Here is a 121564-nt window from a genome sequence, read left to right on the forward strand (position 1 = left end):
CACTAAGTGAAATGACACTATAAATTCTACACTATAGGCCTACAAATGACTCTACCACACACGTGGAGAAAATTGTCCTCAGCACGCGCAATCCAACCACATCACTGGATTTGTAGGCTATATTAGGCCCTATTGTAAGTGACAAATGGCAACCATGAATAAACAAGAAATGAAAAAAACTTTATTTTACGGGACAAGCATATTATATGCCCTCAAAGTTTTTTGTGGAATGTATGCTGTTGCAGTTTTGTTTTTCATTTCGCACACATAAGCATAAAACAAATATAGCTTGTTCGAGGAGCGTGTTCTGTCAACATTGACTCTCTCCCTGGGTTAGACCAAACCTCAGCTAACCCTCCCCAAAATATTTTTTCATAGCACATTTGGGTTTGTTATATCCATGAGGTGGGCTACTCTCGCCACAAATTATCCCCAAAACAAGACGGCAACATCCACACATTTAACGTTGTGTACTTGATCGTGAAGTGTTTTATTCATTGTTTATTATTGTTTTAAGCTATATATTGTATAGGTTAGTTATAGTATCGTCTATAGTATGGCTAATTTCCACAATAAATAGGCTATCACATGATCTTTGTTAGCCTATTTAGGAGCTATTTATTTCTAATGAATAGTAGCTTAATGTAACCTTTAACCTTTCAAAATGCTATATCCTGAAAATGACTTACCAAAAAGTAAGTTATAGCCTCTGCTTAACTCACCTGCAGTCCTTGCATTTTAATCAGGCTATTAATAAATCCACTTTTCCGCTTTATTGATTTTCAGAACAAAACTTGCACAATGAAAGACTTATGGTTGTGTGCTTATTGCACAATGAACTCCTGATATCTTCACCTAAGGGCATATGTGTTAAAACCTGCTTCCCATTCTCAGTTGCTGCGGCTCGTTGCTTTGGCCAGGACCTCGGTGTAACCATGGCCTTTTTTTTGTTGATGCTTGAAACTGTTCACAGCTCATACAACCGAATTTAATAGGTTGTCTTACATCCAATTAAAATGATCTGGGCCATGAGGGGACAATAATATTATTTCACACGCTTGCCACATTGAGCGCTTGTTTCAGGTCGAATTTTTGTGGGTATTGAAATTGACTGAGCTAACTTGACCACTGTCTTGAGAGAAAATATAACCTGTCCTGGTCTCCGTTTGGTCTCTATTTTCATGATTTCTCTTTGGATTAAAGATAGGTCAGTAGTCTTGTTAGTAACATGCATTCCGCAGACAAACACATGTCGTAAAGTCTTCTCCCCAACAGTGTTGTTTTCAAGCAGAGAATGTCAAATATTTACAACACCGCTCTCATTCAAGTCTCAAGACGCGAGAGACCATTGGCGCTTTGGGGGATATTATGTTTGCTATGCACAATATTAAACCGTTGGAGATAGAGGCACCAAACTCAGTAGAACTGTATAGGACAAATATCTATTTTCAGATCGAACGAATACCTAGATTGTTTTATATGCAGGGTCCTATTGCAAGCAGACTTGCGCTAACCTAGCCATAGCTCTCCAAGTGCACGCAGACGCAATCGTTACATTCTGTCAGCCTTCATGAAAGCAATATAGCCACTCACATTCAGATGCTATAGGCTACATGTAAGCTAATGTAGAAATAATCTGTATTGTGCCCAAAATAAACAGCAAATGAACACCGAATAGTGCGCTTGGCATCCCTGCAGCATGGAAGAGAGCGTTTAATGGTCATACACGGCCGACGGTCCCAGGAAGAGGATACCATTTTTATTGCAGGCTATTTGTTTATTAGTTCTACTGCTCTCCGGGTGCAGTTTGTGTGCCGACATTCAATCTAACCTTTTGCTGAATTTGACAAGAGATATACATATATATTTACAAGCTAACACTATGGCTAACATTACACTCAATTAAATTATAGTGTGCACACCTCACCTTTATTTTCTTGAAGTTCAACAGCTTTGGAAGGCCATGCATGTAGCCTATGATATATTTAACACAGTAAACACAATTATGTAGTCTTCTTGTAAATGTCTGTTTCGGATATGCCACATGTTGTGTTAGTGGTCTAAATGTAAGGAATTAAAATGGCACAAATGTATGTAAACTTCGCTCCTTTCAACAAAGCCTAGTAGCCAAAGAGGTGAAGAAAAGTCTGTTTACTGCAGCTATTCGGCCTTTTATGGTGGTTGCTTACAGGGTTTTGGTGGTCAAATTCAAGTGCTGTGTCTGGACAGCTGTCTGGTTTCTTTGTACTTGATTGCAGGCGTCTTGTGCCTCGACCTTTTATCTGTTGAAAGATGGGCTTTTGAACAAACTGTCCACCCAAAATACAGCCACCACCTTTAGAATGTGATGCAGACCTCAACTATTTGGCCCAGTCAAGTCTAGGTGAGTATGTCCAAGGTCTTGGTCAATTCTCCGATTTCAATTAATATAATTTAAAAACACGAAATTATTGGAATTCCAAAAGAATGGACCGAGGTCGTGAACATGTTCCTGCATGAATCTCAAACTATGCACTATTTATTTGTCCACAGCATAACTCTGAAATATGTGTTTTGAACACTTGGCCCTTTTCCTTTCGGAAAATTAAATTAAACTTTTGGTCTTGGTAAGCACTGGCATGTCTTACGTCTTCGTATTATGGAATGGCCATCGCGGGTTCTGGTTGATGCAAAAATGGATGGAAGAAAAGATATGTGAAACCGGGTTAATGTCTAAACATACTCATGCAGGGGCAAGCATGGGGGCGCACACGCACACACGCACACGCACACACGCACACAGGTTATAAAATCGAAAACGGTGTTTTTGCTCTCTGACTTCCTAGTTTCCACGTCGCCAAACACTGCACTGTGTTGCAGCCACATTTGTAACACAAATATAAATTTATATTCATGTTTCTTTCTTTAAGTGATCTTGTTGCTGGGGATAGAGCAATAAACTGCTTTAAAATTGGGGACCTTAACGATATCTTTATACCAGTTATTACAACAGGTTTACTTGCAATTCATAACTTATAATACTTTCACGAGGAACTAAACCATCGGACTAGATGATAATGAACATTTTAACTATATTTTATTTCCTGAAATCTCAGGTTATATGGAAATTGGGCCTTCATGCATTTTCATTCACTTAAGAAGACTGGAAGAATTATATTATAATTTATTTGTAATAATTCAAAAGTTTATAGAATATGTTCAATATGCACTTCAAGGGTTTTGATATAGGATAGTGGATTAAAATAGGTATTTCATTGCTAGGAAAATAAATTAGGGAAAGGGGTGAAAATCTCAAACACTGCGAAGTGAAGGTTTGCAAAATAACTTTTGTAGGCTACTAGTAGTAGCCTAGTAACTATCAAGATATAGGCTATAGTAGCCTGCATTTGCATGGCCTCTTAATACTACTACTACTACTGCTACTACTACTACTACTACTACTACTACTACTACTACTACTACTACTACTACTACTACTAATAATAACAGTAATAATAATATTTATTATTATTGTCATTAAAAACCCTTAGCCTACCTGTCAGTGTTTTATGCTATATTGCATTGCGCATGTACTATAAGGTATTCATATTTTGATTACAATGTTATAGGCTACGTAGCTAAGATACCTGACATAGATTTTCAAAATGCTCATGCGGTGTTGGAAAACCAATCGTTTGAACCTCCTATATCTTACCAAAGTGAACCACTCCTACGCTTGTTAAGTGTTCCAAATTGATATATGACAATATCTACTTTCGATCACGTGTCTTGGGGTGACTTAGACGGATAGCGCGTCATCTCTCCTTCCCAATTTTTCTCCTTCTGCAGTTCGAATCCAAAAAATCTATCTATAGTGCACGAGAACGGGAAGAACGATGTTTAACTCGGTTAATCTGGGAAACTTCTGCTCACAGACGCGAAAAGACAGGACTTCCGAGTTCGGAGACAGAGCAAGCTGCGGGTCCAACCTTTACCTCCCCAGCTGCACCTATTATGTCCCCGAATTTTCTGCCGTCTCTTCCTTCCTGCCACAGGCCCCATCTCGGCAAATCACCTACCCTTACTCCACGAACCTCTCCCAAGTGCAACCGGTTCGGGACGTTTCTTACAGTTTGGAGCCCTCAAGTAAGTGGCACCATAGAGGAAACTATGCGTCCTGCTACTCAGGGGAGGAACTGGTACATAGGGACTGCCTTCCGCCATCGTCCACCATGACAGAAATGCTGATGAAAAACGAAAGTGTCTACAGCCATCACCATCACCACCACCACCACCCAAGCTCCAACCACCCATCCACGGGCTTTTACTCGGGAGTGGGGAAAAACAACGTTCTTCCGCAGGGCTTTGACCGCTTTTTCGAAAGCTCACACAGCGGGGCGGATAACAGCTCGCAAGAGAACTGTGCTCAGAAGGGCGACTCCAGTAAACTGGATTCAGCGTCCCAGCCGCTTGCCGCCCTCCACAGCGCCGCAGACCCGGAGAAAGAACCCGAGGATGAAGAGGAAAACACTAATTCGGGTTCTTGTGCCTCTTCATCTGGCACGAAAGACGACAGCGCCAGCAAAACCAGCCACTCGAGTAGGTACCGAAGCTGTAAATGAAAAAAAGGTTAAGGGACTAGCCCGGTGTTTTGTCGGTCAGATTTTATGTGGAGTTTTATAAGCATTCAAAGGATTTTATTATAACCTACAAAGCTCTTTCTTCCAGCAAGAATATTTTTTACGATGGGAAAGCGCTTTGAAAAAACGATACGTTACACACAGGCAGCAGCTATCCCAGAGTCTGTGAAATGTTAAGAGCGCACTATTGTGACAAATGCTAACTTTGATCATGAACTTGCGCTGGTCTTTTTAAGGGATGTTTCGCCAGGCTTTCGAGGGTAAAAAGCAATTGGGCAGAACACTGCTTTTGGGCGTCCTGTGATGTTTGCCTTCTCAGCAGCCTCCTGTAAAAGTAGAAATGCTATTGTGTTGTTACTGTGGACGTGTTGCTTTACGCGGTAACAGCAGCTGTTCAGAAAATATCGGTTGTGATAATCATAATGTTTGGTTTTCTTTGGGACCCATGCACTTCTCAAAAAGGCTATCCTAGTATTTCAGTTTGTAGACTAAACAATTATTTAAATATTTCAAGCGTTGAGATATTCTGTAAATCACCAACAAACTCGTTCTGCTTTGTTATAGTCCATGTGATAAACCAATGAGCATCGGTAAATTGGTCAAAATATATATAATTATCTCATATTTATTCGTAGACTAATGAAATGGTGGTTCCCACTTCGCAGGCCCAAGCGCCCCAATAGTGTCATGTGGAAGAATTTGTCTCTAGCCTATAATAATATCCCACCTATTTGTTATATTATCTAGGTATCAAGTGTTAATTTACCATAGATGATCGCAATATGAAATGAAGGTCAATATTGTCCTTGATAGACATATATTGCCATTATGGCAGTGTATTGACAGTGGAAAATAAAGGAGGTAGTGAGGGGATAAAAAGTGCAATGACGTTGTGTGAAGAGCGTTACAAAACTAGTCAGAGATTTTATAGAGGAGAAGGCTGATTATAGTTTTGCATCATACGTTTTCCATGTTACAAGGGGATGGCAATGAGGGGAATGTATTTAAGGATACAGAGAAAGAAAATGTATGCGCAAAATCAAGGGTACATGTTTAGCAAACTTACATTTTATCAAACTTAATAAACCTACGATTTGAATCCCCACAGGTTTCAACTAGTCTCTAAATGCTTATTTTATTTGAAAAGTGTACATGTTGGATACACTTGACCTTACATTCTTCTGCTTATTTGTTTTATATTGCTCTAAGGTACACCACGCACGAGGAAGAAGAGGTGTCCTTACACGAAGTTCCAGATTCGAGAACTGGAAAGAGAGTTCTTCTTTAATGTTTATATCAACAAGGAGAAACGGCTGCAGCTCTCCAGAATGCTAAACCTCACTGACCGTCAGGTCAAAATCTGGTTCCAGAACCGCCGAATGAAAGAAAAGAAATTAAGCCGAGATCGCCTGCAGTATTTTTCTGGCAACCCCTTATTGTGAACTCTAAACTGGTAGCTTTGGTGAGAAGTAATCATTAATATTATCACCTCTAAAACTGAATTGCCTTTGGAGGACAAGGCCAGAGTCGATTTCAGCTAAGTGTTAGGTCATGGAAACGCTGGGACTGAAAAGAAAGATAACCAGTTATGAATATGTTTTTTATGTTTCCTTGTTTTGTTGAACAAATAACAAGAACCAGCATAAAGCAAGACCTCAGAGAAAAGTATATCTGACAATAGCAGAGAAATGAAGGTAAAATATTCATTTTTCTGTACAACATTTTTTCCAATTAAAGATTTGTATTCACACGTTTGCCACATTAAACCAAATATGTGAAACATTCTAATCGCAAGTACGACAGTTCTCAGTATTTTTCTTTTGTTTAATTATATAGCCTATTTAGATTCACTTGTGAAATGCTGTCTTTCCAGTAACATTTCTCTCTTTTACCTCTGCATTTCATCATGATCCTCTCTTTGTGAAATGATTTCGCTACAAACTGAACCGACTTGAGGACAGCCGCACAGACTCTTCATAGGTACGCTGCAGATTTAGACACATTTTTGCTGCAACCAAGAACTTGGACATCGGTCCCAAATGAATAATGTCCTTTAAGAGACTATACAATATGACTGATTGTATATATGAATTTCATTTCTTTATCAAATTTTTATCACTTAACCTAATTACTATCTTTGAAAGATTTCAAAAAATAACTTAAAAGCTCTATGGCTTACAAGCTCTTTTTGACTCTATACTGAGCTTTTTGTTAATTGCTTGCCGTTTGCTTGCCGATTTTGAGTTTATGCAATATGAAGAGATGACGTCGCATATATGCATCAAGTGAAAGAATGTAACAAAAATAAACGAATAGTGATTCTTAAATCAAGCCATTCTTTGAGAGTTTTTATGTTATTATTTCTATTGGGTCTAGGTCTGTATTTCAAATATCAACCACCAAGAACATGCGTTATTATAGTCTATTTGTGTATTCATACAGAATGCTTGGGCTTTTAGTTATCTATAGTCCTCAATGCTTGTAGAAGAGCATTGTAATGTTACCTTCCACGTGATTTCTTAAGTAGGCCCTTACTAGCACAGTATACTGGGCTATTTAAACAGGTCACAACGGCCAATAAAAAGTTGTGAAACCCTATGCATGTCCCCGAGAAATCGTTGAGATTTAATGTGAAGATTAATGGGAAATAAGTATAGGCTCTATCGTAGAACTAGGTATCTAGGCTAATTTATACAAATCAAGACTCCATGTCAATAGGCTAAGGATAAGATGTCAGATTAAAATATTGGGAATGCTTGTGAAATAGTTAAAAACTAGGTGGACTTGATGCGCAATTTGTCAGGAGTATGAGGGCGCTATATTTGTCTTCATTGTCCAGTGCTCTTGTTTTCACGAAAAAGTCTGCAAGTAATTAGGGGTGCTATAATGTTGAATTGGTTTTCATCCATGTATGACCTATGTAGGCTAAATGAAAACACATTTGCGTGTGCGTGCATGTTTGCCCGTGTTACTGATGTTGGTGAGTGAATGTGTCAATGAGAGAGAGAGAGAGAGAGAGAGAGAGAGAGAGAGAGAGAGGTTGAGATGTGCACTAAAATAAATATCCAATGGTAATTTTGAAAACTAGACCAGTCCAGTCTAGACACTGTCATAAAGACCAGGGGCACTAAATAGTTACTTTTCTCTTAATTGCACCGTCTGCCCAGTGGAGTGAGATTCCTTCCGTCGTAAATGGGGAGCTCGAATAGATGGCCTTTTACTCAAAAACATACAAAAATCAAATTTTACATCATCCCTAGTGCACAATCTTCACATTTTTTACATTTTAGTCATTTAGCAGACGCTCTTATCCAGAGTGACTTACAGTTAGTGAGTGCATACATTTTCATACTGGCCCCCCGTGGGAAACGAACCCACAACCCTGGCGTTGCAAGTGCCATGCTCTACCAACTGAGCTACAGTGGATGACTACACGTCATCCACTATATCCTTATCCATTTCTGCTCGGGATAACAAAACAAACCCAACTAGGATATCTGTTGAGAGGCTTTCAGGAGAGAAAAAAAACCTCACGTTTATTGACCATGTGGTGGTGTATAGGCCTACCTCACCGATGTCCTGCGGCTGTGGCATGTTTTTTACTCTGTAGCTGTGCTGACGCATTATGCATATATCAAATGTAATTCATACCGATGCCCACCAATTTACAGAGATGGAGGCCTTGGGACGTTTAGGTGTATTTTGATATCTTGCAAGAAAGAAAGAGATATTGTCTTTGAACTTCCGGGAAGTCAAGGCCTTCACCTTTAACCCGACGCAATAAAGTTGAATCAGAGAGTGGCTTTGCTCCCTGAAATGCGGGTACCAACAGCCAGCCAATGAGGTTTGCGAAGGTCGGGGGGAAAGGGGGATGGGGTTTAGAGGGGGCTGTTTAAAGAACCCAGCATTGACCTCTTGAAAACGTATGCATATAACGTGTTTTTTACCAGTTGTGATTGTGGTAGAATTTTGGAGGAAAAAAATCCATTTTTTGTTGGCTATTGTTTAATATCTGTTTCGTGTTAGGCATGTGTGCACCCAAAATAAGCAAAACAGTTAGTGTGTATTGGATGCACTATGGCGAAGAGCATATGGGTAACCGTGTCATCATACTATTATAATTAATTTTCTGTAATTGAAATGGAAACGCACTTGGAAATGACAAACTTGTTTCCCACATAATCGTTGAGATGGCCAATTTGACATCCTCAGGCAATTGGACATTGTAACGTATATTTTGCTTAACCCAGATTAAACTTTGAAGTCTAAGTGTGTTAAACTGTACCACACCCAGAATAACCTTAACGTTATTGATGTTAACCTCCCGAGTGGCGCAGTGGTCTAAGGCACTGCATCGCAGTGCTAGCTGTGCCACTAGAGATCCTGGTTCGAATCCAGGCTCTGCTGTAGCCGGCCGCGACCGGGAGACCAATGGGGCGGCGCACAATTGGCCCAGCGTCGTCCAGGGTAAGGGAGGGAATGGCCGGCAGGGAGGTAGCTCAGTTGGTAGAGCATGGCGTTTGCAACGCGAAAATAAAAAATAAAATAGAATAATGTATGCACTAACTGTAAGTCGCTCTGGATAAGAGCGTCTGCTAAATGACGTAAATGTACATGTTTGGCATTTTTCCATGCTGTCACTGACGCTATAATGGCACAGATGCAAGATGAGTCCTCTATCTATCTCTATGGACAAGTGGCCTCTTGCGTATGACGCGATATGGCGTTCTGTCTGGTGGTGTCCAACGTCACTCGAAGGTGTCAGGTCTCTGTTAACAATATTAACTTAATCAAGACATCCCTCTCGATATTGTGATCTGGGAGGAGTCTTGGCTGTGGTACAATCAAATAAATGTTAATCCAAGGCTCCACAAAATCTTGTCCTGCGCTTTGATTTGGTGTTACGTCAATTTTGTTATGTTCACGAGGCTACGCTTCCGCACCAGATAGACAATTGTGGAACAAGGCCCAAATGGCTCTATAGCCGTCCTCTAAGGAGAAGAGAACTGCAGGGAGGAGAAAGATGAATAGCTTCTTCGAATATAGCCTACATTGCTTGGAACCTATGTGTAGAGGTTTGAACAGGCGCAACAGTGACATGAGCTTGCTCTCCTGAAGGCTTTCTTTGTTTTGTTATGGGTAATTTATTTTTCTGAAATCTTTAGCCTATACGCTAGCTAGGTATATGCTATGAAGGCATGCAAGAGGACGAGAGGATGAACATCTTTAAGAAATCAAGGTCAGGTTTTGAAAAATTGTCTTTGTGTGTAAAGGCCTTTATGTAGTCTATGGTGTGCGTAAAGTATTGTATGGAATAGTGTGTGTGTGTGTGCATATGTGTGTGCGTGCACATTATTTCAGAGAAAACGACATTGCTTAACCCCCACAAGGTGATGACAAGCCTATAAATAACCAGCCGGGTGCAGTGTGGTAATTTGTTTCAGCTTTTTGACGATATTCACATTTTAATATTATGCTGACTTCTCTTGTAGATCACACCTGGACGATTTATAATTGGATTTAACGCAGAGAACATGCGCCATGCGTAAATTTAACATTCGTGCGTTGGTATAGCGGCCCTCCAGCGCAAAATAGCTCAACGTTGCTTCAAATTGAATATGATTTTTCTGTCATTTTGATGGCATGGCATGGAGGCGGACTCCATTTTAGTGTGTTTTGTGGCGACAGGAGGATTGGCTGTGTGAGTAATAATGCTACACCATCAAGGCTTTAGGTTTTGGGAATAGTTTAGCCTCTTCTCACATGTTGTGCATCGAAAAAAGTAATTCTCATTCCCCTTAAGAAAAGTAACGTGAAGCATGAAATACCAATAAGTAAAACACATATATAATATGCCCATATAGTAATCATATTAAGCTAAAAGTAATTACGAATGTGAATGTGAATAATAAGAACAAATGATACAAATAATAATAGTCAGTTTAATGTTGGCAATGGGCATTGAACCACTTGAAAGATTGATGCAACTTTGAACCGTTAAGATTAGTATTTTCATTCTATATTTCAATTCAGACTGATATTTTAACGTGCTCGTGTTTATTCTATCTCGTAAACTCCATTACCCAGGGTCCGTTTAGCGCACGCACTCAAGTTGACTTTCTGTGTGCATGGGTGTGTGGATATTTTAAGGTCTTACACCCCGGTGGATTGGCGTTTATCAATTGTTTAGGAATGGCACAAGATTTGAACATGCGTGTTTGTCTAATAAAACTATATATGTTTAAGGTTGTGGGGTTTAGGGCAGTGAGATGACCTAAAATCAAATCAATAAACAAACGTTGATTACATGGGCTCATCTGGCTCACCTTCATTTAGCCATATTTTGTCAGAGATATGTTGAATTCCATCGCAATTCCAATAAAACATTTTTTTTTTAGGCTACCTTATTAATCGAAAAACCTTTAAAGTAAACAGTGATAAATAAAATAAAAAGTTGAGACTGCACCATCAATTGTAGGTAGGACTACAGAAAACATCCATCAGCCAAAATTAATTATCCGAGGTTTCTCTACGGATCTTATATATAAAATAGCCTTATATTATATTATCGGCCTATGATATGCAGATTATGAAACGTCATAATCCAAGGCGTTTAATTAAAAAATATAGATAGTGGCACGTTCTATCCTCCAAATAATGTAATGGGAATAAACACCAACGTTTCGGCACGACAACCAACCACAGTGTATTTGATCAGTTCTGTCAAAACACATCCTTATAAACAGACTGGTTTTCTTCCAAATGTTATAGGCCTATAAGTTAATAATCGAATTAATAGCAACAACACAGTTTGCATTGAGAGTGTCCACCACATTTATTGGTGGTGCTTAGAGTTCCAGAATTGTCAATCCCTGCATGCCAAGACACGCACTCAGTTACATATTATAATTCGTATTGCTCCTCAAGATCAGTCACAAAATGGTATTGATATTTGGTAGGCCTATGATCCAAAAATGGGCTACATATGATTGTTTTGTTGTGTTCTTAAGAATCAACATCTGAATGCAAGACAGTTAGGCTGTGGTATGTATTGCACTCGCATAGCCTGTAGGCCAACACACTGAATAAAGCGCGATCTCTTAATAATCCTGTTTTAAGATGTAAATAAAAGCTCTGTGCGCTATAGTTTTTTTGTTTGTTTCACAGAAACATAACGTGGCGATATTATCAATATCAAAATGGATAGCCATGTCACCTTTTTGATTTGCTTTGAAATCAACCTCGCCTCTCTAAAGGCTGAATTCTTATTTCAGAAACGGCCAATTTCTCGATGTTTCGCACAAATCATGTAAACTATTGATGTAAATGCGAGTTTTTCGCTAAAGTTCAGGATGCGCGCACAAATAGCCTAGCCTTACAGTTATAGAATTCGACCAACAGCCTACATTCACTTTCTCTCTCCCCTGAAAACGTAAAAACGAGATCAATGTTTTAAATCGTTAGGCTACACCATAACATGTTGAACATATGCCCTTGCAAAAAGATATGCCTTTAAAAAATAAAAGTAGTAATGGTGACAGAGAGAGCAGGTAAAGCTGATATCTTGCTGTGAACAGGCCGGGTCATTGTCAGTGACCTCTGCCGGCGCCATTGAAGGCAAAACTAGGTTCCACCGTCACATAACCGATAAGATCAGAACCAACTAACAAAACAGTCGCAGCACAACAAACCTATTTTTGTATTTTCTTATCTGTCTTAGATGGTATAGCTTAGGTATAGCAAGGCTCTCTGACAGATTATGACGGCGAAACGTTAACTGAGAAATTATATCAAAAATGTATATATAATAATAGTATGCCATTTAGCAGACGCTTTTATCCAAAGCGACTTACAGTCATGTGCGCATACATTTTTACGTATGGGTGGTCCCGGGGATCGAACCCACTACCCTGGCGTTAGAAGTGCTGTGCTCTACCAACTGAGCTACAGAGGACCAATGAAATAGCTTTTATCTGGTAAAGGAGGATGCATGTGAGTAGGAATGTACGTTATGTTGTATTTGTTAAATCACCATGGATTATGTAGGTCTATAGGAATTCATTAAATAAAATATAAAGATTTCGGATTCACTGGATAATTTTTCACCGTATATAATGCATGCCATTTGCAGAATTTATCCAAAGCGATTTAGAAAACTAAATAAAGCGTGTGTGCATATTCTACATTTTGTTTGTGTAAGTGATCCCTGCAGGAATTGAACCCACGACCATAGCGTTTCTAGCGGCACGCTCTTATATTATACTAACTGAGCAACACAACACAATTAACACTGATACGTGATGATGACTGACTCAAATTTGCAATGATAAAGAATCAGCTAAGAAAACTGAGCACTCAATTAGCACTAGCTTATATTAATTTATTTTGATTTATTCCGAATAATTTTCTTGCTCATGCTATGGGAAACAGAGGATTCGCTATGAAATTGCCTCTCACACAATTCAAAAATCTAAAATCTAATAACATTTGATTGGTCGCATACACATATTTAGCAGATGTTATTGCGGGTGCAGCGAAATGCTTGTGTTCCTAACTCTAACAGTGCAGTAATATTTATCAATATACAACAATACACACGAATCTAAAAAGTAAAAGAATGGAATTAAGAAATATAGAAATATTAGGATGAGCAATGTCGGAGTTTGGATGAAAATAATTTGGATGAAAGAAAGGCAAACAAAAGGGGTAGACTATTGCTTACTTTTTAATTGCTTGTCAGACGAACAACTGTTTAAATGTATTTTTTTTAAAGTAAAGGTTTGCACAACAATAGGCTTTTGATAAAAATAGTAATGCATAGTAATGCATAGTAATGCATAGTAATGCACAGTAATGCAAATTCACGAAATTGTGCCTCTAAAACACATTCAAAAAGCTTAAAAGTAAACTAATTCCTTTTTGGCTATCGATTTTGTATTCTTTTTTTTCTTTTTTACTTATCTATTTTTTACTTACTTATTTTTCTTAAAACTGCATTGTTGGTTAATGGCTTGTAAGTAAGCATTTCACTGTAAGGTTGTATTCGGCGCATGTGACAAATAACATGTGATTTGATTTGATAGTAGTGCCACGATGTTTATAAATCTTATGTCGTTATTACACTCTCTCTTTGTCCTCAATCCACTTCTTTTTTAAACTTAGGCCTGTGTCACTCTTTTTTTAAATTCTATGAAAATCTGCTACAGCCTATAACTAAAGCTACTGCGTTCATCCCAGTTTACGGAACTATAGGCTACAAGAAATGGAAACAAGCAAAAATTGCTCCTTATCACCTTTAGAAAAGATCAAATCATACAACTATTTGGCAGTTGATATTTCAAGAATCATTACCGAAATGTTTGTTTTTGCTTTTGTTGCCTCTAAATAAAATAAATAACATAAAATCAGTTTTTTGAGTGCAGAAGCTGTACAAAACAATCAGACAACACTTATCATGATGGAATGTCGCCTACATGTTATGCAATTTACATAACCTACATCTTGTTGCTACTTTTAGTTTATTCTCTTATTTTTTTGCCAGCTCCGTCGCTCACATTTGTTTTCTAGAACATAATTAAATAGAACACTATTTTAATTATAGTGACTATGTTCTAGATAGTGACTATGTTCTAGAACTTGTGTCTGTAACCTATCTGTCCTACTAGATGGCGCCCTTACTCTGTCCTAGAGCTGAAAATTCAACAACTTGACCACGGTGTCGTCATGGCAGTCTGGTGCGTCAAGGCCACTTTCAAACCCCAATTGGTCTGAAATTCACGTGGCATGCCTCTTACAGACATAATTATGTTGCTGATGTTTTTTTATGCTCCATGCCCCCAACTCAAATATGTCAGCTTCCTACCCCTCTATAATCCTTTAGGAGGACTCTGAAGAGTGGTATAAAAATAAGAAAGATAACAATACAATGGAATGCCCAAATAGAATCCCAGCTTCTAACTTCCACGTGGAACAGTTGGTAGGAGGATCCGCTGTGTGCAGAGATGAGGGCTATTTCGGCAGTTCCGGAATGTATGCTCAAAGAGTTGCGACCGAGTATGACTGTTCGACCGTGAGAAATTATGGAATTTTTCGCCTCTCTCCAAAGCGGGAGCACATCTCCGACAAACACGGCTCTCAGCGCCTACCATCAACATCATTACCTGTCGCAGCTAAAGGCTTTTGGGGCTGAATATAAAAATGCATCCCAGGTAGCACAGCCTGTTACCTGACCGCTGCTTCCATGTTCTTTCCCATCGGACAGTGTGAAGGGGGACTGAATATGCTGCCTATATAGCGGAGATCCAAACGGACGCACGGATACTGTTGTTGGAACTTGTTCCTACACGCGGATGGCTGAGAGACGCCATCCCAGTCAAACGCACGAACATTCTCGTCTGGAATCATCGACAGCTAGTCAACGGTACCTGAGGAAAGAGAAGGCGCATGGCTTCGGATCAGAAAGTATCTTCTCTGTGTCCGAAACTGGGACAGATAATCCAGAACTATTTAACGACACCTGCGAAACCAATCAGGAGGTGCATCTGGCAGTGGCTGACAGTAAACTCGAGGAGAATCACAGTCCCACGAAACAACTGCCTGAGAAAGAGAATGTCCTTAAAACGCACGGTAGCACATACAACTCAGACAGTGAGGTTAAAGGTAACACACACACACACAAACACACGGTCAATAACACATAAACAAGCATATTAAGAGAGCGAGCACACACGCATGGGCTTATAACATATAAACAAGCATATTATCAGTGCGCACGCACACACACACACACACACACACACACATACACAGTTTATAACACATAAGCAAGCTTATCACACTCGGAGGAAGCACACAGTTAGACAAGCCAATATCATATGAGAAGAGGACCTGTTCTTTGTGGTTTTTTTATGTTATTGAGATTTTTTAAACTTTTGATTTGAGCTGGAAATAAAGTATACTAATGTTTCAAACGATTATGCAACGCTGAGCCTTGGCATAGGTTTATATGCTATTTTTGAACAGTGGTACAGTTTGAAGTAGGCTACAATTTTCAGTAATTGCAAACTTGTTTCGATTGGTAGGCAATGTTTTTTGTTACACTCTTAGAAAAAAAGGTTCAGGATAGAACCAAAAAGGTTCTATGTGCACCCTTTTGTAGGGTTCTTTGATCAGAATCCCAGGGGTTCTTCTTCCAAAACTGGTTCCATATAGAACCCGTTGGTTCTATATAGGGTTCTGTATGGAACCTATTTCCAAATTTGAAACAAGCATAGAAACCTTTTCGGTTCTATCTAGAACCTTTTTTTCTAAGAGTGTAAGCACACTTGAGTAAGCATAGGCTACACTTCCCTTCATACACTATCTTTATAATTAGGATCTCCTAATTGCCAGTCCATTACCAACTTGCTACGAATGACATTATCTGTTTAGCATTGAACTAACTGCACGTTTGCGTTGGTAAATCTTTGCAATGTTACGTGATAGTCTACGTTTTTGAGAAATTAAAATGCACAGTTGCAAATATCTTTTGCAGTTGAGATGGCGCTCATTCATTCTTATTAGTCGCTATATCTCTCTTGGATTTTTTTATAATAAAGAAGCATTCTAGGCTAGGCTACTAGTAAATTAGGGAGGCCTATCCAAACGAATAAGCACACACTAATTACAGCAAAGAAGATTTCAAAACAAAACACGATTTCCCAGACACAGATTAAGATTAGTCCTAGACAAAAAAATCGTGTTCAATGCAGATTCACCATTGAAAGTGCTTAGTCCAAAACTATGTATAATCTGTGTCCGAGAAACCGGCCCGAGAAGACATAGGCCTACAGACAAACTGACAAAAAAAACACATCAGAAGGCTTTTGCGTAGGAAAGTTTATTGGAAGGTGAAGGGCAACGAAATGGCTGCTATATGATTGCTGCTGTTTTTCAGCTTGTCCGCTTTTGAAATGACATTTTCTCGATAAACTATTTTTGTACATGTAAAACAACAAGCATAAGGCTCCCTCAAGTTCATGACATTTTGTTTTGTAAGTTAAGTCAACTTTAGGGTAATGGTGATTCGATTATTATTATTATTAGGCCTATTATTATTATTATTATGATTATTTATTCTTCTTAGGCCTGTTATTGAGCATATGTGGCCACAGCGCGTGCGTCCGAAATTCACGCCAACGCTTACACAATGGTATTTATTAACTAATGTTAAAATCAGGCAGACATGGGGCCTATGTACATGTTGTTGAAAACAAGGTGTGATTTAGGTCGAAATAGAAGAAGTTGCTTCAGTCCCTAATTTCTCTCTTCCTTAAATCTGAAAATTAACGTCAGATTCGTTACAATACTCATTACTTGCTATTAAAATATGACACTTTTATCCCAGATTTTAAAATAATAATTGATCAGTGATTCACTGAAAAATGAATCGATGACTAGGCTACATAAAAACACTTGTCTGGAATAGTCTGAAGTGTGTAGGTTATAGGCCTATAGCTTTGCGCAGTTCAATTACTAGGCCTATATGATTTCCGGATTGTGTGAATAGTTGTATTTTTCGTGCCCGCTGTGCCATGTAATCAAGACGGAAGTCAATAACATTTAGATTTGAAACTCCTCCGGACTCCTTTATTGGTAGACTAGACTATACATCTCGGGAATAGTCAGTCATATCCATCCCACTTACCAAGAGCTGTATTGTGGCATTAACTAATATAGGCTACATTTTATTTCTCTCTTTTAGGCTATTTATGAAGGGATTGAAGAACATAATGTAATTCTTATCGCCAAAAGGACCCAAATTACCCAGATGAATTATCCATTGATTTTCGTTATTTGCCTGATGAGATCTAGTCAAATGTTTTTGTATAGGCCCTGTCTTTGTACTTATTGTTTCAATTGGCTTTGAGTGAGTTTAGACTTCTCCAGATACGCAAATAATGCAAGATTAGTTGTAGGCTTACCTCTAAGAAGCGGTCATTTATCATCTCACTAAAAGCTATAGTAGCCTAATTATATCGCCCGTGCATAAAGACATCGAAGACAACGACATGTTGTATATAACCCGTTTTTCTTCCAGGGGACTTGCATCTCAGATTAGTTGGCCTACTCCTTTCAGCTAAAAAGTGAAGTTGTAAATACAATGGTCGAATAGATTAAAAACATATAATGTTATAAAATGGCAGGCATAATACAAAAACTATAGTTTGTCGTCAAGACAAAAAATAATAATAATAATAATAATAATAATAATAAACAATTGTAAAGTCGTTATCCCACTGGCTATAGGGTGAATGCACCAATTTGTAAGTCGCTCTGGATAAGAGCGTCTGCTAAATGACGTAAATGTAAATGTAATGTAAGACATGGCCTTCTTGGTAACCTGATTAAGTCCGTGCATTATTGTTTTCTATCACAAATAAGCCTATGTTTAGGCTACACACTGAGAATTACGTTAATGTAACTAATTCCTTTTTACAGGGGACAGATTGGAGAATGCCTTTGGAAAGTGGCTCACAGCGAAAAGTAGACGAAAAAGCGTTGTCCTTCTACCAAACATCAAACACTGGAACTGGAGAAGGAGTTATTGTTCAACATGTATCTGACGCGAGAGCGCCGCTTGGAGAACAGCAAGAGTATTGACTTATCTGACAGACAGGTCAAAATATGGTTCCAAAACCGACGTATGAAGTTTAAGAAATTCAACAGGGAGAGTTGAGTGAGAGAGCTAACCTCTGCTTATAACTATACTTAAAACCTTACACCTTATTTGGAGATAAATACTTTTACGCTTAAGCTACACATATAGGCTTGCACACATACAGGTGAAAACATCTAGAGCAGGATAGAAATTGTAAGCCCTTCAAACATGCTTCACTTTTTTTTAGAGTCCTTGCATGGTTTTATGAACATTTTCAGTTTCATGATTTGACAGTGAAATGCTTTGAAGCTCGACAGATGCACATTGTTTTAAAAGGCTGGGTATTAAAGTGGCACTCCAGTCTCCTTTTCACCTCATTTAACACCTGATGTAGTTAACAAAAGGCACATCTCAATAGGTGATGCAGGTATGTCATGACATGCATAGCAAAAGTGGTGGGGGGTGGGCCTTTCCTATTTTGTTCTCTGTTGCTTCTCTATTGTTCCTCAAGCAAGGGAGGGGCCGATGACATCACGAATTTCCATCAGACCAACTCCTTGAATGCCCTACTCCTTGAAGTTTGCGGTTGTGTCTAAAAACACTATTTTGCTCAAATATTTTTTTTACCATGGGGTGTACTTTACTGTATTTATACTTGGGATATCGCTTTTCAACAGCAAATGTTTCAAATTTCGCAAGAGGAAGTCTTTAATTGTTTGTGAAACGTGTCTTAAAGTCACAGTCCTGTGTCTGCAATGGTTTCCATTCACTTTTAATGAAAACGTATCATTACTTGGTCTCTTCCTTTTTATCATTTCTGTTCTTATTGTTTTGTGTTTGGTGGTTTTGTCATTTCTGTGAACTTGATGTCCTGTGCATTACAGCATCAACGTGCATTAACTTCCAAAGCATTATCCCAAGCATAATGTGGCTGGATATCAAATAAGCCAACACAAAAATAAAAAATAAATGGGTTTAGAGCATCATTTTCCTTGGTTGTCCTTCCCCTTCGTGTCCTTTATGACTTGCTTTGAGAAAGAGAGGGGAGAGAAAAGGGTGGAAAGACCGACCATATAGCGGTGATTTAAATATTAGCCAGGTGACCAATAAGTCAATGTCATAAAATAGTAATGTCAGGATGGTCGGAGTACAGCGCCAGAGGTGGGTTTAATGATCTGCAAATATAATGTGCGCCGCGGCAGTAAAGATGCGTTTAAAGGCGAGGAGGAGGAACTCTATACCCACGGAGCCGCACTAGGATGGGGCTGGTTTGCCCGGGCGCACGCCACTGCTTTCACCGGATGAGGGAAATGCGACATTCTCCAACGGATGATGGAACATAAAGAGACCGGGTGATTAAGGGAATGTATATATTGGAACAAAGTCCGCAACGAGACATGGCTGCAGGAGCATGGAAACGGATCCCCACATGCAGCTAGGGTTGAAGGTAGGACTATAGCCGCTGGCATTTCTCTTCTTTGCTTTGGACTAGATCAGGTCTGGCTCTGCTCATTTGGCACATTTGCAACTGGCAGCACATTAAATTCCTTTACACCGAGGGTATTTCGTGTTTTTCTGTTGCTGTATTTTTTACCTCCTGCAGACATTCGAAATCCGACCAGCGATGTTTGTGGGAGTTTTGTATATTTGCAAGTGGATTTTGGATTATCATGTGTGCTGTGATAATTTTGTTGAATTTACCTCTACCTTGGATGGACAACGATGTTTTTTGAATAGAATGAACAGACGATTGTGCACCTGCATGTGTTCATGGAGTATACTATCCCATTGACTATGAAAAATGTATTGTTACAAAATATCTTCCAAAATATGATCGCTCCTTGCTGGATGTGCATTCAGATCGTGGACATTATAGACTGTATTATCTTGCTCTTTTCAAATTTGACCTATATGAAAAACAAGACACCTGCATGATTCATATCAAAGGAGTCTTGGGTCCAGTATCCTATTGTTGAAGTTTAACAGGTAGCTTTAATTGATGAACATGAAACGTAGCCTAATAGCCTAGGACCGTTCGTCCTGGTCTAGAAATGCATCATATTGTTATTCGTATCGGCCATAGAAAAGCATTTGACAGTATGCGAGACGTTTGATATTGTGTCTAATTCTCAGTGGATTGCCCTTTCACGCTTAGCTGATCCGTGGTTTAGGTAGTTTCATGTTGTTGGGATTGACTTCCTGGCTCGGCAACAAAAAACTGCCTTGATTACGTCAGTTCGCCTTCATCAAGGGCGTCCATTTCCGACAGATTATACACTCGGCTCTGGAGTCCCAGCAAATGGCATTGTAAATGAACCGAGCCACCAATATCCACGACGAGACCTTTTTTCTTCGCTCTGTGGCTTTATGTGGTGGACACTAAATGTCTATTGGCTGCAGTGGGAGAATTGGGGTTGTAAACATCACGGGGTAAAATCCTTTCAGCTTTGTGTTGTGGCGCAGACTTTTGAGGTCTAGCCTTGCAGACGGGATTATTGACCAGAGGTGTTTTAGGGATGGTAATCAGCATTCCAAGAGCGTCTCCAGGTGCCTATATGGGACATCTGCCAAGTAGTGAAAATCCAAGTCTCATCTCTGGACTAATTTAGCTATGCTTTTGTTAGAATAGTTAGACTTGGTCATGATAGTGTCTTTATCTATCATATTGTATCATATTATATTAGTGTCCTTATCACATCACTTGTATGATCATTGAATAATAATAAAATAACATGTCTATTAAAATTACCCTCAAGATTATTAGGGTTTGTTTTAGGACTACATTAACTGAATTCGTCATTAGGGTGGACTTGCTTTCTCTTTTGCACTTCATCTCGGCTCAAATAGCCTAAGCAAAATTGTAATTAGGCCTAAACATGGTTTTGCTACATAAACCATTTTGAAACTTTAAATGAACATCACAAAACGGTCTTATCTTTATCGAATGGTCACGGAAAAGAAATGTGCAGCACGCTCAAATGTGCAATACGCTCTGGTGTCTACTTGAACCGATTTAGTAGACTAGATCTGTGCCTTTTTGCTTTCTGAAATTTGCCGTTATGAATTTCTCGTTTTTGCTACATAAAGTGACTGATCTCCGTTTGATATGACAGTAAATTGAGTGACGGAAGCAAAAAAATTAAATGATTATTTCTTAAAATGAGACATGCGTTATTTATCCAATAGGCCTAGTCTTGCCTATAATTCAGCCTATAGATAGGCTATGCTACTAACAATTACATTTACATTTACATTTTAGTCATTTAGCAGACGCTCATCTGGCCTATGTTACATTTTAACAAATATAGGCCTATGTGTGTTTGTATATTATCGCTTATTATAGGCCTGTTGTACTATACTCCGACCTGGATTCAACTACATGTGTATTTAAGTATCTGGTATTTAAAATACTTTTTCTGTGTATTTGAATATTTTCAAATGGGCCTACACAGGCCAAAACAAGTAATTTTATTTGAGTATTTGAATGTTTAGTTGTTAAAACATTATTTTCAAATACTATTTTCAAATACTATTTTCAAATACTATTTTCAAATACTATTTTCAAATACTATTTTCAAATACTATTTTCAAATACTTGCGTTAAATGCATGAGAGTGTATTTGAGTCAGTGTATTTGAGTATTTTCAAATACTTTCCAAGTGTATTTCCAAATAGGACTACATTAAAATATTCTACTTGTCTTTTCAAATAAAATAAAATCGGAATACTTACTTCGAATGTATGTGAAAGTAATTGAGATATTTGAAATAGTATTTGAACCCAGGTCTGATTTATAATGACTGTATTTTGGATATTACTAGTGTATTGGTTGAAAAAAACTACACCCTGTCTGAGGCCGGTAACAGTAGCCTATCTTAAATATTCACCATTTGCATGATATCAGGTTTCATAATGCTGAATGAAGGCGTAGACCTATTAGGCTACTAGCTCTTTTGTCTTAATCACCACTAAGATTTGACCAAATGTAATTGAAATCATCCATGATTTGATGAACGACATACATTGAAATGTACCACAAAAATGGGCACGAGCAAATGTTGGCCCCATGAGTGCACATATATTGATTGGCTCTTCCCTGATCTGTGTATTTTGTATTTTGTATATTAAGTATTTTGTGTATGTCAAGGCTCACTTGTAAAAGAGACATGGGTCTCAATGTGACTCCCTGTATAAAATAAGTATATATATATATATTGGTTGATATTGCATGCGTTCACTTTAACGCATGGACAACAATCACACATAGGCCTACACAGACGGAATGTGTTTCATTGACAGCGTGATCTGTCTTGGTGTCTGTCTGCAGGTATGCAATACCAACGGGAGGACTCAATAGGATTTATTGGAATATTATTAGGCCCTTAATTAATCTGCCGTGCGGTGGCCGTCTCCGGTGACCAAATCAATTTGTTCAATTTATATATAGTCTTTAAAAGTAACCCTCGTGAGAGAAAGTAGGCCTAGGCAATGCTTTAACGCCGAATTGCTGTCATAATATGAATGTCTTTACCATATGATAGCTTTTATTCAAACGTTTCCTGCCAGTAAGGCCTTTAAGTGGTGGCTTTACATGCATTTACGAGTTCGCATTGTTACTCCAACTCCACCAAATTAACGTCTGTAATAAACAGCATTCTTCCAATCCCGACGGCTCTAATCTTTTATCCCACGGTAGCGGTATAGGCCTAAATGTATGTTATGCATTTATACAAAATACCAATACATACATACACTCTATCGCCAGCAACATTAAATTGGCATATAATTCCAGAATGTATTCAGTTGACTTAAAAAACAACAACTGAAAAACATTTCTGGGTTCATACTGAATATTAGTTTATATGATTATTCCCCGGAGCATTGCTATTCAAGAAATAATGTGTGGCTATTCATCAACATTTCAGGCCTTATAGGAATTTATGAAGCTTGAGCCAATGGGACTGTGTTGAAATAGGATGTGTTAGTCTCACCTAGCTATCTTAAGATGAATGCATTAACTGTAAATCGCTCTTGATAAGAGCGTCTGCTAAATTACTAAAATGTAGGCTAAATGTAATTAATGGGGAAATACCTTTTTCTTATTTTCACCTCCTCTCTTACACACACACACACACACACACACACACACACACACACACACACACAGAGAGAGAGAGACAGAGAGAGAGAGAGAGAGAGAGAGAGAGAGAGAGAGAGAGAGAGAGAGAGAGAGAGAGAGAGAGAGAGAGAGAGAGAGAGAGAGAGAGAGAGAGACAGACACACAGACTCACATGCACATCACCTTCAAGATTAATTCTAATACCACCTGGCACTGAGCTGTCACAGTTTTGTATTCTTGTTCTTAATGTTATCATTAATCAAGGATCATTCTTTTTTATTGCTAATAACAAAAGTACTGATGATGTTATAAACATAAACAGCATTCTTTCAATCCTCTTATACAATGATGAACGTTTTGTGGGCTGAAAGTCAAATAAAAAAACCATCAGGTTTTAATGAAGGATAGTCCCGCCATCTTCGCTAATAAGCTACCTTTCTAATAGCTACTAATGACTGATTGGGTATGTTGTTTAATGTTTTCAATAGCGTTAATGTATCCAAATGACTGATAAAAATGTTTTAAAAATAGGCTACATTATGGCCATTAGTCAGTGATCAGTCAGGGTATCCTATAATTTCAGATTAGTTTAAATAAAATTACCTCACATTCTGGCCTACTGCATGTACTGGGGCAAACCTGAGGGGGAAGACAATATATAAATTGTTAAGATGTTTAATGTTTAATCGTACCATGATAGTGCTTGAAATGTGTTTCTTGAAATCAACTCTTACCTGGGGGTGGGCATATGGATTCATTTGCCGCTTGCAAGGTATAGGCTAGCCTATATCTTTCAAGCAGCTGGTCTCCTCAAGCAGGCTGATACGAAACGTACAATTTTACCCCTAGGACCTGACTTACCCTTGTGTGGTTCTTTTACTACTTAATTCCATTAGAGAGTAAAGTAGAGTAGAGTGGAGTAGTACTTTATTTATCCTAACATTGGCCATTTATGTTCTCTTATTAATACGATAACCTCTGACCATTGATAATAACAATTTACGAAGACCATTTGGTTGCAAATTAGAGCATTTTGTTTTAAGAGGTATAACGGTATTTTTCAAGGCTTTATGTCTGGGGAAAAAAGTAATCAGGGCAATGTTAACGGCTACACAGATTTAACTTAAAATACACAGTTCATTTTTTTGTTTGTTGCTATATTCATTTTTTTCCTCTGCAAAGACGTATTTTAGACACAAAGGGGAGAGTTCAGACACGTTATAACATACACTATATATACAAAAGTATGTGGACACCCCTTCAAATTAGTGGATTCGGTCATTTCAGCCACTTCCGTTGCTGACAGGTGTATAACATCCAGCACAGCCATGTAATCTCCATAGACAAACATTGGCAGTAGAATGGCCTTACGGCTAATTTCTGCCCTTCTAGAGCTGCCCTGGTCAAATGTAAGTGCTGTTATTGTGAAGTGGAAACGTCTAGGAGCAACAACGGCTCAGCCATGAAGTGGTAGGCCACACAAGCTCACAGAACAGGACCGCCGAGTGATGAAGCGCGTAGCGCGTAAAAATCGTCTGTCCTCGGTTGCAACACTCGCTGCCGCGTTCCACATTGCCTCTGGAAGCAACTTCAGCACAATAACTGTTCGTCAGGAGCTTAATGAAATGGGTTTCCATGCCTGAGCAGACTCACACAAGCCTAAGATCACCATGCGCAATGCCAAGCATCGGCTGGAGTGGTGTAAAGCTCGCCGCCATTGCACTCTTGAACACTGGAAATGTGTTCTTTGGAGTGATGAATCACGCTTCACCATCTGCCAGTCCGACGGACTAATCTGGGTTTGGCGGATGCCAGGAGAACACCACCTGCCCCAATGCATAGTGCCAGCTGTAAGGTTTGGTGGAGGAGGAATAATGGCCTGGGGCTGTTTTTCATGGTTCTGGCTAGGCCCCTTAGTTCCAGTGAAGGGAAATATTAACGCTACAGCATACAATGACGTTCTAGACGATTATGTGCTTCCAACTTTGTGGCAACAGTTTGGGGAAGGCCCTTTCCTGTTTCAGCATGCCAATGCCCCGTGCACAAAGCGAGGTAGATACAGAAATGGTTTGTCGAGATCAGTGTGGAAGAACTTGATTGGCCTTACCTCAACCCCATCGAACACCTTTGGCATGAATTGGAACGCCGACTGTGAGCCAGGCCTAATCGCCCAATATCAGTGCCCAACCTCACTAATGGTCTTGTGGCTGAATGGAAGCAAGTGCCCGCAGCAATGTTCCAACATCTAGTGGAAAGCCTTCCCAGAAGAATGGAAGCATATTAATGCCCATGATTTTGGAATGAGATGTTCGACGAGCAGATGTCCTCATACTTTTGATCATGTAGTGTATGTAATGAAAACTTAAACACTTGCATGTATTAAATAGGCAGTGATTTCACCTTGAACTAGGCCTACTAGGCAAATGGTGAGCGCCGATTGCCTGATTCACATTGATTATCTATCACTCAATATTCGTATCTACGTGCACATTCATATGATTCTAGTTGTAATTCCTCTTAGCACGTTGTTGAGTGTTTGTTGTTGACTGAATAATATAGCCAGTATAGCTGTAGCGGTGATATAAGTCAATGCCCAATGTTTACATACCTTGCACTAGACTGTGGAGTAGTGATGTCACCGGAGTTGACCAATGTTGCATGTGGTGTGGCCATGTCGTTTTCTTAGCAACCGCATGGTGCTCAAATGCACTGAAATGGGTGAAGAACCAAAGTACAGCATCCTATGTATTTTAAGTAGATTCGGCTGTAGGTAATAATGCAAGAAACATTCTGAGCAAATAATGTAAGAAATAACACACACACAAAAATACTGTGTGTGTGTGTTGCTGTGTGTGTTGGTTCGATTGCATCTTCCCAATATTATATAAAGGTTGTTTATGTCAATTTGATTTCAGATCCAGATATTTTATTTTATTTAATGAACTGAAATTGAAAATATCCATCCCTGAGTCTTTTTAAGAGGATCTAAGGCCAACTTTAGACAGGCAGACCAATTCAGATATTTTATTCTCACCAGATCAGCTCTGAAAAAAATGTGATATGAACAGATCTGATGTGATTGGTCAAAGTGGAAATAATATCAGAATTGGGCTGCCTGTCTAAACATGGCCTTAGGCTTATAATTGAAATGGAGTCAACACCTATCCTGGCTTATTTCAAGAAATTACACTGGACACAAATGCTCAATGTTCACTGTTTATTTGTTCAGTTTAAGGTCACAAAAAAGAAAGAAAGGCTGACATGGATAATGTTACAAAAAACATGTGAAGGCTTACATGGATGTAGATCTGTAAATAAATAGAATATGAATGATATTAATAAGAGTGCAATACTACACCGTCACAACTCAATAAAACCCTAACTAGAACCCAGTACCTAAATCTCTCCAAAGGCACTAGCGTGGCAAGCGTAAATGTGGGATAGGCCTACACACAAACATCTGGAATTATATACACATTTGCATTCTAAAATATTCCACATGGCTGAATATTCCACATGGCCAACTTATAGAACATACAATTATAAATGTTGCAGTATCATTTATGTAAGCTACTGTATACTTACCACTGAGATGGTAATCACGCTGATTCCTCATAAGAAAGATTATTCGATTTCTACAGAAGTTATTTGCTAAAGTTGGTACTAAAATGCAAAAAATGCACCAGTATATAGTTTATTTTCATCAACATTCCAGGCAAGAAAGCACACTATATGAGTGATATCCTATTGTACTTATAAATTAAACTATGGAATATACACTGAGTGCATAAAACATTAAGAACACCTGCTCTTTCCATGACATAGACTGACCAGGTGAATCTAGGTGAAAGCTATGATCCCTTACTGATGTCACTTGTTAAATCCACTACAATCAATGTAGATGAAGGGGAGGAGACAGGTTAAAGAAGGATTTTTAAGCCTTGAGACAATTGAGACATGGATTGTGTATGAGTGCCATTCAGAGGGTGAATGGACAAGACAAATAATTTAAGTGCCTTTGAACGGGGTATGGTAGTAGGTACCAGGCACACCGGTTTGTGTCAAGAACTGCAACGCTGCTGGGTTTTTCACGCTCAACAGTTTCCTGTGGGTATCAAGAATGGCCCACCACCCAGAGGACATCCAGCCTACTTGACACAACTATGGGAAGCATTGGCGTCAACATGGGCCAGCATCCCTGTGAAACACTTTTGCCACCTTGTAGAGTCCATGCCCCGACTAATTGAGGCTGTTCTGAGGGCAAACTGTGGTGCAACACAATATTAGGAAGGTGTTTCAAATGTGTTGTATACTCAGTGTATATAACTTCTAAAACTCCTCTTTAAAGAGTATCTTAAAAAATCCCCACACCAATGGCACCTACTACCATACCTCGTTCAAAGGCACTTAATCTTTTGTTTTGCCCAATGGCACACATACACAATCCATGTCTCAATTATCTTAAGGCTTAAAATGTCTTCTTTAACCTGTCTCCTCCCCTTCATCTACACTGAAGAAAAATGCAAATGTATTTTCCTACTAAATCAAATCAAATCTAATTGTATTTGTCACATGTGCCGAATACAACAGTGAAATGCTTACTTACAAGCCCTTAACCAACAATGCAGTTTTAAGAAAGAATACCAACAAAAAATTACTTGCACTAACTTTGCTGATAAGTACTTTGTTGAGGGAAAATGTACTTGCTACGATTGTGATATGTTGTCTCACCTAGCTATCTTAAGATGAATGCATAAGCGCATGTGCTAAATTACAAAAATGTAAATGAACAATGAATACCCATTCACAGGAATACAAGGTATTGCTTTTTTTAATCATGATTTTGTTTATTACTAGTAGGCTAGTATTAGCCTATTATTACTATTACCCGTATGGTACTATTATAGTAGCAGTACTAGTAGTAATAGTCGTATAGGTCTATAGTGGTTGGCTCCTTGCAATATATTATTTGAGATGGGGCTCATTTGTCCATGAAGCTGTAATGTGTAGTGTCTATGTGTAACTATATGAGTAGACACAAGAACATAGGCCTACAGGTCACAGTCAAAGAGCAGTCTTGGAGATATTTTTCACTATTTTGCTGCATTTTTGCTGATACAGAGGAACATATGGATAATGTGCATTATATGCAGGCTGTTTGCCTACCACCCTATTTATATTTTGACACATTTGTTTACAGAATCTCTGCAATATCCCTACCACCAAGATCATAAGACAATGAAGATCATAATAATTGAAATTGAGATATAAACAAAGTTTAGGCTTATAGGAAATGCAAATAGCCTATTTCCATCTACTTTTACGCATAGCATACAGCATTTATGCTCACGAATAGTAGCCCAAACCAAAAGCAATGCTCATGGTAAACGTTTGGCTTTGAGATACATTATTTTTTATATATAGGTTAACAGTTAATCTAGATATTAGGCCTAGGCCTAAAATAATCAAAGGGGAACAATTATCGATAATAACATCATATTTTATTAAGTTGCATTTTGATTGGCTATTGACAGTTGCATTGAGAATAATATTGATATTATCTTATTCATAAATATATATACGCAGTAATTTCTCATCTGTGTTAGTGGTTGTGTGTGTACTTGACGTCCGCTGACCATCATTGTTAACGTTGGTTCGCAGATGCCAGTAACATATAGCAAGACAACCGATTATCTAGGCTATACAACAGACACAATCTATCGCCTGTCCTTATAAACATTTCCATCTACTCATCAATTTTTGCAGATGAAGTCATGGCGACCTCAGTCCGTGACATACAGTATATACCTATATTCGAGCCCCTGTAGGCTACAAGTATAATTTGGATAGGAACCTACCAAATTCTAATGTTTACATTGTATTGTGATTGATAGGTCCACCAACTGAACATAAGCCTCGACCTACCTTTTTCCAAGATTTGGTGTTTGATATACCAGTTAATATAGCTTTTGATGATCAGCATGGCACAAGGCTACATCGTGTCCAGCAAATTATATTTTAACATCTTAGGCTGATCATTTAACAAAGGCGAATGATTCAGTTTCAGATTGGATAAAACGCCAATGTTTGTTTTTTGTTTCGTCAACAACAGTCACAGAGTCGTAGCTAATCTGTAGGCCTAGTTGTTAGGCTTATTGAATCGATTAATTGAAATGGCTTAATCCAGTTGGCCATCTTTTCCATGAGATTTCAAAAGACAGCATTGTAAAAATACAGGTGTTATTGCAGTTGTAGTTTATTGCATTTCTGAAAAGAAGGTGACTTGAGCCTTGGTACCCTATTTTCCGTGAAAAGAGAGAAATGCAGATTGACGTGTTGCGCCAAAAGGAATTTTGTGCCTAGCCCAGACTGAATGACAATGACTGGTCATCCGACGCCCAAACACCGCACTGTGGAGTGTCCTAGTATATCATGCATGCCACCTTGGCTTAGGATAAGTTATATGGCCAGTTTCCTATAATATAGCCTATAATTTCCCCAATGGATCATTATGAATAGTAGCCAATGTTACTAACAAACGTATATAACTTTCCAGATTTAGGCTACCCATACCAAAAGTATCTTAAAGAGATAAGGTGGCAATTGCAGGTTTGTTATTTTGGTAAGGTTATTCAATTGATTTATTATGCTTTATTTTCCCTGATGACCACAACTTAAAGTTTGAGGTTGGGAGGTGCATGTGTAGTAGAGTATGCACACAAACTTGTGGGCGCGAAACAGCAATGTCAACACCCAAGAGACGAGAACAGTGTCACCCTTAACTGTACACCAGATATACCGCAATATTACCACTTAAACCCAACCTAAACTGGACTTACTCCACAAGGCACTCTGTCATATTATTAATAGGGACTGACTAGCCTACATTATCAAAAATACACTATGTTGTGGTAGGTCTAGGCTACTTGCTGTTATCGACACACTATCCACCAACATTTTATTTTATGGATAGGCCTATGTCTAGGCCTACTCTGACTTGTCCCTCAGACCAGCATGTGAGTTTTTTCCTGCATTAAATTGTTGTGGAATGTTGTTGTTTTTATCTTGTAATTCATGCAATAGTTGTAATTTGCTTCTTGTTCTTTGTCTATGTTGGATTTATGTTTATGCGATAATGTTAATTAATCGGTTGTGTTTTTTTTTATTAACGACACGTTTATGAACAATCAAATTGTCCTCATAAACATTTATTGAAGGACATAAAAACATGAGCGGCCTCTATCCGAATTAGGCAGCAGTGGTGGGCAAGAGTTCCGAATCTCTACACAGACACAAAGTTTTGGACTCCATTAACTGGTATTATGTGTTTTTACAACATAAAAGCCTCAAATATGTGGGGTATATTATTATATTATTGGATCTTTAATCTCTTTTTGCTATTGCGCACGTTACAGCAATGTTATTACCATCGAAGTCCACGGTGCATTAAGTTTGGAATTATTGACAATTCTAAAGGAAAAAGGCAGTATTATTTTCCAAAATTGTTTTACTTTAAGAATATCCCTCAAATTTCAAAGTGTTATTCAAATTATGGTCGAAAACGACAAATTACGTCGAGAAATAGGGCCTAGTGGTGCTCTGTGATCAACGTACCTCATGCTCCAATACGAGGGGATATAGCCTACAGTTCTCCATGTTTTTATGACAAGGAAAAACGAAAAAATGATAGGTGGTGAATCCGTCTTAATGATTGCTCATACAATATAAATCCTGTACATAAATAGCATTCAAAAATCTGGGGTACATCACTGTCGTAGGAGTGCATGCGCATTAATCGAATGTAGAATTTTGGGGTAAATATAATCACGTGTTCAGCGGTGGCCAATGAGAGTCGAAGAACCCCAGGATAAATAATTACCTGGCTTGATTGTTCTAGGGGTAAGATTTTTTTTAAGTATACATACAGTCCATATAATAATCTGATGCATGTAAAAGAGACGAGAGGCATCGTCATGTCGACCACGGGTCCCATAAACAATTATTATGTGGATTCTTTGATAAACCATGAGAGCGAGGATGTGCTGGCGTCGCGGTTCTCAGCCCCAGAGCTTCTCCCCACCCGTTGCCGACCGACGACACTAGTAGCGGAGTGCTCCGAATATCCCTCCTGCAGTTTTGCGCCGAAACCTCCTGTCTTTACCTCCTCCTGGGGCCCAGTTCACTCCAAGTCTTCAGTGGTCTACCACCCATACACCCACCAACCTCACATTGGAACGGACTCGAGGTATGTTCGCTCATGGCTAGAGCCCATATTTCCAGGCTACCCTGCGAACGGTAGACACTACGGACTCAAAACGGATGGTTTTCCTCAGCCCGGTGCCGGAGACTGCATCGCTTCCAACGGCCACGGATACCCGGATTACTTCTACAACACCTCAGTGGACATCCGAGACAAGACACAGCAGATCATCCCTTCTCCAGAGTCGGAGGTTTTGGCTTCCGGAAAGCACAAAGACGACAAGCCAGAATTTGATCCAAGTAAGTGAAAGCCATGGCAGTTTACGCTGGTTTACAACCGGCTATTGGAGTCATTTGTGTGTGGGTGAGGTGGGGGTGTTCGTCTTCCATTGGGTTTTCGCTCGTTGTCTGTTGTCCTACTATAAAACGAAATTATCGTATCTTTTCCCTTCCCTTTGAACGGGAGGGAACTGGGGGCTGTTAGACAGTGTTAGACAGGACAAACGCCAATCCCCTTAAGGTTGTAAAATAGGAAGAAGCTATAAACGGCTATAAAATGGGGAAACTCTGGAAACAAGCTTTTCAATGACGAGATTAGAATCTCTAGTAAACTCCACTGTCTTACATGGCCTAAACTTGTGCGTAAAAGCATTTATTTTGTGCGTGAAATAATATATTATTTTACTTAGATACATTTTAGGTGGTATGCAGGATTTATACACGAGGTGTGGCCCTATAAATCATAGAACTTGTGTTATAGTGGATTATGTATTAATGTATTATTATTACCATTATTATTATTATTTGCATTCTGGGTTAATAGGCTACGATTGAAATGCACATCCATAGGCCTAAAGGCTAATACAGCTTGTAGAAACGACCAAAGCCACCATGGCTTTTATCTGCAGTATGATTATAATAGCTAGTCATTTCATGTAAATCTATACTGGTTTATTGCCCCGTGTTATTTAGTCAATAATGGCTTATTTCTCACGTGAATATTCAAAGTTCTGCTACAACCGAAGCCGAGTAGCCTAAGTCACAAAACATAACGTTGAGATACAACCTATTCAGCGAGGACCCGAACCATTGATATTGACGTCTTTATATCAGTACTTAGAAAAACATGACAACACCGAGCAAACTCCCTACAATAAACACACAACATAATATTTTAGGCCACAACAGGAATGTCAGGGTGAAATGCATCTAGCTGTCTCGGTTGCAGACCTGCCGAGACTTGAAACTAAAGGCTTTTAATATCATTTATGGGCCAATAAAGCAAACGGGCGTACTCACAATTTTACGACTCGGTCCTTTTCTAGCACTGTTGACGCTCTTAAAATATGGATGTCTATAAGAGAGATACTTATTTATAATTATTAAGGAAAACATTGATGACACACTTGACAATGTACATGGATTATATTGAACCAGTCTTATTGTAGTTTTAGAAAAACAAGAGAGTAGGTCTGATGCTCTCTGTTTGGTTTAGTGTGTGTTGAAGTGTTTATGATAATGCTTTTAAAGTAGCTTATAGTTTATACACTTCAAAAGGTCATCAGAAGTGTTCCATTCATTTACTTTTTTCTCTGTCCTATCCTTTTACAGGCAACCCGGTGGCAAATTGGATACACGCTCGTTCAACAAGGAAGAAACGGTGTCCATATACAAAATATCAGACTCTCGAACTCGAAAAGGAGTTTTTGTTCAATATGTACCTTACTAGGGACCGTCGATATGAGATCGCTCTGGTTCTTAATTTGACCGAGAGACAGGTCAAAATTTGGTTCCAGAATCGGCGGATGAAGATGAAGAAAATGAATAAAGAGAAGACAGAAACTCATGAGCAGTAATGTGCCCTATGGACACATTGACTCGTACACATTCAGAAAAATCCCACTCATGGACTGTGGGCGGTCTCGCCTCTTGATAGCTACTATTTTCCTTTTTGATCTGATATAATTAAGCTATAGGCCTATTCTTGGCAAAGTAGCACAGTGCAACTTAGGCCCACGCCTCAATATGAAAGTATGCAGCTTGTTTGGACTATTTATTCTTTATTACGCCTACTGTTTCATGTCAAGACCCACGAATGGGACATTGGTAAAGAAAGGTAGCCTTTAAGGTGAAGTTGGATAACTGTGCTTGAATGGTGTTTCATCTGTTCATGTGTTTAACAAAACCTGTTGCATCTTATTCAAGTGTAAATTAGTGTTTTGTACACGAAAATACATCAACGTACATGGAACGTGTGTCTGTGTTTTCGTATGTGAATATACATTTAGTTGTAGCCAATTTGTTTTTTATATTATTTTCTCTCGACACTAGAACTTTATGTTATACTGTAGATTGTGTCCATCTTTAAATGTATTCCAAATAATCTCCTTTCCTGTATTTGTTGTGTCATTCTTATTAAAAACGTTAAAAAATCTTACCTTGATCAGAAATATTAACACATGCAAAAATGACACTGGGAGAAGGCTTGACAAGATGGTAGTGTTCAAGACGCAGTCAATTGTTGTTAGGAGATTAGTAATTCAACAATTCAAATAGGCTACATACTAGAGTTAGATATACAGACCACTCCTTATTGAAAGCAGCTGTGACTTTTAACTCATTATTCTTCCTTTTCTATTTCCTTTTATAATGCACGTTTCCTGACCACTTCCCAATATGAATGGTTCTGGATGAAAAATGAGGTGACATTTGAGGCCTTGTGTAAACTCATTGCTCAGAAAGCATCACGTTGCTTCCTTTATACGTGTTGTCCATTCATAATCATTTCAGATTGTTGCAACCACTTCAAAGAATAGCTTTTAGGTTGATATTCTGGCACTGAAACATTTTCTGTAGCACAAACGTCCGTAATCTGTCTAGGCCTGGCTATATTTTTAATTGGTGGTCAGTTAACAAAACATGCCACACAGTATAACTTCATTATTGAGACTCAGGTATAATAAAGCCCTCTTTTTTAGGCCAGAGTGCATTGAGAGTGCATTTCATGCAACCACGTTGTATGGGCCTATCTCCATGTATGGCTTTAGTCCGTGCGTAATTTCAAACAAGGTGTAGGCTAGTTCACAACAAAGGTTGTTAGATCTTGGACCACGTGAGAATATAGTTTTTTCTTAGCCTTCTTGTGCCTAGTGACTCCCCTATATTATAATCAAAATGTTGGCTATATGAGTGTTGTTGTCACAGCACAAATCGTGAATATAGGGACTACACATTGATGACATTAGGAATTAATTTGCAACAGGGCAATGCGTAATGCAAACTATCGGTCACTGATTCGAGACTATTGTGCGCCGAGCAGTGCGCCTATTATTTTGGTCTGCCTGAGTTTGCGCTCTATGTTGCAGTTTAGATGGGTAATAATGGTCATGTGTCGTGGGTATGTGAGACATATTAACCCACAACAAACTGCGACAGATTTGTTCACCCCCTTTATCATGGTGCTATTTTTGGACACCTTGGACACCACACTAATTTGCCTAGTCATATTTTGCGTTCAATCAGTTAATTTGAGAGGGTGTGTGAAGTATATTGTCTGGCGTTTATTTGTCCTTCTTGGTCGCGTTACTAAATTGGCTTTCCCCTTAAAAGGTGCCACAAACAATACTGACAGGATGCAGAGATTTTAGAGCGCGATATAGTTGGACATTTCCCTCGCGGAGCACAGGGAAATGTGGGGTTTTACGACCCTGCTTCGTGCAGCGCTGTTTGTCTCGAATGTAATCTAACAAAGCAAACCTGGCAGAACTGGCTAGACGTCTGGAGTAAATTACTTTATTGTTCTTATTTGAGGATTTGGTGTGCTCGTTTTAAAGGAGGCTTATTGCAGTTGTTAATGTCTGCTGCAAACGTGACTAACGCCCGCTTTATTTTTCCACTCTGCATGTGGCAGAGGGGGAAAGAGCAACACATGAAAGGCCCCAAATTCCACTTTATTCCAAATCTAGCACATCGCACCAATATTATGTTTGAGCACTGGCACTGTCCCCGGTTTAATGGACATTTCCGTTAATCTGAAATAGACTCGATTGAATTCAACCCATACCCATCTGTTCATGATTTTGGCCTATATATGACTTCTGTATAGCCTATATATGTCCACCATACCATCATTTCTAGTTTTGCTATGACCATATGTCAACCATTATGATGACCGCTTTGACATATAAATGTTATGCTCATTGCTCATTATTAATTCGTTATCATTTATACTTTCACTATTACGCTATAGGATTTTTTTTTATCTTTAGAAGAAGTTAGCAAATAGCAAGCTACCAGCAGTAGCAATAGGCCCGGTTGTGGCAGAAGCATTCTATAGATATGATTCATACTGGCATATATTTTAATTATAGGCTACCAATTACTGTTTAAAATCTATAGCCCATCCAATCTTCCACTATCATTATATAGCCTACCATACAACAACACCAATAGTAGTATAGCCTAATAAATTATAATAATGATGATGATGGTGAAGTCTATAATAATAATAATAATAATAATGATGATAAAAAATAAAACATAAATATTTAAAAACAAGTTTCAACAATGATTTCGTTTTTCTGGCTTTGTTTTTTTGTCTAAATGTCAATTGAATTGTATTTCCTATATACAATATTATTGTGTTGTCCATTCCCATTTTGTTTTCGTTCGGATGAAGGCCATTGACTGCCGAAATGTCATTATTTTAACTTGAATTAGATAAATAAAGCATCAATATTTTAATTGTGAGCGAGAGTTGCACCTATTCCTTCCAAATTGTCTAAATGTCAAGAAATGATTGTGGATCATAGTGTAATCATGCCTGATTGAAATATAATTGCCATGTACTACTACTTCACAGTCTCAACATTAATCCTGACCCAAACCTTGAAGAAAGAGTAGGCCTATAATTATAAAAGTTGAGGACACGAAATAAAATGTGTACTTTTCAAGAAACCGAAGAGACTGAATCTTCTGCCAAATGTGTAGGCCTAGCCTATATTTCACGAAATCATAGACTCTCATGGTTACGTGAAGTACTGTAGGTCTACCACTAGTCCAGTTAGTGCAGTACAACACACAAAAAGGCCACACGATGTCGCTGTTGACTAAGTATTGAAAATGTTCGAGCCCGTGTCGCCTGTTCACCTTTTGTGTCGGAAGCTTTGGGGGACTGGAGGTAGATGGTGTCCTTACAGGCTAGGCCTATGGTTAGGCCAACTAGTCACAAATGTAGAGATGAACAGCCAATGAATATAATTGAACAACCAACCGTTTTCTGTCAATAGCCTAGCTCTTAATAATAGTCTACATATAACTTTTACGGAGAATAAGTATCTTTCTTCACTACACTATGGGCAGTAGTTATCTAAGATATGCCAACACAGTATATTTTTAAAGATCGATAGACCAATTTATCTAGCCTATGTCTATCTACGCTCATGTATCTGTCTGTCTCTCTCTATCTCTTTTTTTCTTGGTGTATTATTAGGAAGAACAATTATTTTAGTTATAACTGATTAATTCTCTTTTATCGTTATGTTTTATGGATACACCTGCTATGGGCTCAAAAGAACATCAGAACATCTAGGCCTAACTTAATGTCTAATGTCTCGTCTTTCTTATTGTAAACATATTGTAATATTTGTATTATGTTTGCTTTAATGAAAGACAAAATAATTAAACCAACAACATTTATTTAACTTTTATTTTCATGAATAATCATGTAAGTCACGTACAATAATACATCAATGTCATCAACAACTATTAAAGCATTATAAAATCATTCTGGCAATAGAAAAACCATATAATACCAAATGTTTACGCTGTGTTATTAGCAAATACAATTTTGCTACATGTTAACCATCTCAACTCAAATATTTTATTTGCAATAGGCTATAGTCTACAATACGGTTTCTGAATTTCACTGCCACTGGGTGTACGGGTGTAGGCTGTGTGCGCGCACGTGTGTGCGTGAATGTAAATTATTGACGTAATGCATAAACCCTGCGTTTGCAGTCAGGATAGTTTTATAAAATCACTTTCGTAAGAGCAATAAAGGTAGGCCTATAAACTAGAGAGGGATGTCTAGATTGCCATTTTTCGTGCTTAGAAGTGTACCACTACTCTTTCAAATAGATAATGCATAGCCTATAAGACCAAACAAAAGGATAGTTGACACATAGGCCTAGTTTAGGCTACATAAAATATTTTTTTATTGTTCTTTAAAGCAAAATGCACAGTTCCTTTCTGCTTGTCTGTTTCAAAGTATAGACATCCGAGCACGCCGTGAGAATGGGAGGGGGTTGACGGTTGGTGGGGAGAGAGGAGGGGGTCGGTGTCGCGGGGGGAGGGGAGGCGGGGGGCAAAAACGCTTGTGACTGTGTGTCGGAGGGGCTAGCCAACTTTAGCTATAGCACACATCAACCATTCACGACATAAGAAGCTGATTTGAAGCTGCAAAACGAAAAAGCAAGAAAAAGCAAAGGACTTCCATTGGTAGCAGGGCAGTGCTGGAACAGAGGGGTGGTGAATAAGGAAACAGGCTTTATTATCTTATTCGTTAAACCTGTCTCTATGATTTTGTGGTTCCGTTCGTTTTATGTATGGGGTTTGGAACAGGACTAAGGCAATAGTTGGAATGGTCGTAAACCAAGTTCTTTAGCTGTAACATTGTGAACAGAAAAACATGAGCTCCTATTTTGTGAACCCTCTCTTTTCCAAGTACAAAGGCGGTGAAACGTTGGAACCAACTTACTACGACTGCAGGTTCCCTCAAGGCGTCACCCGGAGCCACGCGCTGGTGTACGGTGCGGCGGCGCCGGGCTTTCAGCACCCGCCCCATCACGTCCAAGACTTCTTCCACAATGGGACGCCGGGGATCTCCACACCAAGCTACCAGCAGAATCCATGCGCCTTGGCTTGTCATGGAGATGCCACTAAATTGTATGGATACGAAGCCCTTCCGAGACACACGCTATATGGCACCCAACAAGAGGCGAGCGTGGCGCAATACCCAGACTGTAAATCGTCAAATGGCACTAACCTCCGAGAAGGACAAGGCCACCTAAATCAAAACCCGTCTCCTAGTCTCATGTTTCCATGGATGAGACCGCACGGTTAGTAGGCTACGTTTTAATATGTGTATTACCCCTTTAGTGCAATTATAGACTAGTGACATTATAGTGCTATGCTTAGCTAGGCTACTTGTGTCTTTATGTTGTTGTACTTTTCATGGCATGTAGCCTACATCTGCTAATGTATGATTACGTTTTCGGATCATCACTTATCACTCAGTAGAACTCATCGGTTAACCGTGGCACAATGATTCACTCTAATCAGACCTTAGCTACTTTGCTTACAGGCGCAAAAATACCAGTTGATCTGAGTCAGTGTTGTGCAATTCACGGCGGCTCAGTGGATTGCTAGTAGTAGATGAGAAAATGAGCAGAGATTAATAACAACAATAAAAACGAATTCAGTGAAAGTTCAGCAGAAACACTTGGCATGGCATAAATACAGCTAGGCTATAGCTAGGTAGAGGCTAGGCTATAGTCTTGGAATGTCCTGTAAACATAAGGTCACCAATATACAGTGGTATGGTTGAATGTGGATGTCACCAACCTCTGGTATACACAGGCAGGTTTCAAACAAGAATAGGTCTGCGAACTATCTCCCGCACACACAACAACCTCCGGCACAGACACACATACACCGGCACACACACACATACACCAATCAATCTCCTATAAAAAATATAATAGCAGTGTAAACTAATAGCATACAGGTCTTGCGACGATCCCTGCTTAATTGTAAGTGCTATTTCCATTCTATAGCCCCCGGAAGACGCAGTGGCCGACAGACCTACAGTCGATACCAAACACTGGAGTTGGAGAAGGAATTTCTCTACAACCCTTACCTCACCCGTAAGCGTCGGATAGAGGTGTCTCACGCTTTAGGGCTGACGGAGAGGCAGGTTAAGATTTGGTTCCAAAACCGACGGATGAAGTGGAAAAAGGAGAACAACAAGGACAAATTTCCGGGCCAAAGAGGAGAGGCGGAGGCCGAGGGAGAGGCAGAGGGCGAGGGTGAGTGCGAAGATGAAGGCAACGATGACGGTGAAGGAGAAGGAGACAAAAAGGAAACAGGAGAGGAAGAAGACACGAAAGAGTGATTTGAATTGCTATTTTTTTATGATTATATGGCTTAAAAGTTGAAAGATGGTAGAGAGAGAGAGATCACATTTTATGACCACCGTTTTATTGAGTCAACAAGTAATAAAAATCCTTTAAAGACACATTTAAAAATATATTCCATGATACTGACGACGGATCAGCTTCTATAGAGATATTACCATTTATGGCTGCACATAGGCTATTGAGGCAGCTTATTATGCTTACCCATTTTACATTTTAGTCATTTAGCAGACGCTCTTATCCAGAGCGACTTACAGTTAGTGAGTGCATACATTTTCATAATAGACCCCAGTGGGAATCGAACCCACAACCCTGGTGTTGCGGGTTCGCCATGCTCTACCAACTGAGCCCCGTATAACCAATAATAATGCACTATATCACAAATTGGGCACATCATTGCGCAAGTTGTCACACATCATGAAACACATAGAGGCAAAAATTACAGACAGTAGCCTAGTCAATAGAACTCAATTGATTCAACATGAAATTGATTTCAGTATGATTAAAATAGCCTATATAGGCTAATCTAGCCTATGTATATTTTAATTCAGTCATCTCAGTTTTCATTTGAAGCATAGTTTTATCCTTCACTTGTTTGTAACAATTGCAAATACTTTGGCAACTTTGTATTTGTAGTCAACTTCTTTCTGATGTTAACAGCAGTCACAGTCAGACAGATAGCCTAAACATCTTGATTCTATGTTTAGCGAAGATCTGCTGTGAATAACGTTACGCGGAAGGGCAAAAAAAGCATCTAACGATGCACTTTGGCTGCTCTACGAGTGGTCTGGATCACTCCTATACGTACGAAAGTTGTTAAGAGCCACGTTACTAACGAAGGCTCTGGGAAACACCTCGGCTACTAAAGATACATCATAAGAAGGTTCTAATGATGATCTTAACGCTACGAAGGCTTTGGGAAACGAGGCCCAGCTCTGTATTCCAGCAAATAGCTCTCTCTAGGAGGATAATCACTACTTATAATATCTAGCTTAAAACGTTGCAAAGGCCCACATAACATAAAGACAAAGCACTTGCAAAACACTCATATGGTCCACAGAATGCACAAGCGGAGGATGGCTAGAAATGTTTCGATGTTCAATCAATGTTGTCATTCGAGGAAAATGGTTCATTATTAATACACATTCTTTGTACTTTTTGTGTTTTGTTTTTCGTCCAAAGTATTATTTATGTGGATTTGTATGTTTATTGGGGTGATGGGAGTTTTTTTATTGGCCACTGTCAATTCCAAATTGGAGTCATGAGTAGTCTCTATAATGTGGGAAATTGCAATATGGATTCTTGGTTAGAAGGTACATTTCATAAGGGATATTTCATATTATTGTCTCAAATATACTAGTGTGTGTATTGTAATGTATTTTTTGTAAACATTGTGAGCTCTGAGCTTTTGATTGCAACTGCCTGGACCTATTCAATCCGATAGGCCTATCAAAAACAAAACACATAGGAAATTCCCCATATATTGAATATTTCTTGATTCTTTACCTAATTTAGAGAAATCAAAGATTCTTATCATATAAGAAGGCAGCAATAACTTACGCTTATGATTATTAACCTATTGTTTATTTGAATATCGGGAATAGGCCTTTACTACCTAAATAGGACGCGCTTGGATGTTAATGTTAAAATATGCCAAGAAAGCTGTATTGTCATTAACAATGTTGATCTATACATTTTTCCGAAAGTGACAAGGCAGTCCAAGGATAGGCCTATAGCTATAACACGTTTATTGCATTTGATTGCATGATACTTATGGTGCTACTCGTGGCGGTACAGTTCTAGGCCTATATTGATTTATCTTTGAAACAAGTGTCTCTGCGTTATACTACCTAGTCAGCTATTGGACTTCGTCACAAACATTAGTGTCCCAACAACTTAAACTGCCTAAAGTAGCCTAATGCACATTTATTTAACCAATACCCTTTGTTATAATTGAACGAAGAATTGTACTTCTTCAAATAATTCATCAACTTTTTAAACATTATTACATTATTGTGATGATCCAATTGACTCGTTTTTTTATTGCACTGATTATGACCTCTATGTATGTCTTCGTATATCTTGTTGAATTAATAAGCTTGATTTCTTATGTTTAAAGCTAAAGGAGGGGTGTTGGTTCCGAGTGCACACACCCTTGACATTGACTTGTTGAAATAAATGGCAAAACCTGAATTTCTCTTCCTCATTCTTGATACAATAGCCCAAAATCCACCCAACACACACACACACACACACACACACACACACACACACACACACACACACACACACACACACACACACACACACACACGCACACAGACACACACACACACACACACACTAAATGTTGTTTGACCCCTCAATGAAACCAAAGTTAGGCAATCCTAAACCTTTAATTATGGCAGTTTTTGTGATTATATGATGTTTTCCTAATAAAATCAATGAATTCTAAGAAAGAGAACATTTAATCACAATCGGGAAGAGTGGGGAAAGTTTAGCCATTTTTTACATTCAGCATCACTCCGTCAAGGTAAATATAGTATTCTTTCTAACAAAGATATCTACATATATTTCAAGATGTTGTGTATCCCTGGAAATAGTCCGAATGAATGTATACATGACAGTTTTGAAAACTGTATGGGGTAAGTTGTGCTGTGGGACAGGGTAAGTTAAGCCACCTACACATTTCTGTACCGAATGAAATATTACCACTACCTTTTTAAAACCATGTCTATCTTTATTTCCCAAAGACAATTCAACATAATCACAATAACTTTTTTGTCTTTTAATAATTTGAAGCATCTTTTAACACAGGCTCAACACCTAACAAACACTTAGTACTTTAAAAAAAATACTTTTAACATAGGTCCAGGCCCTGTTGTTACCTTATATTCCAGCGATAATGCCTTGCATTACGCGTGGGAAGAAAGCACTTCAATTTGCTGAACTTGCCATTAGCTCAACCATTGGCTCAACTTACCCCAAGGCAACCATTTTGAATATATTATCCCACACAACTACAAGGATGAACTGTCATGCTAGGTTAAGGACCTCACATTGAAGCTTATATAGACCCCAACAGATGTATAGAACAATCTTAAAATGATCTACTTTGGTTTAGATACAAGCATCATGAAACCTCTATAAATTCATTTGACTTCGTGAAAATCAGTTTTTGGCCCTAACTTTTTCCATGCAGTTTCTTCCTTCACAGACTCCATAAAATGATGACCTCTTCCTAAATATTTGGCCAAATGATTAATTTTGTGTATGATTTCCTAGAAACAAGGGTGGCCCAATTTGCACGCAGAGCTATTCTTGTTTGAGACCTGCCTGTATAGAGGTTGGTGACATCATATACAGACTGGCCTCTGCCTGGGGGCCTCCAAATCACTGTCTGCCCCTGTGTGGGGAAACAACCTGAGGTTATCTTCGTTACCCAATTTGCGTTGTCAGATTGTTCGTTCGTAAATTCAGAGCTTTTCGCTCTCGGAGCGTTCAGAGCGCACACTGGACGCTCTGGCTGAGGAGTACTTCCAGACATAAATGAGAGAACACCTCACTCCAACCATTTGTCTCGCCCTAGCAGAGCTGGTTAGGCTGTTTTCATGTTATCCAGAGCATTGGTGACTCTAACTGTGCTGCTGGCAACAATTTAATAACGCTTTTTTGCCGACATTTACTGACACCGGCCATATTCATCAGGTGTTGAGCGTTTGTAAATTCATCAGTTATTCTGCACTCTGGCACAGTCAGACGTGAGTGCTCTGAAATTGGAGTAGATAGGGTGAATTTACGAAAGCACCCCCAGTCTGAGTGTGCCAGAGCACAGAATAACTGATGAATTTATGAACGCGCAACATCCGTTGAATATGACCGGTGTAGGTAAATGTTGGCAAACATTTTTTATTAAGTTGTTGCCAGTAGTTAGTCACCAACACGAACACAGCCTAACCACCTCTGCTAGGGCGGGTAGCTTAGTGGTTAAGAGCGTAGTGCCAGTAACCGAAAGGTCGCTGGTTCTAAGCCCCGAGCCGACTAGGTGAAAATCTATCGATGTGCCCTTGAGCAAGGAATTTAACCCTAATTGCTCCTGTAAGTCGCTCTGGATAAGAGCGTCTGCTAAATGACTAAAATGTAAGTAAAATGGTTAGAGTGCGGCGTTCTCTCATTTGTGTCTGGAAGTAGCCAACATTATTAGCCAGTTAGCTTGGGTACTTGACTGCCGTTGTGAGATCAACCCTACTCCTTGTCCAGTGTGTGCTCTGAGAGCGAAACACTATGAATTTATGAATGGACAATCTGACAATGCTCTGGTTACATGTCCAACACAGCTGCTTTTCGGCATTTTACAATGTGGGTCAATGGGAAATAATATTTGTTTTCCCAATTTGTGGGCGTGGTCAACGGAAATGTCTCATTATGACTTGAATACCGACTCGGTGTATAGCTGTCTGGATGCACGCGAAGATAAACACCATGCATGTGTTTTGCGGGGACATTTTTTATGTATATTGTAGTCAAAAGTCTACATCGCGCCTACCTCTTCAACACATCATCACCACTATACAGTTTAGAGGTATAAAATCACTAGATATCTTAGTTTTATTTTATCTAAATCTAAATTATCTCAATTTTAAGAGGACAGTCGGCTAGAATATTTAGAGTATTGGGCGAACAATACTTTAGGTTTCGGGGAAACTGCATTATTGCCATGTAAATTGTTATACTTAGACTGTATTACTGTAGTATATTGTTGGACATAGGTTGGCCTGTTGTTTTTTGACCAGTAAAGAAAATGCAATTGCAAATGTTAATTTTTTTATGGAAAGATAAATATCTGTGTAGGCTTCTATGTGTATCTTTAATCATTGTATTCAAGACGTTATTATGAAACCATTAGAGAAGGCAACACTGCAAAATGTTTGTGATGTGTTACCTATTGACATTTTCCTGATATCTTTTTAGGTTTTTGTTGTTTTATCAAGCTTACACCTTAACATAAGGTGACAAAATATATGTGTAACCAGCGCAGTGTGACAATTGGAATAGCCTATGCATATTTTTACATCATATAGGCTCTTGGATGAAGCTAAAAAGGACACATAGCCATAGCCTGCATTAGCAGTACATAGAACGACTACAACCAACAACTCAAGAACAGCTTGTGAGAAGTCCATAAGTTCTTGTTTTATCTTTAATTTGATTTACTTTTAAGAATAAGAATACTTACCATGTCAATCAAAGATGGCTTCTTAACTACACTAGGCTCCTAACTTATAGTAAAACTCTCTTGACTTGAGGGTCTCAGGCTAGATTTAGCCAATTCTATATGTTTACTGCTGTTTACTGCCGGAATTCCGGAAGTTTTTTGTAGAGTGACAATTGTCAGTGAGCATTGTCTACCCGTCTCCCTTTGTAGTTTATATTGCCGTGAGGGAAGACCACTTCCATAATAAGGTCGTAACCACCTGTAAACTTTATAGACGACATAAACTCGCCAGTGTCTCTGCGTTAACTTCTGACCCACTACTGGTGTTTTCAGTGTAGGCCTCCACAAACAATATGATTGTCTGGTTTTCTCTATTTTGACCAGCTGTTTAGAGAGGAAAACTTAATACACAGTTATATAGACAATTAAGTCTCATATTTGTTATTTACAAACGTTCATTATTAAAAAGGCCGCCCTACCCCAACTTTGGTGTATTTTACTGACTTATTTAAAGTGGACTGTGTATAGGCTACATATTCAATTGATAGAAATGTTACAATGTAAATAAATACATCGAGACTCACCAACACCCATAGCCTATTGATTGTTTTCAGTGTAAACAATGATGGCCAATCTTGAGTTATCCTCCATTGCTAATTCATTGTGCACACAAAGAATGTTCTCCAAATGGTGGAAAGAGGAATATGCTTCACGTGAAGGCCGCATGCATCTTTAATCCCTTGTAGTCAAGTGGACACCTTCATTATAATACGCTTAATAATAACGGTTAACAATATAGGCCTATATCATTAACTATAGGATAACTATACAGACGTACGAGCTACCAGACCCGGTCTCAAATATGCATTGGTCAACTGTGTTCATCTGTACAGATGACAAGTTGTTTTTAAATGGGTGGGGTGCAACATGGTTCTCCCTCATTTAAGACACATATCATATCCCAATGTGCTCACAGAGCCAACAAAATGTATTGGATGGAGGCAGGAATAAATATCAGGGCTGGTCTCACTATGGTTGTTATAATCAAATGCTATACAGACCAGCTAGCAATGTAGGCTACCCAATGGAATTATAATCAAATCAATTAGGCTATTTCGATTCGAAGAGTTAGACAATCTTGTCGTCAAATCAAATGATCACATTAATGTGTGTCTGTCTTGGAGATAAATGTTTTCATGTAAATAAATACAATATTTTTATAGATAAATATTTTAACGGATCACCATCATTTACAGAATGAACTGCTCCTGTTGACCTGGGATGAGGGTACTGCATGCGCGCGCAGTTTGTTGCAGCTATGTTTATGCGCATGTGTGCGCGTGTGGAGGGGTGTTTGGTGCGTCTGCTGGATACATCAGCCGTGTAAATGCTTTATTATGCCCTGACTTCAATAATTGTCAACACATAAAGTATCGCCATAGGTATTGGCTACCGTAATGTACTGGTTGTTTGAGTACTAGGCTATCAGCATCTCGGACCGATATTCGACTGGAGTTTGATGTTCTGCACATGTAGGCTATGTGACTGTTTCAGAGGTAGGAGCAAAGAAAAACAGAACCAAATGAAAGTATATAGGACTAGGCTTGCTATACAATTGCGTAAAGGGTGGCACAACAGTAAGGAACGAATAAGGAAATGGAGAAGGCTAGCTTTCATCGACACATACTGCATGAGATGGGAGTTTCTGGAGTTGCTGAGTTTATTCCATAGATAGTGAAGTGTCTTTAAGCAGAAGGAAAGATATAGAGAATGGGTCGGGGAGGAAGGGGCCGCAGCGCATTCCTGGTTGTTTGGTGGGAAATTTGCAGCTAATAAAAGTTTACGACTGAATCGGAACTTGGATTGGCTGTAGATTGTCATGTGACTCCACTTCCATGAACATTAACTTTGAATATTAGCTTTCTCAATCCGTACACGACCTGCCGGTCTAAGCAACAGCATTTCCGCGTTCTATACATTAATATTTTTTATTTTGCAGCAGACCTACATGTTTAGCCACTCTATTTGACTGCTACCCCTTCTCCCTCTGGCTTTACGGCTTTCCGTCCCTATTCAGTTCTCTCTCTCTCTCTCTCTCTCTCTCTCTCTCTCTCTCTCTCTCTCTCTCGCTCATCGCTGTTAAGTCAGAAGTGGAGCATGTGTAGTCTACTCGGTTCCTGATTGTGTATTGTGATACTTCAGAGCCTGAATACCCTTCCTTTCGTTCTACAGAGTTAAACAGAATACCAGCCACATAATGGATATTTACAAGTTGGGTTCGTCGGCTCCTTGGTTTCCCTCCCGCCCTGGTAACTGCTGGACCAGTGAATGTGCGTCATGTATTGGCGAGGAGAACGTGGGTAAGTTTGGGTTTCTACGGTCCTTATTGGTTTAAAATTAATATAATGGTCTGTGGCCCATCGGATCCATCTAATGATGTAACATCTATTTTACTTAACGGGGAGAAAATGCGGAAGTTGACCAAATAATGCATATTATGTGTGCTATACTTATATTGACACTATGAGGTCTATGGTCTATGGACATAATATTTTGGCATGATACAGGTATACATATTGTAATGTCAGTCTACCTGTTTGTGTAAATATCAAATGCAAAAATTGTGTAGTAGCCTATATATTAGTGTTTAGTAATAAGCTAGATACTCTGTCGTTGTAATGAAAAGAGATCGTCTATAAGGCTTTGTTTTGTTATAGAATTAATATTGGTTAGTGAAGGTTAATTAACTTTTTTGGACCTGAGCCTGCATCTCTCAAAGTTTTAGTGATAGGCCAAGGAATCTGCAAGTGGAACTATTCCTAGTAGCTTGCTGTAACCCATGTGAGCAATCATTTTGGTTCTGACAGAAATAGGCAAGAGGGCCAATGTGCATCACCAGGACTAACTTGTTGTAACGCTTCTTGTATGAGACCATAGAACGCTTCTTGTATCATACCATTGAAAGTAACTGGTACCTTGATGTGGGGGATATAACTAAAGAGCCTGCTGGTTGGTGCATTGATGCCTGTGAAAGTTTACTGTAATTGTTCCAATTACATTTGAGCTACTTGTTTTATTTAAAGGACATTTCCACCCCCAAACTATTTTTTGGTATTTGTTTCATTAGTCCATTGTTGATATAGTCCCAACATGTTTTGCATGTCAGCAATCAAGTTTTCAAGATATGTAACTTTCAAAATACAGAAATCATCCCTGTATGATGCATTTAGCATCATACGGGATCATTTCTGTTTGTTGAAAGTTACATATCTTGAAAACTTGATTGCTGACAAGCAAAACATGTTGGGACTATATCAACAATGGACTAATGAAACAAATACCAAAAGATAGTTTTGGGGTGGAGTTTTCCTTTAACTCTTTAAGTGTACACACATTAAACCTCCAGTGTGATTCAGGAATTATGTTTTCTCAGTCTGCAGTCAAGTGTCTATTTAATTAGTAACCATTCCTTATTACCAGGCCTAGGCTATTGTTTTGGCTTTAATGTTTAGGACTCATGTCTTTCATGTGTGGCAATACATTGAGATGCGCCAAGATGTAGCCTTTTTAATAAACCTTCACACTGATGTTATATAGGTAGGTAAAGCTGCGCCACATGCGTAAATAAAATACCCATTGTTCAGTTGGTTATTTATCTGAACCATACTGCAACATGAGCAGACAAAAGAAAAGGTGGTGTTGATGGTTGTGGTGACATTGTGGTGGTGTCATCATAACATTGTGCAAGTATTAGTTTTGTTTATTGAACTGGTACACTTGTGTATAAAGTGTAGGCTATAATCTACATATACAGTACCAGTCAAAAGTTTGGACACGCCTACTCATTCCAGGGTTTTTCTTTATTTTTACTATTTTCTACATTGTAGAATAATAGTGAAGACATCAAAACTATGAAATAACACATACGGAATCATGTAGTAACCAAAAAAGTGTTAAACAGATCCTTCAACTAGCCACCCTTTGCCTTGATGACAGCTTTGCACACTCTTGGCATTTTCTCAACCAGCTTCATGAGGTAGTCACACAGAATTTATTTCAATTAACAGGTGTGCCTTCTTAAAAGTTAATTTGTGGAATTTCTTTCCTTCTTAATGTGTTTGAGCCAATCAGTTGTGTTGTGACAAGGTAGGGGGGGGGTATACAGAAGATAGCCCTATTTGGTAAAAGACCAAGTCCAATTATTATTGGCAAGAACAGCTCAAATAAGCAAAGAGAAATGACAGTCCATCATTACTTTAAGACATGAAGGTCAGTCAATGTGGAAAAGTTCAAAAACTTTGAAAGTACCTGGCGGCAGGTAGCTTAGTGGTTAAGAGCGTTGTGCCAGTAACCGAAAGGTCGCTGGTTCTAATCCCCGAGCCGACTAGGTAAAAAAATCTGTCAATGTGCCCTTGAGCAAGGCACTTAACCCTAATTGCTCCTGTAAGTCGCTCTGGATAAGAGCGTCTGCTAAATGACTAAAATGTAAGTGCAGTCGCAAAAACCATCAAGCACTATGATGAAACTAGCTCTCATGAGGACCGCCACAGGAATGGAAGACCCAGAATTACCTCTGCTGCAGAGCATAAGTTCATTAAAGTTACCAACCTCAGAAATTGCAGCCCAAATAAATGCTTCACAGAATTCAAGTAACAGACACATCTCAATATCAACTGTTCAGAGGGGACTGTGTGAATCAGGCCTTCATGGTCGAATTGCTGCAAAGAAACCACTACTAAAGAACACCAATAATAAGAAGAGACCTGCTTGGGCCAAGAAACACGAGTGATGGACATTAGATTGGTAGAAATGTGTCATTTGGTCTGGAGTCCAAATTAGAGATTTTTGGTTCCAACCGCCGTGTCTTTGTGAGACGCGGTATGGATGATCTCCGCATGTGTATTTCCCACCGTAAAACATGGAGGAGGAGGTGTTATGATGTGGGGGTGCTTTGCTGGTGACACTGTCTGTGATTTATTTAGAATTCAAGGCACACTTAACCAGCATGGCTTCCACAGCATTCTGCAGTAATACGCCATCCCGTCTGGTTTGGGCTTAGTGGGACTATGATTTGTTTTCCAACAGGACAATGACCCAACACACCTCCAGGTTGTGTAAGGGCTATTTTACCAAGAAGGAGAGTGATGGAGTGCTGCATCAGATGACCTGGCCTCCATAATCCCCCGACCTACACCCAATTTAGATGGTTTGGGATGAGTCGGACCGCAGAGTGAAGGAAAAGCAGCCAACAAGTGCTCAGCATATGTGGGAACTCCTTCAAGACTGTTGGAAATGCATTCCAGGTGAAGCTGGTTGAGAGAATGCCAAGAGTGTGCAAAGCTGTCATCAAGGCAAAGGGTGGCAATTTGAAGAATCTCAAATATAACATATATTTTGATTTGATTAACACTTTTTTGTTTACTACATATGTGTTATTTTATAGTTTTGATGTCTTTAGTACTATTCTACAATGTAGAAAATAGTAAAAATATAGAAAAACCCATGAATGAGCAGGTGTCCAAACTTTTGACTGGTAGTGTACACTAATGAGTATTGTGTATAATGTACGTTGTATACACTAATGTGTATTGTGTTTAATGTGTATAATGTACATACACTACTGAGTATTCTATCAGTACAAGGAAGTTTATTTACACACACTTAATCATCATGGATCACCAAAGCCAAACATTTTATTTAGTTACACATTGGATAGCCTCAGTCAATAACTCATCACAGCAATACAAAATCAAACGTGTTATAGTTTTTGTCATGCACAGCAAATAAGCAGTGGAATGTGGCAATACCCTACCAATTCAGGGCCAAACCTCTTTTCCCACACCTAATAGGCATTACATTCAACACTGCCATCTAGTGTTCAATCACAGCAGCTCACAATCCTGTCACTGCCAATATACTGTGTGATCCATACTGTGAGTACATGTGGCGTAGGCCTAAGGCCTATTGTCAATAGTGTGTGTCCAGTCACGTTGGTTATATCTAATTAGATGTTGACTATGACACAATATTGGACAAAAGAATAACATCATGTTGTTTGCATAGCCCACAGTAAGCTGCATGAAGTGTTGTTTGCACTGCTCCCTATATACCCTGTGTGGAATAGTTTGGGCCGGCTCTAGACGTTTGGGGGCCCTAAGCAAGATTTGGTTGTGGGGTCGGGGCCCCCTAGCGACCGGGGCCTTAAGCGACCACTTATGTCGCTTATACCTGGAACCGGCCCTGGGAATAGTAGGGCCTATTGTAAAGATTCACCTTAGGGACCTACGCATTTGCAACAGCTAATGGGGATCCTAATAAAATAACAAAATATGACACATGGCAAAAACCTTGTGACTACAATGCAGCAAAGATCAACCCAATGGCTTTACCATACTAAATTGCCATTCCTCGCCAGCATTAAGGGCTGCAGACTTATTCCTATTAAATAATAATAATAAGTATTATTATTATTATTATTATTATTATTATTATAGCTTCTGTTGTTGCTGCTTTCCCAGTTCATTTTTACTACAATGAGAGCCAGGTGCCGCTTGGCTTTGTTTGGGATTTACCTTGCCTGTAATTATTACCAAGAAGGAAAGACCACAATTTATTACCCCTTTAAATACCTCCCATGTAAAACGAGTGGGCTGCAGTCCATTACCTACAAGATATGGAGTTTTGTCGTTTGCCAAGAAATGGGTCAAATAGCTGCAGCATATGACCCTAACCCTGACCTGAGATAGGCGCTCAACTCACATTTTCCCGTAAATCGTGGATTGTCAGAGAAAGATATTTGCGTAAATTCGGGTTGAGCGCGCAGATGTCCTGTTAACTAGTCATCCAAAAACATTTGTCTTGTGCTAACCACACACAAAGTTTGCCATGACAAACTTGTCCCTTAACGACTATCTATTTGGCCTCAATAAATTCGGAACAGTATAATTTAAGAAAATGTACTTCTATTTCCTCTGCCATTTCCTTCACAATATTGTGCGGGACGAATGTCCACAGATTTGTTGTTATTTTGACAGAGGATTGCAGCAGATCCTTTTTATTGTTCCAGTTCTTGGGCCTCCTGGAGTTTATCCAAGGACACATGCGTTCAGATTATTCTTCCGCAGAGCTGCAGAGAGGGAGAAAAAACGTAAGTGAGGGGGTGTAAGGTTATTAAATGTTATGGCCTCATAGTCAACAAATGAGGAAACTTTGTAGGCCTGCCTATAAGGGAGAATCTATCATCACAAAACGCTTGGCATGCATGCCTGGCCTTTACCAGATTTCATCATACACAACAAATGTGTAGGCCTATAGCCTACTTGTAAATATATTACAGCAGGCTATCCTAAACATTATACTCAAGAAGAAAAAAAGACAACATTAAGACTAAATATTTATTCGAGTCAACAAATTTCATGTCAGAATAAAATGATGGGCATCTAGATAGGTAGGCTAATATTTGGCTGACACCCAAAACGCTGCACCAAAAATGCAAGGCCTAGAAAGGTTGTTTTCATAGCAGTTTATTGTTCATTTATTGTGCTGTAAAAGCAGGGTGCTATTGACAATGCGCTCGACTTCTCACCTTCACATGGCACCTAATCAGGAAATTGGTAAAAAACAGTTTTAGAGAAGGGCAACTCCACCCCTCATAGGGTAAAGACACTTTTTAAACCTTTATATTTACAAGAGTAGGCCTTCAATACGTTGCTTTATTTGGGGATACAATTCGTTGAAAATACAAAAATGTATGGTTCAAAGTATTTAGATATTATTGGGAGATATCAATTGTAAATCGCATGTGTAGGCCTGCATCTCTTTGGTAGGCTATTGGTCCTAAAATGCAGATGGCTTATGATATCCCGTCTGCTATTGTGCTTTATTAAACTGTTTTAAATAATCAGAATAAGTATGTTATTTAATAATCATAATAATAATAGCATAATAATAATAATAATAATAATTTATTTCAAAGACTTATGGTTAGGGTTGTTTTGCTTATGCAAGAAAGATAATGTTGTAATTTAGCGACTATTTCAGCATTACACCAGTAATAGCCTATTGAATATAACGTAGCCTATAACCCTGAAATCATAATTGTTATTATCAGTGTAGTCTAGTTATTTACTTACCTATCCTATTTGTGCTACTGGCACACAAGACAGAGTTAGAGTTGCAATACTTTGTTTTTAGAATGGGAAGATTGTGCTACTCTTGTATACCTCTAAGGCTGAGTTAGACTTGCTGTATCTGCGAATAATAACGTAGCACAGAACACAATTCTATTATTTTCAGGACAACAATTGGAGGCTTATTTTTGTCTGATTCGTTTTTTGTCTGGTTCAAATGGTAGGCTATACCTCCAGACCTCCAAAGGATATAAGTGACCAGCTGTTTTTTCCGTGCAAATGCCAGACTGTCTTCCACAAAGGGTGCAATAAAACACTTCCCCATACACTTCCACTTCCATAGTACAATAAAACCGCTCTCTACCTCTCCCCCAAACCAATTCACGTTTCCTTCACAGAAAACGGATCAACAACATAGGCCTATGTTTAACGCGAGGTATAGAGCGGAGGGGGGGGTCAAAGTTAATACATGTATTCATTATCTTAAGAGTTGCATGATAAACCTGGCTTACAGAGGTCAAATGTCCATATGAACTACTTCTCTATTCAATTCAGAGAAAGGATGTAGCTCAGTTGGTAGAGCATGGCGTTTGCAACGCCAGGGTTGTGGGTTCGATTCCCACGGGGGGGCAGTATTAAAAACATGTATGCATTCACTAACTGTAAGTCGCTCTGGATAAGAGCGTCTGCTAAATGACGTAAAATGTAAAGGCTCACCGATAGCATTCCAACTGCTGCGTTCGTCATATGGCCCACATTAAAGTAATAGCCTTTTAAAGGCATTCGGATGTAGAGATCAAAGGATGTTTGGGGAACACCACGTTTGTATCCGACAACTTCTGTCAGACCCGTGAGCTCATTAGTTCGATTAAACTGAGTGCGGAACTTTAATTTGGAAGGCCGAGTAGGATTGATTAGGCTATGTGGATATCAATCGAATTCATCAAACCTGTCATAAAAGTCCGTATTATCTTTCCCATGTTATTCCAAAAAGAAAAGATAGCCTACTACTAATGGCTTGTCATTCAAATCTAACTTTAGATAGGCTATATTGTTTATATGGAAGTCTAATAATCTGAGTTTAACGCCACAGACACATTTGAAATATTTTTGGGGTGGATATTTTAAAAGCAGGATGTTCGCTATATTTTCTTCTTTCATCGTTTATTTTATATTGCATTGTCCTGCAATAGGCCTGTACCGACAATTATTAATATTTTCCATCTCACTGGCTTAGCTATTTCATCAACGAATTATCAACTATTACAGTTACAACCCTCACTGCAGTATAGGTTACTGTAGTTTAATAAACTTTGCTCTCTTGCTGTTTAAGCCTTTTGGCCTTGTTTGTAATAGGTCTAACATAATTTTGTGGTTTTGTCCATTATGTTTTTTTTTTAAGGCACCGCTTGACTATCCAGTGTCTTCAATTTAAGTTTATTCTCTTTCCATGCGGTAACGCTAAAGCCTTCCATTCACTAGTGCAGTTAATTTCTTTGTTGGGCGAGGATTTCCCACACCCGGATACACACAGTGCATGCAGTAGAGGAGTGTTATAGGCGGTAGACTGGAAGCTGTCATTTGTCTGGTTTTATGACTTCTGCGGCTTACACGGGCGTTAAAGACATTTTTTCGATGTAAAACTGCAATAAACCCCCACTCTTTTTGCCCAAAGAATTCCCACTGAACAAAGGGGCAACGCGCCAAAAAGCCTCTTGTCCCAATATAAGACTTTCCTTACCTCTTCGAATAAATTTGTCGAATTTCGTGCACCAGCTCTAATCTAATTATTGTCAAAAGTTGCTGTAGGCTATAGCCTATAGCAGGCAACGTCATATGCTATCAAATGTAGCCTAGACCTGTCTTTTTGATGGAGAAGCCTCAAAAGATGTTGGCATATCCTTACATGCCCGACTATCCACCACAACGCAATTTCAGGAAAAATAAAACTCCATTCATAACTCCTATCGTGACATAAGTAACAGTGAGCCCATTGCATGGCAAACTATTTCGTGTCATTCCAGCTCTAATGAGAAATTAGGTGTGTGTGTGTGTGTGTGTGTGTGTATATATGTGTGTGTGTGCGAGTGCGTGTGCGTGTGTGTGTGTGTGTGTGTGTGTGTGTGTGTGTGTGTGTGTGTGTGTCAAAGCGCACGCTCTTGTGTTCAGTTTTCCTGTCAGCCTCTAGCCTTCAAAACAAGCCTGTGTTAGGACTTGTTTTATGTCAAACTGAATGAACTCAATACGTACTATTTGGATTTTATATCAAAAGATTAGATAACTGTGTTATGGCCCTTCCTATTATCGAATACATAAATATTCAGTCCATTCATGTAAGTCTAAAGCCTATAGCAACGTTGCTATTATGAACTATATAATTCAATGTCACCCAAACACGTTTTCTAGACTCTATTTGAACAATTGGATTAATCCCCTTTGTTTAACATAAATAATGCTTTTTAATCAGTTTATAAACTATGTATCTCACACCGAGGAAAAATATATTCATCGATTTAAGAGGGCAGTATTGTGAAGATTTTTCTAACTGAATAATTCGATCACTGTATTGCAGTTGCGGAGTCTAATCTTATTTTCTCGACCCGAGAGGCTTGAAAACATAACTCTCCGTCGTCTCTAAGGTCCATTTTTTTTTTAATGACAAGAGACTGAACTCAAGTCAAATCATTGAAATAGAGCATGCTTGTCTAGCGTTGGCATCTATTTCTCTCAATAATTAAATTCTACATTTAGGCTAATTGATTAATGTAAATGTTTATGGCCTATCTGATTAAGTTCATCCAATGCATCTTCTTTATACCTTTATGAGCATTAGCGTTATTATTTTTTGCTTTAATATAGTATAGGCTACTGTGCAACAAATAATATGTGTTGCGGAAGCAGATTGGCAAGTAGGTGGCTAGTTTGTGCGTGCACGTGCGCGCTCGCGTGCGTGTGTTTATTTACTTTTTAAAATTGTATTTCACCTTTATTTAACCAGGTAAGCCAGTGTGTGTAAATGCTCCCTATGTATGTAGTTTGTGTTTGTGTATGTGCGCACGCATATGACAATGTATTAGCTTGCGATGGCGTGTGTGTGTACATGCGCATATGTGAGAGTAGTTTCAACCAAGGATTTTAAAAAATGAAGTAACGTTTTTTTCTCCCTCAGACCCTCTACTCCTTGCTTTTTATTGGAGGAAATTTGGTCAGCTGACATTGTCATCTTGTCCATCCTAGAGTGAGGCTTTAGCAACAACATTCGGCTTTGTGCCTTGTGTCTTTATTGGCGTACAGAAATACATAATAAAGAAATCATACAGCGTGCCGGTATTAAAAGATAGACAGAGAGAGAAAAAAAGAGACTCACTTAGTGTGAGAGAGGGAGAATAGAGAGAGAGAGAGGTGAGATTGAAAGGGAGGGAGGGAAAGAGAAAGAGGGAGCAAGGGAGAGAGGGAAGGTATGAATTCGTATTTCGCAAACCCGTCGCTCTCATGCCATTTAGCTGGTGGTCAAGAGGTTTTACCTAACGTGGCCCTAAACTCAACTACCTACGACGCTGTTCGACACTTCTCATCCTACGGAGCCGCTGTGGCCCAAAACCGGATATATTCCTCGCCTTTCTATTCGCCCCAAGACAACGTCGTGTTCGGCTCGAGCAGGGGACCGTACGAGTATGGATCCAACGTGTTTTACCAAGACAAGGACGTGCTGCCCAGCTGTAGGCAGAGCAGTTTGGGACAAGGTGCACAAACCTCGCTCGCGCAGGATTACCCGTCTGATCAGGGCATGAACGGCTCGCAGGAACAGAAGGGGAACATTCAGATCTTCCCGTGGATGCAGCGGATGAACTCTCATAGCGGTGAGTATTATAAACTCCTAGAGATAAATTAAACGAGTTGGCCCGTTTTACGACTAGGGAAGCTACTTTTTATCACCCCATAAACCATTATACTACAGCAGCACCCTGTCGCCGGCAATAAATACCTTTTATCTTCGTAGGAAATCCCTTTTGGCCAAACTATGCGCTCTTCTCCGTCACAGTCCATCCCTATTTCCCTTAAAACAAAAGAGTTTATAGCATTTAAGTTCATATTTTTGTGACCCATAGCAGAGTTCACGGAATTTTAAGACGAGTATCATCTCTTCAAATATTACTCAGTGGACTGGGTTCCTCTGATAGCGAAAGTGTGTGTGTGTGTGTGTTGCGTCAGTATGTAGGCTACCACCACTGTTGTTTATTTAGATAATTGCAAAACATAAGCTAGCATGTAAAACCGGACACGATAAGGCTATATCATAGACTGCGAATGATTGTGAATGTTGGCCTATATCGATTATTTCCGTGGGTTTTTGTGATTGTGTGTGTTTGGATAGTGCAGGGTTTGCCCAACTCGGTCCTCGGGACCCCAAGGTGTGCACGTTTTGGGTTTTGCCTAGCACTATACAAATAATCAACTAATCATGAAGCTTTGGTAATTTGAATCAGCTGTGTAGTGTCAGGGGAAAAAACCAAAACGTGCACCCCTTGGGGTCCCGAGGACCGAGTTTGAGAAACGCTGGGGTAGTGACATTGCATATAGCTTACTTAAAAATATATTTTCTGATTATGCTAATTTAAATTGTGTTTTCCACTCAGGAGTTGGATACGGTTCTGACAGACGAAGAGGCCGCCAAATTTACTCCCGGTACCAAACTCTAGAACTCGAAAAGGAATTCCATTTCAACCGCTACCTGACGAGACGCAGACGTATCGAAATCGCCAATGCACTCTGTCTCACGGAACGTCAGATAAAAATCTGGTTCCAGAATCGCCGGATGAAATGGAAAAAGGAAAGCAATCTAACTTCGACTTTCACCGAAAGTGGTTCGGCAGGGGCGAGTCAAGACACAGGTAAAGAGGACACAGAAGAGGCGACAGAAGAGAAGAAAGAATGAACAACTTCCTAACTTACTATATGCATCAATCCGCCGTGATGTGAGGAAAACTTAACTACCTATCAAGTAGCCTACCTATCAACTATTGTTTGGCACAATAAAGAAACTAGTGTATTCAAAGATGTGGCTGCGTTAAATGCAATGTGGACGCTACATATCTTCAGACATCAATGTTTGCCTTTTTCATTTCATTCTGTATTGGATATGAACATTTCACCTTGACCACAGAATTTATTTCCTTACCTGACATTCCCTTATATGCCCAAACTGTGTGTAACGCGAAGACATTCATCATTATATTTTCTTAAATGCTGTTTGACAGCAATGAACAACAGTGGTTCTCAGATGTCTATACACCTATGACGAATTTGTTGGCAATATGTTTTACAAAAGTAATTGTCATAACAATATGTGAAGGAAGGTATAAGCGTTACATCCGCTTGAGTAACCCATTGATGTTTTTTTTAGTTTTGTTGTACGAAAAAACTATATGCTGAATAATAAGGACTCACACTACCTAAATTGTTGATATGTTTGTAAATATATGTATATCTATATTACACGTCTTAGTCCTGTGAGAGCATTCGTCCGCATCCCGCAGCTTTTTTGTAGTATCTAGCTTACTTTATTTATGTTTAGATATGTACCAGTAGGCTAGCCTACAGAGAGCATGTGGTCAAATCATAACTGACCGATGTGGCTTTAATTGTAGTGTTAGATGAAAATCCAAAATAAAACAATAACAGTGATGTAGGCTATGAAATTCACGTCAAGTCATATTTAATAAAACTGTTAATAAAAAAGTTGTCGTCCATGTTTTTGCGCCCATCATACCAAGTTAGTCTCGTTGTCAATTATAGCCCTCCATGCAGTTAAAATGTGTACACTATCATTGTTCACGTTTTTTATTTGTCATATAACAGACCCAAAGCCAGCCACCCTATCTATATAATGGTTCTTCCACGTTATTTTGTGAATTCAAAGCTTCGCCACTTAAAGAAAGGAGGAGAAAGCCTGGTGGTTTGAGTTATAGTTTTTTTTATATTTGTCAGTGGCTCTGTGTGGTATAGGCTTTCACCGAGATGTTAAAGCAATATAAATTGGCACACTATTTTTGTGAAAGCAATGCAGTGAAGTCTTTGAATAGTCACTTCAAATAGCTACAGAAATATTGGAAAATGTGGATGGGGAGAGTAGAGGAAAAGCAAATCACACAATTCGATATAAAGTCACTGTCTGAGAGGCCTGTCTAATTGCTAAGTCTAAATAAACTTCCATTTCAGCTTACACAGTATGATTTAAAGTTTTCATACGTGTTATTAAGTAGGCCTTCTTTTTAGAAAACGTGTCCAGTCGGGTCACGTGTCACACACAAGCCAATTCAAACCATTGCCAGGAGATGTTGCAGTTGTTTAGATGACATTCTGTTTGCCCTTTACCTTTTCAGATAAATCAATTATGCAACTTGAATAGAGATAACTTAGGGTTACTGTTATTATTATCACCATTATCATCAACGTTGGCATTATCATTCTAAGTAGGCTATCAGTAGTTGTAGGCTATACAATTACGCACAATTACTCACGTCGATTTCGAATTCTGGCATACCTGCCTTATCGAGAAAATTGTTCCTAGTGATCATTCAAGCCATTTAGAAAACAATTCCAGATAGGCCTAAAATACTATATAAAACATATAGTGAAAAAATTAGAATTTACAGAATAGCGACCCAAACAAGTAGACTGTTCTCATGCATTGCTATTACGGTGACTGAATATCAGCTGGCCAAAGTGATATGCCATAGCAATTTATTGTTTAGCCCATTATTATTATTATTATTATTATTATTATTATTATTATTATTATTATTATTATTATTACTGTCATTGTCATTGTCATTATTGTTATTACATATTATTATTATCAGTTTATTGTGAAAAACAATGAAAGAAATCCTACTGACAACCCACTTGGCACACACTGGTTGAATCAACGTTGTTTCCAAGTTGAACTAACGTGGAATAGACGTTGAATTTATGTCTGTGCCCAGTGGGAATTGCGCGTAAAGCTGTGGTCAGACATTATGTAGCCACTATTGTTGCTGCCTATTATATTGTCTTTAATAGTTTGGAGACCAACTGCCTGCTCTATGCTACACTTTTAAGGATGCTTTTATACCTATAGAGCAATTTTACCATCGGTAGTTATGGTGGTAATCAATTAGTTTGTCTGCAACTGGTTATAACAAACTTTAACATTAGGCCTTCAATGCAGTTCTATCCTATGAGAGAACCATATTCTATGTGCGCGCATGCAGATGCACACAACTTTTGTGTTGTTGTTGCCAGGTAGATTACTACATAGTTTGGGGGGTATGCTTGTGTGTTTTATGCTCTTATCCGTCCCTGGCACCAGGTGACGCTCTCGGCCTTTCGTCCAGCACCGCCAGTGCCCCAACAGGGTCCCCGCTGCCCTGATATCAGGCGTTTCTCCTATTTCCATCAATAACCTCCAAGTGTGATCTAGCCAGATTTATGACTGGCCGATACAAGCACGTGATTCTTTTGAAACATCCCATATTTGGGCAATGGAGAAAAAAATAAAAAATCCCCCACCTATAAATCGTGGTCATTTGTAGGATAAAACCCCATGAACTTCAAAAGAGCTACAAATCAAACGCAATAACAATAACAAACCGTTATAACTGCTATCTGTAGGCCTACATCTTTTATAATTATCGTGTTACATAGAAACTTGAACGCAATAATTGAGTCCATATAAATGCTTCCATTTCGTTTCCTTAGCGTCTTCTCTTGAAATGAGCTCTTACATAGCCAACTCATTGTTTAAGCAAACTCACGAATCGTCAGCCTTCGCTTTGCACAACCATGGCTACGGCTCTAGCCCCGAACTCAACGTGTCCGGCTACTGTGGTTATGGAGGGCATGATCACCGGGGTTCATTCGCATCCCCACCGTCCTCGAGCTCCCTTGGCATGGTAGAGATGAACGCTGGGCTGCATGGCAATCCTGGCGACCTTACGCCACGGCCAGAGTCTTCCACAGGAGACGCTTCCCAGAGACGCCGCATGAACGAGCAGACAAGCGGCCAGGGTTCTCTAAATCTCGGACTGTATTGTCGCAAACCCAAGACTGACTCTGATTTCAGCGAAATCTGCAAGACTCAAACAGGCGAGATCAAAGTCGGAACTTTGCAACCCGTCCAGCCAGTAAGACAAGGCAACCATTCGACTCAGCCACAAACCAGCGAACCGCAACCACAAATATATCCCTGGATGACTAAACTACACATGGGTCACGGTAAAGTTTCATGTATCTCTTTTCTTTATTTTGAACAAAAGGGAGAGTTTCTTTCGCTCACCCGCTCTCCTCCATGTGTGTCTCTTTTTTTACCCTCCTGAGTCCATTCACAGTTTTTCTTTCTTGAGTTTTATAGGCTGTATTCGGAAATAATAAAACTCGCAGTCGTAAATTTTATGACAAAGTCATCAATTGCTCGTAAAACTGTCCTGTTACACGGAAGAAGCGATCTGCGCCCAAATTTATGACAGGGTAATTGGATAAGGGAGACACAAGTCCCTGCAAAATCTCAACAAACAATGTTTGCATTCTACTTTATTTAGAACCAAAACAAGATAGTATGATAAGTATGCCTATGATGCTTATTTTGAGGAGAGATGAAGGGTGAGATTGTGGATTTCACTGTGCATTTTAACTGAACGTAGAATTATTTTTTTTATAGGCTACTTACTTGCCATGGCAACTTATTTTGTGTTATATAACAGCATGTAGCCTACTTTAGAGGGACAAAGGATATTTCTGTAACTGTAACGACCCTTCTTGTTTAAGTTGTAGTTATAATAATAATGATTATTATAATAACAAGAATATTATTAGTAATAGGCATACTAGTAATACAATCATTGAGTGAACCCGAATGGACAATATATATATATATATATATATATATATTATTATTATTATTTTTTTTTTATTATTATTATTTTTTTTGGGGGGGTGGTAACTCAAGCAGCTTCACATTGATTACCATATATCCAGCCATCCAGCTATCCTCATATAGGCTACATTAATTCAGCCATACAGTAACTTTGACATTTTAAAGTCATCTTTTAACATGAGGATATAGTCACAGAAGAGGCTGTGTTTTGCTATTCATTCTTATTAATTGATGTGCTACAAGTCATTGCATGTCCATTGACAAGTTAAGGCATATTTTAAGTGATAATGTTGAGACTGTTTCTATGAATTGCGGTCCCAGATTATTTTTCTCTCAATTACACTCCAGAGGCTGATGGTAAAAGGTCAAGGACGAGTTACACACGCTACCAAACTCTGGAGTTGGAGAAAGAGTTCCATTTCAACCGGTATCTGACGCGTCGTAGGCGCATCGAGATCGCCCATACTCTCTGTCTGAACGAGAGGCAGATCAAAATCTGGTTCCAGAACCGCCGAATGAAGTGGAAGAAGGATGCAAAGCTTAAAATGAAAGAGTCTATCTAAAACATGGAGCCATTTTCAAACGTTATCAACGTTCCTTTGAGATGACATTAAAAGACTTTCAGCTCCACCCGTGTTTCCAAACAGTGACTTTTGGGATACGATGTTTCAGTGTGATGATAAATCCTGAACATTCTTTGATTATGGATCTGATTATGTAATATACCTGTTATTTTGTTTGAATATTGTATTGTTTTATTTTCTATCTTTGAATATGTACTTGTTCAGCAGAGTCTTATATAACTTGTGAGAATGGAAACGCTTGAAATATATTAATTAGCGAAAAGGCTACTATTAACAATTGTAACATTTCATCACTTCCCCTTTTTTAACTTAAATTATTTTGAAGTTGAACGTTTTATTGTTATTATCGTATTACTACTGTACTATCACCATTGTTTTCTTCGTGAGAGTTGCCTATTATTTCTATATTTTAAAAAAAGGTACATTCCTTGTAGTTTATCTTCAAACTTCAAACTATTTTCTGTTTGTGTTTCTTATCAGCCCCGTTTAAACAACCTGGGATCTTAAGATGTAACATAGACACATTTTAGTAAATTGCGAGGGCTATATCATTCTGTGATTTTATTTAAAATAGTCCACATAAAATGGTTGATTTTGGACGCAGTGTCGTGAGAACAGTGATATACTTAAATCGTACTATACATTTCGTATTTAACGTCTATACTGTGAATGGTTTCCTCATGTGAAAAGGTATATTGTATTAGGCTACATAACTTGCCAGTATAGGCAGGGGGTTCATATTTGGGGGAAACATAATATTTGACCTGATTGTTGACTAAGATCTGACTCAATGTGCCAAGTATGATCATGGGATTAGTTTTTTAACCTCAGCATTACATTTGTTACAAATCATTCTTAATTATTTAGAATATTGTGTAAAACACAAAAAATGCATGTAGTGTCAGTGTTCTGGTCATCTTACATTTCCTGCCAATTTCACATTACTTGGGAACATGTAGACAACCTGTAACCTAGAATTTATGTAGGCCTAATGTGTAAATTATGTTCACTTCAATAATGATTAATTATTAATTTGCCCAATGTTTGAAAGTGAAGAACACAGACATGGTATTATTTTTCTTCTGAAAACGTATCTATCCAACAAATGTGAGATTTTGGGTTCACATAAAGGTTGTGATGAGGCAGGAGACTCGTGTCCACAATGAGTAGCTAACAATTAAACAATTTCCTCGTTTCCGGCGGCTGCCACAAAGCACAAAAGTGTCACAACTTTTTTTCATATGCTACACGGTTATAATTCCTCACAGAGAAAACGTTGAAGGCCTTGTAGGTAAAACAAATTAACATATTACATTTAACATATTCTTGACCAATTTTCTTTTCACTTTGTGGAAATAATAATAATCTATTGATTGGTAGAATGGAGGATGATCCTCTGGAACGAAATGCACTTGAATTATTGGATTGCCTATATTAACTAGAACAGTTAGCACCATAGTGTAGGGGGTGGGGGGGGGGGGGTGGGGGGGCTACAGCGTCTTATGCGCTTTATATTACCACCATGTCTTTTGAATGTGTCACGGGGAAAACGGGTTGTGGGAAAGTATAATGGTATACTGGAACCTTGTGCGGCTAATTCAGTAGCCGTTTGATAAGCCAACTCCAAGAAGAAGTGGCTGTTTTTTTACTCTTTGGCCCTTAGCAGTTCTCAACGTGCTCGCCGGTTCTCTGTCAGGCTCCACTTCCTTTGTAATTATTTACAGTACAGACGGATGCCTGTAAAACTTTATGGCCCTGACGCGTCATAAAACTTTACAGCTTTTCCTAACACCGCTCAAACAACGACAATTGTTTCCTGTCTAGCGAAACAGATGCACTTTCAAGAAGACTCTGAATACAGGAGAAAACGCTCATTCCATTTGATGTGTCCAATCTGTTCATTTTGCTAAAATAGTAACTTAATCACCCAAGGTTGATGAAATGAATATCATTTCCCCAAGATTTACCAAATGAATACCATTTTCCCAGGGAAAAGTACACTTTTAATCAAAATCACAAGCAGCAGTTGAACTAGAAATACTATATTATTCTCTTACGCTATTTCCAGGAACATTCAACACAATATATAACGTATGTGACAACGTAAAAGCTTTCTATAGTCGTTTTGAATGATGCGCCAACCTTGGACCAGAAACGAGCATTTATAATTTATTTATCAGTTGGCATGAACTCAAAACAGGTCCAAACATGATTTCTTCCTTAATGTCACATGTTGTCCATATCAATGTTTCTGACAGAACTTTTGGATAAAAAACACACATTTATGGAGCCACTTTTGAGGGACTAAAACGTCCCTTTTAAATATCTATCGTTGAAACTGGTGCATCGATCATTTTCAAAACCTCTATTCATAGAGAATTCTGGTTTAGTTTCATTGTTAGGGTCAACTATCTTGTCTGTCTGTAATAGTAGCCTACATTCCTTGCCTCCATGATGTCCTTGGATGTATCCTACACCGGGAGCAGTATGACACCATGTAAAAACCCCTTAGGAGGAACCCCTGGAGCCGTCATCACGCAGCATCAACCTTGCTATCTCAACCATATCAACCCCTCCCCTCCTCATGCCCTTTCACATCTGAAAGAGCCCTTTCCACTAGAGGATAAACTGTTGTCTACCCTGCAGTCTTCTGCGACTTCTTGGTACAGTATTTCCCCAACACTATTTACATGTCAAACCCTGTTCCATGTCAGAGAGAATGAAACAAACATTACTCACCTCTTCAGTATTGTGGTTATAGTTCCCCCAAGAGGTCCTGCGTCTGACATCTCTATCCGGTATGTCAGTTTCAGGGTTAACGCGTAGAGTAGTTTTTTGTTGTTGTATGGAGATAGCCTACTTTTTTGTTTCCGTCTGTCTGTCTTTTTTACTTGTAAACTTTTGGAGGTTGTGTATGCAGAACGGCCTAGGGCGCTGACCCTGAGTGGCTCGCGGGAAACACGTGATGCCATTAAAGTAAATTTTATGGTTTGGAAGAGCTGACAACCCAGCCCCTCGATATATTTACATCATATGTAATCTTAACTGTCGTGAATCGCAGCTGTTGGACGCTCTTATCTGAGTGGACGGAGGGGTATGAAGCGTTTAGTGAGGATTATCTAGCCCACAATGCTCTGCACTCTCATCGTTTGACTCGGGCAAATGGTTCTCAGACGGTGCAGTAAGTTAATAATCTTGTTTATCTTGTTGGTAATGAAATAGACACCTGCCCCTTGTAACATCAGGGAGGTTAATTAATACTGTAATTGTAATGTTAGCCTGAGAAATGCCTTGGTGATCTGGCGCTAATGGTTTTCAATTAGGCTCTTAACATGTTGTCATTTTCTCTCAACTCAGATTACTTTTAAAGGTAGGCTAGTTGCATGTGGTATGGCTGTGATTATGTGGGGGTTAACAGTTCAGTATAGGCTACATGCGTTTCCTTTAGGTCTTTGTAGCGTGTAGCATATCGGAAGCCCCCTGTGTTCTCTTGACGTGTGTGTGGTTGTCCTGAACATGAAACAAAATGGGTTGATTATTAATGAACGAATAATAACTCCTTTAAAAATTATACATGAAAGCAAGGCAATTGTAGGCTATCAACTTCATTTCAAAAGTTAAACAAACGGCAGTCAAGCATCGATCATCATGTCACCAGAATAAGACCATCGATATTTATTGGCAAGGAGCATCAAGATCACAGTGCATTTTCACCACCCTGTAAAGTTCATCATAACTTCATTTCAGATATATTCTAATAAACTGCATGGTTTCCCGAGTCGTAGTGGGAGGACCACACACCATATCATCGCGTGACTCCAAGTTTACTTCGATATGATGGTTATTATTTAAATATTTGAGCATAAAGGTGTTTCCAACGCCATTTCTCGCACAATTAATTTTACCGACAAAAACAGCCAACCATGTCGAATGAACAAATTATTTGTCGATTTTTAAAAATTGTACCGAAACTTCCTGTTTCCATAACAGCTGTCCTGATTTTTGTATTTATAAGGTATGACTTTACTCGCATAAAAACTGTGAATGGAAACGTGGTTTGTGATAGCAATTATTCCATCTCAAAGTTTTTAGCAAGCATAACAGCAGATTGGACCATTAAACCCCGTGATGCCTGCCAGTATCGCAGGCACCCATTCATTCAGTCAACTGGCTTACCTGGTTAAATAAAGGTTAAATACATTTAAAAAATCATTAGATACTCCCGGTCCTGACTGAACACAGGAACAGATTGTGAAAGTCTAGTTTTCCGGCCTTCTGAATTTCCCTTAAAAAGTCCCAGCTAGTTAGGCCTAGTGGTTTCCTTGTGTTTAACCTTAGATGGTGGCTTGCTGTTAGTTCAATAGACAGGTTTTACAAGTGGTGATTTGTTTCATTCTTTGTTTGATGTTTGTTGTGAATAGCTTCCCCCAGAGGCTGTATGGGAGTTTCCATGAGTAGCCTAGCTTAGGCTTCACCAGTAGCCTAGGAAATGTAGACAGGAGCTCATTTCTGAATTAATTGAATATCAACAAAAATGTCAATATTGCTGGAATGAAAATGTTACATGACAGATACAGTCAGGGCCAGAGCCCTATTATGGTTCAGGATATAACGATTGGGTCACGTGATGTCATGTCCGATTGACTGCTCTCGACAGACTGCTGCAATTCTGGCCTCATTAACATAGCATTGGACTGGTACCTCTAATATTCAATGTTATAATGAGTCCTTAAAAAAATACTACAGGCCACACTATACATTTTGATTGATCTTGACTCTAAAAGGAAAAGTTGAGTTTGTTATGAGGTTCCGCAGGGGTGTAATATGGTCATGTTGGGCATGCTTATAGTGTTGTGTAATTGAAGCCTGTTTGATGGTTCGTCAGAGGGTGTATCAGATTTTTTTATAAGCGTCCGGGTTAGTGTTCCGTTCCTTGAAAGCGGCAGCTCTAGCCTTTAGCTCAGTGCGTATGTTGCCTATAATCCATGGCTTCTGGTTGGGATATGTACGGATGGTCACTGTGGGGACGACGTCATCGATGCACTTATTAACGAAGCCAGTGACTGATATGGTAAACTCCTCAATGCCATCGGATGAGTCACGGAACCTATTCCTGTCTGTGCTTGCGAAACAGTCCTGTAGCTTAGCATCCGCTTCATCGGACCACTTCCGTATTGAGGGCGTTACTGGTACTTCCTGTTTGAGTTTTTGCTTGTAAGCAGGAATCAGAAGGATAGAGTTATGGTCAGATATGCCAAATGGAGGGTGAGGGAGAGCTTTGTATGCGTCTCTGGGTGTGGAGGAAAGGTGATCTAGAGTTTTTTCGCCTCTAGTTGCACAGGTGACATGCTGGTAGAAATTAGGTAAGGCGGATTTCAGTTTTCCTGCATTAAAATGACAGGCGACTAGGAGCACCGCCTATGGATGAGCATTTTCTTGTTTACTTATGGCCCTATACAGCTTGTTGAGTGTGGTTTTAGTGCCAGCATCAGTTTGTGGTGGTAAATAGACGGCTACGAAAAATAATAGATGAAAACTCTCTTGGTAAATAGTATGGTCTACAGCTTATCATGAGGTATTCTAATGAGGTGTTCCGTACGACTGTGTGATCACCCTCTCTGTAGCTGATGTGAGTAAACAGGTTAAAGGCACATTACATAAAATGTCATATTCATCATCTCCAGCACCACCCCAACATCAGTGGGGGAAAAAAGTATTTAGTCAGCCACCAATTGTGCAAGTTCTCCCACTTAAAAAGATGAGAGAGGCATGTAATTTTCATCATAGGTACACGTCAACTATGACAGACAAATTGAGGAAATCCAGAAAATCACATTGTAGGATTTTTTATGAATTTATTTGCAAATTATGGTGGAAAATAAGTATTTGGTCACCTACAAACAAGCAAGATTTCTGGCTCTCACAGACCTGTAACTTCTTCTTTAAGAGGCTCCTCTGTCCTCCACTCGTTACCTGTATTAATGGCACCTGTTTTAACTTGTTATCAGTATAAAAGACACCTGTCCACAACCTCAAACAGTCACACTCCAAACTCAACTATGGCCAAGACCAAAGAGTTGTCAAAGGACACCAGAAACAAAATTGTAGACCTGCACCAGGCTGGGAAGACTGAATCTGCAATAGGTAAGCAGCTTGGTTTGAAGAAATCAACTGTGGGAGCAATTATTAGGAAATGGAAGACATACAAGACCACTGATCATCTCCCTCGATCTGGGGCTCCATGCAAGATCTCACCCCGTGGGGTCAAAATGATCACAAGAACGGTGAGCAAAAATCCCAGAACCACACGGGGGGACCTAGTGAATGACCTGCAGAGAGCTGGGACCAAAGTAACAAAGCCTACCATCAGTAACACACTACGCCGCCAGGGACTCAAATCCTGCAGTGCAAGACGTGTCCCCCTGCTCTAGAGGAGATCTGCATGGAGGAATGGGCCAAAATACCAGCAACAGTGTGTGAAAACCTTGTGAAGATTTACAGAAAACGTTTGACCTGTGTCATTGCCAACAAAGGGTATATAACAAAGTATTGAGAAACTTTTGTTATTGACCAAATACTTATTTTCCACCATAATTTGCAAATAAATTCATAAAAAATCCTACAATGTGATTTTCTGGATATTTTTTTCTAATTTTGTCTGTCATAGTTGACGTGTACCTATGATGAAAATTACAGGCCTTTCTCATCTTTTTAAGTGGGAGAACTTGCACAATTGGTGGCTGACTAAATACTTTTTCCCCCACTGTATGTGAAAAGGGCACGTTTCTATGTTTTGTAGTAAAAAAAGATAGAGGAAGATAAGTGTTTCCAATGACATCATCAATCAATTAGTAGACAATTAGTAGGCAATGCCTACTCGTAATTGGTTAAAATCATTTGATGCACACCAATTATCTTTTTTACTACAAAACATAAAAATGTGCCATTTTCACATATGTTGATGTTGTAGTGGTGCTGGAGATGATGAATATTCCCTTTAACATTCACAAGGCCGTAGGGTCAGATGGATCACAAGGACGCGTACTCAGAGCATGTGCTGACCAGCTGGCAAGTGTCTTCACTGACATTTTCAACCTATTCCTGACCCAGACTGTAATACCTACATGTTTCAAGCAGACCACAATAGTCCCTGTGCCCAAGAACGCCAAGGTAACCTGTCTAAATGACTATCGCCCCGTAGCACTCACATCTGTATTCATGAAATGCTTTGAAAGGCTGGTCATCATCCCAGACACCCTGGACCCACTTAATTTGCATACCGCCCCAACAGATCCACAGATGATGCAATCTCTATTGCACTTCACACTGCCCTTTCCCACTTGGACAAAAGGAACACCTACGTGAGAATGCTGATCATTGACTATAGCACAGTGTTCAACACCATAGTGCCCTCCAAGCTTATCACTAAGCTAAGGACCCTGGGACTGAACACCTCCCTCTGCAACTGGATCCTGGAATTCCTGATGGTTGCCCCCAGGTGGTGAGGGTAGGCAACATTTACATTTTACATTTACATCATTTAGCAGACGCTCTTATCCAGAGCGACTTACAAATTGGTGCATTCAACTTATGATAACAGAGGAAGAGAATGTAGAGAGGAGGGAGTGAAAACATGACAGGTCCGCAGGGAGTCTAGTTTTCCTCCATTTCCGCTCAGCTGCCCGGAGCCCTCTTCTGTGAGCTCGCAATGAGTCGTCAAGCCACGGAGCAGGAGGGGAGGACCGAGCCGGCCGGGAGGATAGGGGACATAGAGAGTCAAAAGATGCAGAAAGGGAGGAGAGGAGGGAGAAGGATTTAGCAGAGGGAAGAGATGATAGGATGGAAGAGGAGAGAGTAGCGGGAGAGAGAGAGTGAAGGTTGCGACGGCGCATTACCATCTGAGTAGGGGCAGAGTGAGTAGTGTTGGAGGAGAGCGAGAGAGAAAAGGATACAAAGTAGTGGTCGGAGACTTGGAGGGGAATTGCAGTGAGATTAGTAGAAGAACAGCATCTAGTAAAGATGAGGTCAAGCATATTGCCTGCCTTGTGAGTAGGGGGGGACGGTGAGAGGGTGAGGTCAAAAGAGGAAAGGAGTGGAAAGAAGGAGGCAGAGAGAAATTAGTCAAAGGCAGACGTAGGGAGGTTAAAGTCACCCAGAACTGTGAGGGGTGAGCCATCCTCAGGAAAGGAACTTATCAAGGCGTCAAGCTCATTGATGAACTCTCCAAGGGAACCTGGAGGGCGATAAATGACAAGGATGTAAAGCTTGAATGGGCTAGTGACTGTGACAGCATGGAATTCAAATGAGGAGATAGACAGATGGGTCAGGGGAAAAAGAGAGAATGTCCACTTGGGAGAGATGAGGATTCCTGTGCCACCGCCGCGCTGACCAGATGCTCTCGGGGTATGCGAGAACACATGATCAGACGAGGAAAGAGCAGTAGGAGTAGCAGTGTTTTCTGTGGTAATCCATGTTTCCGTCAGCGCCAAGAAGTTGAGGGACTGGAGGGTAGCATAGGCTGAGATGAACTCTGCCTTGTTGGCCGCAGAACGGCAGTTCCAGAGGCTGCCGGAGACCTGGAACTCCACGTGGGTCGTGCGTACAGGGACCACCAGATTAGAGTGGCAGCAGTCACGCGGTGTGAAGCTTTTGTATTGCCTGTGCAGAGAGGAGAGAACAGGGATAGACAGACCCATAGTTGACAGGCTACAGAAAAGGGTACAATAATGCAAAGGAGATCGGAATGAAATTAACTAAACCTCTGGTCAGAGACTCCAGCCACCCAAGTCCTAGACTGTTCTCTCTGCTACCACACGGCAAGCGGTACCGATGCACCAAGTCTGGAACCAACAGGACCCTGAACAGCTAGTAGTAGTTAGCTAGTAATAGTTAGTCTGGATAGCTATTTGGTTAACTATTTAACTATCTGCATTGACCCTTTTTGCACTAACTTTTTTACAACAACACATCCGCCACGCTGACCCTCAACACAAGGCCCCTCAGGGGTGCCTGCTTAGTCCCCTCCTGTACTCCCTGTTCACCCACAACTGCGTGACTCCAACACCATCATTAAGTTTGCCGACGACACGACGGTGGTAGGCCTGATCACGATGATGATTACGATGAGACAGCCTATAGGAAGGAAGTCAGAGACCTGGCAGTGTGGTGCCAGGACAACAACCTCTCCCTCAACATCAGCAAGACAAAGGAGCTGATCGTGGACTGCAGGAAACGGAGGGCCGAGCACACCCCCATTCACATGAATGGGGCTGAAGTGAAGGATTTATCATGGTCCAAACACACCAACACAGTCGTGAAGAGGGCACAACAATGCCTCTTCCGCATCAGATGAAAAAGATTTGGCATGGGCCCTCGGATCCTCAAAAAGTTATACAGCTGCACCATTGAGAGCATCTTGACTGGCTACATCACCGTATGGTATGGCAACTGCTTGGCATCCGACCACAAGGCGCTACAGAGTGTAGTTTGTACGGCCCAAAACATCACTGGGGCAAGCTCCCTGCCATCCAGGACCTCTATTGTCAGAGACTCCAGCCACCCAAGTCCTAGACGGTTCTCTCTGCTACCACACGGCAAGTGGTACCGATGCACCAAGTCTGGAACCAACAGGACCCTGAACAGCTTCTACCCCCAAGCCATAAGACTGCTAAATAGTTAGTTCGGATAGCTATTTGGTTAACTATTTAACTATCTGCATTGACCCTTTTTGCACTAACTTTTTTGACTAATCACATACACTGCTGCTACTTTTTACTATTTGTCACTTTATTGATAGTTATATGTACAGATCTACCTCAATTACCCTGCATATAGACTCGGTACTGGTACCCAATGTACATAGCCAAGTTATTGTTACTCATTGTGTAACTATTATTACTTTTATTATTACAGTGAGGGAAAAAAGTATTTGATCCCCTGCTGATTTTGTACATTTGCCCACTGACAAAGACATGATCAGTCTATCATTTTAATGGTAGGTTTATTTGACCAGTGAGAGACAGAATAACAACAACAAAAATCCAGAAAAACGCATGTCAAAAATGTTATAAATTGATTTGCATTTTAATGAGGGAAATAAGTATTTGACCCCTCTGCAAAACATGACTTAGTACTTGGTGGCAAAACCCTTGTTGGCAATCACAGAGGTCAGACGTTTCTTGTAGTTGGCCACCAGGTTTGCACATATCTCAGGAGGGATTCTGTCCCACTCCTCTTTGCAGATCTTCTCCAAGTCATTAAGGTTTCGAGCCTGACGTTTGGCAACTCGAACCTTCAGCTCCCTCCACAGATTTTCTATGGGATTAAGGTCTGGAGACTGGCTAGGCCACTCCAGGACCTTAATGTGCTTCTTCTTGAGCCACTCCTTTGTTGCCTTGGCCGTGTGTTTTGGGTCATTGTCATGCTGGAATACCCATCCACGACCCATTTTCAATGCCCTGGCTGAGGGAAGGAGGTTCTCACCTATGATTTGACGGTACATGGCCCCGTCCATCGTCCCTTTGATGCAGTGAAGTTGTCCTGTCCCCTTAGCAGAAAAACACCCCCAAAGCATAATGTTTCCACCTCCATGTTTGACGGTGGGGATGGTGTTCTTGGGGTCATAGGCAGCACTCCTCCTCCTCCAAACACGGCGAGTTGAGTTGATGCCAAAGAGCTCGATTTTGGTCTCATCTGACCACAACACTTTCACCCAGTTCTCCTCTGAATCATTCAGATGTTCATTGACAAACTTCAGACTGGCTTGTATATGTGCTTTCTTGAACAGGGGGACCTTGCGGGCGCTGCAGGATTTCAGTCCTTCATGGCGTAGTGTGTTACCAATTGTTTTCTTGGTGACTATGGTCCCAACTGCCTTGAGATCATTGACAAGATCCTCCCGTGTAGTTCTGGGCTGATTCCTCACCGTTCTCATGATCATTGCAACTCCACGAGGTGAGAACTTGCATGGAGCCCCAGGCCGAGGGAGATTGACAGTTATTTTGTATTTCTTCCATTTGCGAATAATCGCACCAACTGTTGTCACCTTCTCACCAAGCTGCTTGGCGATGGTCTTGTAGCCCATTCCAGCCTTGTGTAGGTCTACAATCTTGTCCCTGACATCCTTGGAGAGCTATTTGGTCTTGGCCATGGTGGAGAATTTGGAATCTGATTGATTTATTGCTTCTGTGGACAGGTGTCTTTTATACAGGTAACAAGCTGAGATTAGGAGCACTCCCTTTAAGAGTGTGCTCCTAATCTCAGCTCGTTACCTGTATAAAAGACACCTGGGAGCCAGAAATATTTCTGATTGAGAGGGGGTCAAATACTTATTTCCCTCATTAAAATGCAAATCAATTGATAACATTTTTGACATGCGTTTTTCTGGATTTTGTTGTTGTTATTCTGTCTCTCACTGTTCAAATAAACCTACCATTAAAATTATAGACTGATCATTTCTTTGTCAGCGGGCAAACATACAAAATCAGCAGAGGATCAAATACTTATTTCCCTCACTGTACGTGTTTTACTATTTTCTCTATTTTCTTTCTCTCTGCATTGTTGTAAGCAACAACATCTGTTGCATGTGACAAATACAATTTTCTTTATTTTATTTGATCAATTAACTGGAGGGTGATAACCTGGTTACCTAGGTCTAAAACATATGCTGATTTAATAATAGGCTACATGTAATGATAATAATAATACAACATCAGGCCCGAGACAATGTATCTGTGCTGCATGAGGTCAATAGTAGTTGGATCACGTTTGAGGAGATCTGGTGGGCCTAACTATTCCATTGGTATTTGTGGGAACTACCGTAAATGAATATCTGATGTTGATAATGACCATTTAACTTGAAGGAAATAGGCCTATGAGTAGAAAGTGTCAAAAAAGTATATTTAGTCTACTCTGGGGGAGGACCTTTTTTGAGTAATATTTAGCATGCTTCTTGGAGAGAAAATTACGGATTTACAGGCAAATGTAACTCTGATGATTCAAATAAGGCAATGTGTTTTAAGTTGTGATGATTCAACATTTTCAAGAAATAGGCTACTCTTTTTATGTAAAGTGGGGTCCGAAAACTTTGACATCCTTGATGAAGATGAGCAATAATGACTGTACTTTGTAAAGGGGTTACCGTGATTTTGACAGTAGCATACAGGCAGCTCGGTGGCAAGTAAAATTCTGTATTTCAAATTACAGTACACCTACTGTAATATAAACACAGTATCGAAGCTACCATAATCGCAATGAATTAATGGATGAATTAATGAAATTAGTTGAGGGGAGGGGTTTGTATTTTCACAGTATTTTACTGTAATTACAAGGGATTGGTGCAAGCAGGTTGGCTACTAGGTAAAGTGTTTCCAAACATTACAGCATATTAATGAATATTTTGTGTTTTAAATCACTTCCACTTCTAGACGCCTTAACAAAGGCTTCCAAACTGGAAGCGACTACAGGGCAAAACAGACCAAAAAGACATGGGGAAATGATAAACCATTTAAGGTTTAAGGTCAATTTATTTGGTTATTCCAAAATTCTATAATGTTAACATTTCAAATCAAATATAGTTACACTTCAAAAATCATATTTTAAGGTTTAAGACTTGCTGCCACTCCAATCTGTCCCCTATACATTTGAAATTGATGGGTCACTATAACCACATAGTAGTTAAATTGGTACAGCATTCTCACTCACGGGTGCAACAACTATAGCCTCTTACAAGGCACACCTCAAAATATGTTAATGAGCCAGAAACAATAATACCATGCAGGTTTTTTGGCATTCCAAAGATATGGTACGATACTGTATTCTGTGGGGTGGAATTACAGTACCATTCTACAGCAAATCTTTCCCCGCCCACAACATTTTCCCACAATGCACCAGCATTTACAGTATGCTGCAGTAAAACGTTAGAGTATCACAAGAATACAAAGAATTACCGTATAATTTAACATTTTCCATTACAGTGTATAAAATAAATAATTTTAATACTGAGCTATATTGTATTCCAAAAAAAATGGAAATTATATTATTTTGTTCAATAAGTAAAAAGAACATTCTCAAAAAGGTAGGGGTCAAAATTATTGACACCCCTAAAGATTATTATAAAGTAGTCAAACATTTTGTATTTTGGTCCCATATTCCTAGCACGCAATGACTACATCAAGCTTGTTGTGACTCTACAAACTTGTCGGATGCATTTGCAGTTTGATTTGGTTGTGTTTCAGATTATTTTGTGCTCAATAGAAATGAATGGTAAATAATGTATTGTGTCATTTTGGAGTCACTTTAATTGTAAATAAGAATAGAATATGTTTTTAAACACATCTACATTAATGTGGATGCTACCATGATTACGGATAATCCGTAATGAATTGTGAATAATGATAAGTGAGAAAGTTATAGAGGGTCAAAGATCATACCCCCAAGTCATGCTAACCTCCCTTGTTACTGGTAATGGTGAGAGGATAGCATGACCTGGGGGTATGATCTTTGACCCTCTATAACTTTCTCACTTATCATTATTCACGATTCATTCAGGATTATCCCACTAACATTTACCTTTAACGATGCTACAATGCATGTCCATGTCAATTCCACCAATTACTCAAATCAGTGTTGTACCACCTCTAATACTTCTACGCTCAAACGTGTGTATTAATAACATGATGTCTTTACTGCATTTTTACAATAACAATAGGCCTAACCCTTAAAATGAATGATGTGCATCAAATTACAGTTTCCATCAGGGCCACATTTCTCGGGATCTGTCCTCCTAATTTTAAACACATACCCTGCATGCTATAAACTTATTTCGTCCATGCACCTCTGAATTATTATCACCTCTACTCACTTATCAAACCCTTAACAACATTTAAAACAGCCTATGCCTCAGTTATTAAATCAGTACCATCAATAATCAAGTATGCTATCATACTCAGCTATTGCACCTGAATACTCCCTTCAACTTTCACTTTTACATAAAAACACTTGTTAACTGAACTGCTTATTAGTTTCTAGTAGCCTAACTTGTTTTTTTAAGGCCTAATATTGTATTGAATTGTGTTAGCTTTAAATTCTGTAGGGTTTCAATACTGCATGTTCTATTAATGATTAAAACCATTTCCCCACTATTATAATGAGTTCATTACTTTAACAAACGATTGCAATATAAGCTAATCGTCTCTGAAGATTCATCATCAATATCGATCTCGAGTACACGTCAGTCCTTGATAGGCCAGAAACACACTAATGACCTTGGGGTCAACTCTCATGCAAGCACAGGGTATTAATGATTTGAGTGCATCTCAAGTGGTGTAGGTGAAGGAACCTTTAAATAATACAAATTCAATGAATAGACACATGTAGGCTATGTTTCTCCCCCCGCTAACATCTAACATAATTTGATTGCCAAACGGGGTTCATGGATTTGTGGAGAACTGTTTGTGAAAACAACTAGAGAGCTGGAACATCCTGACTAGAAGAATATGAATGACATAGACTGACCAGGTGAATCCAGGTGAAAGGTGAAAGCTATGGTCCCTTATTGATGTCGCTTGTTAAATCCACTTCAATCAGTGTAGATGAATGGGAGGAGACAGGTTAATATTAGGAAAGTGTTCTTAATGTTTTATACACTCAGTGTATCACTGAAAATATATTCAAATAATTTTCAATACAACATTCAAACCCTCCCCGACATGGGATTTAGAGAGGACACTCCATAATACACCAATTAGGCCTTCACTCTTAGAAAAAAAGGTAATGGATAGAATAAAAAAGGGTTCTATGCTTGCTTCATATATGGCACCCCTAACGGTTCTATATAGAATGGAAATTGGTTCCATATAGAACCCTATATGGAACCCAAGGGTTCTATATGGAACCAATTTTTGTTCAGTGAAGAAGAACCCCTGGGGTTCTGATCAAAGAACCCTACAAAAGGGTCCATACAGAACCTTTAGGGGTGCCATATATGAAGCAAGCAATAGAACCCTTTTTGGTTCTATCCAGATTAGTTTTTTCTAAGAGTGTACCTGTGAATGTCATTGTTGGTTACCTTACTGTTTTCAGTGAATGCTATAGCAACAGGTGAAGGGCTGCTCAGTAAGCTTGTCTGTTTGATTGGATCAAATAGCATGTCATTGATCTATTACTGCAATCAATTGAAAGTGCTTTTCAAGTGGGTATCACCACCAAGTCACAACATTTCAGGATATGGCTAAATGTATAGTCTCTGCCCCGCATAAGACCCATAAACCCGAGGGTGGAGGATGCAGACAGAGTAGTTCTAAGACTTTTACCAAAAGCATGCGTTGAGTTGAAGTATCCTACATATTGCAACAGAGCCCATATGATTTCTATAGATTCAAGAAACGTCCATTTGCCATAATAAAAATAACATAAGATTAGTTACTCAAGGGGTTCATTTTTCCATCTCTACCTATACTCAGTTGTTGAATGAGGTAATAGATCTAAATGGCATTTGAGAGTAATTTTATTGTTGATTCTTCATCAATAACTCCTTGGCAGCGAACTATTGGAATGAGTCAAACGCAAGAGGTGAAACGCCGGTCAAGCTGTCTAACAGTTAATATTAAAATGGGGCTTCAGCAAGAAAGGGTGCGAGAGAGAAAGAGGACTGTGGGGGATGGGAAATAAAGCGATAGTCTTGTTCCCCCACACATAAGCCTATAGGAAATTACTTTATAGATAGTCAAGGGCTCTCTTAGACTAGCCTATTTGTATCAAGCAGGCTAAGGTTCTCAAATATGAGACAAAACATACCCATAAGACGAGGGTGGCTATAGCCAATTACTTCCTTTTGAAAATGCTACTTACTCTTATTCTTCATATTAATATCATTATTGCTCTTGAGGTTTATATTATTCAGTATAGCTTACATTCAAGGTATTTTTCTGGGAGTTCACTTTTTTGATGTCTTGCATTGGCATAGTCTATTTAGTTTGTTCAGTGCGCCACACATGGGTTACCCAACAGGCAGTATGGTAATGAAGAACACAATAAACCCTTGGGGATTATAGAAAGTTATTTTCATCTCTACTGTCACGTGGCCGCTTTGTGTCCTCTGTTTTTCCAAACAGAATATTTATGATTAGGATAAACCCACAAGGTTATATTCAGTGCAATTTTGAAATACATTTTACAATAAATGTGAGTTTTGCACATGCATATTCACTTGTTTGTTGTGTGTTTAGGCTACTTCTCGCGTTTCCTTTGTGTAGCCTAAGCCTATACATTCCAGGAGTAGGCCTAACATATTAGGACATTCAGCTAAAGGCCTACATTTTGTGCAACAAAAGATTTGAGGGTGGAGAGAAGCAGCACAGAGGTCACAGGGTCTTGCCTCTACTTGGTCATCTATCCCACTGTGCACACCACGTCATTTCAGCGTGGAAATGTGGGTAATATTTGGTTGAGACATTGATCAATGAGATTTCAACCTTTATTCACCCACTCAAAAAGACTGCCAGAAGTTTGATGAATTCCCAATGTGTTATCACTATGCTTTCAACCATCTAAAAGCACAACCAAATTCCAATAGAAAAACAATGTCTGATCTTTGGTTTAGTTGTCATCTAAATGTGTTATCACTGCGCTTTCAACCATTTAAATGCACAACAAAGTTCAAATGGGAATATAATGTCAGATATTTGGTATTTATAAAATAACGTAATGTGTTATCACTGTGCTTCATCTAAAAGCACAACCAAATGACTTGGATTGCAGTTGAGATTACATTAAAAGTACATAGTAAAAGTGATCAATGCTGTTCGAGATTCTGCACAGATTATTATAGCAATTGTGAAGATCTCCACTGACGTGCAACCTTTGCATGCTATCTTGAACATGCAAGCTTTCTATGATTACATAAGGCATTTATAGTTACAGTAGGCTAACCTCAAAATGTGGCCATGGATGTTACTCATTTTAAGGATGAATAAATACTGTACATTAGTTTGTAAGAAAGCCTTAACTTTAGGCAATTTACTGTATTACAATAGTAATATTGAATTGTGTTTGGTTGACAACACAACCAAATATCAACATTTAAAGGATATCAAATGCTTGGATAGTTTCATCTGAGTCACTGACTTAATCCTACTGTTTAACTTGTATTTTTTGGTTTAGTTGGAGAGGTGAATCCAACATATAATTTGTTAACAAGTTAGTAGGCTATTTACTGTATTGTAAAAGTTATATTGAATTGTGTTTGGTTGTCAACACAACCAAATATCAACATATGAAGGAGATGTATATTTTGTGCCACTGATCTAGTCTAGCTTTAATCCCAGTTTGTCTACAAATTAATAATTGACATGTTGGATTCATGTCTCCTTCTCAATCAGATATCTAAGTTAAAGAATAGGACAAAATCTAATCAAACTTTAAATGCATGTTAAATAAAGTTTTATCTTATTTAGTCCTATTCTTTAACTTGGATTTTTGGTTGTGATGGAGACGTAAATCCAACATTTTTATGATTAACTTGAAGATTACATTTGAAATCAACCAAAGCTTGTAACCCTAGGCCTAAAATAAAGTACCAGTCAAAGGTTTGGACACACCTACTCATTCCAGGGTTTTTCTTTATTTTTACTATTTTCTACCTTGTAGAATAATAGTGAAGACATCAAAACTATGAAAAAGCACATATGGAATCATGTAGTAACCAAAAAAGGGTTAAACAAATCAAAATATATTTTATATTTGAGATTCTTCAAAGTAGCCACCCTTTGCCTTGATGACAGCTTTGCACACGCTTGGCATTTTCTCAACAAGCTTCATGAGGTAGTCACCTGGAATGCATTTCAATTAACAGGTGTGCCTTGTTAAAAGTTAATTTGTGGAATTTCTTTCCTTCTTAATGCGTTTGAGCCAATCAGTTGTGTTGTGACAAGGTAGGGTTGGTATACAGAAGATAGACCTATTTGGTAAAAGACCAAGTCCATATTATGACAAGAACAGCTCAAATAAGCAAAGAGAAATGACAGTCCATCATTACTTTAAGACATGAAGGTCAGTCAATGCAGAACATTTCAAAAACTTTGAAAGTTTCTTCAAGTGCAGTCGCAAAAACCATCAAGCAGTATGATGAAACTGACTCTCATGAGGACCACCACAGGAAAGGAAGACCCAGAGTTACCTCTGCTGCAGAGGATAAGTCCATTAGAGTTACCAGCCTCAGAAATTGCAGCCCAAATAAATCCTTCACAGAGTTCAAGAAACATACAGTGGAGGAAAAAAGTATTTAGTCAGCCACCAATTGTGCAAGTTCTCCCACTTAAAAAGATGAGAGAGGCCTGTAATTTTCATCATAGGTACACGTCAACTATGACAGACAAATTGAGAAAAAAAAATCCTGAAAATCACATTGTAGGATTTTTAATGAATTTATTTGCAAATTATGGTGGAAAATAAATATTTGGTCAATAACAAAAGTTTCTCAATACTTTGTTATATACCCTTTGTTGGCAATGACACAGGTCAAACGTTTTCTGTAAGTCTTCACAAGGTTTTCACACACACTGTTGCTGGTATTTTGGCCCATTCCTCCATGCAGATATCCTCTAGAGCAGTGATGTTTTGGGGCTGTTGCTAGGCAACACAGACTTTCAACTCCCTCCAAAGATTTTCTATGGGGTTGAGATCTGGAGACTGGCTAGGCCACTCCAGGACCTTGAAATGCTTCTTACGAAGCCACTCCTTCGTTGCCCGGGCGGTGTGTTTGGGATCATTGTCATGCTGAAAGACCAGCCACATTTAATCTTCAATGCCCTTGCTGATGTAAGGAGGTTTTCACTCAAAATCTCACGATACATGGCCCCATTCATTCTTTCCTTTACACGGATCAGTCGTCCTGGTCCCTTTGCAGAAAAAACAGCCCCAAAGCATGATGTTTCCACCCCCATGCTTCACAGTAGTATGGTGTTCTTTGGATGCAACTCAGCATTCTTTGTCCTCCAAACACGATGAGTTGAGTTTTTACCAAAAAGTTCTATTTTGGTTTCATCTGACCATATGACATTCTCCCAATCCTCTTCTGGATCATCCAAATGCACTCTAGCAAACTTCAGACGGGCCTGGACATGTACTGGCTTAAGCAGGGGGACAGGTCTTGCACTGCAGGATTTGAGTCCCTGGCGGCGTAGTGTGTTACTGATGGTAGGCTTTGTTACTTTGGTCCCAGCTCTCTGCAGGTCATTCACCAGGTCCCCCCCCGTGTGGTTATGGGATTTTGCTCACCGTTCTTCTGATCATTTTGACCCCACGGGTGAGATCTTGCATGGAGCCCCAGATCGAGGAGATTATCAGTGGTCTTGTATGTCTTCCATTTCCTAATAATTGCTCCCACAGTTGATTTCTTCAAACCAAGCTGCTTACCTATTGCAGATTCAGTCTTCCCAGCCTGGTACAGGTCTACAATTTTGTTTCTGGTGTCCTTTGACAGCTCTTTGGTCTTGGCCATAGTGGAGTTTGGAGTGTGACTGTTTGAGGTTGTGGACAGGTGTCTTTTATACTGATAACAAGTTCAAACAGGTGCCATTAATACAGGTAACGAGTGGAGGACAGAGGAGCCTCTTAAAGAAGAAGTTACAGGTCTGTGAGAGCCAGAAATCTTGCTTGTTTGTAGGTGACCAAATACTTATTTTCCACCATAATTTGCAAATAAATTCATTAAAAATCCTACAATGTGATTTTATGGATTTTTTTCCCTCAATTTGTCTGTCACAGTTGACGTGTACCTATGATGAAAATTACAGGCCTCTCTCATCTTTTTAAGTGGGAGAACTTGCACAATTGGTAGCTGACTAAATACTTTTTTTCCCCACTGTACACATCTCAACATCAACATCAACTGTTCAGAGGAGACTGCGTGAATCAGGCCTTCATGGTCAAATTGCTGCAATGAAACCACTACTAAAGGACACCAATAAGAAGAAGAGACTTGCTTGGGCCAAGAAACACGAGCAATGGACATTAGACCAGTGGAAACCTGTCCTTTGGTCTGATGAGTCCAAATTTGAGATTTTGGGTTCCAACCGCCGTATCTTTGTGAGACGCAGAGTAGGTGAACGGATGATCTCCACATGTGCAAAGGTAACTGAACTAAATGTCTATCGCCCCGTAGCACTCACCTCTGTCATCATGAAGTGCTTTGAGAGACTAGTCAAGGATCATATCACCTCTACCTTACCTGTCATCCTAGACCCACTTCAATTTGCTTACTGCCCCAATAGATCCACAGACGATGCATTCGCCATCACACTGCACACTGCCCTATCCCATCTGGACAAGAGGAATACCTATGTAAGAATGGTGTTCATTGACTATAGCTCAACATTCAACACCATAGTACCCTCCAAGCTCATCATTAAGCTCGAGGCCCTCGGTCTGAACCCCGCCCTGTGCAACTGGGTCCTGGACTTCCTGGTGGGCCTCGATGGTGGTGAAGGTAGGAAACAACATCTCCACTTCGCTAATCCTCAACACTGGGGCCCCACAAGGGTGCGTACTCAGCCCCCTCCTGTACTCCCTGTTCACCCATGACTGCGTGGCCAAGCACACCTCCAACTCAATCATCAAGTTTGCAGACGACACAACAGTAGTAGGCTTGATTACCAACAATGACGAGACCGCCTACAGGGAGGAGGTGAGGTCTCTGGGAGTGTGGTGCCAGGAAAATAACCTCTCACTCAACGTCAACAAAACAAAGGAGATGATCGTGGACTTCAGGAAACAGCAGAGGGGACATCGATGGGACCACAGTGGAGAAGGTGGAAAGCTTCATGTTCCTTTGTGTACACATCACTGACAAACTGAAATGGTCCACCCACGCAGACAGTGTGGTGAAGAAGGCGCAACAGAGCCTCTTCAACCTCAGGAGGCTGAAGAAATTTGTCTTGGCACCTAAAACCCTCACACACTTTTACAGATGCACAATTGAGAGCATCCTGTTGGGCTGTATCACCGCCTGGTACGGCAACTGCACTGCCCGCAACCGCAGGGCTCTCCAGAGGGTGGTGCGGTCTGCCGAACGCATTACCGGGGGCAAACTACCCACCCTCCATGACACCTACAGCACCCGATGTCACAGGAAGGCCAAAAAGATAATGAAGGACATCAACCACCCAAGCCACCACCCAAGCCATTTCCTTCAGCTTTTATTTCTTTCATCACATTCCCACTGGTTCAGAAGTTTACATACACTCAATTAGTATTTGGTAGCGTTGCCTTTAAATTGTTTAACTTGGGTCAAATGTTTTGGGTAGCCTTCCACAAGCTTCCCACAATAAGTTGGGTGAATTTTGGCCCATTCCTCCTGACAGAGCTGGTGAAACTGAGTCAGGTTTGTAGGCCTCCTTGCTCGCACACGCTTTTTCAGTTCTGCCCACAAATGTTCTATAGGATTGAGGTCAGGGCTTTTTGATGGCCACTCCAATACCATGACTTTGTTGTCCTTAAGTCATTTTGCCACAACTTTGGAAGTATGCTTGGGGTCATTGTCCATTTTGAAGACCCTTTTGCGACCAAGCTTTAACTTCCTGACTGATGTCTTGAGATGTTGCTTCAATATATCCACATAATTTTACTTCCTCATGATGCCATCTATTTTGTGAAGTGCACCAGTCCCTCCTGCAGCAAAGCACCCCAACAGCATGATGCTGCTACCCCCGTGCTTCACAGTTGGGATGGTGTTCTTCGGCTTGCAACCCTACCCCTTTTTCCTCCAAACATAACGATGGTCATTATGGCCAAACAGTTCTATTTTTGTTTCATCAGACCAGAGGACATTTCTCCAAAAAGTACGATCTTTGTCCCCATGTGCAGTTGCAAACCGTAGTCTGGCTTTTTTATGGTTTGTCTGGCTTCTTCCTTGCTGAGCGGCCTTTCAGGTTATCAAATCAAATCAAATCAAATGTTTTTGGCCACATGGGCCGAATACAACAGGTGCAGACATTACAGTGAAATGCTTACTTACAGCCCTTAACCAACAGTGCATTTATTTTTAATAAAAAAGTAAAATAAAACAACAACAAAAAAGTGTTGAGAAAAAAAGAGCAGAAGTAAAATAAAATAACAGTAGGAGGCTATATATCAGGGGGGTACCGGTGCAGAGTCAATGTCGGGGGCACCCCGGCTAGTTGAGTAGTTGAGTAATATTTACATGTGGGTAGAGTTAAAGTGACTATGCATAAATAATTAACAGAGTAGCAGCAGCGTAAAAAGATGGGGTGGGGGGTGGGGGTGGGGGGGCAGTGCAAACAGTCCGGATAGCCATGATTAGCTGTTCAGGAGTCTTATGGCTTGGGGGTAGAAGCTGTTGAGAAGTATTTTGGACCTAGACTTGGCACTCTGTTACCGCTTGCCGTGCGGTAGCAGAGAGAACAGTCTAGACTAGGGTGGCTGGAGTCTTTGACAATTTTGAATGCCTTCCTCTGACATCGCCTGGTATAGAGGTCCTGGATGGCAGGAAGCTTGACCCCAGTGATGTACTGGGCCGTACGCACTACCCTCTGTAGTGCCTTGCGGTCGGAGGCCAAGCAGTTGCCATACCAGGCGGTGATGCAACCAGTCAGGATGCTCTCGATGGTGCAGCTGTATAATTTTTTTAGGATCTGAGGACCCATGCCAAATCTTTTCAGTCTCCTGAGGGGGAATAGGCTTTGTCATGCCCTCTTCACGACTGTCTTGGTGTGTTTGGACCATGATAGTTCGTTGGTGATGTGGACACCAAGGGGAACTTGAAGCTCTCAACCTGTTCCACTACAGCCCCATCGATGAGAATGGAGCGTGCTCAGTCCTCTTTTTTTTCCTGTAGTCCACAATCATCTCCGTTGTCTTGGTCACATTGAGGGAGAGGTTGTTATCCTGGCACCATACGGCCAGGTCTCTGACCGCCTCCCTATAGGCTGTCTCATCATTGTCGGGGATCAGGCCTACCACTGTTGTGTCGTCGGCAAACTTAATGATGGTGTTGGAGTCGTGCCTGGCCATGCAGTCATGGGTGAACAGGGAGTACAGGAGGGGACTGAGCACGCATCCCTGAGGGGCCCCCGTGTTGAGGATCAGTGTGGCAGATGTGTTGTTAACTACGCTTACCACCTGGGGGCGGCCCGTCAGGAAGTCCAGGATCCAGTTGCAGAGGGAGGTGTTTAGTCCCAGGATCCTTAGCTTAGTGATGAGCTTTGAGGACACTATGGTGTTGAATGCTGAGCTGTAGTCAATGAATAGCATTCTCACGTAGGTGTTCCTCTTGTCCAGGTGGGAAAGGGCAGTGTGGAGTGCAATAGAGTTGCATCATCTGTGGATCTGTTGGGCGGTATGCAAATTGGAGTGGGTCTAGGGATTCTGGGATAATGGTGTTGATGTGAGCCATGACCAGCCTTTCAAAGCACTTCATAGCTACAGAAGTCAGTGCTACGGGTCGGTAGTCATTTAGGCAGGTTATCTTAGTGTCCTTGGGCACGCGGGACTATGGTGGTATGCTTGAAACATGTTGGTATTACAGACTCAGTCAGGGACATGTTGAAAATGTCAGTGAAGACACTTGCCAGTTGGTCAGCACATCTCGGAGTACACGTCCTGGTAATCCGTCTCGGCCCTGCTTGGCCTTGTGAATGTTGACCTGCTTAAAAGTCTTACTCACATCGGCTACGGAGAGCGTGATCACATAGTCATCCGGAACAGCTGGTGCTCTCATGCATGCTTCAGTGTTGCTTGCCTCGAAGCGAGCATAGAAGTGGTTTAACTCGTCTGGAAGTCTTGTGTCACTGGGCAGCTTGCGGCTGTGCTTCCCTTTGTAGTCTGTAATAGTTTTCAAGCCCTGCCACATCCGACGAGCGTTAGAGCCGGTGTAGTACGATTCAATCTTAGTCCTGTATTGACTCTTTGCCTGTTTGATCGTTGGTCGGAGGGCATAGCAGGATTTCTTATAAGCGTCCGGGTTAGAGTCCCGCTCCTTGAAAGCGGCAGCTCTACCCTTTAGCTCAGTGCGGATGTTTCCTGTAATCCATGGCTTCTGGTTGGGGTATGTACGTACGGTCACTGTGGGGACGACATCATCGATGCACTTATTGATGAAGCCAGTGACTGATGTGGTGTACTCCTCAATGCTATCTGAAGAATCCCGGAACATGTTCCAGTCTGTGCTAGCAAAACAGTCCTGTAGCTTAGCATCTGCATTATCTGACCACTTTTTATTAACCGAGTCACTGGTGCTTCCTGCTTTAGTTTTTGCTTATAAGCAGGAATCAGGAGGATAGAGTTATGGTCAGATTTGCCAAATGGAGGCGAGGAGAGCTTTGTATGCGTCTCTGTGTGTGGAGTAATGGTGGTCTAGAGTTTTTTCTCCCTCTGGTTGGACATTTAACATGCTGGTAGAAATTAGGTAGAACGCAGTTTAAGTTTCCCTGCATTAAAGTCCCCGGCCACTAGAGCACTGCCTCTGGATGAGCGTTTTCCTGTTGACTTATGGCCTTATACAGCTCATTCAGTGCAAATCTTAATGCCAGCATTGGTTTGTGGTGGTAAATAGACAGCTATGAAAAATATAGATGAAAACTATCTTGGTAAATAGTGTGGTCTACAGCTTATCATAAGATACTCTACCTCAGGTGAGCAAAACCTCGAGACTTCCTTAGTATTTGATTTTGTGCACCAGCTGTTGTTTACAAATATACACAGACCGCCACCCCTTGTCTTACCGGAGTCAGCCGTTCTATCCTGCCGATGTAGCGTATAGCCCACTAGCTGTATGTTGTCCATGTCATCGTTCAGCCACGACTCGGTGAAACATAAGATATTACAGTTTTTAATGTCCGTTGGTAGGATAACCGTAATCTTAGGTCATCCAATTTATTCTCAAATGATTGAAGATTGGCTAATAGGATTGATGGGAGGCAGTTTACTCAAGCTCGCCGTCGGATCCTTACAAGGCACCCCGACCTACGTCCCACGATATCTCCGTCTCTTCCTCATGTGAATGACAGGATTTGGGCCTTGTCGGGTGTCTGTCGGATATCCTTTGACCCGCCTCGTTGAAGAAAAAATCTTTGTCAATACGAGGTGAGTAATCGCTGTCCTGATATCCAGAAGCTCTTTTTGGTTATAAGAGACGATGGCAGAAACATTATGTACAAAATAAATTATAAATAACGCGGAAAAACACACATAATAGTACAATTGGTTAGAGGGCTGTAAAACGGCAGCCATCTTCTCCGGCGCCAGATATAGGACTTGTTTTACTGTGGATATAGATACTTTTGTACCTGTTTCCTCCAGCATCTTCACAAGGTCCTTTGCTGTTGTTCTGGGATTGATTTGCACTTTCGCACCAAAGTATGTTCATCTCTAGGAGACAGAATGCGTCTCCTTCCTGAGCAGTATGACGGCTGCGTGGTCCTATGGTGTTTATACTTGCGTACTATTGTTTGTACCGATGAACGTGGTACCTTCAGGCATTTGGAAATTGCTCCCAAGGATGAACCAGACTTGTGGAGGTCTACAATTATTTTTCTGAGGTCTTGGCTGATTTCTTAAGATTTTCCCATGATGTCAAGCAAAGAGGCACTGACTTTGAAGGTAGGCCATGAAATACATCCACAGGTACACCTCCAATTGACTCAAATGATGTCAATTAGCCTATCAGAAGCTTCTAAAGCCATGACATCATTTTCTGGAATTTTCCAAGCTGTTTAAAGGCACAGTCAACTTAGTGTATGTAAACTTCTGACCCACTGGAATTTTGATACAGTGTATTATAAGTGAAATAATCTGTCTGTAAACAATTGTTGGAAAAATTACTTGTGTCATGCACAAAGTAGATGTCCTAACCGACTTGCCAAAACTATAGTTTGTTAACAAGAAATGTGTGGAGTGGTTGAAAAACAAGTTTTAATGACTCCAACCTAAGTGTATGTAAACTTCTGACTTCAACTGTATTCTTAAATTCCATTCCTTACTAGATCTGTGTGTATTGGGTATATGTTGTGAAATTGTTAGATATTACTGCACTGTCGGAGCTAGAAGCACAAGCATTTCGCTACACCCGCAATACCATCTGCTAAACATGTGTATGTGACAAATAAAATTTGATTTGATTTGTGTGGTTCCCACTGTGAAGCATGGAGGAGGAGGTGTGATGGTGTGGGGGTGCTTTGTTGGTGACACTGTCAGTGATTGATTTATAATTCAAGGCACACTTAATCAGCATGGCTACCACAGCATTCTGCAGTGATACTCCATCCCATCTGGATTGCGCTTAGTGGGACTATCATTTGTTTTTCAACAGGACAATGACCCAACACACCTCCAGGCTGTGACCAAGAAGGAGAGTGAATGAGTGCTGCATCAGATGACCTGGCCTCCACAATCACCCGACCTCAACCCAATTGAGATGGTTTGGGATGAGTTGGACCGCAGAGTGAAGGAAAAGCAGCCAACAACTGCTCAGCATACAGTACCAGTCAAAAGTTTGGTCACAAGTACTCATGCAAGTGTTTTTCTTTATTTTTTACTATTTTCTACATTGTAGAATAATAGAGAAGACATCAAAACTATTAAATAACACATATGGAATCATGTAGTAACAAAAACAGTGTTAAACAAATCCAAATATATTTCTGTATATTGTCTATTTTTAGTTGAACCATGGGTTGAATTGAAACAATTGCTGTTGATGACTTTGCAACGTTGATTCAACCAGTTTGTGCCCAGTGGGATGTGTCTAATAGTTTACACTAACTGCTTCTCACAGTGTTGCGGGATTTCTTAAATGTTTGGGTTTTCTGTGTCCATCCTGTTTAGATAACACTATTCACTTCCAAAGCTATGATGACAGAAATGTTGAATACTATATTATTATTACCAGAACTTACATTATAGTATTTTGTGCACCCATTAATAGCCTATACTATTTTTCAAGATATAGGCCGCTAGGTGTTGTGTTGTGCGTATTTACACGAATAGGCCTGTATCTCCTCCTGAATGCAATGTCCTCATGCCATTGGCCTAGGCTACTTATTATTCTAAGTGGGATTTATTAACAGTTATTTCCCGTTTTCACAATCACAGCTTGCAGCATTGGAATGCAGTTCAAGTCGTCTATATGCACCCTGTAGAACCGAATTTGTGTTAACAATACACAACCGCAAATTCGCCTCTACGGGAATACATGGGCGATTTCAATACCTCAGCTGTGTCAGGTAGAACGTCCGTCAAGAACATTTGATAATGCTTCAATGGATGTGAGCAAAAGTCTAACCTTTGGAAGATAGAGAAGGAGATAGAAGATGGGGTTGCCAAGAGAGCGAGGGGGAGAGAGGGAGCAAGATAGAGGGAGAGAAGAATGGTCTAAGAAACCGTAAAGAACGCATGCAAGCGGGGATCATTTGAAGCTATTGATTTACTGCTTTTTACAGCCCAATAAAACTCAAACAACATTCAACCAGGAGCCTTCAACATCAGCGGGCGGGCGCACGATTCTAATAAATAAGCCATGCTAACTTTTATGTGTCGTTTTTATTTATATCCAATAAAAACGGACACAGCAATGATGCCTATTATTTAGGAAGTAGAGACAGTTAAGCTGGAGGTTCAGCTCTCAGTCGCTCTGATATAGGATTGTGAGGGGGACTCCGTCTGTAATCCGCCAGGCCATTATCACTCTTAGGGTCATTATACAAACAATAACTTCTAGTCCATTGCAAGTACAGCTGCCATGAAGGCTACTCCTACTATTACCACCCCTACCACGACCTAATGCTAGACTATTCTGTCTTTGGTCTTCACAAGATGGTAAAAAATTGCAATGACAATATGTTTGTTGTAATAACAAGGCTAAATCAAATCAAATTGTATTGGCCACATGCGCCGAATACAACAGGTGTAGACTTTACAGTGAAACGCTTACTTACGAGCTCATTCCCAACAGTGCAGTAATGGTCTAATAGCCTATTACGCATAATATTATAATTATTAGCCTATTCATATCGTGAGAAGTAGCATTAGCAGTAGGCCTACTATTACCCTATTAGTGGGCTAGTACTGGTAGTAGCATCATCCTCACTGGTTTAGAATGCTTGATTGATGTGTTAATTTACAAATTGTTGAATTATCCAATTGCGTACCGGTCTCCAAAGGATTGTCTTGTCGATGATCGATACTGCCCAATTAATTAGAGGTTTAGTGTGTTATCGTAAGAATGTGGTCCTGTTTTCCCAAAATCCCCTTTTTCTCCAGATAGGCCTATCTGCTTTCTTATATCAATCAGTGTTAGCCATTGGGTTATGAGTATGACTGCGTTCTGCTGTAATGGTTTAATAATGGAGTGGTTTATCTGTGCGTAACTGCATAGTTCACATCACCTTACTCCATTGTTACATTGTTCTGTTTGTTTTTGTGTTTTCCGAGTCATGTCACTATACCTTTGCTCAGCCTCAGTCCCTGTCTGAGATGTATCTCTTCCCGCATACTCACACAGCCTCCCACTGACCTTCGCCTCTTTCTGCCCTATTCAGTCATTTCATACTGATCTTCATCGAAGCGCCGAGGCCTAACCTCGAGAAAACACTCTCACACCTATACAAAGGGTACACAAATATTATAATTAACATTTAGTTCCTTATCCGGGAACTATCTCGCCAGCTGCCATTGGACTGCTGTGTCACGTGGTTAAAGTAACTTTACAGGGTCGCTTGCTAGTAGGAGGGCTTTATGGACCAGAAAAACGACAAAGGTAGAAAAAATATTTTTCACTCCAGAAATTAATGATCATGAGCTCGTATTTGATGGACTCTAACTACATCGATCCGAAATTTCCTCCTTGCGAGGAATATTCACAAAATAGCTACATCCCAGAACACAGCCCTGAATACTACAGCCGCACGAGAGACATTGGCTACCAGCATCCCCACCAGGAGTTGTATCCTCCGCGAGTGACCTACCAGGAGCGCCCGTATAACTGTGTAAGCATCCCCGAGCCCGAGCCCCAGACTGGCCATGGGCTTACACACTCGGGGAATCTGCTCGCAGGGAAGGTACAGACAGCTCCACGTGAGCCCTTGCCACTGTTACCCACATCCCCTACGTCCCCACCGACTGCGCCGCCTGCCTACATCCAAGCCACCCCGGAGCATCCCATCAGCTCTACCTCGGCTAAGCAGCCTGTAGTGTACCCATGGATGAAGAAAATCCACGTCAGTACCGGTAAGCAATCTGTGTTGTTATTCTCATAACTCGCTCTCCCTCCCTCTCGCACACTCTCTTCCCCTATTTCACCCCTATTTTACCTAGATCGCCCGCCTCTATCCGTCTCGTGCTATGTAAGTTGTGATAGAGCAGCCCCTTTGAAATGGCACATATGAGGAGGATTTACGAGTCAGCATTGGCAATTACACCCGCCATAAATTTTATAGCGGAGGCACTAGTCTGGACAGCCGTATTGCCATGTGGCTTTTTCTGTTATGTAGCCTATGTGTCAGAGGGAGGAGAGAGTGAGAGAGAAAAAGAGGGCTAAGAATTTATTTATTTGTAATGTTGAATAAATAATTCAGCTGCTCCCTCGCCGTGGAGAAAGTGCTACCCATTATATAGACCACGAGTCGAGTCCATGACTGTGAAATATTTGATTGGGGTCTAGATAATAGTGATACCACTCTCCATTCACCGCACTATTTCTTTTCATATTTCAATTCACGCCAATCTTGCTTCCCTCCTTTTCCTTCTTCTTTTCAATTCCTTTCTCCTCTCTTTTCTATTTACCTCTCCAAACCTCTCAGCGAATCCCAATTACAATGGAGCAGACTCAAAGCGGTCCAGGACTGCTTACACTCGCCAGCAGGTCTTAGAACTGGAGAAGGAGTTCCACTATAACCGCTACCTAACTCGGCGAAGACGCATCGAGATTGCCCACACACTGGTTCTCTCCGAGCGCCAGATCAAAATTTGGTTTCAGAACCGAAGGATGAAGTGGAAAAAAGACCATAGGCTACCCAACACGAAAGTGAGATCCTCTTCCAACGCTAGCGCGATCTCCGGGTCCACCACAGCGTCAACAACAGCCAGCACTCTCCCTCGTGCGGTGGGCTCTAACACCGTGCCAGCTTCCGAGGAACTCTCTCGAGTGTCGGTAGTCGAACGAAACCAGGATATTACAAGGTTATAGACACACAATAATATCTGACAAATAGGAAGAAAAAACAACGAATTATTTATAAAAATACATATTATTTTTTTATATATTTGTTCCTCGTAGTGTTCTTGTGCATAAACGGGGTTTTCCTCTCAGTCCACGGTTATTGACGTATGCATGTTATATAGCATGGATTACTGCAGATACCAATGCATTATTACGGTTATCAGGGTTAATTTATTTATGATAGGAATTGTTTTATTTTTTAGTAAAACATTTTTGACGAACAATAATGGACATTATCAATGTATTTGAATGTCAATAGACCTACATGCACAATAGTTTTATTTATTCTCTGAAAAATAATGGTAGGGTAATTTATTTATTTTTTAATCTCAGAAGTGACAGTAACAATAGCAAGTATACGTACCAGTAAAACAATATATTGCAATAGCCTACATGTGAATCAGTGAAATGTTGTGAATTATTTTTCAGCACAACCTCTTATCAGGAAAAGTACATCTTAGGTAATGAGTGTAGTGTGTTTTGTGATTACAATTTTGTGGTTTAGATTTATTTGAATTGATCAGATGCAACAAAATAAGTTTAGTGTATTTGTGATAATCGTAGTGGTCAATAAAACGAGTAGTTTAAAATACGTTTGTCATCTTTATTTACTTAAAAATACGTTTGTCATCTTTATTTACTTATTTAGCACAACAACCTATTCTATATACATATGGCCTAAACTATGTTTTGAAAGTTCATCCATGTAAGAGATGGGGAACACTTGAGCGTCCCCAATGCAAACGAAGAAGTACTCGGACCTTAAAGTGGTAGTCCTATATGTCATTGGAATAACTGATCGATAACTTTTTACAATTTCAGATTAACATCATGCACTCTTAAAATATACCCCTCTAAATAGTTTGGGGTATAGGCTACTATTAAATTATTTTGGAGGTACATTGGTCCATATAGGCTATAGGCTAAAAGTCTCAGTGCTTATACCTTATAAAGTGGTCAATACTTTATCCATCATCAACTAACCAATCAAATAAAATTGTATTAATCACGCTTCATAAACAACAAGTGTAGACTAACAGTGAAATGCTTACTTACAGGCTCTTCCCAACAATGCAGAGAGAAAGGTCCTCTGTAGCTCAGCTGGTAGAGCACGGCGCTTGTAACGCCAAGGTAGTGGGTTCGATCCCCGGGACCACCCATACACAAAAATGTATGCACGCATGACTGTAAGTCGCTTTGGATAAAAGCGTCTGCTAAATGGCATATTATTATTATTATTATTAGAAAGAAAATAGCAAAATAATAGAAAAGTAAAACACATTATAATGAAAGTAATAATAAACACACAATGAGTAACGATAACTTGGCTATGTACATTGGGTACCAGTACCGAGGTATATGTACATATAACTAGGAATAAAGTGGCAGATAATAAACAGTAGCAGCAGCATATGTGATGAGTCAAAAAAGTTAGTGCAAAAGCAGTCAATTAAGATAGTACAGGTAGCTGTTTGGTTAACTATTTAACTAACTATTTAGCAGTCTTATGGCTTGGGAGTAGAAGCTGTTCAGGGTCCTATTGGTGGTTAATACCTTCCTGTACAGGAGGTACCAGGGGGGACTAAGCATGCACCCCTGAGGGGCCCCATGTTGAGGGTCAGCGTGGCGGATGTGTTGTTGCCTACCCTCACCACCTAGGGGCGGACGTCAGGAAGTCCAGGATCCAGTTGCAGAGAGAGGTGTTCAGTCCCAGGGTCCTTAGCTTAGTGATGAGCTTGGAGGGCACTATGGTGTCAATATGACTGCTGATTTTGATGCTTAATTTCATAAAATGTATTTCCAACCAATGTTTGACTATACCAGCACAGGTGACGTCCATGTTTCAAGCAGGCTATCAACTATGTTATGGATCTGCGTGCGCATTTCCATAGGCATAAATGGAACTCTTTTGCACATATGGAGTATAAAACATAACTAACTAGTCCAATGAAAGCCACAATTACTTGGCTGTAACTTAAACAAATATTTGGATATTGTGTTATGTTATTTCAGGAAACACATCTAGCAATTCCAGTGTTTGGTAGGTGTGATTTTTGAATTGTAGAAAACACTGAATTCGTCTACTAGTCTATTCATGCACACTCAGAGGTACCCCATATCAAACTACACTATCAAGTATATATATAAATCAAAATGTATTTTAAAATGTATAGGTGAGACTGTTATTAGCAGAGTTATAAGACCCAGTGCAGCTTCGTAACATACAGATTCAAAATAAATCCACACTTGGTATATGTAAGAGTTGTTTACAATATTCCAAGATGCATTCCAAGCCATTTTCACATGCAAATAACACTTGATATCTATAGGCTATCTGTAGTGCTCAAGGGGAAGACATTCCAGAGCAAAAATACTTTTAAAAACGGTTTACAAAGTCTTGTATGACAACAAACTCATAAACGCTGGAGTAATAGGTCCATAGTGATTTATTATAATACGTGAATAAGTTAATAAGCAGCTACATGTCTACAGATTGTGGTGTTAATTGCCTTAGGCCCAAATACTGCTAGTTTGCATCATGTACAGACTGAAGGTGTATGGTTTGAACAATCTTGGGCCATAGTTTATTCTAAGTCTTAAATGCAGACATTTTTATCTCAATATCAAAACATTTCTGGGTAACAATTAAGTATCTTACTGTGATTGTTTTAAATTAAAATGGTCAAAAAGAAACTAAAATAGCTTCTTAGCAAAGAGCAATTTCTCAAGCAGGAATTTATCTAGGACTGTCTGGGAGTGGTCTGAGCGTGGAGGATAAAACTGAAAACTAGCAGTTATTGGCAGAGAGGTTTGGAACTGTCTTTCTTATTGTTCTATTAATTAATTTACCGCCTCATGATGTCACCAGGCAGGCCAAAACTCCAACTCACCAAAACAGGCAGAAATGTCAGGTGGTCTTTTCAAACAGCTCTTACACTAAAAGGGCATTATCATAATTTTCACAATTTCACAGTATTATTCCAACCTCATAGTGTGGAAATATATATAAAACACAGGAAAATCACGTTTTTGACTGCGCTGTGCCTTTAATCCATGTCTCCATATTAGCATGGACCACTCAACTCTTTCCTATAGAAACAAGCCACATGGTGAGACCTTTCTAGATTTCATCCAATATAGAACAGAAAGATGCAGTGTAAAGCCTCACTCGGCCATGACTTTCAAGGAGAATGGAACCACACAAGATCCACCCACCGTTCTGGCTGCCATTACACTCCCGGACACCGGTGAGAAATGAGTGTGTGTGCATACCAAAACAGCAGCCTCCCCGTGATCTATTTTCTATACCACTCTGTCGCCCTATAGCGCGGCTGAAAAGGGCAATCCTATTGAACTTTTTTCAGACTGACGGTAGAAAAGGCTGGGGTTCATGTGGGGGACACGTTTTTCTGTGCCATTAGCTTCATTTCAGTCCTGGATGCTCGACCCTTTCAACGGTCTAACATGGCCTGTCAAGCTCCCTCGACTTGTAACGTGTGTGTGTGTGTGTGTGTGTGTGTGTGTGTGTGTGTGTGTGTGTGTGTTTGTGTGTTCGTGTGTGTGTCGTCAGGGGGTTGCCTTGATTGTGGATGTTTGTTCTATATTAATTGACCTGGGAGGGTGTGTGATGTGACTTGTTAATTGTCCTGATGCTGTTGTACCTGTGACCTGTGTAGCTCATTATGCCATTATAACATACATGCGTGAGTAATGTCTGAAATTAATAGCCTATAACAATTCTTAGCTTATGATTATTAACTTGTAATAGGCCTACACCTTGAGCCATACATTGAAAACTTTGTATAGGCCTGTATAAAAACATACAAGGTTTTATGGGGAGAAATGGGTCCTGTGTGGCAGAGCATGGCGCATACAACGTCAGGATCGTGGGTTCGATTCCCACTGGTACCACCTATACCAAAATGTATGCAAGCACTATTGTAAGACACTTTAGATAAAAGTGTCTGCTAAATGACTAAAGTGTATTTTTAGGCCTATATATTTAACATCAAATAATATTAGCTAAAGACTTGTAACCAAATGACATCTAGTAGCCTAACTTGTGTTTTTTTTAAATCTATATTTATCTCACTGTCATCCTCTGAGTATAGAAGACTACCAAAGATACAGTATATCCAAGAAATGAAGTGTTATTTGCATGTGGAAAACATGTCGGATGCATTCGCTCGGTTGTTGGTGCATGGCCCACTCTCTGTATGCACATCGTACATAGCGGCTTTAAAACATTAAGAGGTGTTTAGCATTGGGGTTATTTTGTCCTAATGCGATCATCAATGCACACGTGTTCGTTCATACATCCAGTAGCCTAAAACGTTTTACCGTATCACCTCCTATATACTTTCCCAAGTGTCTTTGACGGGACAGAGAGAGATGAGTGTGTCTGTCAGGCTTGAATTGACACGTCCATCCCATTTTAATATTGCCAAAAATAATCGATATCTATGACCACCATCATTGCATTTGCTAATAAAAAAGCAGAGTTAGAAAAGTGTTCAGGGACAATTGATAGGTTCTCCAACAACGAAAACACACAAGGTCGTGATAAGAGCCTAGAACATGGCTATTTTTATTTATTTCTACAACTCTATAACAAATATTTTTCAAACAGGCTGTCTGCATCAGCCTTTTCGATTTAATGAATCTTTAAGGATTTCAGAATGTGTTGAACAAACCGAGTAGGTTTTTCGAAATGATGCGGATTATTTTTCTTTCTTTCTTTTTTCCTTTCTGTCGATTCTGCTTTTTGGCCACCTCTCTATCCCTCAAAAGGACATTTGGTTAAAAAAAGTAATCAATTGGTATAATTGACTTCCCTTGTCATAATCATTATTACTAAATGATTGCCCCATACCTCTCACATTGGAACTTTTTATTTAGCCCTAGCCTTCCTCTTGATTAGCCTACTAAATGGACTGAAATATCATGGGTTTAGTTACCTATTTGGACAGCTGTGTTGATATAACTAAGCATGTGTAGGCTACTTTTTTGTACTCTTTTTTTGTTTTTGTATGTCTTTGGTGAACATGTGTGGGGTGTGGACTATGTTTTTGGCCGTATTAGGCTAAACCCAAGTCTCTGGATTTGTCTCCTATTTGCAGAGCAATGATAAATATTTAAAGACCCAATTTCTTGTGAGTTCGTGTCTGACAACGAAAAGGGCCATGACCCTACTTGAGACAGGGAAGGACACTTTAGAGGAGAGAGTAGAGAAGAGAATAGGTGCAGCAGAGACCCATTCAGCGCTGTGTTATGGACCACTGGCTGTATTGGCACCAAACTAGGCTATTAAGCAGGTGCAATAGGCATGGCACATGAACAGATATGATGCGAGGAATGATGGAGGACTGGATCGAAGTTTGTCTTTTTGTAAGAGGATATAGCCTATGCTTAGGCCCATTATTTATTTATTTATTTATTTTAAGTATAGGCCTAAATGGATTTAGTAGTATTTGGTATTTAGACTTTTCGTGTAATTTAGTAACCTACAAAAATCAGTGGGTTAGCTGGCTCCAAATAACACCATTATTTCTTAAGCCAACATTTCCCAAATTAGGCTGTATGACGTTATATTGTCATAATATAAACATTATATCAGTGTTCAAGTCAAATTTCAAATGTTCTATTAAGATAGCCTCATGTTGGCAAGCACTCTTGATTGTTTTTTGTCTATAGGCCTAAAACCGTTTTAATACCGCGAAAGTCCCTGAGGAAAATGCGATCAAACTTGCAATAGGCCTATAGACCAAATGGTTTAAACATAAGTTACTCAAAAACATTCTGCTTTGTCTAATTCAGTATGCCTGCCTATATAGGCCTACAGCTTTCTGTGTCGCTACATGCCTGGAGTAGTCCCCAGCCTCTGGGTTGCTTTGGAACTGTGCAGTGTCTTTCCAGCATTCCCCTGTCTCACTCTGATTTATGGCACGTTTTAAAGTATTGCCCTTACGCCCCTCAAACATGTGGAACTCTTCCACAAGACATGGAAGGGTTTTGGAATAGGCCAGGCTATGTCAGAGGAAACGTAGGCTACAGCTGCAGCAGAGGGCTTCCTAATTTAAGCAGTTTTTTTTGTGATTATTTCATCAAATGCCCAAGTTATTTGAAAAATGCCTTCTATTTATAGCCTACGTTTTGGATTTGGATTTTACATTGTTAGCCTATTGGGAGTTCACCGATGTTTTCAGTATTCAGGAGAGTGAATATTAGGCTTTGTGTGCATCATGGAAGCAGCATATAGGAGCCCAGAGTTGAAACAGGGGTCGTCTGGCTATTGAACAAAAAGGGCGGCACTCTCAATGGTGATGTGTTATAAATCTAGCTTCTCCCTTATTCAAACTGCAGAGCACAGCAGATGTTTCCTTCTCCCCGAATGCGCGCGCGGTCGTTGAGGACCTCTCCCTGTAGCCTGTCACACGTGATGTGATAAAAAATTATACTTTACACGAAACGAAACGCATATTTTCATTCTTTATCCAATGTACTGTACTTCATACATTGTAAGGAATCATTTTACCTCACAAATCACATACACACGCTTATAAGGGAGTTTTGCTAATCAAATAATATGTTGGTTGTCAACACGTTCTCTCAGAAAATATGTGGTCTAAAAATAATGCCAGATTTACAGTACATTAGGCCTACTTGCTGCTTTCATGTTTACAATATGGTAAATTAATCGCCAATAGGCCGTTATAAGTCATAATGGATGACAAATAGGATACTACTGCAACATAGCCTCCTTGGCCTATATCTTTAATATCGTTCCTTAGGATTATATGCCTGTAGGCTAATTAGACACTTAGGTGGAATTTTATTTAGATCCATTTGTTAATTGTTTTTATTTATTTTTATTTTTATTTTTATTTAACCTTTATTTAACTAGGCAAGTCAGTTAAGAACAAATTCTTATTTACAATGACGGCCTACACCGGCCAAACCCGGACGACGCTGAGCCAATTGTGCGCCGCTCTAATTTAATTTAATTTAGATCTATTTGTTAATAATTTCATTTTGAGGACTCAATGAAATGCCAAAGGTTAGGAAATTCAGTTGGTATTCCCTCAATTAATCCTCTCTGTCCACATGTGACCAACTCACAGTTTACACTACAGTATATGCATTACTTGTGGATAGGCTTAGGGGTGTTCAGATTGAAGCTCAATCCCCCTATAAACTAGTGTTTACATTAGTTTTTCCCCTCCTGAATGTTAATTCCAATTACATATAACAGCTTATTAGGAGGATCCAAAATGATGCCATTGACAAATAAAGTCATGTTTGACTCTCCCTCCAGGCCCATTGGTGGAAAAATAATGCCCAGTCCAATCTATTCCAATGGACAAAACATATACAGTACCATCAGAAAGTATTCACACCCCTTGACTTTTTCCACATTTTGTTTTGTTACAAGGTCGGATTAAACTGGATTTAATTGTCATTTTTTGTCAACGATCTACACAAAATACTCTGTAATGTCAACGTGGAAAAAAACATTCTAACATTTGCAGTAGTGGTGCGTGGGTAAAATCACTGGGGAAGCCAGGGAAAAAAAAGCCATATTACAATCTAGGCCTATGTGTTGTGATAATTACGTTATTTACTCTAAAACATGTTAGTTCATATGCCTTGCCACCGTGATATATAGGCCTAAGGCCGAGACAATAAGAAGACACAGTGGCAGAATATATTCAACCACACCTTTGTTTTATCACAAAACCGCAAATCTGTCCGGCGGAGTCCACAAAGCATATTGCATGTAACAAACAGTTACATGACCAACAGCATGGTCAAGCAAGTTAATGTTTCCTATATTTTCAGACTAATAAACAACTATTAATTTAGAACACCGCAAGTTGCAAAGAAAAAAGGAGCTGCCTCCACTATTCCAGCACCATTTCAACTTCAATATTTCAACATCATAAAATCACCTATGCTCACCCTACTTGTAGAGAAACGCCAATGCCATCCTCCTCTCTTTTGTGTTGCAGAAATGGTCTATGATTCTGTCATAAAGTACACACTTTTAGTTTTTGTTGTCCTAGGCTACCTGGCTAAAATGCTTGCTCATTGCCTCTTTCATGAGCCAGCTAGTTAACATTAGCCTACTACATCTAGCTACAGATTGACTTTTTGAGAATTAAGTCAAACCACAAGACCAAATCCCTGGCTAATTTAGGAAAGTGCCAATTTTAGCTAGCTAGCTAGCCACTGGAGAACAACAACAAGATGCAACAATTCAATTTTTTTCAATGAAGTTTGGCTTTTGATGTGATGTGATTGGTGTGAAACTGGCTAACCTTGACACTTATTTGGTGCGCCAGGACCATTCACATTTGAGCTCACTCAGTTTAGCTCAATGCTGATTGGCTATTATTGTATTTATTTTTTATCAAGAGGCCAAATGTTTGCTGGCTTCCCTTGCATTCAATGCTACAATGTCATACTCTTTTTGACCAGACAGCATCAGATAGATGGCCTACACATACAGAGACAGAGGGGCGCTGTTTCGCTCCCTTGGATGAGATACATTTAGCCTCTTGCAAATTGAAGGAAAATTATGAAACACAGAGAGATGAAAGATAAATTATAATCATGTTTTTCCCTTTTTGTCTTGGTAATTTTTTGGGGGAATCCTGGCTTTTGAAGATTTTGTAGACGATTTAAGTCAAAACTGTTACTAGGCCACTCAGGAACATTCAATGTATCCCAGTGTCTTTTGGAAAGCAGACTGAACCAGGTTTTTCTTAAGGATTTTACCTGTGCTTAGCTCTATTCCGTTTTGTTTTTATCCTAAAAACTCCCTAGTCCTTGCCGATGACAAGCATACACATAACATGATGCAGCCACCACCATGATTGAAAATATGAAGAGTGGTACTCAGTGATGTGTTGTGTTGGATTTGCACCAAACATAACACTTTGTATTCAGGACATAAAGTTAATTGCTTTGCCACATTTTTTACAGTTTTACTTTAGTGCTTTACTTTTTATTCTGTACAGGCTTCCTTCTTTTCACTCTGTCATTTAGGTTATTAATGTGGAGTAACTACAATGTTGTTGATCCATCCTCAGTTTTTTCCTATCACAGCCATTCAACTCTGCAACTGTTTTAAAGTCACCATTGGCCTCATGGTGAAATCCCTGAGCGGTTTCCTTCCTCTCTGGCAACTGAGTTAGGACGGACACCTGTATCTTTGAAGTTAATGGGTGTATTGCTACACCATCCAAAGTCTAACTAATAACTTCACCTTGCTCAAATGTCTGCTTTTTTATTTTATTTTTACCCATCTACCAATAGGTGCCCTTCTTTGCGAGGCATTGGAAAACCTCCCTGGTCTTTGTGATTGAATCTGTGTTTGAAATTCACTGCTCGACTGAAGGACCTTTAAGATAATTGTTTGTGTGGGGTACAGAGATGAGGTAGTCATTCAAAAAACATGCTACACATTATTATTGCACACAGAGTGAATCCATGCAACTTATTATGTGACTTGTTAAGCACATTTTTACTCCTGAACTTATTTAGGCTTGCCATAACAAAGGGGTTGAATACTTATTTACTCAAGACATTTCAGCTTTTCATTTTTTATTAATTTGTAAACATTTCAAAAAAACATAATTCCACTTTGACATTGACACACACATCTCAATTTAATCAATTTTAAATGCAGGCTTTAACACAACAAAATGTGGGAAAAGTCAAGGGGTGTGAATACTTTCTGAAGGCACTGTATCTCTGTGAGGAGGAGAATATCAAATAGGAAATATCTATGACAATGAGCACTATATACAGTGAGGTTGGGGTAGTAGTAATAGTAATAGTAATACTATTAGTAGTAATACATAATTTTTCATCTACACTGATTGAAGTGCATTTAATAAGTGATACCAATAAGGGCTCATAGCTTTCAGCTGGATTCACCTGGTCAGTCTATGTCATGGAAAGAGCAGGTGTTCTTAATGTTTTGTATACTCTGTGCATATAACTTTTTCTAAATACGAAATATTAGATCAACTTACCTCAGAATCGTTTTGTTAGAGTGAAATACATTTTTTTAGATGTGACAGATAACATGTTTAGTTGAGCAAGAGTAGTGGCAGCCAGAAAAGTGATGGGGGAAAAAATGTGTGACATAAAGTGGTTTCTGTGAGAATTACAGGGGGGCAGTTACCCCGGGGGGCTAGTAACCCCACCTTACCCTACTGGTAGGACAATTTAGGACCTTTCATTAGCTATCACAATAAACTCTAAACTGTTAATGAGGCCATTTATAATGCTTATATCTAGGTTAAGTGTGGGAAATGCCTCATCAAATTCAAACAGGCCTACTCTTCCACCTGTTTAAGATTAAGTCCTAATGTGATATATAGTGGTGGATGAAGAATTGACATTGCCTAAATGCTATTTTTTTCAATTAGAGAACTAATTAGCCTACATAACACTTTTAATTAAGATTTGCCATCCTGCGAAATTGTCCAGCACATTATTGTTGGTCTCCTCAATGGAAGGCTGACTCTGTCTTATTTTCTTTTACTCAGCGTTGTTTACATCCGAAGAAAGCGATGGAGTCATAAATCTTACCCTGACTGCACCGAGACAGTGCCATTTGTATGCATGGTTCTAACCACAGCCAGTACCTTGCCCATTCACATCTCCCCAGCTCGCCTCTTGCCTTCTCTCACCCACAGGTCAGGCTGTACTCTATAGACTATCACACAATTTGACCCCAAGGAGAGAGGCTGTGTTTGCCTGGGGCTGAATCAAAACTTATTTTTGATTGTTTGTACAATTCATAAGTCACTATCTGCCTGATAAGTTCACTAAACAAACAAGAATAACCCCATTGTAACATGTGAGCCTATTGTCTTACTGACTGCATGCCCAGTTACCAGCAGCACACAACCAGTTTTACTTATTTTATTCAAATCTTCTTTAATATTCGTTTTTATTTATATTTCTTCTCGATATGCCCTAGCCTAGACCATATCAAAGGCAGGGAGATATTATAATGGTTTGACAGGGTGAGCTAACGGCCGGCGCGAGCGATGGGAGAAAATAATGTATTGTTGTCATCGCGGTTCACACGGAGTTCACGAAGAGCTGCTGCCTGCTTGTGCAGAGAAGAGAGGAAAGGCTCGAGCTATTCTAGCGCTCTGAAGAAAGGGAATAACAAAATAGAAAAGGGAAAATGTTGATAATAATAATGCAACCCAACGATAGCACGAATTATTACAATTACATTGTTAGTCTAATGTTTACCCTGTAAGTAGTAGTAGTAGTAATAATAATAATAATAACAATACATTATTTTTTGTCAGTCTGGTCAAGCAGAATTGAGAGGATATGGCAGAGAAGTTTTGCTTAAGAATAAAGAGATTGAGAATTATATAATTGTGCAATATTTGCATGATTTCTTTAATATAAATCCAAGTGTTCATTTGAACAATAGGCCTAGTCTATAAAACTAAATGTTATTTGAGAAAGTATACATTTCCATAACATGATAATAATTTGATACACTTATGATAACCTTAATGTTAGGCAAAATGGCAAGAACATTTTCCAATATTGACTTTGGTTAGGTCTATATCTGTCTTTTCTGATGTTCAAGGCATATCAGTTATTATGAGGATTATTTAACACAGGAAATTGCAGTCAAACTTGCCTCTATTTTGTGCAGGCAGAAAATACTTGTGGGAAGTGCAATATCGTCTCAATTGAAGAAGTATTAATTAGAGTGGTGTTGATTAGCAAATGTAAATACTTTTCATAATGCATTGGCATATTGCTTCTGCATACTTCCGTATAGAACTATTTACCTATAATTTAATTTGATGCAATGTAGGCCTATTGTCAGGGCTGTTGTTTTTGTTTGACGGCCTTCCTGATATTGCTTTCCTTGTCTATAACCTCCCCAGCTTGTACTCACCTGTTCTGTCTTGGCAACTTGACAAAGCGTTTGAACTTCAAATTAGACCTACTGATTACAACAATAATACAAATCACAGCAGAATATGTAAACGGAAATGGGTTACAGGAAATTATATGAAAAAATATTAACGCTAAATAGCTATTAGCCGACTCTTCAATTGGCTCAACAAGTTAACAGAATGGAAAGAAATGCTTATTTCCCAGAGTGGGGAATAATTATGGGCCTAATACTAAAGACATGTATTTTGACAGTAAACATGTATTACCTTTTAATGTGGCATGAACACAACTAGTCATTATGTTTTCTTCTGATTAGCCAGGTTTCCATCCAATTGGAGACACTTTTTCATTCGAATTTCCGCATAAAAACTATATATTCTATGCATTTTCCGACCAGAGATGTGTTTCCATCAAATTGACTTGTTGATGATAAAAGGCTGTGTGTGATGACTTAGTGCACATAAAAATAGCTTTTGCGGTTAAATTCCCATGTACGGAAAAAAAAATTCTACTCTACTGATGGTTTTGTCACAAAAAATGTTGCCTTATATTTGCACGTGCGCTCTCACCAACAGCTTGCAGACACAGTGGGGGTACATGATCAGATTATTATGGACAGAGTGAGATTATTTGTATTTGTCAAAAGGCAGCCAAGCATCTATCATCATGTCACCAGAATAAGACTCTCGATATTTATTGGAAAGCAGCATCAAGCTCATCACCATGCACTTTCACCGCCCTTTGAAGCCTTTATAAATTATTTAGTCTGTAGCCTAATACACTGCATGCTTTCAAATCAAATCAAATCAAATCAAATTGTATTTGTCACATACACGTGTTTAGCAGATGTTATTGCAGGTGTAGCGAAATGCTTGTGCTTCTAGCTCCGACAGTGCAGTAACATCTAACAAGTAATATCTAACAATTTCACAACATATACCCAATACACACACATCTAAGTAAGGAATGGAATTTAAGAATATATACATATATGGACAAGCAATGACAGAGCGGCATGAACTAAGATACAGTATAATACAGTATATACATATGAGATGAGTAATGCAAGATATGTAAACATTATTAAAGTGACTAGTGTTCCATTTCTTAAAGTGGCCAGTGATTTCAATAGGCAGCAGCAGCCTCTAGTGTGCTAGTGATGGCTGTTTAACAGTCTGATGGCCTTGAGATAGAAGCTGTTTTTCATTCTCTCGGTCCCAGCTTTGATGCACCCGAGTCATAGTGGGAGGACCACACAATGAGTTAAATAATATGCCATTTAGCAGACGCTTTTATCCAAAGCGATTTACAGTCATATGTGCATACATTTTTACGTATGGGTGGTCCCGGGGATCGAACCCACTATTTAACTGCCATAAATGTTATTCATGTCATTATTAATGTTATTCATGTCATTATTAATGTTATTCATGTCATTATTAATAGGTTTTACATAATATCATTATTATTTGTACAACTTGTATTTTGAATATTGATTTTGCTTGTATTTATGTGATAGGAACTATCTGTACATTCTATGTTGTGTTGGGACGCTTTTAGTGGTGACAAGTTCCAGACATCGGGGTAAAGTAGCGGCGGTAAAGTTTAGTACTCTGAAAGATAAGTTAAATTAACGACGTGTTTATTTACAAGTATTCTTGTTTCTAAGTGGACCCATTTCCCTCTCAGTTGTGTGCAGCCAGCGAGGTATGTTCATTATGTTAATTATTTGTCGCGCATATTTACGTGCAAGGTTTCTGTAACGTGAACGCCAACTTGTTTTTTGTGCATGTGTTGAAATGTATTTAAACAGTTCGACGGTGGATTGATGACGGTGGAGAATTTAGTAGAAGAATAAATCCATCAGTAACCAGAACAGCGGCGTCGTGTATTTCCTGGAGGGAGTGATAGTCGAACTCGAGTCTGCGTGATCGTTTCCTGACCTGCTCTGCAAGACGGCTCGTCAAGACGGACTCACAGATAAGCCACTGTTCAGTGTTAAAGGACTCACACAAGTTCATCCGTTTTTTCTTTCATGAAGACGTCCGTAAGTCAGACACTTAAATTTGTGTTCTGAAAAGGTGACACAAGGATTGGAAAATATAAAGGACTTCAAAGGGCTGTGTGTAGCCAAGTAACATAACAGTGTGTAACAAGATATTAAGAGACATTAATGTAAGTGATTTAGCGATATTGATAATTCTTTATTTCATTGAATATAAGTCATTGATTTACTTAAGAAGAGGATTTATGTTTGTGCATTTAAGAAAGCTGTTATTTTGAGTGATTCTGCAACATTTCAAAATCTTTATAATGCCTGCCTTTATTCTGAAGGGTTAATTTCAAAGACAATAACTTAACTTGGCATATTCTATTCTCTTGAGTATTTCTTTTTGTAAAATGTTTGTTGTAAACTCTACTGTTTATTTAAGACAACTGTCTTGTGTACAGGTTACTTTCAAATAAGTTAATATGTCACATAGAAGTAAAGAGAGTCAGTGTAAAGGATCACTCGTAGAGCCAGTAGAAGAGACAGAGCAGACAGATGAGTCTAGCGTTGTACAAGAAGCAGTACAGTCTGAAGAGCCTCGACAGAGTGGAAGAGCCCGTACATTAACGGAAAAGGGAAAAGAATTTCAGAAAGAAAAAACAAAAGAACTACTAATTCGCTTTGACAGCATTTATGAACGCTGGAAAGTTTTAACTAAGGTGGCTAAGAAATCAGTTACAAAACAAGATCCAAGCAACATCCTACACGAACACAGCAGCACTATTCAAAGAGAGTTATCTGAACTGAATAATGTTTATGAAGAATATCGCAGGATTGACAGCCCAGCTCACGAGATGCGCCGCAAGCTGGATAAATGTATATCAGTCACCAAGATTGTTGTACACAACGCGCAATCTCAAATTCAAGGAACAAAGGAGGAACTGATTTGGCCGGATGCAAGCTCCGTATTCGCATCTACGATTTCCAGTGTGTCATCTCCAGACTTTAAGTCTTCTAAGGCCACTTCCATTCGCTCTAATGTATCCTCAGTTAAACGACAAGAAGCCGCTGCTGAGTATGCAGCCACAAAGGCTGTGTTGAAGATTATGGCTGAGCAAGAGTGCCACCAAGAGAAACTCCAAAGACTTGAAGTTGAGGACAAGAAGATAGTTGCAGAGCAAGAAGTAGCTGCAGTAACTCGTCGTCTTCAAGGCGAAAGAGAAGAGACTGAACGTAAGATAGAAAAGGAGAGACAAGAAGCTTTGCTCTTAAAGAAACAGCAAGAAGAGAATGCTGCAAGGAAAAGATCTGTAGAAGACTTAAAAAGAGAGCTTGGACGTTTAGAGGAGATAAAAAGACTGAACGCGGCCAGAGCAAGGCTTCAAGTCTATGACGAAAATGAGTTGTATCCAGACCAAAGGCTTACTCCACATAAGTCTGAGCTGCCTACATTTGAGCAACCAATTGATCAGGTGAATCCTGTGTATCAGCACCCACAACCACTAAGGGATGTGGCTACAAGAAGTGTGCTTCAAAACGACACAAGAGAGCTTGTGAAAGTCCTGGCTGAGGCTATATCAGCAAATAGGCTTCCCATTCCAGAGCCTACAATTTTTAGTGGGGATCCACTCAAGTTTAACCATTGGAAGTCTTCCTTTCAGACACTGATTGAGAGAGAAAATATTCCAGCTGCAGAGAAAATCTTCTTCCTTCAGAAATATGTGGGAGGAGCAGCTAAAGAAGCAGTAGAAGGTTATTTTCTGATCGATTCAGAAGATTCATATCATGCAGCATGGGACCTGCTCAAGGAACGTTATGGTGAGCCGTTTGTGATTGCCAAGGCCTTCCGAGACAAATTACATGCTTGGCCAAAACTAGCTCCTAAGGAGAGTGCAGACTTAAGAAAATTTGTAGACTTTCTACGTAGTTGTGAATTCGCTATTGCTCACAATGAGAGTCTAAAGGTTCTTAATGATGATATTGAGAATCAAAAACTAGCTGCCAAACTACCCGACTGGTTAAGTAGCAGATGGAACCGAAGGACCACACAATACCAACTGGAACACAGAAGGTTCCCAAGCTTTAACTATTTTGTGACATTCCTGTCGATGGAAGCTAGTATTGCGTGCAACCCTATAACATCCTACAACGCATTACGACAAAGTGAACCTGATAAAGCAAAGATCAAGAACCAAACTGTAGGTGCCAAGATCTTCACAACTAACATCAGTGAGAGAAACATAGTCACGTGTGTTATGTAAGAAATTAGGACACAGTTTACACAAGTGCTTCAAATTCATTGAAAGGACAGTCGCCGAACGAGTCAAGTTCATTCAGAATGAAAGACTGTGCTTCGGATGTTTAAGTCCTGGCCATCAATCCAAGAGCTGCAGTAGCCGGATGGTCTGTGACACCTGCTCAAAACGTCATCCCACATGCCTACACGAAGATCGCTCAAAACAAGAACCAAAAGGGGAAACATCTAAAGACATAAGTTATGGCAAGGAAAGAAAGCTACTGTCAACACAAGAGGTTATCAAGGAAACCACATCCAACAGAGTTGTGCAAGATGGCAATACCACACAGACTTCAGCGATAGTACCTGTCTATGTATCAACGCAAAGTGATTCAAGTAAGGAAGTTCTTGTCTATGCTCTGCTAGATTCACAAAGTGATTCTTCCTTCATTCTTGAGGAAGTAGCAAACATTCTAGATACGAACACGGAACAAGTGAAGCTGAAACTATCTACAATGTCGTCAAAAAGGACAATTGTACCCTGTAAAAGACTCAAATACCTACAAATAAGAGGTCTATTCTCCTCTAAGACGATCACAGTGCCAACAACGTACACTCATGAATTTATCCCTGCCAATCGGACACACATTCCAACTTCAGAGACCGCTAAAGCATGGCCTCATTTGGAGCATCTTGCAGAACACATTGCACCGCCAAAGGAATGTGAAATTGGTCTGCTAATCGGATACAATTGCCCACAAGCGCTAATGCCCAGAGAAGTCGTATGTGGAGAAGAAAACGAACCCTTTGCTCAGAGAACTGATCTAGGTTGGAGCATAGTGAGTTATGGTGACCCACAAGAGCACTACAGTGATGCAATTGGAGTAAGTCACCGCATCATTGTAAGGAAAGTGACACCTGAACCCAAACCAACAATCAAGCTCAAAGGTGAAGTTCACTATGTTTGCAAGACTCAGATCAAGGAAATGATCAGTCCAAATGATGTAATTAAGGTACTAGAATCTGATTTCAGTGAAAGTAAGTCGCTCTGGATAAGAGCGTCTGCTAAATGACTAAAATGTAAATGTAAATGAAAGAGTTGAAGAAGATGCAACCGTCTCTCAGGAAGATCTCCACTTCTTGACTAAGCTGAGAGATGAAATCAAACACAAACAAGATGGTCATTATGAAATGCCCTTACCTTTCAAACAAGACAGACCAAATCTACCCAATAATAAGTCATGTTCTGTTCAGCGTCTAAGAGGCTTGGAACGAAGGCTCAAGAGAGACCAGAAATACTGCTCAGACTACATGAACTTCATGAAAGATATCATTGCTCGTGGTGATGCTGAGAAGGTTCCCGAAAAGGAACTCAACAATCATCCAGCCTGGTATATTCCCCACCATGGGGTATACCACCCTCAAAAGCCTGGGAAGATACGCGTCGTCTTTGATTGCTCAGCAAGATTCCAAGACACGTCATTGAATGACCACCTTCTTACTGGGCCAGAGCTCACAAATACCTTGGTGGGAGTTCTCTGCAGGTTTCGCAAGGGCCCAATTGCTATTATGTGTGATGTGGAGCGAATGTTCCATCAGTTCCATGTAAGACCGGAAGACCAAGACTACCTGAGGTTCTTATGGTGGGAGAATGGTGACCTGATGTCTCCGCCATCAACTTTCCGGATGAAAGTCCATCTGTTTGGGACAGCCTCCTCACCCGGCTGTGCCAATTTTGGTCTCAAACATCTAGCCGCTAAAGGTCAGGATGAATTTAACCAAAACGCTGTTAAATTCATCCAAAGGAATTTTTATGTTGACGATGGACTGGTGAGTGTAACGTCTGATGCTGAGGCAATTCAACTCATCAAGGAAGCAAGAGGTCTTTGCAGCACAGGCAAGCTAAGACTACATAAGTTTGTCTCCAACAGCAAGCATGTATTGAAATCAATACCAAAGGAAGAGTGCGCTGAAAGTGTCAAAAACCTTGATATGGCTTTGGGAGAGCCACTCATGGAAAGAGCTCTCGGAGTGCAATGGTGCGTGTCCTCTGATGACTTTCAGCTCAGAGTTACAGTCAAGGAACACCCGTTGACCAGAAGAGGAGTGCTATCAACAGTAGCTTCCATCTACGACCCATTGGGGTTCGTAGCCCCATTCATTCTTCTAGGAAAGCAGATATTGCAACAACTGTGTCGAGACAAGGCCGGTTGGGATGAACCACTCTCAGAGGAACTCAAGACACAGTGGGAATCTTGGCTACAAGATCTACAAAACTTGTCTAATGTAAGGATCAGAAGGTGCTATATTCCAGCAAACTTCATAGATGTCAAACAGTACGAGCTTCACCACTTCTCAGATGCCAGCGTCACAGGCTATGGGGAGTGTACTTATCTCAGAACGATCAACACCAATGGGGATGTCCATTGTTCGTTAGTCATGGGGAAAGCACGTGTTGCCCCCACCAAAGTGACCACAATACCACGCCTTGAGTTATCTGCAGCAGTGGTAGCAGCAAGGACAAGTGTTGTGCTCAGAAAGGAGCTCGAAATAGATGGTCTTCAAGAACATTTTTGGACAGACTCAAAGGTTGTCCTTGGATATATAAACAATGATGCAAGACGATTCCACGTCTTTGTGGCTAACAGAATCCAAAGAATCAAGTCCACTACAGATTCAAAGCAATGGCGATTTGTACGTTCTGAAGATAATCCTGCGGATCATGCTTCAAGAGGCCTAAAGGCAGATCAGCTTGTAGCTTCAACTTGGTTTAATGGGCCAGATTTTCTGTGGAAAAGAGAGCTGCCCATAGAAGACGTCAAAGTAAGTGAGGTCATTGACAATGATCCAGAACTTCGAAAGGCCCAGGTGCTCAACACAAAAGCAAAAGAGGACAGGACATTGTTAGACCGCCTGACAAGGTTTTCTGACTGGAAAAGAGCCGTCAAAGCTATTGCTCGTCTTAAGCGCCATGCTAAGCAAATCAAGGGTCTCAAACTTAAAACAAATGAAGCCACAAGTGTTGAGGAAAGACAGGAAGCAGAGCTTTTCATCATCAAATTGGTTCAAACGGAAGTATTCAGCACTGAAATCAATGGAGATTAGCAAGAGTAGCACAGGTGTACCCTAGCACTGATGGAAGAGTCAGAAAGGTAAAACTGTTAATTAGTGACTCAACCTTAGATAACCAGGGAAAACGCACTACAAAGCCAGTCTATCTTGACAGGCCTGTATACAAGACAGTTTTACTGCTTGAAGCAGAATGAATGTTATGGTTATTTTGTGAGGTGAAATCCCAAAGGATGTGATTTGGTGGGAGTTTAACTGCCATAAATGTTATTCATGTCATTATTAATGTTATTCATGTCATTATTAATGTTATTCATGTCATTATTAATAGGTTTTACATAATATCATTATTATTTGTACAACTTGTATTTTGAATATTGATTTTGCTTGTATTTATGTGATAGGAACTATCTGTACATTCTATGTTGTGTTGGGACGCTTTTAGTGGTGACAAGTTCCAGACATCGCGGTAAAGTAGCGGCGGTAAAGTTTAGTACTCTGAAAGATAAGTTAAATTAACGACGTGTTTATTTACAAGTATTCTTGTTTCTAAGTGGACCCATTTCCCTCTCAGTTGTGTGCAGCCAGCGAGGTATGTTCATTATGTTAATTATTTGTCGCGCATATTTACGTGCAAGGTTTCTGTAACGTGAACGCCAACTTGTTTTTTGTGCATGTGTTGAAATGTATTTAAACAGTTCGACGGTGGATTGATGACGGTGGAGAATTTAGTAGAAGAATAAATCCATCAGTAACCAGAACAGCGGCGTCGTGTATTTCCTGGAGGGAGTGATACACTACCCTGGCGTTACAAGCGCCATGCTCTACCAATTGAGCTACAGTTATCTCTTGACTCCAAGTTTACTTTTATATGATGCTTATTATATCAATATTTGCGCATAAAAGCGTTTCCACCACCAGTTCTCGCATAATAAATTTGACCAACACATAAAGATCCCACCTTGTGTAGATTATTTTGTTTTGTCTACATTTAAAACGTTTACAGACAAATGTGCTGTTTCCTTCAGGCCTGTCATGACATTTTCAAAAAGTTTTATGGAAACCTGGTTAGTAGTTAGGTTTCCATCCAATTGGTGACAGATTTCGAATATTCTAAAATCACATAAAGAAAACATATGCATTTTCCCACCAGTGGTGTGTTTCAACCAAACTGACTTGACGCAGATACAAATCAGTGCGTGATGACATGGTGCACACAAAATGTACTTTTTTGCTTAAGTATTCACATACCAAATAAAAATCTAATGTTCATGTGTTCCATCACATTTTCAACTCTACCGATAGTTTTGTCATAAACTGTTGCTTAAATAGCAAATGTGCCAATAGTCTTGCACATACAGTGTGGGTAGGCTCTGCAGGTAGGTTAGTCTACATGATGAGATTATTATGGATAAGAGCGAAAATATTTGACAGTAAATGATCGATTATCATGTCACCAGAATAAGACCCTTGACATTTATTGGAAAGCAGCATCAAGCTCATATCTTGCACTTATCTTGCATTTCATCTATAGCCTAATAGTTTCCGGAGTCGTAGTGGGAGGACCACACACCATGTTATAGCGTGACTCCAAGTTTACTTCGATATTATGTTTATATCAATACTTGCCCGTAAAGGCGTTTCCACCACAATTTCTCGCATAATTAATTTTACCGACACAAAAAGATCCCACCAGGTCAAACAAACAAATTATCTGTTGGCATTTATAAAATTGTACCGAAACTTCCTGTTTCCATTACAGCTGTCTTGATTTTTTTATGGTTTGACTTTACTGACATTAAAACTGTGGATGGAAATGTGGTTATTTAAGTGTGCATTCATACTATTTCATCCTTCCACAAGATATAGCCCCGACACAAATCTAGGGTTGCTACACAAGCCGGCTGGTCATTCAGTCTTTTTGTTCTGTATCTATGGACCATACCCAGTTGTTCAGTCTTTTTGTTCTGTATCTATGGAAGCGACCCAGTCATTCGTTCTAAATGTTCCATTGCCTTACTGGCTGGCAACGTTCTTATCCCTTGCTTGCTAGCTAGCCAACCACGGCTAACTTACAGTCAAGTCAAAAAGTGCAGCCAGAATAACAGCAAAGTAGCTGTACTTGTTATTTGGATACATGCGTAACAATGAGCTAATGAGGCGCGATTTCGCCTGGATTAGAAAATGTGCTCACTAGTGTCGTAGTAAATATAATTTGTCGTAGTAAATATAAAATGTTATAGATTGGTCTGACTAAAATGTTGTGCAAGACCCATTTGTGTTAGGAGCTTGTTTTCAATAAATGCTGTTCCAGGTCAGAGAACAAAGGACAGAGGAGAACGCCATATCTTGTCACCAGATGGCCTAGTCTTGCAGGAGTGCGATAACAGGACAACACCCCCACCTCCGGCCATAAACCACCAGTTACTCCCCACGAGTTCCCTGGACACACACAGACATTTCACTGTGCACGCACACTAGTCAGGACACTGTTGTTCAGAGGAGCTAGCCAACAACACAGGTAAAACAATCACTTCGAACTGAAGCTGGAAAGACTGCAAACTAGATGCACTTCGTTTCGTTTTACCTTTTTTCAATTGACATTTCTTTGTATATATACATAAAAATCATGCCAGCTGATTCATGATTTGACTGGCCGAGAAACGCTGCATGCTTGCCTGTCTGTCTCCTCCCACTTCCGACATGTTCATTACTATGGGACAGCTGGAGATCGAATTTGAATATTAAAACAATGTTGCAAATGTCGGAGAGACAAACAGCAGGGTTTATAAAATCTCTGCTGTTGAAAACTAAATGTTAGTCTAAAAGAAATGTGAGATAATGTCTTTATAAATAGCCTGGCTGGGTTGATGAGACAGTGGATTGCGCAGTCAGATGGAACAATCACTTCAAAAAAAAGTATGCCTAGGCTACACTTTCCTCCACTCAAACTAATTCCAGCATCCCAAAAAGTGCACTGTACACCCACCATTTGATGAAGGGAAAGAGAGATAGATATCTTATAAAACACCAAAAAGTGTTATGAAATTGAGCGATTGTCATAAGGCCTACACGCTTGTAGGCTAAATTCATTGATGCATCTTGCTGACAAATTGACCTTTTTTGTCAAAAGAAAAGTCGGGACACCTGAAAAGGTGCTGAAATATGGGACACAAATAAAGCTGTGTCTGTTCCGAGCTCATTGGCGTGCAAAACTGTGAGGGCCGATATAATGTTGCAAGTTTGCTAGCAAAGCTCAAGACAGACAGAGAGGCAGACAGGCTGAGTAGAGAGATTAATGCAATTGAAAGAACCTGACCCAATTGTCACTGGTTTAAACCATGACAGAGAGGCTAGGGAGTTCGTTTAATTTGGAATACGTTTTTATTTTCATATTTACCGCTGTAGCAGTACAAAATATCATTTAAAACAAATAGGAGAATGGTTAAATTAGACACCCTCCCCAAAATTTGACTTTTGTTGCATTTAGGGGAGCTCATGTCTCATTCAGGACCAAAATATGGTTTTTGGGTGGAATTTTCCTTCGACTGGCATGGCCTCTTTACAGCTTTGTATGATAACCTCTGTGGGTAAAATGAATATATCCTTTTGTTCATAATATGTTGTTAAATTCTCATTAAGTTGCATTAATGGAATGGGGCAGACTGTTTTCATATGCGCTACGTGGAGGCCGCAAAGGCTTGAAGTGTAAATTAAATGGAGATCATATCTGGGTTGATGCTCTCCTACATGGCATCCATCATCGGGGAGATAGAAAGAGGCGACTCTAACCCCGAACTAAGCAATAGTCTATTTGGCTACTTTGTGTCTCTAATAATACAGGGGTTTGTCCAAGTTTCATCCTTGCTTTAATACATTTTGATGATGTTTGACTGATGTCTCAGGCTGTTACTAAACTAAATATTGTGTAGTGATATCTTTAACCTACACCATTCCATCATTTCCATCCAAATTAAGACAGATAACTATTTTGTTTTATTTCTCTGAATCCAGAAGGAATGGACTCACCTTCTCAATTCTCATAAATGGAAGTCCACAAGAGAAAGGGGCCGTGACAAATCTGAAATAAATGCAAATTACATTTTTAAAGGTCTATGGTTGCACAAAGACAGCAAACATCTCTGAGTAGAATTGACAAATTGAATTTGTTGCACAATGTCTACAGAACATCCTTCAAACCACTTAGGAGCTGAGAGAGTCTCCTTGTTCTCTTTAGTGTGGAGGATACAAACGTTTCCATTTACCTAACAATGTGACTCAGATGGTGGAAGGCAGCTATATGTGGCATAAAGTCTCAGAAATGTGCCATACAATTGTTGTATGAAAGTGAGAAAGCCAGGTAGCTTGTCCTCTAACTTTGGTGTTGGTTCAAGGCCCTGGATGGAGAAAAGAAAATCACACAAGAATGCTTTGTCAAATTTCTGCAAATACAAATGATATGTTCTTTGCTTTTTGCGAATCGCTGCATTCCATCATGTCACAAAAATGTATTGACAGTCTCTAATTTGTTGGCTTCATATGTGTAACCTTTACCCTATGTGTCTTTCTCCCCTGCCTTCTATCTCCCCAGGTACGTCACCTGAGAGGCACAGTGGGGTGGACCTTGTCGGATGACAAAGTCAGCCGATGAGCCTAGTACACCTGTTCCACTTGGAAGACCACAGTACACTGAACAGGGATGGATGCTGTGAGGAACATGGCTCTTGGGCTCCCCCTTGATATGATTCTCAAAGGGAGAATCTGAGTACAGCAGCACTTCACTTAGTGCTCTGAGAAGGGCCTAAGTGCAGAAGCTATGGCCCACCCACCTTACTACTACAGCAAATGGTGCATCCTCTAGCCCCCTAGTAAACGGAGCTGCAGCATTAGGAAACCAGAGGAGCCAACAAGGCTGAACTGTAGAGGCTTAGGGGGGGAATCTTCCAGTGATTATAAATTAAATGATTTTGTTTGTACTGTACGTTATGACTAGTGAAGGCTGTTGGGAGCAGAGTGCTACACTCAGGTCCTTGGACAAGGGCTTGTCATCAGCCTCTTTTGGACTACACCTCTGAGGAGTACTGTCGACCGGCATGCCAGTGAGCACTCCAACAGCTCCATGGACCCTCACTTATTCCAGTCATGTTAATGGGATATGTGATGCTACAGCTGGGACATTGGTAGAAGCCTCTGACAAGTACCGCTAATAAGATCATTCTAAGGACACACACACACGACCTATTTTGTAATTCTACCAACATTGTATCCGGAGGCCCATTGTGATTCCTCAAACTTCACTATCAGTGAGTGAGTTGTTTTCTCATTGCTAAATTAGATTGCATTAATTATATTTTTGCAACAGTGTATTAAGATATTCATACTGAATACTGAAACAATATATATGTTAAACATATATATATATATATATATATATATATATATATATATATATATATATATCAGTGGGGGAAAAAAGTATTTAGTCAGCCACCAATTGTGCAAGCTCTCCCACTTAAAAAGATGAGAGAGGCCTGTAATTTTCATCATAGGTACACATCAACTATGACAGACAAAATGAGAAAAAGAAATCCAGAAAATCACATTGTAGGATTTTTAATGAATTTATTTGCAAATGATGGTGGAAAATAAGTATTTGGTCAATAACAAAAGTTTCTCAATACTTTGTTATATACCCTTTGTTGGCAATGACACAGGTCAAACGTTTTCTTTAAGTCTTCACAAGGTTTTCACACACTGTTGCTGGTATTTTGGACCATTCCTCCATGCAGATCTCCTCTAGAGCAGTGATGTTTTGGGGCTGTCGCTGGGCAACACGGACTTTCAACTCCCTCCAAAGATTTTCTATGGGGTTGTGATCTGGAGACTGGCTAGGCCACTCCAGGACCTTGAAATGCTTCTTACGAAGCCACTCCTTCGTTGCCCGGCGGTGTGTTTGGGATCATTGTCATGCTGAAAGACCCAGCCACGTTTCATCTTCAATACCCTTGCTGATGGAAGGAGGTTTTCACTCAAAATCTCACGATACATAGCCCCATTTAATTATTTCCTTTACACGGATCAGTCGTCCTGGTCCCTTTGCAGAAAAACAGCCCCAAAGCATGATGTTTCCACCCCCATGCTTCACAGTAGGTATGGTGTTCTTTGGATGCAACTTTGCATTCTTTGTCCTCCAAACACGACGAGTTAAGTTTTCATCTGACCATATGACATTCTCCCAATCCTCTTCTGGATCATCCAAATGCACTCTAGCAAACTTCAGACGGGCCTGGACATGTACTGGCTTAAGCAGGGGGACACGTCTGGCACTGCAGGATTTGAGTCCCTGGCGGCGTAGTGTGTTACTGATGGTAGGCTTTGTTACTTTGGTCCCAGCTCTCTGCAGGTCATTCACTAGGTCCCCCCGTGTGGTTCTGGGATGTTTGCTCACCGTTCTTGTGATCATTTTGACCCCACGGGTTGAGATCTTGCGTGGAGCCCCAGATCGAGGGAGATTATCAGTGGTCTTGTATGTCTTCCATTTCCTAATAATTGCTCCCACAGTTGATTTCTTCAAACCAAGCTGCTTACCTATTGCAGATTCAGTCTTCCCAGCCTGGTGCAGGTCTACAATTTTGTTTCTGTTGTCGTTTGCCAGCTCTTTGGTCTTGGCCATAGTGGAGTTTGGAGTGTGACTGTTTGAGGTTGTGGACAGGTCTTTTATACTGATAACAAGTTCAAACAGGTGCCATTAATACAGGTAACGAGTGGAGGACAGAGGAGCCTCTTAAAGAAGAAGTTATAGGTCTGTGAGAGCCAGAAATCTTGCTTGTTTGTAGGTGACCAAATACTTATTTTCCACCATAATTTGCAAATAAATTCATAAAAAATCCTACAATGTGATTTTCTGGATTTTTTCCCCTCAATTTGTCTGTCATAGTTGACGTGTACCTATGATGAAAATGACAGGCCTCTCTCATCTTTTTAAGTGGGAGAACTTGCACAATTGGTGGCTGACTAAATACTTTTTTCCCCCACTGTATGTCTATTATACACCTGTGATAATGACACACCATCGAATACTATGGAAGCCATAACTATGGAAATGACAGATTGGAAATACATTTGTTGCACAGATAGTGAAATTGTTGATTAAATGCTTTAATAAGAGTATTGATGGTATTTTTCTAGTTTGTGTCATTTGAACTAAGCAATGTAAATGTGATACATGTTCAAATTAGAAATGCAAATAATAACATTACATACTGTGAGAGAGAGAGAGGGATTCATGACAGTGGCAAATAAGACAGTGTGTTCCTTGTTGTATGGAAATCACACAAAAAACACATAATTTCCTCAGGGAGATCATTCAAGATTGAGGTCAAAATTGGACATCTATCCATGTCCTGAGGATGTGGGGAAATGCCTTCAAAACCGGCCACTAGGCTCAACAGTAAGCACTATTACCATCAAGTAGCCTTTTACTAGGGCGTTGTGGATGGGGGTGGCGAATGGGCATAGTTCCATGACTCTGGATCAGAAGGTTGCCTGTTTGATCCCAGTGGTGGACACTGTTTTTCCCCCAAACATTAACCCTTACCTTAACCATTCGGAATGAGTGCCTAAACTTCATGTTTTAACCCTACCCCAAACCCATGACTCTGGATCAGACCCTTACCTTAACCATTCGGAATGAGTGCCTAAACTTAACTTCGAAATGGAAAGATACAGAGCAGCAGGAGCAACAAAAACACTTAGAAATTTGATGTTTGAAGCAGCTTCGAAATTTGACGTTTGGAGTACATTGATGAACGTCTAATTCTGCAGTGAGACTGTGAGAGCTGGTTGACATTATCCCCATTGCAATCAAATCCTGCTTTGTCCCTCTGTTTTCTTTCTAGCTTAGTCTGATACTCTTTTAGGTTGAAAGGTTTTTGCTAAATAATGACTACAGAACACCTGCTAGCATCTCAAATTATTTTATTTTCAGAGAATATGTAAATAATTGTAGTCAAAAATGACAGTGAATAACATAGGATGAGATTTGGGGATGTTTGAACTGCTTATTTTTTATTTCATTCATATTGCTCTCTCTCTCTGCCTCTTGGATGGTTTCTGCAGTGGCAGCTGTGTATGCTGATGCTGTTATTGTACATACGCCACTGCATTATCATCCATCACCCATGCAGTCAGCAGTGGGCTTAATGGTGGAGTTGGCCCGCTGATGGCCCCTGTTTGTGACACTAGCAAATGCCAACTCTGTGCTCCACGCCTCGCGGTCTACCATTCTAATTCTGATATTACTGTCATACGACTATTAATCACGGCCACAGGAGAACAATTGGAGGGGGAAGAAATACACCAACACAATTAATGCAACTCAATCTACAAGGAGCCAACACATGGAGACCATCTCTTTCTGCAGATTTCACAAATGGAACTTGAGAACTTCAATTTAGGTCTTAGCGAAAGGGAATTCTAGAAATTGTGTTGAAATTAATCATACTTATTCATTGAAGGGTTTTTCATAACCCTGTATTAAAAAGACATTATTTTAGTTTTTCCCTTAATATTTAGTGAAACATTTAGCATTCCCCCGGAGGCCCTGCAGTAGGCTACTGCCATACTACTGAAGTTACAAAAAGGAGTAAACACCAGAACCAAATGACCAGAAGCCCAGACACCTGGAACAGAGTTTACCCTATGTTCTGTATTACCTGAAGGGGACATACTGGCGGCCCAAGTCATTGCTGAATAGCGACATTTTGGTATAATCACACTCAGATTAAAATGATTTAAATATAGGAACAGATGCAGATGGGATAGCATTTCTGCGACACATGGCTCCAAATCCCACGGCTATTAATCATAGGAGAAACTCCAAGCACTTGCCACAATGCTGGAGGAAAGCCCCAATGACCAACACCAAACAAGTGTTTCCTCTGTTTGTCTGTTTATAATAGTGTGTATTTGTTATTGCCCCAGTGGTCCAACCAAGCCTGCTGTTCAGACTTCTCACTTTCTTGTTCCATTTTTATTTTTATTTTCTTTCCTGCCTCAAGTCATGCTGTGGTTAAGAAAAGTAGAGTGTGGATACGGTTAAGGTTTGAATTGTACTGTGTGTGTGTGTGTGTGTGACTTCTGAAAGCGTATAAATATTATCATTAACTCCCTTTCAAGCCTCTAAGATGTGTCAAGAGCCTCCAAAAGATGTGTCAATCTCTCTTGCTTGAACAACAGCTGTTTTATATACAGGCACCTGCACAGGTGGGGCTCCCACACGCCCGGTTGCGCCTTTTTCCCAGTCTGCCCTGTATGGAGATTGCGTGTCCCAGTATCCATACGTGCATGTCTTGAGAGATGCGGTCACCAGTCAGTGTGTGTAGCTACCTAGTTTAAATATCAACAGCACTGCCACAGTAGCATAATATTTGATTAACACTTCATAACTGATTTAGCCTACATCATCATCAATATT

General features: G+C 39.8%; 7 protein-coding genes, 2 long non-coding RNA genes and 1 pseudogene across 12 annotated transcripts; 9 read left to right on the forward strand and 1 right to left on the reverse strand.

Moving 5' to 3' along the window:
- The first annotated feature begins 3783 nt into the window (after positions 1–3783).
- Positions 3784–6940, forward strand: LOC121575187 (homeobox protein Hox-C11a-like). Of its 2 annotated transcripts, XR_006002305.1 has the most exons (3): positions 3784–4578; positions 5829–6313; positions 6581–6940. XR_006002305.1 is itself a non-coding variant. In XM_041888133.1 (2 exons), the coding sequence occupies exons 1-2, from the start codon at positions 3876–3878 to the stop codon at positions 6059–6061; spliced, it is 936 nt and encodes a 311-aa protein (XP_041744067.1). In that variant the 5' UTR covers positions 3784–3875; the 3' UTR covers positions 6062–6940. The 2 variants fall into 2 exon arrangements, 1 of the variants encoding a protein (XP_041744067.1); XM_041888133.1 differs by having other exon boundaries at positions 5829–6940.
- A 7454-nt stretch (positions 6941–14394) lies between these two features.
- LOC121575186 lies at positions 14395–19244 on the forward strand (annotated as a pseudogene).
- A 174-nt stretch (positions 19245–19418) lies between these two features.
- LOC121575185 lies at positions 19419–117499 on the forward strand. Its single transcript, XR_006661488.1, has 3 exons — positions 19419–19705; positions 47219–47346; positions 116681–117499. It is a non-coding gene; the product is annotated as an uncharacterized LOC121575185 (long non-coding RNA).
- On the forward strand, positions 31248–34010 carry LOC121575177 (homeobox protein Hox-C9a). Its single transcript, XM_041888128.2, has 2 exons — positions 31248–31876; positions 33188–34010. The coding sequence occupies exons 1-2, from the start codon at positions 31321–31323 to the stop codon at positions 33430–33432; spliced, it is 801 nt and encodes a 266-aa protein (XP_041744062.1). The 5' UTR covers positions 31248–31320; the 3' UTR covers positions 33433–34010.
- Positions 37962–40050, forward strand: LOC121575179 (homeobox protein Hox-C8a-like). Its single transcript, XM_041888129.2, has 2 exons — positions 37962–38694; positions 39412–40050. Exons 1-2 carry the CDS (start codon positions 38265–38267, stop codon positions 39747–39749), a joined length of 768 nt encoding a protein of 255 aa, XP_041744063.1. The 5' UTR covers positions 37962–38264; the 3' UTR covers positions 39750–40050.
- Positions 50652–65534, reverse strand: LOC121575184. The gene is made up of 3 exons (XR_006002303.2): positions 65353–65534; positions 57101–57172; positions 50652–52112 (listed from the first exon to the last, which is right to left on the reverse strand). It is a non-coding gene; the product is annotated as an uncharacterized LOC121575184 (long non-coding RNA).
- Positions 56299–58833, forward strand: LOC121575181 (homeobox protein Hox-C6-like). The gene is made up of 2 exons (XM_041888131.1): positions 56299–56975; positions 57753–58833. Exons 1-2 carry the CDS (start codon positions 56576–56578, stop codon positions 58049–58051), a joined length of 699 nt encoding a protein of 232 aa, XP_041744065.1. The 5' UTR covers positions 56299–56575; the 3' UTR covers positions 58052–58833.
- Positions 60718–63870, forward strand: LOC121575180 (homeobox protein Hox-C5-like). Its single transcript, XM_041888130.2, has 2 exons — positions 60718–61371; positions 62378–63870. Exons 1-2 carry the CDS (start codon positions 60870–60872, stop codon positions 62590–62592), a joined length of 717 nt encoding a protein of 238 aa, XP_041744064.1. The 5' UTR covers positions 60718–60869; the 3' UTR covers positions 62593–63870.
- On the forward strand, positions 90685–93416 carry LOC121575176 (homeobox protein Hox-C4a-like). Its single transcript, XM_041888127.2, has 2 exons — positions 90685–91851; positions 92424–93416. Exons 1-2 carry the CDS (start codon positions 91413–91415, stop codon positions 92807–92809), a joined length of 825 nt encoding a protein of 274 aa, XP_041744061.1. The 5' UTR covers positions 90685–91412; the 3' UTR covers positions 92810–93416.
- LOC121576029 lies at positions 109185–113047 on the forward strand. Of its 3 annotated transcripts, XR_006661487.1 has the most exons (3): positions 109185–110058; positions 110117–112681; positions 112788–113047. XR_006661487.1 is itself a non-coding variant. In XM_041889326.2 (2 exons), the coding sequence occupies exons 1-2, from the start codon at positions 109185–109187 to the stop codon at positions 112123–112125; spliced, it is 2883 nt and encodes a 960-aa protein (XP_041745260.2). In that variant the 3' UTR covers positions 112126–113047. The 3 variants fall into 3 exon arrangements, 2 of the variants coding, with proteins under 2 accessions (XP_041745260.2, XP_045078951.1); XM_041889326.2 differs by having other exon boundaries at positions 110117–113047; XM_045223016.1 differs by having other exon boundaries at positions 109966–113047.
- Positions 117500–121564: the final 4065 nt, after the last annotated feature.

The sequence above is a fragment of the Coregonus clupeaformis genome, chromosome 10, assembly GCF_020615455.1.
Source record: "Coregonus clupeaformis isolate EN_2021a chromosome 10, ASM2061545v1, whole genome shotgun sequence".
NCBI classification, from domain to species: domain Eukaryota; kingdom Metazoa; phylum Chordata; class Actinopteri; order Salmoniformes; family Salmonidae; genus Coregonus; species Coregonus clupeaformis.

Excerpts from the sequence above, each read along its gene's own strand:
- LOC121575177 (XM_041888128.2), top strand. The coding sequence starts at position 31,321 with ATGCATGTAAAAGAGACGAGAGGCATCGTCATGTCGACCACGGGTCCC. Across the intron at positions 31,877-33,187 it reads CAAGCCAGAATTTGATCCAA|GCAACCCGGTGGCAAATTGG; the intron begins GTAAGTGAAAGC and ends ATCCTTTTACAG.
- LOC121575181 (XM_041888131.1), top strand. The coding sequence starts at position 56,576 with ATGAATTCGTATTTCGCAAACCCGTCGCTCTCATGCCATTTAGCTGGT. Across the intron at positions 56,976-57,752 it reads GCGGATGAACTCTCATAGCG|GAGTTGGATACGGTTCTGAC; the intron begins GTGAGTATTATA and ends TTTTCCACTCAG.
- LOC121575179 (XM_041888129.2), top strand. The coding sequence starts at position 38,265 with ATGAGCTCCTATTTTGTGAACCCTCTCTTTTCCAAGTACAAAGGCGGT. Across the intron at positions 38,695-39,411 it reads TCCATGGATGAGACCGCACG|CCCCCGGAAGACGCAGTGGC; the intron begins GTTAGTAGGCTA and ends TCCATTCTATAG.
- LOC121575176 (XM_041888127.2), top strand. The coding sequence starts at position 91,413 with ATGATCATGAGCTCGTATTTGATGGACTCTAACTACATCGATCCGAAA. Across the intron at positions 91,852-92,423 it reads GAAAATCCACGTCAGTACCG|CGAATCCCAATTACAATGGA; the intron begins GTAAGCAATCTG and ends CAAACCTCTCAG.
- LOC121575187 (XM_041888133.1), top strand. The coding sequence starts at position 3,876 with ATGTTTAACTCGGTTAATCTGGGAAACTTCTGCTCACAGACGCGAAAA. Across the intron at positions 4,579-5,828 it reads CAGCAAAACCAGCCACTCGA|GTACACCACGCACGAGGAAG; the intron begins GTAGGTACCGAA and ends TATTGCTCTAAG.
- LOC121575180 (XM_041888130.2), top strand. The coding sequence starts at position 60,870 with ATGAGCTCTTACATAGCCAACTCATTGTTTAAGCAAACTCACGAATCG. Across the intron at positions 61,372-62,377 it reads TAAACTACACATGGGTCACG|AGGCTGATGGTAAAAGGTCA; the intron begins GTAAAGTTTCAT and ends ATTACACTCCAG.
- LOC121576029 (XM_041889326.2), top strand. The coding sequence starts at position 109,185 with ATGGTCTGTGACACCTGCTCAAAACGTCATCCCACATGCCTACACGAA. Across the intron at positions 110,059-110,116 it reads AGAATCTGATTTCAGTGAAA|GAGTTGAAGAAGATGCAACC; the intron begins GTAAGTCGCTCT and ends ATGTAAATGAAA.